The 143,375-nt window shown below is 42.3% G+C and overlaps 4 protein-coding genes, 4 long non-coding RNA genes and 1 pseudogene across 12 annotated transcripts in view; 6 read left to right on the forward strand and 3 right to left on the reverse strand.

Annotated features, from left to right (window-relative positions):
- Positions 1–3,067: 3,067 nt before the first annotated feature.
- UBE2E1 (ubiquitin conjugating enzyme E2 E1) lies at positions 3,068–85,436 on the forward strand. The gene is made up of 6 exons (XM_032267768.1): positions 3,068–3,258; positions 4,420–4,604; positions 8,558–8,608; positions 81,687–81,819; positions 83,263–83,410; positions 84,642–85,436. Exons 2-6 carry the CDS (start codon positions 4,453–4,455, stop codon positions 84,737–84,739), a joined length of 582 nt encoding a protein of 193 aa, XP_032123659.1. The 5' UTR covers positions 3,068–3,258; positions 4,420–4,452; the 3' UTR covers positions 84,740–85,436.
- LOC116542709 lies at positions 19,572–23,970 on the forward strand. Its single transcript, XR_004265332.1, has 2 exons — positions 19,572–22,806; positions 23,127–23,970. It is a non-coding gene; the product is annotated as an uncharacterized LOC116542709 (long non-coding RNA).
- Positions 26,111–26,752, forward strand: LOC116542702. The gene is made up of 2 exons (XR_004265330.1): positions 26,111–26,403; positions 26,451–26,752. It is a non-coding gene; the product is annotated as an uncharacterized LOC116542702 (long non-coding RNA).
- On the forward strand, positions 51,753–54,959 carry LOC116542713. The gene is made up of 2 exons (XR_004265333.1): positions 51,753–52,053; positions 53,979–54,959. It is a non-coding gene; the product is annotated as an uncharacterized LOC116542713 (long non-coding RNA).
- LOC116537619 lies at positions 73,433–77,423 on the reverse strand (annotated as a pseudogene).
- LOC116542696 lies at positions 81,623–83,263 on the reverse strand. The gene is made up of 2 exons (XR_004265329.1): positions 82,244–83,263; positions 81,623–81,910 (listed from the first exon to the last, which is right to left on the reverse strand). It is a non-coding gene; the product is annotated as an uncharacterized LOC116542696 (long non-coding RNA).
- Positions 85,437–85,544: 108 nt separating the features above from the next.
- Positions 85,545–112,026, reverse strand: NKIRAS1 (NFKB inhibitor interacting Ras like 1). 3 transcript variants are annotated; one of them, XM_032267741.1, is made up of 5 exons: positions 111,823–111,989; positions 103,965–104,075; positions 94,607–94,694; positions 92,562–92,803; positions 85,616–86,088 (listed from the first exon to the last, which is right to left on the reverse strand). In XM_032267741.1, the coding sequence occupies exons 2-5, from the start codon at positions 103,980–103,982 to the stop codon at positions 85,846–85,848; spliced, it is 591 nt and encodes a 196-aa protein (XP_032123632.1). In that variant the 5' UTR covers positions 103,983–104,075; positions 111,823–111,989; the 3' UTR covers positions 85,616–85,845. The 3 variants fall into 3 exon arrangements, with proteins under 3 accessions (XP_032123649.1, XP_032123639.1, XP_032123632.1); XM_032267758.1 differs by lacking the exon at positions 94,607–94,694 and having other exon boundaries at positions 85,545–86,088; positions 111,942–112,026; XM_032267748.1 differs by lacking the exon at positions 94,607–94,694 and having other exon boundaries at positions 85,545–86,088.
- A 100-nt stretch (positions 112,027–112,126) lies between these two features.
- On the forward strand, positions 112,127–114,817 carry RPL15 (ribosomal protein L15). 3 transcript variants are annotated; one of them, XM_032267710.1, is made up of 4 exons: positions 112,127–112,213; positions 112,886–113,067; positions 113,472–113,608; positions 114,214–114,806. In XM_032267710.1, the coding sequence occupies exons 2-4, from the start codon at positions 112,896–112,898 to the stop codon at positions 114,517–114,519; spliced, it is 615 nt and encodes a 204-aa protein (XP_032123601.1). In that variant the 5' UTR covers positions 112,127–112,213; positions 112,886–112,895; the 3' UTR covers positions 114,520–114,806. The 3 variants fall into 3 exon arrangements, with proteins under 3 accessions (XP_032123601.1, XP_032123610.1, XP_032123617.1); XM_032267719.1 differs by having other exon boundaries at positions 112,193–112,332; positions 114,214–114,817; XM_032267726.1 differs by lacking the exon at positions 112,127–112,213 and adding an exon at positions 112,393–112,480 and having other exon boundaries at positions 114,214–114,809.
- Positions 114,818–141,337: 26,520 nt separating this feature from the next.
- NR1D2 (nuclear receptor subfamily 1 group D member 2) overlaps positions 141,338–143,375 on the forward strand; it is a 35,133-nt gene continuing 33,095 nt past the window's right edge. The window contains exon 1 of the mRNA XM_032267805.1: positions 141,338–141,665. Within this exon, the coding sequence (XP_032123696.1) occupies positions 141,650–141,665 (16 nt within the window). The 5' untranslated portion in view covers positions 141,338–141,649. The remainder of the gene's footprint in view (positions 141,666–143,375) is intronic.

The raw sequence follows: 143,375 nt of genomic DNA on the forward strand, positions 1-143,375 counted from the left end.
AATTGAGGCTCTTCTCCCACTCCAATATTGCCAGAACTGACAAGCTCATCTGTGGACAGCATGGGTCATAACAACACAATTTTGCCACCAATTTACTGCATGAGCTTGGTTAAGACATATCGGCTGGCTTTCTTTTTTTCTTTTTTTTTTTTTTTGGAGACAGCGTCTCGCTCTGTCTCCAGGCTGGAGTGCAGTGGCGCGATCTCAGCTCACTGCAACCTCTGACTCCCTGGTTCAAGTGCTTCTTCTGCCTCAGCCTCCCACGTAGCTGGGATTACAGCCATGCGCCACCATGCTCAGCTAATTTTTGTATTTTTAGTAGAGACAGGGTTTCACCATGTTAACCAGGATGATGTCGATCTCCTGACCTTGTGATCTGCCCACCTCGACCTCCCAAAGTGCTGGGATTACAGGCACCAGGCACCGCGCCCGGCCGACTTACCGGCTTTCAATTGTCTTGATTTCTTTATCTGCAACATGAAAAGTGTGAACTAAAAGAGACCTTAAGTCCCTTCCAGGCATAGAATCCTATGATTCCTTGACTGTATGTTTCTCTTGGAAGGTTTCTTATATTTTCATGAATTCTAAATCATAAAAACCCCATGTCCTCTTTTCTGCCCTGGTGACAAAAAAACAAAAAGTAAAAGCATCAAAAAGTCCCCAAATCCATGTCCTAAGAAAATTCCTGAGAAATTAGAGTGGAATTATTAATAACTTACTTTGCATAACAGCTAATAAATCACCTTAATTACAGATACTCATTTGACCCTGCCAGTCAGTAGAGCACAGGTATTCCTGCTGTTTATAGATGAGGAAACTGAGGCTCAGGGAGGTTAATTTAGCTCTTTAGGCCTTATAGTTAATAAGAAGGAGAGCTAGAAAGTTGTATATGAATTTTTTTTGTATACAGGTTTTAAAAATAATTTGGCATAAAGATTAGTCTTTTGAGAGTACTGGATTCTTTTCTAAACATTTTGAAGTTTTTATTCCCTCTCATTAGGTCACTCCAAAACCATAATGCACTACCCCAAGCTAGTGGGTATTAGAGATTAGAGGGAAAGGTACACAAAAGAGGGCAAGAAGCCTTCCAGACAGGTGGTTGGGAAATCACTTTTCCTTATAGGAGGGCCTGTTAGATTTCATGATTTCTTTCATCAGTAACACAGCACAAAATATCAAGTTCTATTTTAAAGAATTATTATCGCTAGTATTCAATTTATGCAAACCAATATTAAAGAAAAAATTCATCTACTGTCCTGATCACTCCAGCAAATCAAACCTTTTATTTTCCTGTGATCGCTGCTAGTTCTCATCTTTATACACATATGACTTTTTTTTAACTGATTGTATTTATAATGTAGACATATGTTTTTAAGTATCAGAAATCCAGAATTTTCATAAGAGGACACTTCAATTTTAATAACTATTCTTAGACTATTTTCCTCATCCTGATTTTATTTCATCTGCTTATTGTTTTCTCCTGAATTCACATCTTTTCATTAGAACAAAAAGAATACAACCTGGTTTTCAGAAGTTTAAAAAATATTTTCAAATATACGGCAGAGAATGTCATCATTTTTATATACTCTACCAGGACCCCTGAAACCAAACACTTAAGAAAGGTTACGTCTGGAGAATTTTTCAAAATCTACATGCATTTCAATGGCGGAGAAGTAGTTCTGTCTGGAAGCAGGAGGCTGAAATTACGACTCAGAAGATTTCTTCCAACTTTTGAACTTCTTGATTCTATGACAACTTCTGATAGAGACAGGTTTCCTGGTAGGGATTGAGCAAGAAGCACGCACAATTACGTTATGAGTCTTGATAAAGCTGGAGTTTCAGGTTGATGGTTAGGAGTTCAGCTAGGTCGTGAGAATGCTTGTTTTCCTGGTTACTGGATATGCCATGGGCTTTATATCTTGGGTTGTCCTGTGGTAACTGAAGCCACTGTTGCCGTGGAAAATGATGGCAGTTTGAATTAGATAATTTAGAGTGACCCATGGAAATCTGAGGCTGTGTCCTTAACGTACAAGACCTTGTATATGTGGCACCGTTGTATGGCACAAATCTCTTTAGTTCCCTTCAACTGAAATGACAAATAGGTGAGAAACTAAATCGTAATTTGTGGCCTAATATTAAAAAAATTAATTTGACAAAAATGCTACATAAGGAACAATTCAGAAGAATTGCTGATTATTTCAAAACTATTACCTCAATAGCATTTATATGTAGCTAAAGAAAGCCCTGCGATCCCCAGAAGTTTCCATCCAATTTCCAAAAACCAAACCTTATACCTAATGTAAAATGACACCAAAAATTCTAAATCCAGTCTAATTCAGTAGTATATAGCTTATTCCCAGTGATTTCTCACATTTGCAAGCCCGTTACACGTTTGTTTCAAGTGTCACCAAAACCTTTGTATTACTTTTATAAAACCATATCACTTTGTATAAAAAGTGACTGGAAGAATTTAATATTGTAAAACTGCACGTGCCTCGCATGACCTGAGCAGAAAACTCCTGGTTTGGGATTTTCTCACAGGCGTGCCTAAACTGACCTCTGCTCCTAGCAGGTAAATTTCTAGAAGAAGCAAGTGTCAGCCCAAAGAAAACCCCCGTTGTGTGACTTTTTTTTCTCTTTAAACTGATCGCTTTTTAGGTGGAGTTCCCGCTGCATTCTCTAGACCAAAGTCCTTGCCACCAGATTACCATCTTTTTCACCAATTTGCCACCTCCCTACCCCTCTCCTTTCCAAAAGCCCTCACTGGAAAGAACTTTCTCTCTTGACCTCCCTATTCCATCTAGTTCCAAACGCTCCCAGATCCTCCCATCTCCGTCGGCTTCCCCTCTCCCGCCCAGAATCCAGGTTCCCAAACCACTTAAGAGGAAATTCACACCCCTCGCCCCCTTCCTGGGCGTCGGGAGGAGGCGCAGGGGTGGGGGCGTGGGGGGGCAGGGTTTTCTGGGGTCTCCTGGGTCTTCCTCGTGCACCCCCAGGAGGTGTTGCAGGGGGAGAGGAGCGCGGGTGGGTGGGACCGGCCGGGTGGGGGAGGGGTGAGGGCGAGGAGGAGGAGGCGGCGGCGGAGGAGTGGTGTGTGTGCGAGCGTGTGTGGCTGGGGGAAGCCATTGCCTGTTTAATAGTTGCTGTTGCTGCACTTCCGCTTCTCTCCCAGCGAGAGAGAGACACGAGTGGCCAGGCCCAGCCGCAGCCGCAGCAGCAGCCGCCGCGGCGGCACGGAGGAGCCAGACACAAAGAGAGGTACGGGGATCCCCCCAGCGGCCCGCCGCCCCCCGGCCGCGCCGCCGGGCCTCGGGGACACCCCTCGCCGCCGCCCCCGACCCGCACCGCTGAGGCCGCCGGGGCGCCGGGCACGGGGCCGGGGTGGGGGGGGGTGGTGGCGGAGAGGGGCTGGGGAGCCCCAGGGGTCCGGGGCCCGCCCGCGGGGGATGGGCAGGGACCGGGGGCCGCGTGGGTTGCGGGGGCCGCCCGCGTCGGGGCTGGGGGTCATTGTGGCTCGAACTGTCAGCGCTGCCCCAGGAGCCCCCCACTGGCCGCCGAGGGGGCCGGGAGCGGGGGTGGGGGGGAGTTGGGAGAGCCCTGTTTTCACCAGGGGCGGGGGCTCCTGGGGATTTACCCCTCCGGGGCGGAAGGGCTCATTGTTATTTCTTCGCTGCGGAGGCCGAGCCCCCCCAACCCCCGCCGCAGCCCCTATCCCCCTCAACGAGTGGCGATCGGGCGTGTGCTCCAGACCCCCTCCCGGCCGCGCAGCCCTGAGCCGGGCGGCCCAGAGACAGGCCGGCCGGGAGGGGCGTCGGGGCGCGGCGCGGAGCGGGGGGGCTTGGGCCTGGTCGCCCCTGCCCCCCGCCGGCCTCTCCCTTCCCCCACCCGGGCACCCGTTCCCCGCCTCCGTCCCCCTGTTTCGGCTTCCTCTCTTACTCCTTCCCGCCCCTCCTCTCTTCCCGACCTCGCCAAACTCCGTTCGTGGCCCCACAGTCTCACCCGGGCCACCGACCCCCCACGACCCCCGGAAAGCGAACAAAAACAGCCCCGAGGCCGGCCGGCCGCCGGGACCTTCCCTCCCTGCCCCGCCGTGGAGCCCCGCGCCCCCGCCCTGCCCTCCTTTGCCTCCCGGTTACTCCCTCCCTGCCCTGCGGAGAGCCCCGGGGGGTGAGGGAGGGGCCGCTCTCGGAGCTCCAGACCGTTTTCCCACCGCGTTCCCTACTTGGGGCCAAAAATAAACAAACAAGCCGCGTCCGATTTGCAAAAGCCTTAATGGGCCTGCAGACTTTGAAAAGCGAGTGGAGGGCGGTGGGCGGCCGCGTGCGCCCCTGGTCAATGCCCTCCTGACAGCACCCGAGTTCCTTATTTACACTGGCTGCATGGTTTGTGTGTTTCTGTTTTGTTTCCCTCCCCCCGCAGGGGCTGTTTGCGGGGTGGGGTGGGGGGTTCGATATGTCGGATGACGATTCGAGGGCCAGCACCAGCTCCTCCTCATCTTCGTCTTCCAACCAGCAAACCGAGAAAGAAACAAACACCCCCAAGAAGAAGGAGAGTAAAGTCAGCATGAGCAAAAACTCCAAACTCCTCTCCACCAGCGCCAAGAGGTACCGTACTCTTTTTTCCACAGGCTTCCTATTTTCCGAACTGCCTCTTGCTGCATTTGGTCTGCCTCCCAATGAGGATAGCTTAAACGCTCCTCACGGTTTATGTGTTCTTAAAAATGAAAGAAGGGCCTTGGAAGCCCTAATTATTTTCTCTATTGCCGCTTCTGTTTTTTTCAATCATTGCCCACATACAGCTGTTGCGGCTTGGCTCTCGCATTTCTTGCCGAAGTTTGTAACAATCCTCATCCACTTTTATTAGCGACCCTCAAATCTGATTTCAGATTATTTGTCCCACTAATGGTTAATCTTTGACCTTCCCCAAGGCCAGCATCCCGTTTCTTAATTACTAATAATCTGCTCAGACAAATGCATCGAAATGATTCTATGATCATTTTACCTTCTTTTCACCTGTTGCATGGATGATCTTTTTTGAATAGAGCTTTCTCCACAAATTGCAAAAGGAATAAGAAATTCATATGAGCAGGTACAAAATTTCATAGGTGAAGACAGATTTTCTCTGGTGGAATTTAAAGAGATTTTTCTGAGAGTTGAGACGAATGAATCAGTAAGTGATTGTAAAATGGTTATTGCAGGTTATTTTTGTGATTCTCTTTGAGAACTTCAGTTTACCAAGTTTCAGGGAGACTTGTCCTTTTTTCATGCTATTTGCTGTCCTCATGCTGTAAAAATGCTACTTTGCCTTATTTTTTCAATTGAAGCGGTGTCTCTTTTTCTTTATTCTTTTCCTCTTACAGCTCTTGGAGGTAGCTACTTTTTACACTTGCCATCCTTCAGTAATATTCTCTGATCCCCATGACACTTAAAATAATCTTTAGTAGATTCCCAGGAACCCCGAGACACCTTTTTAATAAATCCTTCTGCTCTCAGAATTAGACAGTTGTTAAAAAGGTGGCAAACCAGGAACATAGTAGGGAGTCTGAATGGTGGGTTAGGTAGGGAAACCCTTAAAATTCTTAAAAATAAAGTGGAACATGAGACTTTAGATCTCTCCACTGAGTAGTGAGCCAGGAAGTCAGGGTTTGAGGGTTTGTTCTGTCATTCTCCCTGACTTGTAATTTGAAAATTTGGCAGTGTTTTGGTGACCTAACCATGGGCTGATGGAGTGACTTAAAAAATAGTGTGGAGGTCTTAAGTGGCCAGGTGTCTCTGCAAGATTGCTCTCGTTTTTATAGGTTTGGCTTGATCGTAAGGCTTCCCAGGAGGCCTAACTGACCCTCACTGATTAGCCCTGTGCGGTTCTCCTGGAACCTGGCACCTACCCTGCCCACTTGGGATGGGCCTTTCGTTAACACTGCCCTCCACCTCAAGCCTCTAGGCTCCCTGGTCCTCATTCAGCTTTCGGCCTTCTGTGATCAATCCAGGATACTTGCTTTGGGCAATTTGCATCTTTATATTTTGTTAGATATTCCTGGTGTACATGAATATATATTTGGGGGTAAAGACACAGGTATTGAGTAGAAAATATTCTGCTTTTGTTGTGAGTTGATTTTTTTCACTAGACATACTTTGTCCATATATTTTAAACAAGTTAAAAATTTATGTGGAAGTGCTGGGAAAGAGGTGGTAGGTTTTAAAAAATGAAAGGTGAGAGGCTACAAATAGTAATTTTACTTGTAAATGAACATCCGGGCTTTTGTTTTGTTTTGTTTTTGCAGCGAATTTAGCTCCCTGATACCTTGCTGAAAGAGTAGTAGCCATTAGTGTTAAAGCAGACCTAAGGTTAATAGCAAAAGGTAAAAAAACCGAGAGGGACCGTGTATCCAGGAAAGAGAAAGGGGAAAATTGATGTTAGTGGGATCCTATACAAGCTGTTCTGTGAAATATATTGATTTGGAAGGTAGGTATTGCCCATAGAATTGGAAGGGGCACATTTACCAGGAGGAGGAGTGAAAAAGCAGCTTGAATTGACGAGACTCACAGCCTGCTAACTGCATGCTGGAAAGTGGTTTCTAAACCGTGGGTAGAGGAAAGCCACCATTGAAAGTGGCCTGAACAAGAATGACTGACTCTGTGGACATAGATAGGCATGAGCTACTCCTGCAAATCTCTTGCCAGTTTTTTGGAAATGCAGATGCTGACTGTCAAGATGAAATTGATAAAGCTTCTTGGTATGAACACTTCTTAGGTATTAAACAACTACCTCTTTAGTGAATATTTTATAGTGGGAGTTGGGTGGGCAAGGAGGACTGAAGTCAATGTGTATTTTTATATGCATTGTGCTCCGGTGAGGAAGTTTTTGCCTGTGTGTGTCGGTCTTAAAATACAGTTATTCGAAAAGACTCAGGTAAAGAATCCGGAAACCAATGTTCCAAACTTTTAGTGTAATGTAGTCATGAGTCAAACAGCAGGAGTATGAATGTCTCAGAAATGAAACGCTTTTTGGTAGCAGTAGACACAGATAAATACGTTGTCCATTGAGATTGTGAACAAACCCTTTCTAAAGTTGACAGATTTGTAGGGACAGGAAATGTCCTCCAGTAGGAAGGTTTGTAGAACCTCCCCCAGCCGTCGCCCTGAAAACCTATTCCTCATCGCATATAGTTAGCCTGTCCTACGCAGAAAACCTTTGGAAAGGGAAAGGCATCCTTTATTAGATTGCTGTGTGTGTGTGTGTTTAAAATTGTTTAACTACAGTGCTGCCTCGGTGAGATTTTTAGTTGTAACATAGCCCCATTGGGCTTTATATGATGGGAGGAGGAAAGGTTATAAAATTAGGCACCGTTTAGAAGGTGGAAGAAGCTTAGAGGCCCCAAACTTTGTCGTATTAATTGATGCTCTAAGTGCCTAGGTAAGCGAAAGACAAAGGCCAGGGCTTGGTGTGAACTGCCTGGTGGCTTCGGCCTAGGAGTGGGGGATGGGGCCCTTTGTGAAGTCCAGGGTTGGTGCGGAGGGAGAAAACTGCAGGTCTCGGGTCTGTGCCCCGTGTGTGCTGAAGAGCGGACCACGAAGGAAGGGGCAGACCCCGGGAAGTTAGAGGACGCCCTGGAAAAAGCAGGTCCGGGGAGGTGGGCCTAGAGTCCCGCAGAGCGTGCGGGGCGGAGGCAGGGTCCGGTGCACCTGTGCCGTCGCGGGCCGGCCACTGGGGGTCCGCGGTGCCCGAGGGGCGGGCGGGGGCGTTCGCGCTCTGCGTTCGCGCGCGGCCTCGGGCGGAGGTTCTGGGCGCCTGGAGTGGCGAGCTGGGGCGGCGCGGGGCAGCCCCCGTGCGGGCACCCTGTTCCCCTCCCCCCTCCCGCAAGTTCACCGGCGCGGCGTGAGCCGTCAGGGGCGCGCGCGGGGTGGGGGCGGGGTGGCCGGGCGGCGGCGGCCCACTTCGAGGGAGCGACCTGCGGCCTGGGCCGCCCGGGCACCCCGCGACGGCTGGCAGGTCACTCGGGCCCGAGGGGCCTCGTGGGGAGCGGCCATGTTGGCTTCGTCACTGAGGACTCCGGGCGGGTCGGGTGTCGGGCGAGACCTCGGACCTTCGGCCTCTGGGGGTCGCCCTGCCGGGGTGGGCATGGGGGCATCTGGGGGGTGAAAGGGCCCCGAGGGACAGGGGAGGCCGGAGACTGGCGTCCTTCCCACCCGCTGATGGCTGTGATCTCTCCGTCCCGAGAGGACGTGGAGGGGAGGGACTGAGGAAACCGGTCCGCAAGTGAGAAACTTTAAAATTAGGTCCTAAATGGAAAACACCGAGAAATAGAACTGCTCTGCTGTGCGAGGCAAGAGTGGAAGGCAAACTTTGTAGGTGAGAATAGGAGATCCCAGGCCGCCTCACTACCTTTGTGAAAAGTTTTTTCCTAAAGTAGGGGCCTGAAGCTCTTGATGTGTAATTTCCTCTTTGCCAGTAGAATCCCGTGATTGCGCTCAGGTTTGTCTGCAGACCTGCACGTTACAGGTGTGAGGCTTCCACGCCGTAATGTTTCTTGTGTTTGTCTCTATTTCCCCTACTCCAGAATTCAAAAGGAACTGGCGGACATCACTTTAGACCCTCCACCTAACTGCAGGTGAGTTGCCTTTCAGATTTTTTTCATTTTTAAAATTCTTCTAACCTTTGTCTTGGGTTTTTCTTTTTATTATATACTTTTTTACTTTATTCTTTGCTTTCTACGGCGCCAACATCACGTAAGAGCTGAAATTCATTAACCTGAGTGTAATGTTTTGATGAGCCTCTGACAAGCTCAGTACTGTGGAGGAGAAGTAATGGATTTATTTGGAGTGGATTTTTACGTGTATGAAACAAAACTAAAGTAAATTTAAAGGTGTATCCGTGCCTAATTATGGCACGGATGGTGGCACGGATAATATGCCATTAAGGATGATGTAAAACCTTTTATATGCGAAGGACATTTTGGTTTGGAAAACTGCTTTGCTGTAGTAATCTCTTATTCAGCCTCTGCTAAGCCAAGAGAGCGTAGTTAAACACTGGATCTTCAGCCTTGCTCCGTAACGTATGGATTTGTTATTGGACTTTTGGTAGAGCAATTCAGGAGACAATTTCTGGTTTTGATAAAGCGTTTCTTTAAAATTGTAGATTTAAACTCTTTCATAGGGGTGTTTTTTTCACTTGCTTTATTCAGACTGTTTACATATGTGTGTTTCAGTTTCAAAACAAATTGAAACCAGCTTTCTAAGGGTTTGTTGATTACAACTTTATTTAGAGAAGCCATTTTGCTACTGTTGAGTCAAGGTGGAAGACCTGATTGTTGATGACTTTGCTAGATCAACAGTGAAGTGAGGGATAACTTACAACTGTGTATTAGAATAGAGCCATTTATTTAAGGGAGGTCCTGTAACTCCTGCACTTTAAAATTTAAGTATAACATTTAACCTAGTTCTCAGGATCAGCATTGGAAAGGGATGTGAGATTTCAGAAATATTTTAAACTTATTGGTAGGAGTAGAAGTTATGTCAAGAAAGTATTCAGTGGCCATAACACAGAGTTTTTAAGATGAGTGTGTGGGAATATTCAGGTTGAAAAGCTAAGTGAAATATTTGGTTTATTAACAGTGGACTTTGTAAACTATGATTAGTGGACTAAATACACAACTATTACGTTTTGGTTGCATTCATTCTTAATGTTGATTAGGTGTGGGATGCACTTTGGTGAAATTTTGTTCTGTTTTGTAAGAAAAGTCATTTTGAGTTTGAAATGCTCTAAAACTGTAGTTTATAATTGAAGCACTTAATTATTCTAGAGGATTTCTTTTATGGTTAATAAGAATCTCTTCAGATGGTTGAGAAATGCAGAAATAATAAGACTTAAGCCTATGATGTTTAACTCATTATTTTGATGATGGTGGTTCAAATGGAATCCTATAGCTTGCTTTGGTTGGTTGTGTGGAATCCATGTCCATTCCCCAGGGTTGATCTGTGCTGTGTAGCTATTGCTCCTGTTTGGTATTATGTCTGTCCTACGTGTGTGTTATTAATAACATTGATTAAAACATATAATGGCTTTCTTATGAATAAGCACGATCAAATCTAAAATTGTAAGCCATTTGAAGATTTTCATGGGATTGATCATTTTAAAAAACAGCATAAGTACACTTCAGTTTCACATCATTTTAACTTTAGTTTCTGTGTGAGACATTTATGCTGCTGAGGCATGTGGAACTTTTTTGATTTTGGAAAACCCTCCTAATTACCCCTTTAAGGTGAAACCTTTGGCCATTATGACACTCCAAAGTGGGTGGCCATTGGGTGGTTGGTGTTGGGGAGACAAAGTTCAAAATACTAAATTTTGAGAAAAATTTCTGATTTTGGAGAAAATATGAGGCATCTTCATTTTGCAAGATAATGTATATTATGTTGTCTTTTAACAATAAGGATGACTTTATTTTCAGAAGATATTTTCCAGTGGGGCCATTTGAGTAATATGAATTAAAATTTTTACTTTTGATTGGCTTACTAGTGGTGCTGTCTTAATACTACATAGTAGTCCCAATATTCAGCTCTCTTAAATGAGTTTGGTTGTATGTTTTGTGCTGTTACGGGATTTAATTATTTAATATTTTAATGTACTTTATTGGAGATAAAGATGGATAATTTAGTTTGGGGATACTTTTTTTTTTTCTTTTTGAGTTGGAGTCTCGCTCTGTAACCCAGGCTGGAAAAGCAGTGGCGTGATCTTGGCTCACTGCAACCTCTGTCTCCAGGGTCCCAGTTCAAGCAGTTTTCCTGCCTCAGCCTCCCAAGTAGCTGGGATTATAGGCATAGCACCATGCCCAGCTAATTTTTGAATTTTTAGTAGAGAGGGAGTTTCACCATGTCGGCCAGGCTGGTCTTGAACCTTGAACCTGATCTCATCATCCACCTGCGTCGGCCTCCCAAAGTGCTGGGACTACAGGTGTGAGCCACTGAACCTGGCCTTGGGGATACTTTTTGAAGTCAGCATCCAGTGAAAATCTATGAATTAAATGATATATTAAGTGCATACATGTTTAAAATGCCCCCAGCATGAGAGCGTGAGATTTGAATGAGTTAAATAATTGGTTTTCAATTAGTGTATCTTGTATTTTTACCCTTTGCTGTACTTCCTTTCTTCAGTCCGTATTCAATGTGTAGTTTTAAACATGTTATTAAAATATGGCACTTTGCACATAGTAACTTCTCAGTAAACAGTTGATTATTGCAAATCCGTGAAATTGCTCCTCTTGTAGGAAGGTACACTGCTTGTGCTAATTCTAGCACTTGGCAAAAATATTTGAAGTTATTGTGCATCAAAACCTATGTGAAATGCAGTTGCTCGGTATGTTATGTATAAAAACAGAAAATGAAATTCTTAATGTTGTATATTGTGTTGGGTAGATATTTTTTGGAACACAGTGCAGATTATGTTCAATGACCTGGTCCAAAGTAATTTTAAGTATTTTCAAACTGCTTTATGTTCACATAGAAATCAAATTCTTAATTTTAGTATTTCTGAACTGTTTTTTTTGCGTGTTTGATTTTATGTGTGTGTGTGTGTGTGTAGGTACACCCGCAGAAGTTTCCCATCTCACTCTTCGTTTTGGTTAGGTTTCTATTCCCCTATCATCTGGCTCTGTTCTTTTAGGTGAAAAAAATACTTTAACTGTGTAATGATTCCTTAAAGTGTGCCAGATCTTGGATTGTAAAATTACGCCTTTTAGATAGCTGTTGAACTCTGGGCCACTAGAGTCAGTTTTGCAGCTGTTATTTATAGCCCAAGGCTCAAGCTTTGGTAAATTGACTAGTTATAACTAGCCTGTAGATAGGAATGTCTGTAGACAGTATGTCTGAACATACTAAATGGCATATTTTGCCTAAGTCCTTTAAAATTCAGATTTTATTTAATGGATACATTTGTATTATGAGTAAATGTCTCACGTAATGACTTGAAACCTAAAAATTCAGATGGGGATGCTATTTTAGACTAAAACGTCTGTAAAGTGATTAAACACTTCAAGCATGGGGGAGAAAAGTAATTCCTCCTTCCTTCCTTCCATCTGTCCGTCTTTCCATCCATCCTTCCTTCCGTCCATCCTTCCTTCTGACAGGGTCTCACTTTGTCACCCAGGCTGGAGTGCGGTGGTGCTCACTGCAGCCTTGACCTCCTGGACTCAAGCTGTTCTGCCTCAGGCCCCCAAGCAGGGACTACAGGCGCTCACCACTACACCTGGTTAATTTTTTGTAGAGACCAGATTTCTCCATGGTGGCCAGGCTGATCTTGAACTCCTGGTCTCAAGCAGTCCACTCACTTCGGCCTCCCAAAGCACTAGGATTACAGGTGTGAGCTAGGGTGCCTGGCCCTGATATTAGTTATTATTATTATTTTTTTGTATGTGACAGAATTTCCGTTTAGCCTTCTTTTGATAGCTTTTTTTTTTTTTATAACACTGCATATACTTTAAATAGTTTTAAGCCATTATGTCATTATACAAGAATGCATGTTTTTGAAAAATTCAAATACAGGTTTGTGGAGTAAAAAGCAAAAGATAGCCGTCATGACCTCTTTCTGGTCGTGCTGCTTGCACAGAGATGCCCCATGTTAGCACTTTGTACACTTCAAGGTAGTTTCTGTGAATTTACACGGTTGTATTTTTCTGGCATTACAATACCTTCTCGAATTGGTGGTAATGGTAATGAGATGTCAGTTAAGAAGTCCCAGGCTGCTCATCATGGTTCAGAATGAAAAGAGATCCTTTTCTTGCAGCAGTGGAATGCTCCCTACTTCGTCCAGGTTCAGCATGTTTTAAATGGTTGTTTGGGTGTAAGAAATAGGTTGGGCACAAGTCACCCTTTGCAAAACTGTATGTGTGTGCTGAAAAGATTTCTTCCTTTTAATATCTTTCATTCATCTGATGTTACTAAGCTAAATGCATTAAGGATAGAAGTGTGACTTAAACTTATCTGAATGACGTTTAGTTTTATCACCATTACAGTGTGTATACCTTTATGCATGTAAAGGTAGTGTTGAAAAATTGTGACGACCAAGAGAATGGGGTGTCAGCACAATCAAAATAGCACCCATACTAGGGTCAGGCTGTTGGGAATTAGATCATCATCTGGGGCCTTTCCTATTAGAGGAAAGAAACCTATCTGGAAATGAATTGCCTTTCAAATGAGTAGGAACTCTTGTGGTGGTTGTGTTTACCAAAAGACTGTGTTTGGATTGTAAAACTATACTATTATTATTCCTCCGGAAGCTAAACAGAATTACCATAGGACCCAATAATTTTACTCCTAGCTATGAACCCTGAGTAATTAAAAACAGAGGCTCAAACAGGTACTTGTGTGTCAGTATTCATAGCATTATTCTTAGTAGGCAAAAAGTGGAAAAAAACCCAAGTGTCTTTCAGCAAATGAGTGGATGGACAAAATTTGGTCAATACATAAAATGGAATATTCAGCTATAAAGGAATGAAGTTCTGATGCGTGGCTACAACATGGATGAACCTTAAAAATGTTATACTAAGTGAAATAAACTAGACCCCAAAAGACAAATAGTGTGTGATTCCACTTCTATGGAATACCTAGAATAGGCAGACTCATAAGGACTGACACAGACAATAGACCCAGCGCAATGGCTCATGCCTATAATCCCAGCACTTTGGGTGGCTGAGACAGGCAGATCACGAGGTTGAGAGCTTGAGACCATCTTGCCGATGTGGTGAAACTCTGTCTCTACTAAAAATACAAAAATTAGCTTGGCGCGGGGGCGCACATCTGTAGTCCCAGCTTGGGAGACTGAGGCAGGAGAATAGCTTGCACCTGGAAGGCGGAGGTTGCAGGGAGCCGCGTTCACACCACTATACTCCAGCCAGGCAACACAGCGAGATTGCATCTAAAAAAAGGACAGATTAGAGGTTTTCAGGGACTGAGGGGAGGGGAGAATGGGGAGTTACTTCTTAATGAATACAGAGTTTCTGTTTGAGGCGGTAAAAATTTTGGAAATAATGGTGATGGTTGCACAGTATTGTGAGTGTAATTACTGCCACTGAATTACACGGTTAAAATGGCAAATTTCACGTAGATGTTTTATCACAAAAACAGCTATACCACTGTTAAAATATTAATCAGCATTTTGAGAAAGATGCTTATAGCTTAGAAGGCAACACTCACAGTTTTTAGGGATTCTTAAGAACACTGATATTAAATTCCTGTCACAAACTTTGAGGGCCTGTTATAAATGAAAAGGCACTACCTTCATGGAGTTCATAATCTAGTAAGGCTGGTAAGACATGCACACAGATTTTGAGTGGTACTTAGAAATATAAATATTAGGTTTTCAGAAAAAAAGAAATATTTGGAAAATAATAAAATGCAGATCATGTTATAAAGCTTCAGAGGAGTGAGAGTGATTTGAGTTTGAAGGATTGTGGCTGGAGTACTTAGTAATCTGGGAGAGCTTCATGGGGGAGGTGAGAAGTGGGGTGGGGAAGAATAAGGGATATCCCTGATGTTGGAAACAGTGTAAACCAGGACAGCAGAGGGAAGACAGAAAAAGGGCACTATTGGGCAGAAGTGAGTAAAAGCCGTGACTGGAGAGTGAGAAACATTAGTGGGAGAATAAATAGTAAGAGATAAAGCTTGTGTTCTTCAGTGTCAGGCTAAGGCTTTAAATTTTATTTTCTATATGCTGGAGAATCATTGAAACCCTTTTGATTAGGGACTGGCAGTCAAATAGAGCTGGCTCTCTAGATAGAGACAGGAAGGACTGAGTAGAACTTGGTAGGAACAGGAGCCTTGGAGACTGCTGCAGTAGTCCAGGTGGAAAGGTACGAGGGCTGGGGTGTAAGCAGTGATCATCAAAGGGAAGAGGAAAGAGAGGACAGTGGAATCCATGGGACTATGGAGGGCTTGATAAGGAGTCAGGTTCTTCAGGGTGTTGGGAAAGTTGGTGGTGCATTAACAGAAGTAAATAAAGCAGGAAGATGAACCGACTTGAGGGAGGCAGAGATGGATAGATCCTGTCCCCAGGGCTAAAAAAAGGTTTTGTTATTTGCTTTGTTGATCACATACAATGCTTAGCATGTTGCTGCCACTTAGTAGGTCCTCAGTAAATATTTGCAGTTTGATTATATATTTGAGTTTATGATTAAATCAGTCGAGCTCCCAGATCTACATGGCCTACTTTTAGATTAGATTAGAGAAATTAAATAGATCGCCAGCTTCCTAAAAGGCAAGGGCAGTGATTTCTGTCTTTGATTCTGACCCTACATGTTTTTCCCAGCTGCTTTAGTTTGAAGATTTTCACAGCTACATCAGCTGTTAAAAGAATGATACAGCAAGCGCCCACCCTTCAGCAAAATTTCACGTGTTTGCTTTGTCTCTCTCTTATCTCTGTACGTTAATTTTGTGGAACCATTTGCAAGTGAGCTGTAGGCATGACGATGCTTCCGTGTGTTTAGCTTTGCACTAAACACACGGAATTGGATCTGAGGCTGCCTGGCAGTGGAGCTGAGGCTGGGACTGGTTTTGGTAGTCCACATTAGATTAAAAGTGTGGGTGACGTAGAGTGCAGTGCACAAGATTGCCAAGATTGGAAGAGGAAAGAATTGTGCTTTGATGGATATCTACAGATAGAGGATGGGAAATGAAGAGGCTTTGGAGAAAGAAGTAGAAGGAAATCCATAAGGTTGTAAAAGTTCCTAGAGGGACATCAAGGACATCTTCTCTTGGAGCACTAAAGTGTAAGAACGTAGATGTGTGTTTTGTAGGCTGAGAGGAAGAAGCAGGTGTAGAGAGGAAAAGAGTAAAATGCTGGAGAGGCAGATGTCACGTTTTATGACATAGTCAGAGAGAAAGTGTTGGCCCTATAGAACTAGGCCGTAAGTGGGAGAGTATATGTTTAGAAAGGCTGGTAGCCTGGAACTTTTACACAATTTTCTAGAGGATTAGAAGCCCTTTTGGTGCTTGGGTAGCACTCTAGGTACTTAGATAGACCGGAAAAGCAGCAGCGTCTCTCTGTTGTTACTTGGTTTCTATGCTTTCCCAGTAGACTTTAAGTTCCTTGAGAGCAGGGATTATTATGTTTTTGTATCCCTACAGTGTCCAAGAAAGGGTAGGTAAACAATGCATATTTGTTAAAACACAAAAACCTAATTTGGTCTGATGGTTTAATGGGACATCTTCATTATCCTCTTCAGAAAATAATGGAAATTGCTGGGGAAATTGCTGTCACATTTTACAGCTGTCCATTGCTGGCAATCTTTCTGAGTTGGCACCCAAGCAGTTTTGGCAATTTTGACCTTCCTGCAATCACAGAGAAGCTCTGGATGTCAGTGTGATAAAAAAGATGTGATCTCTGCTGCAGGCTCAATTGAGAAAAGGTGTATTAGAGAAAATATAACACCTTTGAATTGCTTGTTTTGATTTTATGTAAGGTTTCTCAAAGTCCCTGTAATGTGGCGTGGACTCAGTCTACAGAGGTACAAATGGTAACCTTACTATAGAGTTACCATTTGTCAAGTGAGCAAGGGTCTAGGGGTGCTAAATAAACTGGGTTCCTAGAGATGGTCCCCCAAATCCCAAAGCTATTCCAGATAGTTGGTTATGTTAGAGTTGCTGGCACCCGCCTGAGACATCTGACACATTCCCTGTCACCAGTGAAGTGAAACTGGGTTTCATAATAAGCCCATTCTTATTCAGCCTCTTTTATGCCGCCATGCTGTAAAGTAAAACAAAAGACCTGGTAACTGGTGTCAGAATATGCATCTAATCCTCTGGGAAACCTACTCCTTTATAGGCTAAAAGCTCATCAAAGCCCCTGCTTGAGAACTGTAATCCAGGAACTCTGCTGTATGCTAATGGCTCTTTTCTTGAAACATATACCCAGTGATTATGGATTGCTTTGTGGAGTCCGTGGCACGTTACATAGACGATCAACCTTTGGAAGGCCAAGTTGATGTCCCACCCCACTCAGGAAATCTGACAAAGCCAAAGGTTTTCATGCATACAACATATGCAAGTTGTCACTGGGTTTTGCTATAGTGACAGCAAACCATTGGGGCAGTGTATTGTTCACTAATACTTTAACAGAGTAGTTGAAAATGGAATTATTTCTGCTTTCCAAAGTACATGCTGACCCAAATATGACAAAGTAAATGCAAACCCCAAGTAAAGAAACTGTTATCTAGCTTTACATAGCATTCTAAAGCAGATTTGCAGCAGATGTCAGTCTGACTTGTGTGTAGTGACCTGAGTCATTACTAAATTTTAAATAGTAATACTCAATGGAGAAGTCTTAATGGGATCTACTAGCATTGAAATGATGATCATACGTACTGCCAGGACATTGGGCATTTGTGTTTATTTAAATTGATCGATGGAAAATTGATGTGGATAGACCTCTAGTAAATTCTACAGAAAAAGGCATTGAGGCACATTTTCAAACAGATGAGAGTAAATAGAGCAGCTTGGGATGATCTTACTTGGAGAAAAATTTTAAAAGTGGTGCAGCTCATAAGTCAGCATTATTATCATGAAGCAGTGTTGTACATGTGATAGTGACATGCGTAAATCAGATCATAATCAGAGTGTCTGCTGTGTGCTAGGTATTGTTCTGTAGGTGACTAAAGCAGACCGGGCCTTTGGCTTGTGAAACCTGAATTTTAGTAGACAGTACAAACAGCAACTAAGCAAAAGGATTAGTACAAGTGGTAATGACTAGTAGGAAAGAAATTGACAGAGTGCAGCGAAGGAGAATAATTGGGGGAGGGGTATGAGGGTGACCCAGAGAAGGCTTACAAAGACATGTAGTCAAAGACCTAAAAGATAGGAAATGAAATGGCCTTGTGAAAAGTACCAGAAGACATGTGGGATAGAGGGAAGGTAAAAACAAAAAACAGGCCCTGATGGGGGAGGAGTCAGGTGATGTTGATTATGTAAACCACGGTAAGCGGAGAGTGTGGATTTTTCTCAGTAATGCTTCAGAAGGCCTTTCCCACCCTCCCCGCTGCATGGAAAATAGCTAGGAGGAAGTCAGTAGTGGAAGGGAGACCAGGAAGGAGGGTATTGCTTGCTGTGTGTCAAGCTACCTGGTGCAGTTGGCTAGGATTAAGGTGGTGGTGGTGGAGATACAGTAGAACACAGGGACCTGTTGATGGATTGCATGTGAGAGATAAGGGACAGGAGCAAGAATGACTCCAGGTTTCTGCATTATTTTTTTGCAGTTGGCTAGATGGTGGTGATGTTTTCCTGATAGGTAGACTCCTAGGCCTGGAATAGGGCCGTAGGGTACATGTGTGGTGGATAGGGAGAGATGAAGGAAATGACTCCTTTTTTGGACTTGTTAGATTTGAAATCTATTCTCATGAGGCATCCAAATGAAGGTGTCAAAAATAAGTTAGACATAGGTAGTTGGAGCTCTGAGGAATATTGTGAGCTTGAGATACACGCACATTTGGGAGACCTTACCAAATAGAGGCTCTTGAGTGTCTTGGGAATGCCCTTATCTCCTGGAAAGGAAAGGCGTCGTGAGAAGAGTGGCCAGGATGGAGACCCAGGCATCTAGCATTTAGAAGCGTACACTAGGAAAAGCCAGCAAAGGAGGCAGAAGGAAAATCCAGAGAGTGTGGTATGAGAAAGTAGTGAGCGGAAGGTTTGAGGTGACGAAGTCTGAGTGATGCTGTGAGCTGGAAGGAGATGAAGGCCAGCAAGTAACCACTAGATTTTAGCTCAGGTTTGTTGGTGACCTTTACATGTCTAAGCTGAATTAGAGGAGAGACGATGGAAAAGGAGGAATGATTTTCAAGAAGGAAAATGTGTTTGTAGTAATCTTCCTGGTTAGAATATTTCATTGTATTTGTCTAGAAAAGTAATCTGGTATTATCTAATTTCTACATTTTAGGGCAGAATTTCTTAACGGCATATATAATTTTGGGGGGAGGATGGGGAAAGGGCCTACTATTCGTGGATTCTCAAAAGATTTTTTTTTTTTTTCTGATCTCCTCCTCTTTTTCCTCACCAAAACAAGTTAACTTCTACTTTATGAGATTCAAATCCTTTGTGATCTTTAGGTTAACATTGTTCCCTGGATGTTACAAGTAAATAGTGTCAGTTCATGTATTACATCTTGATGAATCTCTTTTACAAGACTTGATTTGAAACTACTGGATAAATTGGAAAGTCAGTAAATTGCTGCTGCCATCCTGAAAAATGTTTTTCATGCTTTGATTTGCATCGACCTTTTATAGTCTGTTCAAGCTGGAGAATGCACCCGAATGAGTTGGGTATATGTATTTACTTTTAACACAGCGTAAGTTATCATATTTAATGCTTTTCATTCCCCCTCCCCCAAAAGAGCCTTGCTCTGTTGCCCAGGCTGGAGTGCAGTGGTGGGATCTCTACTCACTGCAGCCTCAGCCTGCAGGGTTCAACTGATTCTCCTGTCACAGCCCCTTGAGTAGCTGGGGTTACAGGTGCATGCCACCACGGCCGGCTCATTTTTGTATTTTTAGTAGAGATGAGGTTTCACCACGTGGGCCAGGCTGGTCTCGAACTCCTGACCTTGTGATCTGCCTGTCTCAGCCTTCCAAAGTGCAGGATTACAGGTGTGAGCCTCGGTGCCTGGCCTGTTTTTCATCCTTTTAATATTGACTGTTACGTTTATGCTTTACATTGGATATACTTAGAACTCTTCAAGTACCATATAAGCACTATCTTTCTAATCGTCTACTGATCATGTCTTAATAATTGGTTTCAGATTATGCCAAATACTCTTGGTCTTGCTTAACTTGATAATTCAGGGTAGAATTTAAAAAGTTTCAGGATTAGGAGTCATCCTCCTAAATCAGAGAGTAATTAGTTGAAATCACAAAAGCATGAGGTACTGTACTGCTAGAGGAAAGCAAAAAATAACATGTGGAACCACAAATGTTTTGTCTACATAGGAATTTTGCTCCACCACCACCACTTAACAGCTTTCCCCCCTCAATGGGAGTACATCTCAGTTTTTAAGGTAATTTATTAGAATTGCTATTATAAAAATTTATTTCTTAGCAGACTTTGCTAGAACACATTTATCCTAAATAAAAGGAGATAGTTGACTTAGCAGAGAAAAAGACCCTAAAAGAAAACATTTGTTTTATTACAAGCACCCAGGAGGATTTTTTATAAACATGAACGATAACTTTCCTCTAACCTAAGTAAATATTTCAGGACAAATGTACGTTAAGTGATTATAGTAATGCGTGTGCAGAGACTGGCAGTACAGTTAGCAGCCTCATATACGACTTGCTAGTATGCCACACTGCTTTGGCCTTTTTCTGAGTAACCCTCTCTCTGGAAGTCCTTGAAATGCGTAACTTCGTCAGGGAGATTCTTAGCCCCCGAAAAGACGTGTATCTTTTTAGCTTAGTATTCTGAGATGTTCTCACATCCAAAGTAAACATTGTTAAGTGATACGGACCAGTCCTAAAGTAAATGATATATTAAGTGCACAATTCTTGTTCAAACTGAAATTTGAAGTTGTTGTCATTCTTTGCATCCACACTACTGGATTCTATGCAGATAGGGGGATTTCTGCTTCTACATTTTACTGTAATGATTTACATTTACCTGTGTTGAGAGGAAATTCTATATTGTAGCAAGTTAAAACACATGATTTTGGCAAAAAAGTAAAAACTGTTAAGATCTTGGAGCCCACATTTATTTGTTGTGGAAATTTGGAGCTAGGAAGGATGGGATGCTCCCTTCTCTGTCTCTGTGTTCTGTTTATTGTGAGGTGTATATTGATAATGCATTTGTGAAGAAAGGCATTCTTTAATGACTTAGCAGAGAAAAAAGTGATAGTAATTTTATCCATGTGTCTCCAGGTGACTGGTACTGTGTTTTGCTTTCTGCTCTTTTCATTTCTCCAGAGCCACTCGTAAAATCTTTCTGCAGTTAATGGTTCATTATAGTCCAATTTTCATTGCTTTCTAAGATTTGAACTTTGAATCTGAATGTCAGCCCCCGTCTAAAAGCAGTCATCTTTCAGTTCTGAAGCTCCTCTGATATCTTTCAGACCCTTCAAGGAGCACTAGGTTTGAGGATGATAACATTTGCTCGTTGTCATTGGACCTGAAGGTGCATAGAAAGAAATGCTATGTTGGATCTCAGTATACTAATAACAGTCCTGCAGGCTGCATTTGCAGTTTCCTTTCTGCATGAAATCTTGTTAGTGTCCTCCTGCATTTCTGGCTTTCTCCCATTCTGGTTGCTTCTTCCCCTTCCTGCTCCCTTAAGAAAAAAAAAAAAAATGGTTAGCCAGTTCGGTGAAGTTTTCTCAGAAATTTTTTGTGGACAGTGCTAACTTAAGCAAGAAAACAGTTTGTGACACTTGACTTTTCAAGGAGGAGATAAGGTTTTGTGTACCCAGACTGTATATATCAATTATTACGGGGCTAAACTTTGAAAGTATGATTAATTCCCCTGCAAGTATTTACCAAACCTTGTCAGATTTTAATCCTATTTCTTGAATTACTTTGAAAAAAGGTCACATACTACATACACATTATTTGCATTATGAGGATTGCCCATACTAATAAGAGATTTCTGTTCGTTCCAGTTAAATCTTACTCCTGGTTTTGCAAGTGTATTCAGGCCTGGCATGGTTGGCAGTGACTCAGCTGGGGTGGGCAGGGCAGTCTCCTGCCTGCCCCACCTGTGTTTCGCTGCCTGTTTCCCTGTGACCTAGGCTGAGCAATACAAATATCATTGACAACACTGACAGTGCTTTTTTTGATCTGCGCCTGCCCTGGCTGATTCCATTTTGTGGCCCTTTGATTTAAGATGCAGTTAGAACCAGTGGCTCCTCACTGTATTCAGTCATTCATTCTAATATTTATCAAGCATTTACTGTTGTGCCAGGTACTGAAGATAAAGCAGTAAAAAAGGCCCTGTCTCTGCACTCAGTGAGGTTTTATTCATATAGAAACAAATGTACAAAGTAATTTCAGAAAACGGTACCAAGAAATTAAAATAGAGTAAAATGGCTTAGTGAGTGACTGGGCAGGTTGGGACATTGGTTGGCACCACGTTGGGGAAATGACCCTGAATGGTGATGAGGACCTGACCATGAGAAGGGCATTTTGGGCTGAAGGACACCAAATGCTAAGGTGCTGAGTGGGGCAGGCCAGTGTGGCTGGACATAGTGGATGAGGATCAGAGTGGTAGAAAATGAGGTAGGTGGGGGTCAGATTTTATTCCAATTTCAGCAGAAAGCCGCCAGACAGCCTTAAATGGAGGAGTAATATACCACCACCGTTGGCCTGTATTTGGAGAATGTCTGACATAAAATTTCCTACCAGTGAAAAGAGAGAAGGCGGATGCAGTGGGGCATGTCTGTAGTCCCAGCTATTTAGGAGACTGAGGCTGGAGGATCACTCAAGGCTGGGAGTGTGAAGCTGTGGTGTGTACTGTGATTGCACCTGTGAGCAGCCGCTACACTCCACCCTGAGCAACATAGTGACATCCTCATTTTAAAAAATCAGGATTCAGTGTTTTGGAAAAATTATGTTAAAAAATGGAGGTTATTCAGATAAAATTACAGAGGTTATTCTGTAAAACTTTTTTGGCATTATAAGCAGTTTTACTGACTTTTATGTAATAGTTCTATTATATCTAGACATCTGTGTATCAAACACACCTGAAGATATGTTACCCCAAATTGGCATCTCAACCAGTGAAAGGAAGTATAGCCCACTCACCTGGTCTTGACGTAATGGTTGGATGACGTATGGGTGTTTGTAATGCATAGGTAGCATTTATGTATGTATGTATGTATTTATGAGACGGAGTTTCGCTCTTGTTACCCAGGCTGGAGTGCAATGGTGCGATCTCGGCTCACCGCAACCTCCGCCTCCCGGGTTCAGGCAATTCTCCTGCCTCAGCCTCCTGAGTAGCTGGGATTACAGGCACGCGCCACCATGCCCAGCTAATTTTTTGTATTTTTAGTAGAGACGGGGTTTCACCATGTTGACCACGATGGTCTCGATCTCTTGACCTCGTGATCCACCCGCCTCAGCCTCCCAAAGTGCTGGGATTACAGGCTTGAGCCACCGCACCCGGCCTGCATAGGTAGCATTTAAAGCTGACAGAAACAGCTTTTTCGTTGTCCTTGTAGTGTGCTTGCCTTGGTTCCGGGCTGTCCACCTGAAGTGAAGACAGCCTGAGTCTGGCCATGGGGAAGCATCAAGAGTTTGGCTTCTCCTTCTTCAGAGCAGCAACAGCAAATGACACAGCAGCGAAGCTAGGAGAGTTGGGCAGCTTGGAAACGGGGAACCTCAGCAGTCTGGGAGGCGGCGTGCCAGAACTCCTCCCAGCCCTCGCTTGCTTATCTGTCATATCTAAAAGACGTACCTCTACAGTGTGAAACCCCAAATCTGTGATATGACTGGAGGGAGAATGCTTTCCAGTTGACTTGATTAGGTAGACGCTCGCTTTTGTGGAGTTGTAATTTTTTCATAGTTTTTTGTTATGACAGCTGGAATATTTGTCGTAAAGGGGAGGTGTAAACATGTAATAAGGCTAATGAAGAGATTGGAGTAGCAATGTAATCATTCTTAGACGTATTTGAAACTTTAGGTACTAAATCTCTTTTTGATATATATGCTATAAAAATGACTTATAAAATGAAATGTAATTCTAGCGTATCTTAAACTGTTGCCAGGAGGTTTTTGGTGACACTGATAAGAAATTATATCGTTTCTTGCAGAAGGGTCATTTGTCTTGGTAAAGGACCAGTTTCTCATGACTCCCTGCCCCACTTCCCCCAGCTGATAAACAGCTAAGAAAAGCAGTCTTAGGACATTTCTTTTCACTTACCCATTATAAAAACTTACAATTTTTAAAGGGACAAAATTTCAATGCAGATGTAACGTGGCTATTTGCTCAAAGGGAAACACCACCAAATAATAATAATTATAATACAAAAAAAATCCTGTATTTTATATTTGGCTTTGGGGTGAGTTTTGGTCATTCTAAAATGCTGTGAATGAATGAATATATCCAGTATTCTGGGTGTTCATTCACTTTATACAGAATAATGAAGGAACAGTAGAAAGCCTGATTTGTGATATTCTGGACAGCTCTTTAGATTGACAATACAAATTTTAGCTTGGTTTCTTTTTGCTTCATACAATATGCTATGGTGATTTTAAAAATAGGATAAAGCTTTAATAATAACAGCTAACTTTATTAAGTATGTCAATATGATTGTTATTCTCATTTTACAAATGAGGAAAGAGAAGCTTAAAATGCCTAAGTAGCTTGCCCAAGGTCACTAGGCTCTTAAGCGGAGAAGCTGGTGTTTAGGCCCTAGCCTTCAAAGCCTAACCATTACGCTCTACTGCCTCTTGTAGTGGCTTTATGAAGTATAGACCTTCCTTTGGGTTGCTGCATGTTGAATTTTACTCATATGCTGAGCTGTATTCAAATTTAAAAAGAGGCTTATTTTATAACTTAGCCACTGACATTTTTCATTGGAACTGCCGTCTGCCTCTACTTGTTCTCCAGTGTAGATTTAATTATTATGTTCTTTTGTTTAAAAACCTAAGGTCCCAACTTCCCTTAGAATTACATGCCCAAAATCTTTATGTAATATTCAGATCCCTTATAGCCTGATTCCAGCTTGTATTCCCATCTTATTTCCTCTCTTTGTACCTCACTGTTTCAATATGCCCCCTAGAATGTTCTCTCTCCCAACTTCTTTCCTTTTTATTTTTCAAAGCTCAGATAAAAATGACTCACTCCACATCAGCTTTCATCTGCGCCCCAGGGTACTTTAAATACATACCTCTTTAAAACATTTATCACATCCAGTTAGGTCATTTGTGTTTGTCACTCTGTCAGACTGAGTTTTTTTTAAATATTATTTTTATTTCTTGTACCTAACATCAGAAGATGCCTAAAAAGTATGAACGATTACTGAAACAAATTAAAATACAGCATTTAGTAGTAGTTGTATAAACGTTACCAGTTACTTCATTTAGATGTTACCGTCAGTCATAGAAATATATAGGTTAAAGCAATGAAATCATGAATACAGTATGTTTTAATCTTTTATTGTGTAAAAAGAATTTCTATATTGTATGTAAATGTAATATTCATCCATAACATTTAAAATGTAGATTTAATTTTGGGGAAGATAACAGTATACTTAGTGGTTAAAAAGTTGGATATTTAAATCTATGAGAAAATGGGATCATTACTTGGATATTTACCAGTACGAGTTGAAGCAGTTGCTGGTAAAGGCATTGGTGTTGATGCATATAGATAGAAGTTACTTTGCAATAAAACTTTAGAGTCGCCATCAGAAAAGAAGACTTGAAAAATTTTGACTCAAATTACAAGCTGAGCATTTTTGTTTGTCCGTGTGAACACAGCACTGAATTAGATGATCGGGTGATAGAAAAGAATGATAGATGCTCTCCACATAAATAAACATTACATAGCTATTGGACAAGACATTATGTAAAGGTTCATTAATGACTGACCTAAGATGTAAATTTGTTTATAATTTTTATCGTAATTCCATTTCATCTAAACCTTAGGTGATGGCAGTGTTTTCCTTAAATTTGTCTCACACACTCATGTGGTGATTTCCAGGCCTGTCCCTATCCCAGCACACCTCAGGACGAGGAAGAATGCCCATCAATAAGTAACAGGGGTTTACTTTCAGTGGACAGGGTGGATGGAAGGAGGGAGAGATCAGCAAATTTGGGGTGGAAAATAAAAGCTCTCCAGTGGTGCTGACAAGCTGAAGCTCGATGGTGGCAGTTGCAGGAGGAGCAGTTTCTTCCTGTTTTTTATTTTTTTCTTTGATTCTTGAAAATAAGTTATTATTTTTGATAAGGAATTTTTTTTTCCTTAAAGAGACAGGGTCTCGCTTTGTTGCCTAGGCTGAAATGCAATGGCATGATCATAGCTCACTGCGCCCTTGAACTCCTGGGGTCAAGTGATCCTCCCACCTCAGCCTCCTGAGTAGCTGGGAGAACAGGTGTTCTCCACCATGTCCAGCTTTTTTTTTTTCTTTTAATAGAGATGGGGGTCTCACTGTGTTGCCCAGGCCGGTCTGGAGCTCCTAAGCTCAAATGATCCTCCCGCCTCAGCCACCCAAAGTGCTGTGAGTACAGGTGTGAATCACCACACCCAGTCCCAGCTGTTTTCTAAATTTTTTGAGAGGTAGAGTCTTGCCGTATTGCCTGGGCTGATCTCAAACTCCTGGTCTCAAGCATTCCTTCTGCCCGGGCCTCCCAAAGCACTAGGTTTACCAGTAGCCTGAGTCCCCCATACCTGCTCAGGACTTCTCCGGGAGCACTCTCCTGGAAAAGTGCTGAAGTGGGAGAGTTTACAGGTTTAGGGAGCCCAAGGAAAAGATTGAGGTCAAGCTAATGAGAGCAGGAGAAAGAGGAACTGAGAAAGGAAAGGGGTCTAGAAGAGAGGTTAGAAACGGGAACTTCAGTTTTCCCCTCAGGCTTTGTTTGCTGCTTCTATAAATAAGGGATTTCTGAAAGAGAAGCAGGTAAAAGAAAAGGAGAAAGCCTTCAGCGAATTTGTGAGCTGATAGACATGGATTGCTTGCCTCTGTTTTGCCTGGGTTCTCGAGGAGTTTGCTGCTGTTTGAGAATTCCCATAGAGAAGCCCTGGCGTTGTCAGGATATGGCTATGCAACGTTTCCCTTCCCCCTCTTCCCTCCACTCCTTATTACCTAGCCAGCTACACCTGGAATTTTGGCTCTAGAATAATTTAAAAGATACTTTTGCCGAGAAAATATCTTTGGAAAAATCATGCATATATTATTTTTCCTTTATTATTTTAACTAATTCCTGGTTCTTCAGGAGCCTCTAATTCTTACATGCATGTGCTTGATCTCTGGGCCATGCTTGCTTCTAGTTAAGCAGCCTTTCAGGATGGTGTTTAATTTATTCTGAGCCCTTTATATGAAGTCTTCTAATATTCCCTGACAACACCATTGGGTGGATAGAGGGAGTCTCAGTCAGTATGTATTATAAGTAGATTTAGGGTTCTCAAAGGTCAACAGCCTTCAGCTCTTGCCCTACCCCCATCACACACACAAATAAAAATCACAAATAATAAAGGATTTTAAGAGTTATATCAGTGGGAGTGATTTTTTTTTGGGCCGGAGTGGGGGGCAAGCTGAAGTCATCTGTTGGATCTAAAAATGTATAGAAATCCTGAGGCTTATAAAACCAACAGCATCAAAGGAAGAGCAATGAGACTCAGTTTTGGAGTAGGGGCGGGTTTGGGATTTTGGTTGTGTAGACGCTCCTTATGAGAGAAGAGTGTGATGCTGGGAGCTGTGAAGAATCCAGCACTGCTTTTTGTCTCTCTCTGTTACCTTATTACTCTTCTTGATTTACCCAGAAGTGGAATCTGTACCTGCTTAAGAGTGGCCTTGTCAGTGCTCTCTGTGTATCACATGTGCAGTAGGGAATGGGTCTCACTGAAATATCAACAAGTCAGTATATCATAGAATTTAGATCACCCTCGGAGGTGGTGGTGATAGCTAACTTCTGTTGTGCTTTTTTTTTTTTTTTAATTTTTTTTTTTTTTTTTTAAAGACGGGATTTCACCATGTTGGTCAGGCTGGTCTTGAACTCCCGACCTCAGGTGATCCACCCGCCTTGGCCTCCAGAGTGCTTGGATTACAGGCGTGAGCCACCATGCCTGGCCTGTTGCGCTCTTAACTCTGGGTCAAGCTTTGTTCTAAGGACTTTGAACGTTACAAACTTAAACCATTCCTACTGATGGTCACTTATTCCTATTTTACAGATTATGAAATCAAGGTATAAGGTTATACGCAGCTTAGTAAGGGGAGGAGCCAGAAGAACCCACGCAGTCTGGCTTTAGGGCCGGAACTCAACCACTGTACGTTGGGGAGAATGTCATTCTGATACCACTTTTGTTATTAGCTAAGACTCTTGATGTTGCAGGTAACAACAGTCTAATTAACTCATTTAAATAAAAAGATAGTATTATAGGGATATTTGAATATGCATCTGATAACTCAAGAACTGAAAGGTTCTGGGTATCAGAAACAGCAGAAGCCAGGAATTCTTTCCAGCTCTCATCTCTGCTTCTCTCTGCAAGTGTGCTTTATTTTTTCTCACATTGCAGATTGCTGCTAGCCGCCCACAGCCAGCCTGAAGGAACATGACCACAGGCACCCAGAGAGAAACTTACTTTTGGCCAGTTGTAAAAGTCTTGGGTGAGGGACCAGTTAGTCTGGCTTGATTAAGTTCTGGATCAGTCAGCTATTTCGGTGATTAAAGTGAAAGGGTCCAAATGACACTAATATTGGTAGGCAAAATGAATCCTTTTTTTCCCCCATTCTACAGAGTATGAAATCAAACTATAAGGTTATATGCAGCTGTACAGCTTAGTAAGTGTAGGAGCTAGTTTAACAAAATGAAGTCTTTTTTTTTTTTTTTTTTGAGACACTGTCTCACTCTGTCACCCAGGCTGGAGTGCAGTGGTGTGATCATGGCTCACTGCAGCCTTGACATCCCACATCAGCCTCCTGAGTAGCTAGGACTACAGGCACGTGCTGCCACACCTGGCTAAGTTTTGTATTTCTTCTTACTATTATTGAGATGGAGTCTCATTCTGTTGCCCAGGCTGGAATGCAGTGACGTGATCTCAGCTCACTGCAACTTCTGCCTTCTAGGTTCAAGCGATTTTCCAGCCTCAGCCTCCCAAATAGCTGGAATTACAGGTGCCTGCCACTATGCCTGGATAGTTTTTGTATTTTTTGTAGAGACAGGGTTTCACCATGTTGGCCAAACTGGTCTCGAACATCTGAGCTCAGGTGAGTCACCCGCCTTGGCCCAACAAAAGTGCTGAGATTACAGGCGTGAGCCACCATGCCCAGCCAAATACTTTTTTCTAAAGGAAGGAAACTTAGTCATTTATTTAGCTTTAATAATTGATTTTTTGAGTTTGTTCAGTACTCTAAGCTCTGTGCTCACAGTGATCAAGTCCGCCACCTAGCACAGGGCCTACAAAACAGTAAGTGATCAAATGTTTGTTGTGAATGAATGAAGGAGCAAATGAATAATTTTCCTGAATGAGAAATGAAAACAGAATTCAGTTTCTGATCATTGTCCGGAGAATGGCTTGGATACAAATAGTTGATCTATGAGACCTGTAAAGAAAAATACAGAGGTGTGTGGGACCAGGCATGGTGGCTCATGCCTGTAATCCCAGCACTTTGGGAGGCCGAGGCAGGCAGATCACCTGAGCTCAGGAGTTTGAGAGCAGCCTGGCCACCATGGCAAAACCCCATCTCTACTAAAAGTACAAAAATTGGCCAAGTGTGGTGGGCGCCTGTAATCCCAGCTTCTCAGGAGGCTGAGGCAGGAGAATCGTCTGAACCCAGGAGGTAGAGGCTGCAGTAAGTCGAGAGAGAATAGCTTGAGCCCTGGAGGCAGAGGTTGCGGTGAGCCAAGATCCTGCCACTGCGCTCGAGCCTGGACAACAGAGCCAGACTTTGTCTCAAAAAAGAAAAATATAGGGATGTGGTGGCTCACGCCTGCAATCTCAGCACTTGGTGAGGCTGAGGCGGGTGGATTGCCTGAGCTCAGGAGGTCAAGACCAGCCTGAGGAACATGGTGAAACCCCATCTCTACAAAACAAGTTTTAAAAAATGAGCCAGGTGTGGTGGTGTGCCTACAATCCCAGGTACTTGGGAGGCTGAGGCAGGAAGATTGCTTGAGCCCACAAGATTGAGGCTGCAGTGAGCTGTGTTTGTGCCATTGTATTCCAGCCTGGAGGATAAAGTGAAAATCTCTCTCAACAAGAGGCAGAAAAAGAAACATATAAAGTATTCAAGTTAATTTTAACTCTATGACACCACACCTTTTAGTCAGCTTTTCAGTTTTGTCCCTTTCCTCCCATTTTTCCTCAGTCTTCATCTATTTGTCTCTTAGCACTTCCTTTTATTTTCCATAACTATAGTATAAAATGGAGATTTTTAAAATTTTGTGTTTGTTTTTATTTCTGAGACTGTCACTCTGTCACCCAGGCTGGAGTGCAGTGGCAGGATCTTGGCTAACTGCAACATCTGCTTCCTTCAAGCGATCCTCCTGCCTCAGCCTCCTAAGTGGTAGCTGTGATTACAGGCGTGCACTACCACACCTGGCTAATTTTTGTATTTTTAGTAGAGACAGGGTTTTAACCATGTTGGCCAGGCTGGTCTCGAACTGGCTGGCCTTAAACTGCTGATCCACCCGCCTTGGCCTCCCAAAGTGCTGGGTTTACAGGCGTGAGCCATCACGCCCATCCTATTTTGTATTTTTAAAATACGAGTTTTGTGTTGCTTGTCCCTAACCTTAAAAAACTGAGTGGTATATAGTGTGTGCCTTTCTTGACAGTGAACTATTTGATAGTCACGTATTTAAAAGTAAGAATTTAATAGACTCTCCCACTAGGGAAGCGTTTGTTTCCTAGGCACCTTTGGAAGCCGCTACTTTAATGAATTTAATTTGTTTCATTATTTTAGATAAATTGTTTTTTCCCATTTTTAGAATATTAATACAGAGTCAGCTTAGAAGATATAAATAAACACTGTTTCAGAAAGCTACCTGAGGGTCTGAAAGCCGTGTCATAGCAGTAAACAGAATTCAATGCAGATGAACAGGATGTTGGAAAGCAATGGCAATGTTAGCAAAGCTAGAGAGAAGATAATTTCTTGTATTTTACAGTAAATTTTGTTATCTATGTAAAGCAAATTATAGGCATGACTATGAAGAAATGAGGTTTATTTGAGATGCCAAAAGTGGCTGGACGTGGTGGCTTATGCCTGTAATCCCAGAGCTTTGGGGGGCCAAGGCAGGAGGATTTCTTGAGGCTAGGAGTTCAAGACAAACCTGGGCAACACAGCAAAACCGTATCTCTACAGGAAATTTACGAAATTAGCTGGGCATGGTGGTGTGTGCCTGTAGTCCTAGCTACTTGAGAGGCTGAGATGGGAGGATCACTTGAGCCTGACAAGTTGAGGCTGCAGTGAGCCGTGTTTGTACCATTGCATTCCAGCCCCGTCTCAAAAAAAAAAAAAAAAATAGAAAAGATGACAAAAGTTTTGTGTTGGAAAATTTCAGCAATGCAAAAAAGCCTTATTGTAAAAGATAAAACTTCAACAGGTTAACTCCTGGTCCATTATTTAAAACATTTTTTGAAGTGTCTTTGGACAAGGCCTTTTACAGCTCATTTGTAATAGTCATACAGTTTTCTTTGCTTGGTTTTGAGTCTCAGATCTTAACTGTGCCTCTTCATGGCGTTATCATCCTGGGCAGATCATTTAACCTCTAGCAGCTTTATTTTCTCATCCATAAATCAGAGCTAATCACCCCATCAAATTCTCCCTCAGAGGACAAATATTTGTCACCATTTAGGAGGATTTTTCCAAAGCATGTCTAATTGTTCTGCTTGCCCACTTAAAATCCCCCCATCTTTCTCACATACCTCTGTAGCATGTCTCATTACTCTGTAGCTTTTCTGTGTTTGCCTCTAACCTGCCCTCCTCCTGTGCTTTTTCCAGGTTCTGTTCCCTGAACAGCACTGCTAACTGCTCCTGGCAGCTTTTTATTTAAAAAATGAAAAAAGGCCAGGTGCCATGGTTCAAGCCTGTAATCTTAGCACTTTGGGGAGCTGAGCTGGGAGGATTGCTTGACCCCAGGAGTTTGAGGCTGCATTGAACTATGATTGCATCACTGCACTTCATCCTGGATGACAGAGCAAGACCCTGTCTCTAAAAATACAAAAGGGAAAAAAAAAAAAAGAAGCTTCTGCTCTCTAATAGTAGGAAAGCTCTTTGAGATTAGGAATTGGCCAATTTTTTTTCTTACAGTTTTGTTTTATAAATGTTTTAACTTAAAATATTAGTGTAATGAGAGAAATCACTTTGGAGGAAATTTAAAACTCAAATGAATTCATACTGAATTTTGTCTTAAGACTTATGGTATTCCCTGCAATGCATAAAAAGCAATGTGAGGAATCGTTGCTCCAATTGATAATGTTTAAAATAGAGAATAAGAGTGTAGAAAAAAATACGGGACTAGTAGTATAATATTTTAACATTTTTAGGTTTTATATATTGAGTTAATCTGATCACTTACTTGAAGCAATCTAGCATTAACTGTTAAATGTTGAATGAGGTAGTTCTCAACCTTGGCTGCTATCTCAGTTACATGTCGTGTTTAAAAAAGATGTAGGCCTGGTTGAGTAACTCATGCTTGTAACCCCAGCACTTTGGGTGGTTGAGGCAGAGGATTGCTTGAGCCCAGAAGTTTGAGAGCAGCCTGGGCAATATAGCAAGATACTGTCTCTACAAAAAAATTTAAAATTAGCTGGATGTGCTGGTGTGCACCTGTGGTCCTAGTTACTCAGGAAGCTGAGGTGGGAAGATCACTTGAGCCCAGGAGTTCTAGGCTAAGTGAGCTAAAATTGCACCAGTACACTCCAGCCTGAGCCACAGAACAAGACCTACCTCAAAACAAAAATCAAACCAAAACAAAAAACAGTCACTCCAGGGCTCTATCCCATTGGAATCAACTCTAGGGGAAGTTCTAACATCTGCATTAAAACAAAACTCAAGCCAGGGGTAAGAACCAAGGAAGTAATGCATATTTTACATACAGTGTGAAATAATTTCTAGGTTTTTATGACATAGAATCATTATTCAAAATAAAAGTGAATCAATTTTAGAAACTCCCTCCTCCCCCTTTTTTTAGACATTAGAAGGTAAGCTTCAGGGTTTATCTGTATTAATTTGTAGATTATTGTTTGAAAAACTCTGGTGAATGAAGATTACATTAAATTTCTTTGGATAATCTACGTAAATAACGTCAAAATAAAAGGTTTATTTCAACATGTAATATAGCTTTATATTTAAAGGCATTAGGAAAGGGGGAGGCAGGGAGGGAAGGTTAGCATCTGTTTCCTGTGAATTTTAAGCTATTTCTAATAACGTCTTTTCAACTGCTGTTTTTATGATCTAGTTTATGGCACAGATATATATTTCAGAAAATGTTTTTTGAGCTTTTGCTGTTGATGTAAAGATTACTATTTTTCTGTTAAATAGGACATTTGGAACAAGAACTGTTTAGGATATAGATGAAATACATTGAAACAGCAAGAAGTTAAAGCATTTTAAAAAGCCTTGTGAATAAATCTTTAGAACAGAGTTTTTATAACTGAAGTAAATAGGAATATCTAAAATGAACATCCAGCTAGTAAAATTAGCCATCCATTCATGAATTTGGGAAATAACTGATTTAGAGTGCTATATAAAATAAGAGTTTCTCTTTTCACTTAGTACTCACAAGTTTTCACCTATAATGCATTTATTCATTACACATCAGATGTCTTCCACATGCCATGTGCTGTACTGGGGAAGACATATAAACAGGAGAGACTACGTCCAGGCTCTGTTGGAGCTTTTAGTCTAGGGGAGTAAAGGAATTCAAGTAAGCAATAGAAGAACTGTGCATGTTCCTCTGAAAACTGCAAGGTATTTCAGTGAGCAGCTCTCTTGTTCTTTTTCCAAAAGAGTGACATTGGCTTTTCTTGGAAATTGTAGCGCTGAAAGGGAACTTAGATCTAGTTCAGTTCCTCATTTTACAAATGAACACAGTCAGATCTAGGGAAGTGAGGTGACTTTCCTAAAATGGCTCAGCTGAGGACTGACTGGTATGGTTGGGATAGAACGTCTGTCTGATTCTTAGCCATGTACACTCTCTACCCTGTCCCTAGGGGCACGTGGAAGTAAATGACATATGACAGAATCATGCCCAGGAATCTATTCATTCAGCAGACTTTGATCTGTTTTATGCCCTGTGTGCTAGATGGTGGGATCACTCATGAAGAAGAAGATAAAGCTCTTGTTAAATAGTTTATGGTCTATCATGAAAAGATGAGCAATTTGGGAAATCTATGGAATTGTTACTAGTTACTTGTTTGGCATATTGATAAAGATGGCAGGTTTTGGAACCAGACTGAGTTAAAATCCTTAGGTCTCACCTAATAGCTATGTAATTTGAGAGGAACATAAATCTCTACTGTTTCTTTATCTGTAAGGTGGGAATACTAATGCCTGCCTCATAGAGTTTTTAGGATTTAAAAATGTATGTAAAGCACTTGGAACAGTGCCCGGCTCACGGTAAGCACTGATACTAACAAAAAAGTTATAGGATTATTTTCCCCTCAGTTACACAGATGAGGAAGTTGAAACATAAAGAAGCTAAGTAACTTGCCTGTGATCATACAGCTAGAAAGTTTGGGAGCCAAAATTAAAACACAGGAGTCTGAGTGCTCTGTGTAGATTTAGGAGCTGAGCCAGGGAGTGTGTTCCAAACCCACCACTAATACTTGAGAAGCTCTCAAAATTGTAAGCATCCCCAGGATACTGGTGTCTCAAAAAGATAGTAACGTGTTAACTGTGAGCTATTTAGTGATACATTTGCTTTCTTCTGCAGGGAGGAGGGACGGAATTTTGGGACTGTTGCCTGCACCATCCCAGTCCAACTTGCTGTGTGTTTTTATTTTTAGCCATTGGCTGATTCCAATTTGAAGTTCAGAGGATTTGTGATATATTATGTGATATGTTTTAAAAATTACTAGCTTCTGGTTGCATTTCAGAAAGCATTGGAGATAGTTTTTCTTTGCTTGCTTGCTTGCTTTTGGTGTTTTGTTTTTTAGAGGACTGGCCTATATCTGGTTTGAATAAGAAAGATTTGTTTGAGAAGCAGCAATTTTACCACCTTCAATCTTTTGAGTAACTTTTGGCATGTGGGAAATTAAATACTACAAACTTTGAATAGAAGGTAGACAGGTAATATGGAGAATTGAGAATTAGAAATCTTTATCATGCTGTTGGGAATTTCCCTTTCTACTTGTCCACTAATCTGTGTTGCTTATTAAAACAAGTTGATGCTTTTAAGGCTCTGCAAAGCAGTTCTTTTCATTGGTTAGTATCTAATATGTGAAAGCTGGTATCGTACTTAAAAATATGTATAATAGGGTTTCTTTATTTTTATTATTTATTTTATTTTATTTTTTGAGTCAATGTCTTGCTCTGTTGCCCAGGCTGGAGTGCAGTGGCACAATTACAGCTCAACCTCCTGGACACAAGTAATCTTCCTACCTCAGTCTCCTAAGCGGCTGGGCCTGTAGATGTGAGCCACCACACCTGGTTAAATTTTGAACTTTTTGTAGAAGGTGTTTCACTGTGTGGCCTAGGCTAGTCTTGAACTCCTGGGCTCAAGTGGTCCTCCCTCCTTAGCCTTCCAAAGTGCTGGGATTACAGGCATGAAGCACCACGCCTGGGGACTAGCAGTTTCTTTTAAGCAGCATATAATTGGGACTTGCTTGTTTTTCGGTGTGACAGTCTTTGCTTTTGAATTGGAATGGTTAGACCATTTATGTTTAATGTTGTTGATATGATGGATTTATTTATTTTTGTTTTTGAGATGGAGTCTCACCCTGTTACCCAGGCCGGAGTGCAGTGGCGCTATCTGAAATCACTGCAGCCTCTGTCCCCTGGGTTCAGGCAATTCTCCTGCCTCAGCCTCTAAGTAGCTGGGATTACAGGCACACTCCAGCACTCACAGCTAAATTTTGTATTTTCAGTAGAGACGGAGTTTCGCTATGTTGGCTAGGCTGGTCTCAAACTCCTGAACCCAAGCAGTCTGCCCCCCTCAGCCTCCTGAAGTGCTGGGATTACAGGTGTGAGCTGCTGTACCTGGGCTGATATGATTGGATTTAAATTAATTTTCAATTTGTTCTGTCTGTTCTTTGTGTCATTTCCTTTTTTCATTGCTTGCTTTTGGGTTAAGGTTTTTTTCAAATGATCCTGTGTTAATTTCTCTATTGGATTACTAGCTATAACTTTTTTTTTTTAGTGGTTGCTTTAGATTGCATCTGTATGGAATACGTCTTTAGCTTATCACAGACTACCTTGAAGTGATAATTTCACCCCTTCACCTGTAGTGATAACTCAACAGTCCCTTTCATTTCCTCTTCCCAGCGTTAGTACTGTTATCATACATTTTATTCTCCATTTTATAAACCCCAAAATATATTGTTACTATTTTGCTTTAAACATTGCCTTTTAAAGAGAATTGGAGGTTTTTTTTTTTTTTTTTTGGAGACGGAGTTTCACTCATGTTACCCAGGCTAGAGTGCAATGGCGCGATCTCGGCTCACCGCAACCTCCGCCTCCTGGGTTCAGGCAATTCTCCTGCCTCAGCCTCCTGAGTAGCTGGGATTACAGGCACGCGCCACCATGCCCAGCTAATTTTTTGTATTTTTAGTAGAGACGGGGTTTCACCATGTTGACCAGGATGGTCTCTATCTCTTGACCTCGTGATCCACCCGCCTCGGCCTCCCAAAGTGCTGGGATTACAGTCTTGAGCCACCGCGCCCGGCCCTTTTAAAGAGATTTTAAAAATAATTTAAAATCTTATATTTCCCACAAATTTATTACCATTTCTCGTGTTTTTCTTTTTTCTTTGTATAGTTTCAGATATTCACTCATTGTCATCTCTTTCTGCCTGAGAGAATTCCTTAAACATTTCTTGTAGTCCAGTCTGCTGGTGACAAATTCTTTGTTTCGTATGTCTGAAAAAAAATCTTTGTCTTTTTTTTTTTTTTTTTTTCTGGAAATGTTCTTGTTGGATATAGGATTTTAGGCTGACAGTTTTGTTTGTTTTTTACTTAAAGATGCTATGGAACTGTCTTCTGACTGCATTGCTTCCAGTGAAACTGTAATCATCTTTACTTTGCTCCTCCATATAATGTGTCATCTTTTTGTCTGGCTACTTTTAAGAATTACTCTTTATCACTGGTTTTACACAGTTGGATTATGATATACCTTTTGATGTAGTTTTTTATTTTTCCCATTTCTTGTGCTTGATGTTCACCTTCTTGGATCTATGAGTTTATAGTTTCATCCTATTTGGAAAGAAAGTTTCTTTTCTCTGTTTCATTTTGAGTAATTTCTATTACTGATTTCAAGTTTATTATTTTTCCTTTGTATGGTCTAATATGCTATTAATTTCAGTGTATGCTTAATCTCAGATGTTGTATTTTTTCATATCTAGAAGTTTGATGTGGATCTGTTTATAATTTCCACAAGCTCACTTACCATGGTCAGGTATTTATCATTTTTTTTTTTTTTTTTTGAGACCGAGTTTCACTCATGTTACCCAGGCTGGAGTGCAATGGCGCGATCTCGGCTCACCGCAACCTCCGCCTCCTGGGTTCAGGCAATTCTCCTGCCTCAGCCTCCTGAGTAGCTGGGATTACAGGCACGCGCCACCATGCCCAGCTAATGTTTTTGTATTTTTAGTAGAGATGGGGTTTCACCATGTTGACCAGGATGGTCTCGATCTCTTGACCTCATGATCCACCCGCCTCGGCCTCCCAAAATGCTGGGATTACAGGCTTGAGCCACCGCGCCCGGCCTATTTATCATTTTTAATTTGTGGATATGATTACAAGAACTGTTTACTGTCATTTTGTCCACTAATTTCATTATCTGAGTCATTTCTGGATCAGTTTCTACTGATTGGTTTTTCACCTTATATTTTCAAGCTCCTATACATGCCTGATAATTTTTTGTTGGATATCAGACATTGTCAATTTTGCCTTTTTGGGTGCTAGATATTTTTGTATTCTTTAAAATATTCTTGAGCTTCATCCTAAGGTACAGTTAAGTTGGAACTTAGTCTTGGTAGTAGTCTGATCCTTTTGAGACCTACTTTTAAGGCCTCCTTTTGAAGCCTGCTTTTGAGAGTGACCAGAACAACTATTAAGGCTAACTTTTACCATCCACTGAGGCATTACCATTCAGAGTATTCTACTGAATGCCCCATAAGTTACCAGGGTTTTTTTTCTTTCTGACTAGTGGCAGTGCAACCCATTTTCAGCCCTATGTGAGCTCTGGGGAATGTTCTCTCTGTTCCTCTGGGTGATTCTTTCCCTGGCATTGCGTAGTATCCTCTCAGGCATGCGCTAATTTGTACTTAGGTAAATAGTTGATGGGGACCCTCTGCAGGTGTCCGTGCAGTTCCCTCTCTGTGCAGCTCTGGCACTTGTGAACTCTAACCACTTAGGTTATCCCTTCCTGCACCACAGACAGTTGTAGGTCTCACTGTGTTTACTTTTCCTTTCTCAGAGATCACTGCGTTGCACTACCTGATGTCCAGTGTATGGAAACTGTTGTTTTATATATTTTGTCAGTTTTTTTGTTAAGTGGTAGGGCAAATTTAATGCCTGTTATTCTGTCTTTATGGCCCATGATATTTTTTTATAAATAAAGATTAGTCTTTAGAAAACAGTACTTTCACGCTGTTTCAGTTTTTATATATTTATAATGATACTGTTTAGTTTTAGAGATGTGGGTGAACTATTTGAAAAGATATAAAGAGTTATTGGCTTCTTTCCATAATGAGTGAGGAAAAAAATTAAACTCGTCTTAAATGGCTTACATTTCAATTTTATCTGCTATAAATGGGTAAGAGTTAGATTTTATTTAAAATTCATCTTGGCATTTAGAGACTGATACTGATTCTGGCCATATCAGCTGAACTGTGTTATTAGAATTTTTAATTGTTTTAGATTTTTTTTTTTTTTTTAAAGAATAGATGATTGATTTTTTTTTCTCATTCACTTAGGATTAGATATGCTTTGAGCGCATATTAATTCTAATATGATTACAGGTCAAGCCACACCACAAGAATATTTATACGTGTTGATTAGAGTCGGATTTATAATGGCCACATTGTTAGAGATTGCATTTCTACTTTCCATGAATTCTGTTGGATTTGCAGATAAAATGTTTTCAGTCTAGAGAAAATATAAATGTCAGACATTCATCTCTCATACTTTTTCATGTATCAGTGCCATTCACAGTTCTAGGATTCTGGAGCCACGTTTGTAGCCATCATTAACCAAAACAAAAACAATCCCACGTGACTACTACCTTTCAATTCAGCATTGTATTGTATTGTTCTGACACAGAGCTTTGAAATCCTGTAGGTTGGTAACTGAAAGAGTCACATGCAGCTGAGAGTCACAGTTTTTGTATGACTGTCCTCGATCTTTTTGTTTTGTGGACGTATGTTTGAGATGGTTTACAGTTCTATTAGGAGAGAGATGGAGGTACTCTAGGTGGGTGTTGAGTGGCTAACTGCTGTTAGAGGGCAAAATAGGATAACCTTTTACAAAAAACCTGAGGTACATGATTTAGTACTTTGATTATTCTAGTGATTGTTACAGTGGATCAGAAAATGCATTTACCTTAAAACATTTATTGTAACTAGGTGAAAGTAAATGAGGTGTAACTTTTGGTTTGACTCCAATAGGTAGTGGAATTGCAGTTGTTAGGATCAGGTAAGAAGGAAGATTGAACTATTTCATGGTCCACTAAGTGAGGGGCTTTTTTGGGGGTGTTTTTTTTTCTTCTTTTTTCCTTTTCTCGGAAGACAGGGTCTCAATTTGTCGCATAGGCTGGGATGCAGTGGTGCAGTCACAACTCACTGCAGCCTCAACCTCATAGGCTCCGTCAGTCTCCCACCCCTCCTCCTGAGTAGCTGGGACAACAGACATATGTCACCATGCCCAGCTAATTTTTGTATTTTTTGTGGAGATGGAGTCACGCCATGTGGCCCAGCCTGTTGTTATTCTTGTTTCTTTTTGTATTTTGAGACGAAGTCTCGCTTTGTCACCCAGGCTGGAGTACCGTGGCACGATCTTGGCTCACTGCAACCCCCACCTCCCCAGTTCAAGCAATTGTCCTGCCTCAGTCTCCAGAGTAGCTGGGATTACAGGCGCGTGCCACCACGCCCAGCTAATTTTTTGTATTTTTAGTAGAGACAGGGTTTCACCATGTTGGTCAGGCTGGTCTCGAAATCCTGACTTCATGATCCACCTGCCTCGACCTCCCAAAGTTCTGGAATTACAAGTGTGAGCCACTGCACCCGGCCTGTTCTTTCTTCTTTGAAGAATATACCTTTTTATTTTATTATCATTTGCTATAAATATCACTAAACGTTGTCATCCTAAGTGAGATACTAAGGCAAGGTATTTTAAGGCCTCCTTTTGTTATGTAAGCTGAATTCATAGCTTGAGGAAATAAGTTGGAGTTTCATATACTTCTGTGTCAACACCGAACAGCATTTTTTCGTGGCATAAAATTGCATTATCACAAATTACAGGTACGCTATTGGGTTTTTAAAAATTTTAATTTTGGTTCTTGAAGTCATACATAAGATTTTATACTTTTTGAGAGAATACTTATTGTACAACACTAAATGGAATAAGCAGTTATAACTTTGAATCTTCTGGAATAGATGTTCAGATGATCAAATATTCCATATCTTTGTATCTAACTGTAACCTTTGAGGGCAAGGGCTTGTTTTACTTGAATAAAGAGCCCTATAGTAGCATGATTATGGCAGTTATGGTATAACTTTATACCGTAAAGTAGTCCATGTACTATTACACTGTGACATAGCATATATACTCTCTGTGTTATAATTACATATGAAAATATTAAAAAATATGTATTCTAGTAGTATATAGTAAGATTGTTTGGCTTAAAGCTGCCTTTTTTTGGCAGGAGCATAGTTAGTGGACAACTTTTTCAGATTAAAATTGACTTTCTTTGGGAAGCCATCTGTCCTCCTAGACTAAGTTTTCTTGAAAGTAGTGAGGGGGATGGAGGGAAGGCCTTTAGGTTACCGTAATACCTGGACTTCGTTTGTATAATTGTAAGGTTAATGCCAGTCTTGATGACTGCACGACATATAATTCCTAACATACTGCTTAGCATATAATACGTGTTAAATATTTATTGACATTCTGAACTGCGCACAGAGTTTTGCTATTAATAAAAATGAGTCAGAACCGTTGCATTGCACAGCTCTGTGGCACACTATTCACATAATAATAATAAAGATATTCTCGGTTCTGAGTTTGCTGCATAAATGTCTTCAGTCTTTGGTACTTAGTGCTGTTAGAATATACAGGTATTGATCGACTTACGACCTATGCAACTTATGACCATTCGACTTTATGACCACAATTGCTAGCCACAACTGCTCCGCGTCTGGCAGCGCAAACGTTGCCCAGCTGGGCGTACGACAGTGCGGACCAGCTTCCGGCAGCACTACCATCTCCGTGTGCATATAGCCTACTCAACTTACGACCAAATCGTGTTACGACCGGTCTGTTGGAACCAATCTTGGTCGTAAGTCGAGCACTAGCTGTAATGGTATTTGAACACAAAATTATGTATTTAGCTTATATTACACATAATCAACTTTAAATAAATGAGATCTATAATGATTCACCTGCTCCACTCTCACCTTCCACGTCATTTCTCCCCCACTTCCTATTGGTTATTTTGTTTCGAGTCAGCACCTTTCTAACCCCCTCCAGCGCATCCCACATCGTTAGCTCCACAAGCATCTTCTCTACCAGGCTCACCTTTAATAACTACGTGGCAGACAATTGACAATGCAGATGACCCTCAGATATATTCCAGCCATTCTTGACTGCCTTCTGAAGTCAGTAGTTTCAGCCAAACAGTGGAACTTAACAAACTGTGTCTAAAACTTAAAACTTAATTCTTCTTTCATCCAAATGCTTTCCCTGTGTTTTTATATTTTTGTCTCTTTAATATATGTTTTCTGGTTGCCTGAATTACAGATAGTGCGTCTTTTTCCTGCAGTTGTATGGACTTAAGGTATCTTCTTGATAATTCTTTCACTGTGTGTAAATTTTTATGCTCTTAGGGTTCCTTTAATGATGGCGACTTATATGTAAAATTGGAGCATGTAAAAATAATTCGTGGCAGAGCCTTGCCGGGTGGGGTTTGTGGGTAGTCTCTAAGGCGCACACTACAGCTGGCTAGCCTGGTGTTTGTGAGCTCTCCCTTTCCCCCAACAGAGGTTGATTCCTTTTTCTCCTCTTTCCTACTTGCTTGTTTATTTTATTCCGTTTTATCCTCATTTTCCACTTCTGTTAACCCCCAAAGCACCCATTCTAATGCCTTTCACTCTGTTATTTGTGTTCTTATAAAATGTATTTAGTGTGTTTGTATTTTTAACTTACATAAATAATACCTAATTCTCTTTCTTACATTTTTCTAAGCAGAATGTTTTAAGCGCTCTCCCTGTTGCTACGCAAGCATGTAATTCATTGCTTTGAACAGCCACAAAGTATTCCAAAGGGTATACTCATTTTATCTTGCAGAAGCCCAGGTTGTTTCCAGCTCTCCCTCCCCACTGACAGTGCTACAGTGAACATTCTGGTACATAATCTTTTTTGGACCTCTGTAAGAATGAAGCAGAACTGCAAGGGGATCACAGGTCTTACCTAAATTTGATTTGACTTAACGTTGTGCCAGATTATTCCCGAGAATGGCTGTACTCATCTCCATGCGCACCAGTAGGAAGGCATGAGAGTTCCTGTGTCCTCTTAGTGTGTCCTGATTTTCTAATTTTTTGCCAATCATACCGTACACTTACATATGGAGAATAGATTCATGGACATATATAGGTCAGTCTTAGGTGTGATGTGTGGGAGATGGGCTGTTGGTCTACCAGATACGAAGACATGCCCCAGTAATACTACACTGTATTTATTACCATAGCCTTGTGGTAGGATAAACAGACCAATGAAGCTGACTTGGAGCACCGGAGATGGACACATGTATATGTAGGATTTTGCTATATAATGTGTAATTATGGTGACACCAAACACTGAGGGAAAGATGGGACTGTTAATAGATGGTATAGGGATACTGACTCATCATCAGGAGGCAAATAAAACTGGATTCCTACTTAGCACTGTGTGTGAAGATAGACTAGGTGGATTAAAGGCTTACCTGTGAAATTTTAAAACTGTACAATGAAAAAAATGTGACCCACAGGCCAGAGGGATTTCCTGAGTGTAACTAAAGCAAATTTTATATGAAATTAAAATTTTGTTCTTAATGGACAGGATATTTACTTCTTTTTTACCTCAAGATCTGAGCGTCTGGCAGAATGCATCGCCCACTCTTCAGGAGTGGGGAGGCTGAATTGGCTGTGCACGTATGTACTGTCTTGATAGAAGGAAGAAAGCCTCTGTTTACCAAGTTGCCTCCATTTTATTTAGCAATGAAACTGTAAGCCACATGACAATTCCCTTTTTGTAAGCATATAGAGGAGAATATAGTAGATCAGCGTTTTCCGAATATATTGTCTATATCAGAATTACATGAGGCAGTTGTTAAAAATGGAAATTTCACTTTTCTCCATCTCTCCCACTGTTTTGGTTCTCTCTCTGTCTCTCTGTCTGTCTGTGTCACCATATACATATATATAGTGAAGTGTGTGTGTGTAATTTTTTTAAAAAGCAAAACCTCTCTAGAGTGGAGGTTGGCAGAGTTATTTAGCAGAAGTCCAAGTAGTAAATATTCTAGGCGTCATAGGCCATTTGGTCTCTGTTAGAACTGTTCAGCTCTACCCAAAGTACAAAGCAGCCATATACAATTCATAAATGAAAAAATGTGGTTGTGTTCCAATACAACTTTATTATGGATGCTGGTTTCAATTTAATAATTCAATACAAATTTTATTCTTAATAGTTTTCATGTGTCACAAAATGTTAGTTTTCTTTAGATTTTTTAAATCACTTAAAAATGTAAAAACCATTCTCAGCTGATAGACCAAACAGAAACAAGCAGAGGGGCTGATTTGGCCCAAGTGAGTCATAGTTTGCCAACTCTTGCTCCTTAAGCAGCTAAGGTTTTCAGACCAGTGCACTAGCTTATGCGATAGTTAACTGTCATTCTCTGTATTATTTGGGGAAAATTCTTGTGTCGGAAACAAGAATTTTCAGTACCTGTGAGAGAAGGTAGTTCTTAATGGTCAGGAAAGCACAATTAGATAAATGTCTTCCATATATCTAGTTTAATGTAAATCTAATGTTGAAACATTTGTTTTTTTAAATTCCTTTTAAGCCTTTTCAAGAGTGGGCAATGGAGCTGCGTGCAGTGGTGCATTCCTGTAGTCCTAGCTGCTTGGGAGGCTGAGGTGGGAAGATCGCTTGAGGCCAGGAGCTGGAGTTCAGCCCGGGCAACATAGCAAGACCACAGTCTCTTAAGAAAAGGGTTAGGCATGGTAGCTCACACCTATAATCCCAGCACTTTGGGAGGCCAAGGTAGGCTTATCACTTGAGGTTAGGAGTTTGAAACCAGACTGGCCAATATGGTGAAATCCTGCCTCTACTAAAAATATAAAATTTAGCCAGGCGTGGTGGCGCATGCCCATAGTCCCAGCTACTTGGGAGGCTGAGGCATGACAATCGCTTGAACCCAGGGAGCAGAGGCATAGTGAGCTGAGATCACGCCATTGCACTCCAGCCTGGGTGATGGAGCGAGACTCCATCTCAAAAAAGAAAAAAAAAATGGGTAATAGAGGTGGAAACTGGAATGTTTAAGCTGTACTTAATAAGTCTTGGAGTATATCATTTGAGATGGAATTAGATGAGAAATAGAGAAACAGTCTTTTTTACTGTCTAAAGTAATAATAGCTGGGTGTTTAGCCACTTTTTTTTCCCTTTTAAATTGATTTATCAAGATGAATAAATAGCTGCTATCTTGAAATATTCTAAGGGCAAGGGCCAGATAGACTGTGCCAGGTCAGTATGTTAATCATGTTATTACATGTTTTAAGAAGATAAGCAAATTCTTGAAATTCACAGAAGAGGAATTTATTGTACAAAAGAATATAGTTTCTTAAATTTCATGGAATGATCTTTCTGATTGTTGTCATAAGAGGAATACACTTCTGTTCCCTTTGGTTCATCAGTAGAGGGTGATCATATAATTATTAATAATTGCATCAGGGCAGTAGGCATGAACCAAGATTGTCTTGGGCAGAGCAGGACATGTAGTGATCTTACACACCAGTCACATATAGTGCTTTTTACATAAAGGGTGGATCAGTGTTTTAACTTTCTAGATGAAAAAAAGACATCCATTAATGTCATGACATGAAGTAGAACATAATGAAATGAGCATTTTCAAAGAAAAAAGGGTGATAAACCTTAGTATGATAAATATGACTGAAATGAAGTTTATTTTTACACCCCTCAGGGTAGAAATGCCCTGTGGTATCAATATTTTTGAAAATATATTTCATATCTGTGTGTGTACATGTACTTTTAAAAATTCATTATTTGGAAATAGTGAATGCACATGATAGACAAATCAAACAGTAGAAAAGGGTATGTAGAAAAAATACATTTTCCCACTTCCAGCCCCAGAGGCAATAGCTGTTACCAGTTTCTTGTGCATCCTGTGTGAGTTACTTTAGGTATACTTATGTAATAATACATACCTACACCCATGCACATGTGTGCACACACACACACACCCCTTTCCCCTACCTCCTTTTTAAAGTGACCACAAGTGGTAACTTGCTGTAAACACTCCTGTACCTTGGTTTTTTTTTAACTTTAGATATCTTGGATTTTCCCCACTGTTTTTACAATAAACCTGTTCAGTAATTTCTTTATTTACAAATGAAGAAAGTCAGGCTCAGAGTTTAAAGTCACTTGCTTTAAGATAACATATATTAAATATTTAGGCCGGGAGTGATGGCTCACACCTGTAATCCTAGCACTTTGTTAGGCTGAGTTGGATGGATCCCTTGAGGTCAGGAGTTTGAGATCAGCCTGGCCAACATGATGAAACCTTGTGGCTACTAAAAATGCAAAGATTAGCCGAGCGTGGTGGCCATGTGCCTCTAATCCCACCTACTTGGGAGGCTGAGGCAGGAGAATCGCTTAAACTCGGAAGATGCAGGTTGCATTGAGCTGAGATGGTGCCACTGCACTCCATCCTGGGTGGCAGAGCAAGACTCTGTCTCAAATTAGCTAAGCAGGTACTTAGTAAATGTTAGTTTCCATCATGTTCTCTTGCCCAAATATGTCCTTAATGCTTAATAAGTTTGGAGGAAGAAAATAGGACAGTATACTTAAATGCCCACATAATATGATACAGTCAGTGACTACCTTGACAGTTCAGTTATGGGAGAAATCAAGTGGTTTGGTTGGGGAAAACTTCATGGAAGAATGTAGAGAGATTAGGTAAGAATTTAAACAGGCCGGGCGCGGTGGCTCACGCCTGTAATCCCAGCACTTTGGGGGGCCAAGGCGGGTGGATCACGAGGTCAAGAGATTGAGACCATCCTGGTCAACATGGTGAAACCCCGTCTCTACTAAAAATACAAAAAATCAGCTGAGCATAGTGGCACGTGCCTGTAATCCCAGCTACTCAGGAGGCTGAGGCAGGAGAATTGCCTGAACCCAGGAGGCGGAGGTTGCAGTGAGCCGAGATCGCACCATTGCACTCCAGCCTGGGTAACAAGAGCAAAACTCCGTCTCAAAAAAAAAAAAAAAAAAAAGAATTTAAACAGAAGGCCAAAAAGGAGGACATCTAAGAAGGGAAGAGGGGATAGCATTAGCAAGAAAGTCCTAACTGAAACCAAAGAGGGAGAGACGTTGGTAAGCCAAGGGAGCCTAATAAGCAATGGAGAGCATGAGTTCATGTGGTCTTTAATGAGTGGCTTCTTTCACTTACTTAGCACAGTGTACTCAAGGGTCGTCTGTGTTGTGTCATGCATCAGTACTTAATTCCTTTTTGTGGCGGAATAGTAAATGTTTCATTGTGGAGATACGCCACATTTTATTTATCCAAATGGTGGACATTTGGTTGTCTTCGCCTTTGGCTGTTAAAAATAGTGTTGCTGTGAACATTCATGCGCAAGTTTTTGCATGAGTTTATTTTATTTTATTTTATTTTATTTTATAGTGAACCTGGGAGTGGTTTTGCTAGGTCAAATGATAATGAATGTGTTTAACATTTTGAGGGGCTGCAAAACTGTTTTCCTAAGTGACTGCATTATTTTGTATTCCTGTTTAGCCAGTTCCCATCTTGCTGTTATCCATGCGTTTTTATCGTAGTTAGCCTAGTGAGTGTGAAGTGTTGTTTGGTTGTGTCTTTGCTTTTCTTTTTTTAAATTTTTTAATGTTTTTAAAATTTTAACCTTTAAGTTCTGGGATACATGTGCAGAATGTGTAGGTTTGTTACATAGGTATACATGTGCTGTGGTGGTTTGCTGCACCTGTCAACCCATCATCTAGGTTTTGAGCCCTGCATGCATTAGGTATTGGTCCTAATACCCTCCCTTCCCTTGCGCCTCACCTCCCGACAGGCATGTGACGTTCCCCTCCCTGTGTCCATGTGTTCTCATTGTTCATCTCCCACTTATGAGTGAGAACATGTAGTGTTTGGTTTTCTGTTTCTGTGTTGGTTTGTAGAGGAAGATGGTTTCCAGCTCCATCCATGTCCCTGCAAAGGACATGAACTTATTTTTTACGGCTGCATAGTATTCCATAGTAGATATGTGCCACATATTCTTTATTCAGTCTATCATTGATGGGCATTTGGGTTGATTCCAAGTCTTTGCTTGTAAATAGTGCTGCAATAACATAGATGTGCATGTGTCTTTATAGGAGAATGATTTATAATCCTTTAGGTATATACCCAGTAATGGGATTGCTGGGTCAAACGGTATTTCTGGTTCTAGATCCTTGAGGAATCACCACACTGTCTTCTACAATGGTGTGTCTTCAATTTTCATTTCTTAAAAATGACATTCAGAATTGTATTTTGCTAATAGCAAATGATGTCAAATGTCTTTTTCTTGTGATTATTGGGTATCTTCATTGAATCAAAATTGGCATATTTTCATTGGAAAAATGTCTGTTTTAGATACTTTGCCTGTTTTATTAGTAAAATTTGGACTATCGTTGGCAGAATTTTGAAAGTTCTTATTTATCTATCTAATCTAGATGAGGTTTCACTATATTGCCCAGGCCGGCAATTGAACTCCTTTGGCCTCAAGTGATTCTCCTGCCTCAGCCTCCCAAAATGCTGGGATTACATGTGTGAGCCACTGTGCCTGGCCGGTAACAATTTTTTTTTTTTTTTTTTTGAGACGGAGTTTCACTCATGTTACCCAGGGTGGAGGGCAATGGTGCGATCTCGGCTCACCGCAACCTCTGCCTCCTGGGTTCAGGCAGTTCCGCTGCCTCAGCCTCCTGAGTAGCTGGGATTATAGGCACGCACCACCATGCCCAGCTAATTTTTTGTATTTTTAGTAGAGACGGGGTTTCACCATGTTGACCAGGATGGTCTCGATCTCCTGGCCTCGTGATCCACCCGCCTCGGCCTCCCACAGTGCTGGGATTACAGGCTTGAGCCACCGCCCCCGGTCAACAATTATTTTTATTCCAGAGAAACGTTCTTTATCAGATATATGATTGATTTACAAGTACTTTCTACCCAGTCTGTGGGTTGTCTTTTTTATTTTCTTGATAGTATTGCTTGCAGCACAAAAGTTTGTGGTTTTGCTAGGCACGATGGCTCACACCTGTAATCCCAGCTCTTTGGGAGGCTGAGGTAGGTAGATCACAAGGTCCAGAGATTGAGACCATCCTAACTAAGTCGGTGAAACCGTGTATTTTTAGTCTTTACTAAAAATACAAAGAATTAGCAGGGCGTGGTGGCACATGCCTGTAGTCTCAGCTACTCGAGAGGCTGAGGCTGGAGAATCACTTGAACCTGAAAGATGGAGGTTGCAGTGAGCCGAGATCGTGCTTCTACACTCCAGCCTTGGTGACAGAGCGAGACTTCGTCTCAGAAAAAAAAAATAAGTTTGTGGTTTAAATGAAGTCCAGCTTACCTGTTTTTTCTTTTGTTGCATGTGCTTTTGGAATTGTATTTAAGAAACCATTATCTAACCAAAGGTCTACTTTTTTTTTTTTTTTTTTTTTTTTTTTTTTTTGACAGGGTCTTGCTCAGTCACCAGAGCAGTGGTGCAATCCTAGCTCACTGCAGCCTGGAACTCCTAGGCTCAGGTGACTCTCTTGCCTCAGCCAAGTAGCTGGGACTACTGGCATGCACCAACACATCTGGCACACCTGGTTGTTGTTTTGTTTTTCTTGTTTTTTTTTTGGAGGCAGGGTCTCCTCTTTCTGTCACCCAGATTGGAGCTGTGGCATGATCATGGCTCACTGCAGCCTCAGGCTCAAGCAATCCTCCCACCTTAGCTTCTCCAGTAGCAGGGACTACAGACGTGCGCCAGCACATCCAGCTAATTGGTTTTTTTGTTTGTTTGTTTGTTTTTTGGAGGGACAGGGTTTTGCCATGTTGCCCAGGTTGGTCTTGAATTCCTGGGCCCAAGCAGTCTGCCTGCCCCGGTCTCCCAAAGTGCTGGGATTACAGGCGTGAGCCACCACCATGCCCAGCCTATTCCTATGTTTTCTTCTAAGAGTTTTATACTTTTAGTTTTTCTATTTGGATCAGTAATCATTTTGAGTTAATTTTTGTGTGTGGTATGAGAAAGGGGTTCAATTTCTTTTTTTGTTTTGTTTTGCTTGTGGCTATCCTTTTGTTTCCAACACTATTTGGTAAAAAGACTATTCTGACTCCATTGAGCTGATTTGGCATTCTTGTCGGAAATCAATTGACCCATAAATGTAAGAGTTTATTTCTGGGCTCTTAATTCAGTTCCGTTGGTCTTTGTTATCTGTTCTTTTGCTGGTACTACAATGTCTTAATTTTTGTGGCTTCATAGTAAGTTTTGAAATTGAGAAGGAAGTACTCTGGCTTTGTTTTTGTTTTTTTTAAAGATTGTTTGCCTATTCTGTGTTTCGTGTATTTCCATGTGAATTTTAGGATCAGCTTGTCAATTTGTTTCTTTTTTCTTTTTTTTTTTTAACAGTCCATCTGGGGTTTTTACAGGGATTGTGTTGAATCTATAGACCAGTTTGAGAAATATGAAATATCCCCATGTTAATTTTAGGCTGGGTACAGTGGCCCATGCCTAATATATTCTCAGCACTTTGAGAGGCCAAGGTGGAAAGATCACTTGAGGCCAGGAGTTTGAGACCGGCCTGATTAGCAAAGTGAGATCCTCTTCTCTATAAAAAGTAAAATAAGCCAGCCATGGTGGTGCACGTCTGTAGTCCCAGCCAGTCAAGAGGCTGAGGTGGATCAGTTGAGCCCAGGAGTTCGAGGCTGCAGTGATTGCACCACTGCACTTCAGCCAGGGTGACAGAGACCCTGTCTCTGAAAACTAAAAAAAATTTAAAATTTCAGATCTGTTCAGCTTGGATATTTTGTCCCTTCCAAATCCTGTGTTGAAATGTGATCCCCAGTGTTGGAGGTGAGGCCTGGTGGAGGGTGTTTGGGTCACAGGGAGGAATCCTTCAGGTATGCCTTGGTGCTGCTCTCACAGTAATGAGTTCTCACTCACTTTGTTCATGCAGGTCTCATTATTTAAACAATGTCTGGGACCTCCCCGTGCTCTCATACTCCCTCTGTCATGTCACATGCCTCTCTCCCTTCATCTTCTGCCATGAGTAGAAGCTTCCTGAGACCTCACCAGAAGCAGATACTGGCCCTATGCTTCTTCTACAGCCTGCAGAACCATGAGCTATTAACCTCTTTTCTTTATAAATGACCTGGCCTCAGACATTCCTTTACAGCAACACAAAATGGTCTAATACATGATTCATGAACATTAAATGTCTTTTCAGTTATTTATATTTCCCTTAATTTATTTCAATGATAAGTTTTTAGTGTGTACATACATTACTTTTGCTAAATTTATTTCTATGTATTTTATTTGGATACTGTTATAAATTAAATTTTTTTAAATTTCATTTGCTGATGACTCCCTGGTAGTATATAGATATGGTTGGTTTTTGTATATTGATTTTGTATCTGACAGGCTTGTTCAGCTTGTTTATTGGTTCTAAGAGCTTTTTAGTAGATTTGAGTTTTCTCTGTATAAGATCATGTCATCTGCAAATACAGGTCATGTTACTTCTTCTCCAGTCTGAATACTTTTTATTTCTCTTTTACCTTTTTTTGAGACGGGATCTCCCTTTGTCATCCAGGCTGGAGTGTAGTAGTGTGATCTCGGCTCACTGTAGCCTTGACCTTCTGAGCTCAAGAGATCCTCCCACCTCAGCCTCCCTAGTAGCTGGGACTTACAGGCGTGTGCCACCACACCCAGCAAATTTTTTGTTTTTTTGTAGAATAGGGGTCATGTTGTACAGACTAGTCTCGAACTCCTAGGGTCAAGCCATCCTCCCACCTTGGCCTCCCAGAGTGCTAGGATTATAGGCATGAGCCACCATGCCCAGCCTTATTTCTTTTTCTTGTTGTAATTGACCTGGCTAGAACTTTCAGTAAAATATGGAATAGAAGTAGTTAGGGTATCAAGCTCTTTTGCTGTGAAAAACAATTAAAATAGTAGTGAGGGTGGACATACCTGTCTTGTTCCTTATCTTAGGAGGAAAGCATTTAGTCGTCACCATTAAGTGATGATGTTGGCTGTGGGTTTATCAATAGTGTCTTTTTTTTTTTTTTTTATTTCTGAGACGAAGTCTCACTCTGTCTCCCAGGCTGGAGTGCAGTGGCATGATCTCAGCTCGCTGCAACCTCTGCTTCCCAGATTCAAGCAATTCTGCCTCAGCCTCCCAAGTAGCTGGGACTACAGGTGCGCTCCACCATACCTGGCTAATTTTTATATTTTAAGTAGAGATGGGGTTTCACCATATTGGCCAGGCTGGTCTTGAACTCCTGACCTTGTGATCCACCCGCCTTGGCCTCCCAAAGTGCTGGGATTGCAGGCATGAGCCACTGCACCTGGCCCGTAGTGTCTTTTTAAGAGCCAAGCACTTTAATTTTGATGAAGCCCAGTTTATCAATTTTTTTCTTGTGTGATTTAATTTTTTAAATTTCATTAGTGCATCTTGATATGTTAATTTTCATATTGTTTCATTTCATTATAATACCTTCGTTAGTTATATGGGATTTTACTGTGTTAATTTTAACCTTTAAAGTGAAAAGACTGTTGATTATTGGAAAGCAATTTTTATGTTCTGAGAAAACTTTGCCTACCCAAAGATTACAAAGATTTTTCGTGTGTGTGTGTGTGTGTGTGCACGTGCGTGTGTGTGTGTGTTTAGAAGTTTTATAGTTTTAGCTTTTAAATTTAGGTCTCTTCATTTCTGTTGACAAATCAGTCTTTAAATGCATATGGGAGAGTTGGAGGGCAGAGGTATTTATCCCTCTCGTTTCTTGGTAATGAGTAAATTGGTGAAAATAACTACATGTACCCCTGTAGTCTTGCTTTGTACTGGTTTTGCATTTGATAGTCTGCCAGTGCTCTCAGAAAATCCAGGTGGTGGCTTTTCAGGGATACCACCCAGTGACCATCTATGGTGGTCATATGTTATTTGTTCACCTAAAATCCCCCTGGAGTACCAGTGCTCCTCATTTTATAATAATTCGTTTCATCCATGTGGTTCAAGTGGGTCTTCTTTTACTCTCCAGTGGTGATACATGACCCAACCCAGCCCATCAGAATGCTTTATCATGGTTGAGCGCGATGGATCACCTGAGGTCAGGAGTTTGAGACCAGTCTGGCCAAAATGGTAAAAACCCCATCTCTACTAAAAATGGAAAAATGAGTTGGGTATAAGTCACACATGCCCGTAGTCCCAGTTACTCAGGAGGCTGAGGCAGGAGAATTGCTTGAACCTAGGAGGCAGTTCAGTGAGCCAGAATCATGCTACTGCACTCCAGCCCGGGCAGCAGAGAGAGACTCAGTCCTAAAAAAAAAAAAAAAAGATTTATTCTTCTACCCACAGTGATTGGTTCAGAGAGGGCATTTGACATAATCTGAACTGATGAGACATATAGCAAAAATATTCAGAAGGGATGTTTTTAAAGGTTACCTCTTTTCCCGAGGTATCTTATCTTTTCCAAGCTATCCTGTGTGGAGAGCTGGTCTCAAATTGAAGTCAACCCAAAATTGAGGGGTTAGTGAGAAAAGTCTTAATGACACTGTCTGTCCCTTCAGGTCCATCCTTGGCCTGAAGCCCTCTCGTGGCCTTTTGATTATGTGGGCCAATCAGATTATCTTTTGGCCCAGGCTCTTTTTAGTTAGGTATCTGCATTGTAACAGAAAAAGTCCTAACTAGTAAGCTATTAGTCTTCCTGAATAAATTTTTAATATGTTGGAGTTACAAATATGTTAGGCTCTGTTTTATTAATAGACCGTAAAAGGACAATAACTTTTGTATGTGCTATTGGAAGCAGCAGCTCCTTGTGGCTTTCACAAAAGCTACAAAATTCCGTTAAATACCTAGGATCATTATACTACTTTTGTGGAAAATTGAATTTAAGTCCTAACGTTACATGAGAATTCACTGAGAAGCATGTCTTTAAATGTCTCCTTTTAATGAAAATATAGATTAATTATTTATTTGACCAACTTGTTGGTATTTTATGGGAGAATTCAGTGCGTTCAGAAGGCAGATTATGAAGGCAGATCGTCCACTGACAGGTTAGGATTCTCAAGTGTAATTTTTATTACTTCAGAGTTGTAATTATTTTTGTGAGACAGTATCTTTTAATTAAAATGAGAAATATTTTTCAACTTAAAGATTCAGCTCATTCCAGGGATGTGTTCAATACAGAAATATAAAGTTCATTATGTAGTGGTGAAATTAAAACATATTGAAAGCAATCTTTGGGTTTAAATAGGTAGATCTCAAAAGTGTCTTTTTCCTTCTTACTTGGTTAACTAAGGGATACAAATATGTAACCTTCTCTAGGAAACACTTCCACCATTCTTACTAGTTTTTAATTTTTTAATTTTATTAAATTAGTGCATCTTGATATGTTAATTTTCATATTGTTTCATTTCATTATAATACCTTCATTAGTTGTTATATGGGATTTACTATGTTGATTTTAACCTTTAAAGTGAGAAGACTGTTGATTCTTGGAAAGCAAAAATGTAGCTTTAGATTTTTGTGACAGCTGTTATTAATACACAGTTAAGCAGTCATTATTTCTTGGGAAGAGTTAGCACTTGTTCCTTAAAAATAATTATATGCATAGAAATAGTGCTTTAGGGCTTAAACACACTTACATAGTTTATTTCCTCCAAGGTTGAGTGCGGTAAGGTATGGGATGTAGGATAACATTAGCTGTGTTTTCCAGATGAGGAAACCGAGGACTGAACTGGAATTTGCTTGCTGTTCAGATTTTTCGAGTTCCTTGTGTGGTTTCTTATATCATACTGTTAAGTGTACTTTGAAAGCTTTGAAAAGCAGTGTTGACCCTTTCTTAAAACAGATTTCAGGGGAGACAGACATTTAAAACAGTAGTCTTCTCTCCCTGTCTGGAGTATGGTTTGGAAGTCATTGCTTTGTAGTAAGGCATTGTTCTCCTAGTACGTTGCCAAGGACCAACAGTTGTTAAATCACCAAGCTAAGATTTTCTTCTAAATTTGTATCGCATTCTGACTTTGCTTTCTCCCTTCTGTCTCCCATTAATGCCCAGTAAAACCACCCTGGACCTCATGTACCTAAAGCCTTTCCTGAAATGTGTCTCTCTTTTCATACCAGCTCCAATGGGAGCTCCTATTGGATTTGTTTCTGGGCCCTGACAGATTAGCAGGGAAAGAAAGTGCTGTCGAAAAGTGAGAGGGGAGTTCAGAGGTTAGAGGGGAATCAGAAAATTAATGTTGTGATTGTCAAGAATGTTTCCAGAAGGCAGGGTTCATCAGTCCTTGACAAAAAGGCTGATGAAGAAAATGGGGTTGAGTGCAGTGGCTCACCCCTGTAATCCTAGCATTTTGGGAAACTCAGGTTGGAGGATCACTTAACTGCGGGATTTTGAGGTTGCAGTGAGTTTTGATCATGACACTGCACTCCGGCGTGGGTGACAGAGCTAGACTCTAGCTTTAAAGAAAAAGAAAAGAGAATAAGAAATGCTGCCGGCATGGTGGTACATGCCTGTAATCCCAGCACTTTGGGAGGCTGAGGCAGGTGGATCACGAGATCAGGAGTTCAAGACCAGCCTGGCCAACATGGTGAAACCCCCTCTCTATTTTAAAAAAAAAAAAAAAAAAAAGAAATGCCATTTAATTTTGAGCCTGGTAGGTCTTTGGTGACCTTTGAGACCAGTTTACGGTGGAATGTTGAGGTAGAGTAGGACTGAATCCCATGTAGAGGGGTTTGTGTGTATGTAGGAGAAGCAGCAGGAAGTTGGCACTGAAGGCAGGAGGAAGCTGGCCAGCAGCCGGGAGGGGTGGAGGTGTTCAGGAGTACGTTTTAGAGTCTGGTTGGGTTGTTGTTTTGTTTTTTTTTTCTCTTTCTGCATGGGAAAGTTTGAACTTTTTGTAATCAGGTGTTCTATTCATTGATAAAGTAAGAGAGGAATTAGATAAAGACCACATGCTTATCTTGAAAAGAAGCGCACATTTTTGTGAAATGAAGAGGAAGAGAGAAGTGAAAATAGAAATTGTCATGTAGGGAGAATTGAAGTTGAGGGAGCAAATGATACTAAGACAACTGAGAATGCTTGTAAAGATCACATTCAGTACTTTAAGATGTCATTTTCTAAAACATACACTCTTGGGTTGCCTGTCAGACTGGAGCTGTATGCCTGTCAAGTCACATTACACTGAATTTATTTAGGAAATGGTTTGACACATAGGAGTTTGACTTCTCCTGGCGCTTGTGAAGGACTCGTCTCTTGGTGTGGTGTGAGCCCAGTGACAGGCTTGTGGTTTTGAAGCTGTCTGTGGACAACTCCAAGACCTGTTGTGCTCTGCTGCTTTATGAACCTTCTGTGCTTATGGAAACGGTTCCCAGTGTATACTCCTCAGGAATGAGTCTTGAGTGACAGAAGTGCCACTAGGCTATAAGATGGTGGCAGTGACTTAGCTAGTCGTTTTGAGTCGGAGTCTCACTCTGTCGCCCAGCCTGGAGTACAGTGGCGCCATCTCGGCTCACTGCAACCTCTGCCTCCCAGGTTCAAGCAATTCTCCTGCCTCCACCCTCCCAAGTAGCTGGGACTACAGGCGTGCGCCACCACACCCGGGTAATTTTTGTATTTTTATTAGAGATGGGGTTTCACCATATTGGCTGGCTGACCTTAGTAGTCTTTCTTAAGAGGCTGGGAGCTTGAGGACAGTTGAGAGGTACTGGGCAAGCTAAACCTCGGACCCTTTCCCTGCAAAGCTCTGTGGCAAATACCACTCGGGGCTGTAGAAGCTGTTACCTACGGTGTAAATTCTGGATTTCAATGCAGAGAGCTTACATAGGGCTAGTAATTTATTTTGTCTTGCAAGGACATTGGAAAAAAGTCATCATTTACTGTTTTCAGCATTTCATAAAAGGGAGGATACTTTTTAATCACAAAATGTGAAGAACTTTATTATTATTAGTATTATTATTTGAGATGGAGTCTGGCTGTGTTGTCCAGGCAGGAGTGCAATGGCATGATCTCGGCTCACTGAAACCTCTGCCTCCTGGGTTCAAGCGTTTCTCCTGCCTCAGCTTCCCGAGTAGCTAGGATTACAGGCATGCAGTACCACGCCCAGCTAACTTTTGTGTTTTTCGTAGAGACAGGGTTTCGCCACGTTGACCAGGCCGGTCTCCAACTCCTGACCTCAGACGATCCACCCCCACCCCCCTCCCTGCCCCTTGGCCTCTCCAAGTGTTGGGATTACAGGTGTGAGCCACAGAGCCTGGCCAGGAACTTCATGAGAATGAAAGACAAACCTTTCTATTGAATAAATTAAAATGTATGGAAAAAATGTAATGCTTTCCCCTTATTCTTACCGCTCGTGTGAGAACCACTGACCTGCAGCACTGAAGCTCTTCATTTTGGGAAATTTGTCCTAAATACTTGTCCTCCCTCCTCCCCACTTTCTCACAAGTAGAAGAAAGGGAGCTTGAAAGCTGGCATACTCTGCTTACATGTGAGAGGGAGGAGGATTGCTATAGGAGATTTTTACACTGGGCCCATTTTTAAGCCACCCTCACTTGAGCTTGTATTCGCTCCGCTGTACCCATCCTCTGGCAGTTTACCTCATGTTAAATATCTCAGATTTTAATCATTTGTTGTTGGATACCCCCCACCCCCCAATTTATAAATGCTGATAGTTGTATGAGAGAAGGCGTTATTTTTACCATTTTTGTGTATCTTACTAGAATTTTACCATAGGCATTAAATGGAACTGATTCCTAGTCTAAACTTAGTACCAGTCACCTCACTAAACACTCTTGGCCAGACAGTATCTAGTGCCGTCTCTAGCTCAGCCTGCCTTTGCCTGAGACCAGACCCTTCTACTCTGCTACGGAAGCTGGTGGAGAGGAAGTGATGTTTAATCCTTCACCTACTTTTCATCTTCCCAGGGAGTAATGTGCCTGCAGCTGTCCTTTCACTCTGGTTAAACTCTTGCTTTCTTCTCCTCCTTAAGGGCGGTATGAGGCGTGGAAATTTTCCTCCGTCTCCAGTGCCTCTCCTCCTCACTCTCCACCTGAGCACAGGCCTCGTCTCCACATTACCTGCTCCCACCCTTGTGACTTTGATATCCACATAGATGACCCGTGTCTACCTGCTTACCCGGTTCTTCATCCAGAAACATTAGCCCAAATGAAGCTTGACTCACTTGAGCAACAGTTGGCCATGCCATAGCAGAGGATTGGCCTTTGTAATACAGAGATTAGAGTCCAGCCTTTGCAGTTAGTAGCTGAATGACCATAGGTTAAGGTTAATTACTTAAAGTCTCTGGGCCTCAGTTTCCTCTAATGCAAAATAGGGATGTCTCCAATATGGTAATCTGACGAATCTGCTGTGGCTTTGCTGTGCCCAGTTCATTGAGGGTGAACTGTCCTCCCTGATTTTTAAGGACCTTAATGATTTGGCCTCAACCTGTCTGTCTGTCCAGCAGGCAGAATTCTTTGGTACCAAGCAAAACTTGAACAAATAATAAGTCTGAGTAGGTATTTCTCTTGGTTTATTGCATTATTATAAAGCACATTAGGATTTATTTTATTTTGTGCTCTCGCTGTTTCATGCCTAACAGTCCCAACTGCGGGAACCACTGAAATGTTGATTGACTTTGTTTTGAAGAAGCAGTTCAGAAACGTGTCCTGTGTGCAGGTTTTGCACACAGCAGATGCATAAGGATGTCTCAAAGTGAGGGGTGGCTCTTCTGACATTGCTAAAGAAAGTCATTTTGCTGTACCAGACTGAAATTCAGAGCTCAGCCCTCCGCTGCTAGCTTGCTCTCACAGCTGTCTGCCCCTTGGTTTCTGGATGCTTTCACCTTGGCTGGATGAAGATGAACATTCTCACCCGATCGGGTTTCTGTGGGGTGGAGACTCTGCTGCTGCTACTGTTCCTTTAATACTGGTGACTGGACCTCACTAAGTGAGCTGGTTTCGCTAGACAAATCGTTAGCGCTCTGGTTGTATCTTTTTAGCAATGTTTTGGCTGGTGTGCTTCCTTGTGGCTTTGTGTGCCGCTCAGCATTAATGTAGGCACACGTTAACAAAACACTAAAATGACCAAACATCAGCAATGACTTCAGTTAACAAAATTCTGGAAGAGGCACACTTAGTAGTCAGAAATGGACTGTATTAAAGCGGCTGTCCTGTGAGTTCATCTTGATACTCACCTTACCTCGTGCTGATGTGGTGTTGAATGTGCCTTGCGTCTAAAGCTGTGGGCCCTGCCTCTGAGAAGCACAACCCAACCAAGCTATCATGTGAACTGACTAAAAGTATTCATTTTGCTTAAATGTGTTTCTTTCCCATATACTTACCCCTTTATTTGCTATAAGCCATAAACATTGAAATGGTGTTAAAGTCACATTTTATTTATTTGTAAATGACGACTTCACCAAATGCTACATGGCCACGTGTAGAATGATGCTTGGGATGTCTGTTTAACAATACCGCCGAGAGACATGGCACCGCCGGGAGACATGGCACCGCCGGGAGACATGGCACCGCCTGGAGACAGGGCAGACCAGAAAGAGACAGTTTGCTTTCCCTTCTGCTCCTTAAGGATAGAATGTAGACATCTTATTTGTGTGTGAGTTGATGCCTTCAGAGGATCTGTGGTTTATTGATAACTCTTTAGGATGGTTGCTATGAAGTAGTTATGATCTTCCCAGAGACAATTTTGTTTCCATTGCCAGCGCTCTTGCCCAGGTTTTTAGGCCTCCTTAGCCCCTTTTTATTAGGCTCTCTGCTTCAGTTATTGTAAGTAGCTTCTTGTTTCTGAATTGTTTGATGTGTTCGGTGTTTGGGGTTACTTATTTCTGAAGACAATGACTGTTTTTTTGTTACCTCACTCCTGATAGGGAAGGGGGAGGGGCAGTGCTGGGAGGAGAAGGGCGGGCCTGTGGCAAGGGCTCTACTCCCAGGCCTGTGCCCATGGACCTAGGTGAAGACAGGCACTCCTGCCTTCGCGCCCAAATGTTGCATTTCCCAAGACCACCCTGACCCACCATGCCCCCATTCTGTGCCTAGAAAAACCCCAAGACCCTAGCAGGCTGGACATGAGGGGAACACACCGGTGTAGGTGGAGTGACAGAGTTTGGCTGGGACAGTCAGAGAAGAGTTGGGCCACTAAGCGGCCAGACTCCAGGGGAAAACCTATTTCCCTTCTGGCTGCCCCATCTGCTGAGAGTTACTTCCACTCCTTAAACCTTGCACTCATTCTCCAGGTCCACGAGTAATCCGATTCTTCAGATACACCAAGGCAAGAACCCCAGATACAGAAAGCCCCCTGTCCTTGCAATAAGGCAGGGCTCTAATTGTGCTGGTTAACACAAGTGGCCTACGGACGGCTAAACTGTACGAGCACCCTGTAACACATACACTGGAGCTTCAGCTGGAAATATTCACCCCTAGACACTGCCATGGGGTGGGAGCCTCACCCTGCCTGTCTGTATGTTCCCCTAGAGGTTTGAGCAGCCAGGCACTGAATCAGTGAGACACACCCTCCTTGCGTGCCCTGCAAGGTGGACAAGGGAACCTTTCCCATTTGACTCCTAGAGACAGTGCAAAGCTATTAAAATCTGAATCGCTTAGTAGGCATTTAAGGTCCTCTCTGATCTGGTCTCATTTGGTCTTAAGGATAGAATGTGAAGGTGAGCTCCATCTTCACCTTCATTTCTGCAGGAGAAACACATTGCTGTACTAGAAGTTCTCCATTTTGGTCACCCCTTCCCCTGAAAAAAATCTGGTAAGCTCTGTAAGCATAACGTAGCTATCATTTCATATCATATTTCTCAGTTTTATATAGAATACATTTCTGTGTTCCATTTCTTTAAAAATTTTTTTTTAGTTTGTATTGTACTATATATGGTACAACATGCAATGAGCTGACATATAGCTGTTCCTGAACTATATGTGGTGAATCTGTAATATTCAGCTAATATGTTAGGCTTGATTTCTGGGAACCAAGTAGATGATCATTTGGAAAAATATACCACCATTGTGCATGGCAGAGGAACTTGAATTGGTAAAGAGTTGTGTCATATGGTTATGGGTTATAAGGTACTATCGTTTTCCTTTCCATCTTATCTTTCTTATCTACTTATCAATTATTTATTTTTTTGAGACAGAGTCTTGTACTGTTACCCAGGCTGGCATGTAGTAACACCATCACGGCTTACTGCAGCCTCAAACTCCTGGGCTCAGGCGACTCTCCCACCTCTGCCTTCCAAGTAGCCGGGGCTACAGGCACATACCACCACACTCAGCTAATTTTTAAATTTTATGTAGAGACACAGTCTCCCTATGTTGCCCAGGCTGGCCTTGAACTTGTGACCTCAAGCAATCCTCCCACCTTGGCCTCCCAAGAGTTTTAATTTTTATGGAAATTTACACTAATATAGTTTAAAGACTTTAATATTTCTTTTTTTGTTTAAAAACAAAAACAAAACTGTCCCTAGCATTTTGCTCTCTAGTGGCAACTACTTGTACCTTCTTGAGCCACTCACTTTGTTGTTTCTCTCCTGTTTTTAGGTATGTACTCATATTACTTTATGTTTCAATTTTTGCCAGTAACTCTTGATTCATGACAATGGATGATGACAATTTAGTTCTTTCCTCTCCAGTCGCACTCTTCCTTTATCCTGTTTTGCTTAGATCAGTGTTGATAAAATATTCACTGTTTATATTACATGAGCATTATTCACATGTAGCAAACTGTAGTTACTTTTCCTTCCCTGCTTGACTGCCCCCCTCCCCGAGTTAATTCTCCTCTCTCACCTTTTCTCCTCTTAATTCTCCCTTCTTCCGTGTTCCCTACCTACTTCATCTATATACTTGTCACAAATTCACCCCCAAATGCCCTCACAAAAACATCCTCAGAAGACATTCAGATGCATTGGGTTTTATATGAATTTTATCTTTTTTGAAGAATCTCTCCCCGAGCTATCTGACCTGTTCTGGTTTGAACAGACCACCTCCTAATTCTGTCATAGCTGTCATACTGATTCTCTTGTCGTTGTCTTTTGGGGGAATTTTCTTTACTATTCTACATTGATGGAGTTTTGTTTCCTGTCTTTTTCTTGTTTATACCCTTGTTTTGCAGAGTACATCCCTCAGTCACTTCCTGAAAAAGGATTCTTGGGAGATAATTTTTTAGAGACCTCAAGTGTCTGAAAAAATCCCTATTCTTCCTTAGCACTTGACTGATAGTTTTTCTGGTGTGGAATTTGTATTGGAAATCATTTTGAAGATACTGCTTCAATTCCAGCTTACTCCCACTGTTGCTGTTGAAATCGAAAGCCGGCTGATTTGGGTTTCTTACACATTACTTCTTCCTCTTTCTCCCTGGAAACTTGACATGCCACCTTGTGTAGGTCAGTTTTCCTCCAGTGTACTGCGTCTTTTCAATGTGGAAACTCATTGTGGTAAGTTTGAAGCTTTTTTTGACCTCCTCTCTGTTTACCCTTTCTGGATCACTCTTAAGGTTCAAATCTTGGACCCTCCTATGGTCCTTTAATTGGTGTTTCTTTTCTCTCCTATTTTCAGCCTGTCTTTCTTTGACTTTCTTGGGAGATTTCAACTTTATTGAGTTTTTGAAATCTTTTGTTTACTTGCTTTTGTTTTTAATTTCTAAAAGCTACTTTTTCTCCTCTGAATGTTATTTTGTTTTGGCTTTATTCTTCTTTCACAAGTGCCATTCTGTCTCTCTGGATATTAATAATAAGTTTATTTTGAAATTCTCCCCATAATTTCTGTTTTCTGTAGTTGGCTATATTCTAGTTTGTTTTTTGATTTTTATGTTAGAAAAGAACCATGTTCCTCGGTTACCTGTTTTTTAGTTAGGAAGGTCTTTCCTCTGAGTTGTTCGTATTCCCCAGAAGGGACAGCCTGGGGGGCAAAGACCGGCCTGTGTTCTGGGAGCTGAGTGGGGAAAGAAAAGTGGGGGTCTCACCGACCTGAATGCATAAGCTCATTTTCAGTACCACACCTCTGCCCTCATCCATATTAATGACCCCTGGTGCAGAGACCCTCTGTTTTAACTTTTCTTCTGAAAATAAACTTCAGACTGTCGGGATTTCTCTATGTTACAAATTACTGCAACTTCAGCAACCCAAAACAATACACACATTTAAATAGTATCTGACAGTTAATGTGGGTCAGGAATCCAGGCACAGCTTAGTTGAGCCCTCTGCTCAGGGTCTCCCTTGGCTGTAGTCAAGGAGTTAGCTGGCCTGTATCCTCATCTGTAGCTCTTCCAAGGTCACATAGTTGTTGGCAGAATTCAGTTCCTTGCAGCTGTAGGACTGAGGCCCAGGCAACTCCCGGAGGCCACTCCTAGTTCTCTAGCGCTCTCCTCGGGTACTTTATGTCATAGCAGCTTGCTTCTTCAAGTCAGTTAAGATTTGGCCCTTTTTTTTTGAGATGAGGTCTCGCTCTGTCACCCAGGCTGGAGTGCAGTAGTGCTGTCTCGGCTCACTGCACCCTCAACTTCCCTGGGCTCAGGTAGTCCTCCCGCCTTAGCCGCCCGAGTAACTGGGACCACAGGCATGTGCCACCATGCCTGACAGGTTTGTTTTTGTGGTTTTTTTTTTTTTTTCGAGATGGAGTTTTGCTCATGTTGTCCAGGCTGGAGTGCAATGGTGTGATCTTGGCTCACTGCAGCCTCTGCCTTCTGGGTTCAAGTGATTCTCCTGCCTCCTGAGTAGCTGGGACTACAGGCCTGTGCCACCACACCCGGCTAATTTTGTATTTTTAATAGAGGCAGGGTTTTTCCCTGTTGGTCAGGCTGGTCTTAAACTCCTGACCTCAGATGATCCGCCTGCCTCGGCCTCCCAAAGTGCTGGGATTACAGGCGTGAGCCACTGTGCCTAGCTAGCCACCGTACCCAACCTGTTTTTTGTATTTTTTTGTAGAGATGAGATTTCATCATGTTGCCCTTGCTAATCTCTAACTCCTGGGCTCAAGCAGTCTGCCTGCCTCGGATTTCCAAAGTGCTGGGATTACAGGTGTGAGCCACTGCGCTTGGCTGGAATATGACATGTTTGTTAGCACCCTTCTCTGTTTAAGGATAATGCTTTGGACTCCTTGGTATTAAATGACTATTTGAGTCATTTTAGAAAGCAACTGATACCAACATGAGGTAGCATGTGCATTGTGGTCTGTTAACTTAAAAGCCAGTTTCGGGCCTGACCAGTGGCCACCAGTATTTGCTTACCAGTCATAGTAGTAGGTTTGTTACGTTTGGGTAGCTGTGAAATGTCCCAAATCAGCCCTCCATCTGTGGGTGTCTTTAGCCGCTGCTGCAACGTCTCGCTTTTTGAAAGCTGTTGTCTACTGCTCAGCTAGAAGGGTGTGTGTAGACAGCAGGACCAAGGATTCGCTTGGGTGAAAGGGTTGGCGATGAGAAAGCTGCCAGACCCTCCCCTCCAAGCCCAGCCCTGTATTTGACACGCAGGGCGTAACCTCACTCATTGAGTCTCTCAGCCCTATGCAAATATAAACAGCCCTCCTCTTGTCTCTCCAGGCCAGCTGGGGCCAAGAAAGAAGCCAGTGATTCCCCAAGTGCAGTAAATAGCTCTCCTCACCTCCTGACCCTGTTATTTCCTGGTAGTTCAGAGTTGTGGATCCTGCAGTGGAGGGGGAGGGAACAAAGAAGTTGCAGAGGCCTCAGCATCACAGAGCACTGAGCAGTGGGTGATATTGTATCCTCAGGCAGGGGTTGACCTCACATTTCAGTGCAGGTCATTCTAATGACTGCTGGACCTCCCAGTGCCACTGTGAACTAGAATGGAATAGAGTGAAGTGGATCTGAATTCCTGGACTGTGTCTGGGACCAGCCTAACATCTGAGCTGGAGAAAGTAGGTCTCCTGTTCTATACCTGCTTTTTTTTTTTAGCTCTGGGGGAGAAAAAGAACTCTGCATCTTTCTTGTTCTCGTTGCAGCTTAGGGGCATCACATTTGGACTGTAATTGAACAGATGCTTATTTACCCCAAAATGTTTTTGGTTTTTATTAAAGTGGGGGATTCTCCACATTTTTGGAGTTATCAAATTATCATCAAAGTCCATTTCCTCCACACTAAGTACTCCGTATGGTGTGCGTTTATTTTCACCTAATTCACGTCTGCAAATAAAGTGATTTAATTTTTGGTATTAAGAAATTTTAATAACACCTTTTGGCATATCACAAGGTTTTCTTGTTTTTGTTTAATCCCAGCTTCCATCCAAATGTGAAAAAGAAATGAAATAAGATAGGGAAAGCGATCAGTAAATGTGATTAAAAAAAGGGTGGGAAGCTGGGGAGAGATAGCAAGGGGAGAAATGCCAGATGTAGGTGATGGGGAGGAAGGCAGCAAATCACACTGCCATGTGTGTTCCTATGCAACAATTTTGCATGTTCTTCACATGTACCCCAAAACCTAAAATGCAATAAAATAAATAAATGGGAAAAAAAAAAAAAACTTCCGTGTTGAGTCTAAAGACAGGTAACTTTATTTTAAGCTTCTTGGGTGTAGTGAAGGAAAACCTTAAGAAAACCTGGATTGCCATTAGCCGCAATTGACTTCCAGGCTTTCTGACTTTGTACAAACAAATCACTTACTCCTGACTCCCTCTCCCCCCACCTCTTTTTAGACAATACATTTCTTTATTTTGCATTTTCTTACTGCCTTTTTTATTTATTTTCCTCATCTTTAAAATGGGTAAACGTTGCCTTTCCTGTTTCAAAGATTATGGGCAAAGATCAAAAGAAGCCAACGTTTATGAAGGAACTTTGAAAATTACATATTTCTCTGCCAAATTTAGGGTACTTTTCTGTCTTTAATTTATGTTGGTTCTTGAAATGATATTTTAGTTGTACAAATAGTAGTTCAGAACAAACCTGTAGGTAATAAATTCTGGAAAACTGAATTCACACTGTATTTTGCTTATATTTGGATAAATTACCATCAACTTTTGTTGAAGTGTAATTTACACACAATTAAATTCACACATTTTAAGTCTTCTGTGTTTTGACTTGAGATAAATCGACAGTTATCTTAGCTAACAGTTGGTATTTCCACATTAAAGAAGGGAGAAAGAGCACCCTCTTTTGGTAGAAGTGCACCCTGTGTGGGCTGTCTGGTCCCCCTGTCATTTCAAAAGCAGATTTGCATCCTGGATCTCAGTCCCACCTCTGAGCATAGGAGAAGGAAGAGGGTGGGAAAGAGCGCCTGAATTGAATGGAGGAGGGAGCAGAAGCAAGACAGCGAGACAGTGTCCGTTTGGTCTGAGTAGTTCCAGATTTTCCAGTAAAATGTCAGTGGAGGCTCTTATCATAGGGCCACAATCTTCAGTGTGACCACACAGCTGAAGGAGACCCGAACCCCTCTGTAGTTACTGATGATTTTCATTGGTTTATAGTTGGGAATGGCAGCAGTCATAAATATTTCTTATGAATGAGTGTTCTAGGTATTTTTTACCCAAAGATGTAATATATCAATGAGTCACTATTGAAAACATGTTTGGAAGGAAGCAGGAATGAATGTCACAAGATTTCTCCTCAGTTCCTAAGCAATTTTGTTGTAAAAATAACTGTGAAAACTGGGCTTAAATGAAACACAGGTTCAAATGGCTGGAGTGAGAATATGGTTAATCCAGTCTCAGTATCACCACGTCCCCAAGTCCTTAAAGCGTTGGCTTTCTAGCCAGAAACCCTGCTTACCTCAGGGCAGCCTTACTTTACTTTCTATATTACTAGGTAGATTAGATTCCCTTTCTTCTACCTTTATTTTGTCCTTCAGAATAGAATTTGGGAAGTAAACACGGTTTTTCTTTTTTTTTTTTTTTTTTTTTAATCTCAGTAATTGGAATCTGTTCAAAGGAGAAAATCCCCTGCATCTCATCCTGTAGGGAAAACCACTGTTAAGTTCGGATGTATTTGTATCCTACAAAGCTGCTTTGCGTACTGTAGTGCACCCCGTTTCTTTCCATCTTTCTGGATGTCTTTGCTTTCTCAGTGTGTATACCTCATCTTACTTAAGAGCTGCAGTGTCCCATCACACGGTTGTACTCCAGTGAACCTGTCTCTTGTCAGTAAGTTAGCTCATTCCAAATTTTTTTCATCATTTATAAGTAAGAGTCTCAAAAATATCCTTATGCTATAGTCAAATGCACATGTCTAGAAGTTCCAAGAAGCAGAATTTCTATATCAAAGTGTTTACTGGAAACTTTTGCCATTCTGATAGGTAAAGTAACAGAGTGTTTAATTTGTATTTCGTTGAGTGTAAGAAAGATTGTGAATCCGTTTGCCATATGGGTTTCCACTTTTGAGAACTGCCATGTACTTCATCCATTGTTATTATTTAAATTGTAGTCACGATATCAACCCTCACGATTAACCCTTAATCGTGAAGTGAAAATGCCCCTCCCCCACTTTTCTATAAACTTTACGGTAGCCTTTTTTTTTTTTTTTTAAAGAATTTTCAATTTTTATGGAGTCAGATCTGTTTATCTTTTTCTTTGTGTGTGCTTTAACTTCAGTAGTGTCTCAGTTTTGGTCATTCCCCGCACTCCCACCTGCCCCCACCCCCACCGCAAGGTGACTCTTGAGAGTTCAAATACAAGTAGTTTATTTCCAGGTGCAAAGAATAAAGGTAAAATTGGGAAGCTAAGGAAGAGAAGATAGTCAATAAAAGATGTCTTGGCTGAGCTCAGTGGCTCATACCTATAATCCTAGCACTTTGGGAGACTGAGGCAGGCAGGGATCGCTTAAGCCCAGGAGTTCGAGACCAGCCCGGGCAACACAGCGAGACCCTGTCTGGAAAAAAAAAAGATGTTGTCTTATAAGCCAGCTTCCTCAGGGAACATTGCCTATGTAGAAACTGGGAAGTTGGGCAGAACACTTGCCTCATAATGATCCCACCCAAATTATCAGTTACTGGTTTGAGGGCTGCTCTTGGGGGAGTGTTCCAGTTATCTGTGGCCATATAACAAACTACTTTCAACAACAGCCACCACTTTTTATTATTATAATCTTTCATAGATCTAGAGTTTGACTGGGGCTGGGCTGAGCCGCTTGGTTTCCACTGAAACTTTCTAATGCAGTTACAGGGGGTAGAACTGAAGGCTACCTCACATGTCTGGTGTTCCACCTGGGCCGGGAAGACTCACGTAGCTGAGGGCTGGAACACCTAGGGCGTCTTGTGTAATTCTCATTCTTGATGTGGTCTCTCCACATGGTCTCTGCAATACTAGTCTTATGTGATGTTTAGGGTTTCCAAGGCACATAGAAAGGGAGAGACAGACAGCTGCAGGACGTGTTGGGGCGTGGGGGGGAGGGGAACCATAGCTCCTTTTTTTAAAATAAAAGGAACCAGCTGTGAAGTGACACTTACATCACTTTAGACTTAAATATCACCAGCCCGTATTCAGAGGGAGGAGAACTAGACTCTACCTCTTTGAACAGTTTCAAACAATCTGTGAACAGTGTTGTAAAACTGCCACAGGGAGTTAATTTACCTGTACTTCTGCCTATTGCTACGGGCAGAGCAGCTTTAGGCACAGAGCACAGATAGGGGTAGCCAGAACTTGGCCACAGCATACCAGAATTCTGAGGGATGTGTTGGTGAGGCACTGGCAGCTTCTGCTAGAGTTTGTCAGTAAGTTCAGGAGTCCGAGTGGCTTCCCTCATTTCCAAAACTATGAAACTGTTCACTTATGTTTTCTTCTAATTCCTATTTAAAATTCTTAGTTTTGTTTTTCAATGTCTGGGAGTAAGAGTCAAGCACTTACTTTAATGGTTAGTCAGTTACACCAAAATAACGTAAAAATAATCTGCCCAGTGGTCGAACTGTTTGGTTTCAGGACCCCGTTACACTCTTAAAATTTATTTCAGACCCCAGCAGCTTTTGATTAGATGGTTAACAGTTACGGATTTTTACCGTATTCAAAATTAAAACAAATATTTAAAACCTCTTTGATTGATTTTTTTTTTAAATAACAAAAAATGTATTAATATAAATGACATGTTAAATGAAAATAACTGCTTTCAAAAATGAAACCACCTAGAAGAGTGGAAATATTTCACATATTTGCAAATGACTTTAATGTGATTTGCTGGCAGACAGCTAGATTTTCACACCTGCTTCTGCATTCCGTCTGGGGTCCTGTCACACCTGTTGTAGATTCAGGAAAACCTCACAGTACACATGCAAGAAGATGGGAGTAAAAATGGTTAAGTCATGTTTTAGATTTATGAAAATAGTTTTGACTTTTGTGGGGCTCCCTTGAAAGGGTCTTGGGATAACTGCCCAGTTTTTCCCTGATGATGAAAATGCTACCTTCAGCTGAAGGCATCTCTATCCTCCAAATTCACAAGAACTCTGTACAGAGGGAAAATACAGGGAGCTGGACCTAGGATGAGAGGCCCCATAGTCCTGGGAGGGTGCACGTGGAGGTTGACGTGGCAGCAAAATTGTCAGAATTAAGAGACAGACAGGAAAGTTTCAGGCTGATTGACCAGTGCAGGAAAGTGTTCTGATTCCTTCATAAATAGGATGTAACCACACAACATGCAAGTTATAGAACACTTTTGAACGCAAAAGTGGGCAGTCAAAAACTGAACATTTTTATTACCAAATAAAGGCTTTAACCAAACAATAGTCATAGATTCACATCACACAAAAATCACACAGTGACCAAAAAAATCACTGTGCAAGATTGTTCGCACATCTCTGCTTTGTAGCAAGATACTGAAGTCTGTTTGCTGCACATTTATACTTGTGTCACTTCCCACTGACCTAGCAGCCCCCTGACCGCCCCGCCCGGAGTTTGAGATTGGCAGCAGCTGCAGTGTGGAAGCTGTGTAGGAGCTCAGTGTGAGTACAGTGGGAAACCTTTAGCTAAAATTAATTTCATAATCAAAGATGTGTGCCAGGATCTTTTCCTAGAATTGAGTAAAACCTACTAAGTTCCTTTAGGAGCCTTTTGGTGTCCTTTTACAACTTTCTTTGTGACACAGCTGTTTTTGGGGATCAGCACTAAATGATTGGAAGATAGAGGTGTCAACAACAATGCTTTCTCCCCTCACAATGTCTGAACAAGATGCCCTGCTTTTCCCCCAGCTGACTCTTAGTTATCCACAATGCAGTTAATCATCCCAACAGAAGAGGTGGTTGTGCCCTGCGAACCGAAGAACCAGAGACTGATAACCCATTGGGATTTACCCTTTTAAACAGTAGTTTTATATGTGGTAGCATAAGCATTGCAACTAAAAAATCTGGACTCGACCTTAAGGCCGATACCAGATACCCTGGCTCTGGATTCTTGAGTGGAAGTGGAGGAGTACTCACCACACACGCAGCATTGAATTCTGTCCTGACTTGTTTTTTCTACCTTCTTGAGGGAAAGGGCAGATTAGAATTGTTCCAAGTCAGCTTGTATAGCTCCTGCCGTTTACCTACACGTTTAATTTTACGTAGGAAAATGGCTTTCAAGACACAGGGACACTGATCTTACTTTAATTCTAATCATTGCTGTACCCCCCTTTTCGGCCCTTGGCATTGAACTGGTTTTGCTGTTTACTTGCTTGCTACCTACCCCCACTGCTCCACTGACAGGCCAGAAAGGAAAGTACGTTTCTGTAGCTCACTGTACTGATAACTTCTCATTCAGCCATCCCGAGTTAAGAGTGATCCCCTAATGTCCACTTCTGTGTAGGTCTGCTCTTCTTTTGTCATCCCTACTGGAGTTATCTTAACCCTTTACTTACAAGTTACTTGGACGTAGTTTTCTTTTAAAAAATAACGTCCTTACTCTATGTGCATGTAAATTTTTTTCAATATTGGAATGTAAATTTCCAGATGTGCTGGCCTGTCACTGGAGCAGCAGCATACATAGATAGTAAAACCTACCACTGAGTGACTAACTCAGCAAGATTGCGCTTTTATGATGTTTTAATTACTTTACCTAATTTGGAACTACTGTTGTATCATCCCAAACAGTGGTATGTATTTGATCATCTAATTAATTATTGGCAACTGTATGCCAAGTCCTGTAGTATGTGTGGGAAATTACTACTCTCTAGAGACTTAAACTCTGATGTACAAAAGATTGTATCCAAATGACTATAGCATTCTGTGTAAATACCCAGACAAGTCTGTTTTCTTCCTGGTCTGGAACAAATTTTTTAAATGAACTCTGTCACTTCCACAGGCCACAGATCATCCTTGTGTGTCACAAAAAGTTATGTCAAAAATTCCTTTGGAAGTTTATCCATTTTATGCTGGAGGAAGACAGTAGGCACTATTTCCTCAGTGTAGGTATCGTTTAAGACTTGTGGAAGGCTTTGTAGGAAGGCCATTCAGTGGCCACGCTGTTTCAGATTTTAAGTGCTTGGGATAGCCTCCTTCCCATGTTTAGGAAGATACACCTGCGATTTAGCCCCACTGTGTTCCTGCATAACTTCCTAGATGCAGTGGATACCACCAATGTGAATTCTTTGTTCTTTTTTTGAGACAACGTCTCGCTCTGTCGCCAGGCTGGCAGATGTGTTGCGATCTCTGCTCACTGCAGCCTCCACCTCCCAGGTTCAAGCTATTCTCCTGCTTCAGCCTCCCGAGTAGCTAGGACTACAGGTGCCCACAATGCCCAGCTAGTTTTTGTGTTTTTAGTAGAGATGGGGTTTTACCATGTTGGCCAGGATGGTCTTGATCTCTTGATCTTGTGATTCCCCCCACTTCTGCCTCCCAAAGTACTGGGATTATAGGCGTGAGCAACTGTGCCCGGCCAGCTAATGTGAATTCTTATGTGTGGGTAACAGCTTTTCTGGGGAGCCCTTTAGGTTGGCTCTAGGTCTGCAAGTTCCTTCCAAGGAATAGTTGCCTGAATGGTATACTCCTCACAGTACCAGCGCCTCTTCCTTTCCTCTTCCCCTCACCTTGTGTGAGCAGGCCTTCTTACTTCGTTATTAGGACTATGGCAGTGGTGGCCTTGCTTTAATAGCACTTAAAAAAATCATGTCACCAGGCCGGGCGCGGTGGCTCAAGCCTGTAATCCCAGCACTTTGGGAGGCCGAGGCGGGTGGATCACGAGGTCAAGAGATCGAGACCATCCTGGTCAACATGGTGAAACCCTATCTCTACTAAAAATACAAAAAATTAGCTGGGCATGGTGGCACGTGCCTGTAATCCCAGCTACTCAGGAGGCTGAGGCAGGAGAATTGCCTGAACCCAGGAGGCGGAGGTTGCGGTGAGCCGAGATCGAGCCATTGCACTCCAGCCTGGGTAACAAGAGCGAAACTCCGTCCCCAAAAAAAAAAAAAAAAAAAAAATCATGTCACCACCCTATTGTTTCTTTAGTGAGGTTTTCTCATTTTTCAAGTTCCTTCTGCCACTCGCCTCTAGGTTACCAATGGTTGCTGTTTTATGAAAGGATGCTGAGGGTAACAATGGACGAAGTAGATCCCATGGAGAAGGCAGCTTCCGCCCGGTGTCTCTGGTAGATTGCTACCTTCATGGCTTATCTTCCACTCTGTGAGTTTCTTAGCAATAGAAGAGTAAATCAGGAGTGGATTTTTAGTGTGTGTTTGTCATAGAGAATATAGATGTAATTGGATTTTTTTCATAGAATCATTTTGTAAATTGAGTTTGGGTTTTTTGTCTTACTAGAGCTAGGCATTACCAGGGTTGATGCATGTTTGTTACTACTGCAAAGAATGGTAGACAAGGGAGGAGGAAGTGAAATAATACAGCTGGTAATTTAAATCTAGAAAATCAGAACTGTGGCTCACTGCTATAATGCCAGTGCTTTTGGAGACCAAGCAGAAGTATCGCTTGAGCCCAGGAGTTCAAGACCAGCCTGGATAACCTGGCAAGACCCTGTCTATACAAAAATTTACAAATTAGCCAGGTGTGGTGATGCACAGCTGCAATCCCAGCAACGGAGGAGGCTCGGGTGGATCGTTGAGCCTGGGAGTTTAAGACTGTGGTGAGCTGTGATTGAGCCTCTACACTCAGACACTGTCTCCAAAAAAGAAGCAGTTGGTAGTCACTGCTCCTTAATGTCCTCTATAGCTGGCTTCTCAAACTTTAATGTGCATAAGAATCATTTGTTACCATGCAGATTGGTTGAGTGTGAGGTAGAGTCTGATGCCTGCATTTCTGACAGACTCCCAGGAGATACTGATGTTGCTCCTCCAGAGGCAGCACTTGGAATATCAGTCTATAGAACACTCAGGGTATATGCAAATCTAACTTTGAATAATAATTAACAACCATATATATTGATGTTTTGGTGTACTAGACACAGAAAAAATAAGACTAGGCACTGGAGTCTAACAACCGGGATTCAGATTGCAGCTCTTCCCTTTACTAGCTGAACCTTGAACACATTTTCTCTAAGGCAGGGTTTCTCAACCTCGGCACTGTTGACATTTTAGGCTGAGATCATTCTTTGTGGGGGCCATTTGCTGCACTGTAGGATGTTTAGCATCGTCCCTGGCCTCTACCCACCAGATGCCTTTAGCACTCTCCCTCCCATTTGTGACATTCAGAATGACTGCAGTCATCGCCAAATGCCAGGCGGTGAGGTAGGAGGCAAAGTTACTTCCAGTTGAGAACCGCTGCTCTAAGGCTACTGTTGAAATATGGGTGTTTGTGGGGTTTTGTGGTATGAATGATGTACTTTATGTAAGTGACATAGAAGCTTATCGTGAAGCTTCCACAGACAAAAGGAGAATAGCCGTGCAGTAGCTAATGAGCAGTCTGTGCCACAGCTGGCTTTGTGAGGATGATGATAAAGCTTACTCCAAGTGCCAGTTCTTTATTTTTATGAAACATTAGTCATTGTACTGTGAGATAATATCAAGGATTACTTGAGATTTGCAAATAGGTGGAAGTGAGCTTCCAATTCAGCTGATCCCAAGCCTCTGCCCTTTTCTGAAATACGCTGGCTCGGGTGCTACCCCGCCCCTGCCCCTTTCTTCATTCTTACTTCCTGCTGCTGTCCACGTGTCTCTTTTTCCCCCACTCTTTAAAGTTTTATTTCACTAACTTCAGGTCACATGTCACAGCTGTGTTCTGGTCAATTTACTATCCTTGCTTGGCTTCCTAAAATGGTAGGACCAAAAGATTTGTGGGGTAGGGAGAAGAGATCCCTTGAAGAAGCACTGCACTGACTCATCTTCCACGAAGCAGCAGAGTTGGGCATCTGATTATTCAACCAAACAAAGCTTTAATAGCACCCAGGAGAGCAGACAAGCAAACCAGGCTGTACACAGCCTTCATTTGTCAGATCAGACCAGAGAAAACCTGCTCCCCACAGATTAAAAGGTAGCGATATTGATCATTTCTTTTTCTGTTGCCACAACATTTCTCTTCTAATTATTATCATATAGTTGTCCCAAGTCCTTCCTTTAGCCCAGGGTTCCCCAACACCTGGGCCACAGACCGCGTACTGGTCCCTGGCCCCATAGGAACCATGCGCATAGCAGGAGATAGCAGCCAGCGACCTACAGCCACTCCCCATTGCTGGCATTACTGCCTGAGCTCCGCCTCCTGTCCGATCAGCCACGGCCTTAGGTTCTCCCAGGAGCGCAAACCCTATCATGAACTGTTCAAGCGTGAGATCTAGGTTGCACGCTCCTTATGAGAATCTAATGCCTGATGATCTGTTACTGTTGCCCGTCACCCCCACATGGGACCATCTAGTTGCAGGAAAACAAGTTCAGGGGCTCCCACTGATTCTGCATTATGGGGAGCTGTATAATTATTTCATTCTGTGTCGCAATGTAATACTAACTGAAATAGAGTGCACAATAAATGCAGTGCACTTGAATCATCCCCAAACTATCCCACCGCCCCCTGCCACCTGTGGAAAAACTGTCTTCCACAGAAGCAGTCCCTGGTGCCAGAAAGGTGGGGGACTGCTGCTTTAGCCCATCTCCTCTGATTGCACAGGTAGGCTGCAAATGCCAAGGAGCTGAGAGCTCAGTTCTGCCACAACCAACCGTTTATCCATTTCTGAGGGAATGAGTTCCTGAAGTCTTGTTTGTTAGCAGCTGTGAGTATAGGGACTGCTTGATTTTCTATATCCCGGTTATTTCATGAAGTTCTTCCATCCTTTCATTGTCTATAGAGTTCACAACAAATACAGTGCCATCTGTGCATCTGGCGTATGACTTCCACAGTGGCCTTAATTTCTCCTGAACACCTACATCCCAGAAGTGAAAAGTAACTGTCTTAGAATTTCACAAGGTTACCTTAATTTTCTCAGTGTTCAATCTTTGGGGTAGGTACGGTATTTACAGATTCAAGCACTGCCGCCTGTGTAAGACAGTTCTCTTCCTAGCATGGTACAAACCCGGAATAACAGTATGGAAGGACTGCAATGAAGGCAGGCTGGACAGGACAGAAGTCTGGGCTGACAGTCCGTTTCCCAATTTCCCGCTGCAAATACATGTCCCACATTGAAATGCTTTCTTCTTGCTTTACTGTTCACTCAGGGTCTCTCCCAGCAGCTGGGAGGTGCTCTGATACCTGTCCCTGGACACCAGGGAGGCCTGGGCAGTGGTGGAGGACAGGGCACCAGGTGGGCGCTGTGTGGCTGGCTGCTCTCCGGTGCTTGCCCAGCTGCCTGCCTGTTCCCAACATGCTTATCTTCTATCTTCCCAGCCTCTCATCCTCTCATCTTTTTTTCTAGCATTTGAGAGGATATAACTAAGCCTTCTAAAATTATGCCTAGAATAATACCTGAATTATGGTTTATGTGTTTGTAGGCAAGGGTCCTCTCTCCCAACAAAAATGTAAAAATTCATTTGATAGAAAGATACCTTTAAAAAATGGATTCTGGCCAGGCACAGTGGCTCACGCCTGTGAATCTCAGCACTTGGGGAAGCCCAGGTGGGAGGATCACTTGAGCCCAGGAAATTTAGACCAGCCTATGCAAGCTGGTGAGAGCCTGTCTCTACAAAAAATTTAAAAATTAGGCAGGGCACGGTGGCTCTTAGCACTTTGGGAGGTTGAGCCAGGCGGATCACCTGAGGTCAGGAGTTCAAGACCAGCCTGGCCAACATGGTGAAACCCCGTTCTCTACTGAAAATACAAAAATTAGCTGGGCTTGATAAATGCCTATAATCCCAGCTACTGAGGAGGCTGAGGCAGGAGAATCGTTTGAACCTGAGAGGCCGAGGTTGCAGCGAGCCAGGATGGCACACCACACTCCAGCCTGGGTGACTTGAGTGAAACTCCGTCTTAAAAATAATAAATAAAAAAATTTTTTTAATTAGCTGGGTATAGTGGCACATTCCTTTAGTCCCAGCATCCCAGCTGCTAGGGAGACTGAGGTTGGGAGGATCATCTGAACCCAGGAAGTCACACTACTGTGCTCCAGCCTGGGTGACACAGCAGACTGACTCAAAAAACATACATATTTTCTAAGTTTCACTTTGCTTCAGGATGTTCTTTAAAAGAAATCAATCATGCCATTTGGAAACTGAAATACAGATTTGGTTTCTGACCATTGAGATGGAAGAACAGTAGAGTACTCTGTAATAAGCTTGTACTGAGAATGGGGATGGAGAAAGACTCACAACATGATTTTAAAACAAAAAGAAAACCTAAATGTTACTTTGTGGAGTAATCCTGGAAGATTTTAAGTTAATCCAGGGAACACATCAGATTCTAGTAAGACTGCGCCGACGTCTTTGACAGGTGGTTTGTTAAAACCTCAAATGACCTGAAGTACATTTTATACCATGCAAATGCTGTTTAAGACGTATATGTGTTAAGCAGAAGGTACTACCAGTTGATTGTTTTTTACTGTGTATACTCATCAATCTAATATTGACGCTGTAAGATGTGTAGCCACCCTGTCCAGCGGTCATTAGAGAGAGAATGTCTCCAGGATCGTAGGAAAAGCTGTCAGAAGTGAGTCCTTGTTGATTGCGTTTGCTCAGTGGAGAGTTTCCTATCTGATAACAGATACAGCTTCCTGTACTGACAGAAGTGCTGTGGCTCATGGCCATCCCTGCCCTAATGTTTATGTAACTGTATGAAGTCGAAGCCTTTCTAGAAAGAGGAAAATATTGTGTTAAAGGAGAAAGACTATCATTTTTCTTAAAATCTATACCAAAGTATATTTATTTCGATCAGAAGAAAAAAACTGTTATCTTTTTTCTTTTTGCCTTATATGTGTTCTACTTATATTTTGAAAAGTGTTTGTTACAAATAAACCTTAAATCTCTGTGTACGAAAATGTGCAAAGCACAGGCACAGTCCCCCCCTTTCTCAGTGACGTTTTCTCATGCAAAGGTTCTAATCGCAGTTAAATGTCAACGTCTTCAAACAGGGATAAGTGGGTTTTTTAAGGAAGCACAGTCTTATTTCTGTAATAACCCCAATGATACTTTGGCTTTTTTAAAAAAATTGTATTACATAAAAACGAGATGACCCAGTTGAGAGAATCCCAATTAAAATGAGTGCCCAGGTGAAGACAGGGTAGACTTAAATGCAAAATTATGAATTATGAATGTATTTTTTGGTTCCCATCTTTAATATCTGTATTTCAACTCCCCTTTTCCCAATTCAGGATTTTCCATACTCATCATTTGAATTAATAATTTAAATGACATACCATTCTACGGTATAATTCAACCAGTGTTTAAAGTTTTATTTCTTGTCGTGGAACCAAAAGTGTCTCTGGAGGAGCTAGGAGGTTAGTAAAGGGTGTACTTAGGTGACCTGAGGGCAAACCTGATCATTTTATCGAGAAATAGGTGGGATGCTTGAACAGACCTTTCCCGTGAACAGCCTGAAGTGAAGATGCTCTCATTCCCTGTTCTGACACTGGCCTTCTGAGAGTTGTTAACGTTGCCCTCCACCCCTGGGGATGGGGCTGCCTGCCCACTTTGTAGACCACCAGATCCTAACATTTCCAGTGAGAACTTAGGAAAAAAAGGAAATTGTAGGCCCCTGTATCAGAATTTTTCTCTTTTATTCTCTGATTAGGAAAGTACACATTGAGCAATTCATCCAATAGCAGCTCAGGCAACAATGCTGGGTCTTTTCCAGTGGATTCTCAGACCATTCACAGTAATTCCTGAGGGCCCACAGGTTAGGTAGGGATCCCTCACTATTGAATTTTCCTCAGGGTCAACTACATTTGATATTACTTCAGTTAGCACGTAATTATTTTCCATATTATATTGCACCTTTATTCTCCAGTTTGGAAGTTTAACACAACTGTAATACATTTGTCGTTATGTAGTTGTTGTGTACTTGATTCCTTAAATTTTCCCTAGTTTTTTCTGAAGTTTCAAAAAAATCAACACCCAAACTGCAAGCATATTACAGAGAGATGGTGATCTTAATTGGATTTCTGGTTCTATCACAGGTGATAAGCTATCACGGGTGACAAGCTGTAAATGTTAAAGCTTATGCTCCTAACTGGTGGTCCCACTAGTAACCTGTAGCAGTGGTTCCCAAATGCAAACTACCTGCTTAAAGGTTATGGTTGCAGGGTGGGGCACTAAAATACAGATTCTTGGGTCCCCCTCTAGATATTCTAAACTCATTGGGCCTGGGGTGGGGTCCATCGATGATTTTGAGGCACAGTGAAATCTGGGAACCACCAATTTTCTGTTCAATCCATAAAACTGCATGTAGTGACATATTGGTAAAGCTGTATCTTTTTTGTATACTAAGGGACTAGCAGAATTGGGCCCAGCAAACATGTCACCTTTAGGGTTAGACTGCCCTCACTTGTTTTTTCTAGGTTGGTTTCTTAGCATTACCAAGTTGACTGTGAACAGTTTGACTCCTGAGCACTGGTGTTTTTTTAGGGGGCAGCTTGGAATAGTGTCAGTACTAGATTTTTGAGAGCCTAGCTTCTCTGAATGAACTCTTGGCCCTAGTTCCTCATCAAGAAAAAGATTTTAGAATAGGCTTTTGCCTTTAAGTGTTTACCATAAACTAGATAAAAGAGCATTTCTCTTTATCTGCAACCTCTGTATTATTTACATACATAGTGCACTTTGCAGCTGGCCGTGCTCTACTGAACAGTGAACTCCAGGTGTCATAGCTGTATCAGCTGGCATTTGTAGACTTTCTTACTTCAGTCTGCTATAACAAAGTACCATAAATTGGATGGCTCATAAACAACAGTTTATTTCTCACAATTCTGGAGGCTAGGAGATGAAGGTGCTGGCAGCTTCGGGTCTGGTGAGGATGCATTTGGTTTCCAGACAGCTGTCTTCTTGCTGGATCCTCGTGGCAGAGAAGTTAGAGAGCTTCGAGGTTCTCTTTAAAAACACTAACCCTTTTCATGAGGATTTCTACCCTCCTAACCTACCTCCTAATACCATCACATTGAGGGTTAGGATTTCAACATAAAAGTTTTGAGGGGATGCAAACATGTAGGCAGGTAGGCAACCTTACGATGACTAAGAACCGGTTCTGACCTCAGGAAAGGAAGCAGTAAGGGTAGTATTTCACTGGAGAAGTTACTGCCTGTTTCTAGAGGGCTAATTAAGAGCTCTTCCTACAGTCCACCTTGTGAAAATTGCCCTCACATACCATGTAAAAGTATGAAGTCATCTTTTTTAAACACAAAAGTATGAGTTCATGGTGTAGACAGTGTTAAAAAAAAAAAAATCACTCGCTATATCTAATCTAAAACAAATTTTTCAGTGGCTCACACAATCCCAGCACTCTGGAGGGCCAAGGTTAGGAGGATTGCTTGAGGCCAGGAGTTCAAGACCAGCCTGGGCAACATAGTGAGACCCCAATCTATATAAAGGAAACAGAAAACATTAGCCAGGTGTGGTGGCGCACACCTGTAGTCCCAGCTACTCAGGTGGCCAAGGTGGGAGGATCCCTGGAGCCCAAAAGTCAAGGCTGCAGTGACCCGAGGTCACGCCACTCACTGCATTCCAGCCTGGGTAGCAGAGCAAAAGTAAAAAGTAAAACACGTTTTTAATAGTTTTTGGGAACACCCATCACAAAGAGATATTAAAGGATTAGTAATAATGGTGATCACTGCCATTTAATGAGAGAATACTGTGGGCCTGTGGCTCTACACAGGTGCCTTCTATTGTTTTTTATTCTGAAAACATTCCTGTGAGGTAGACAGTTGGTGTCTGAGCTCTTCTGCCTCTTACAGCCAGTTTGGGCCCCATTCTTCCCATTACCTGCTATTCTGTTGCCCATATTTTCCCCCATGTCATGTATGTTTTCTTCCCCAACTTATATTCCCCTCTGCTTCTCTTTTGTAGTCAGCTCATTCCCCTAACCTGTTTCTGTTGGAGCTCTCACACCAAATTTCGGACTGAAAGAAAAAACTTGTGATGGGTCTGGGGAAAGTATAGGGCCATGGGTAGGCTTTTTATTCCCTCCCTCTTCATCTCTTCTTTCTCTTAAATGAAGGCATCAGACTCTTTTTTTTTTCCAGACAGAGTTTCACTCTTGTTACCCAGGCTGGAGTGCAGTGGCGCGATCTCGGCTCACTGCAACCTCCGTCTCCTGGGTTCAAACAATTCTCCTGCCTCAGCCTCCTGAGTAGCTGGGACTACAGGCGTGCACCACCATGCCCAGCTAATTTTTGTATTTTTAGTAGAGACGGGGTTTCACCATGTTGACCAGGATGGTCTCGGCCTCCCAAAGTGCTGGGATTACAGGCGTGAGCCACCGCGCCCGGCCAGGCATCAGGCTTTTTAACCAGTCAGCAGAGGGCATCTTGAAGGAGTCTGTCTTGTTCAGTATCAAAACCACTGATGTTTAGCCCTCTGCCTAGTACATGCGCATTCAGTGAGTGAGCGAATAAATCCAGTTCACATCGTATATTTATTTAAAACAGTAGTTTTGCTTGCTCTGTGGAACCAATTTTAAGTATTGACTGGATCATGCAAGTCTCTTGAGCACGGAACTTAGTTGTTTGGCTGAAACACGATTGTACCTGAAGCAGCTGCTCATAGTGAAGGTGTGAGGACCCGCAGAGATACAATCTTCTAAATTAACCACTCTGTATATGGTATAGCCATGCTGCATATTTTAAAATTAATAACCAAGACCATTTCCCAAGTGTTTGTCTCTTCTCAGGATGAGTATTCCACTAAATGGTTTGGGCAGGTATATTAAGTTCTTCACAGGTTTTTAAGTTTTTAAAATTTTTATTAACGTACTTGAATATACTATGTTGGCACTCTAGAAGCCAACACAATGCTTTGGAATGGTATGGTGGCCAAATTATGGTGGACCCAAGTGTATGTAACAGTGATTTATAACAACAGCTAACAGGGTTGGATGAATGTCCCAATGATTAATATTTAGAGAACCCAATTACAGAATGCATGTTGAAATGAAAACTGAATAACCTGTAACTGGATACTTACCATTCCCCTCCTCCCAGCTAACATGGTTTATAATGTGAACAGCATGGCCATCTATTCGAGTCCTTTGAAGGTGAGATTACGAAGACAGAAGAGCAAGGAAGAGCCAGTTAGTGGATCAGAAAATGAAACTTCCATGCTTAAAATGGTCATAAATGATGTAGCTCTAAGCAAAATCTTCTGTCATTTGTCACTAATTTAGCTTCTAGGTGCTAAGATGTGTTTCTCATTTTAAGTATTGTTTACACTTTCCTACGTGTCAAGGACAGGTTGAGAATTGAGGGAAGTAGGCTTAGAATGGTTTTAACATCCTTTTATCATCCAGTTTACTTGATAGTGGCTATGGGTTTGTTGCAGTTCTGCATCCGTTTTGGTACTTGTTTTATAAAGAGAATTTACACAGTAAACAAAAAGGGGGAGGAGAGAGATAATCTTTTTTAATACACTGTAAAAATTGGGATAGTTGGCCGGGTGTGGTGGCTAATGCCTGTGGGCACTTTGAGAGGCCAAGTTGGGTGGATCACCTGAGGTCAGGAGTTTGAGACCAGCCTGGCCAACATGGTGAAACCCCGTCTCTACTAAAAATAAAAAATTAGCCAGGCGTTGTGGCAGGCGCCTATAATCCCAGTTACTCAGGAGGCTGAGGCAGGAGAATCACTTGAACGTGGGAGGTGGAGGTTGCGGTGAGCTGAAATCACACCATTGCACTCCAGCCTGGGGGATGAGTGAGATTTCATCTCAAAAAAAAAAAAAAAAAAAAAAAAAAGCATAGTGCCACCATCTGCTTATCTGTTGATGTACTGTTCACAGTGCTGGTCCCAAAGGCGATAACATCTATGAATGGAGATCAACCATTCTAGGGCCTCCAGGATCCGTGTACGAGGGTGGTGTATTCTTTCTCGATATCACTTTTACACCAGAATATCCGTTCAAGCCTCCAAAGGTAAGACATTTCCTTGATTTATGCTCAAATTTACTAATTCCCATGAGAGAGACTGTTGAGATTTTCTAAATTTAATGTTTAATCACAAAAACTAGATTATGTCTTAAATGGATCTGAGTATTTCAACATACACAAAATACTTTAGGTTGATTTTGCCTTTTCTGGCAGAGACCATTCTAGAAGTGCTTTGTTTTGATTATGCTTAAAATTGTGCTACTGAAAGTAATGTCAGCAACCTATAATTAATCTCCTGTTTTCCAGCCCATAGAGAAAGGTTTCTGAACAGTTAAAAATGGTATCAAGCCAGGTGCAGTGGTGCACATCTGTAGTCCTGCTGCTTGGGAGGATTGTTTGAGCCTAGTCTGGGCAACAAAGTGAAACCCAAAAAAAAGGCAGGTCAGGTCAGGTCAGACAACCAGAGAACCATCAACAACTAGAGAATGAGAAATCTCTGGATTCCGTTCTCCTCCCTGTCATGTTTTGGTCTTGTTCAGTTCCTTACCTCTAGGCCTGAATTTTTTTTCTAGGACAGGTGGGGATTGCCCAAGTCACCCATCTCTCCTAACACTCAGTCATCTATGATTCTCATTCAGTCAGAAAGAAAACCCCTTCTTAGGGATTAGGTAGACTGCCAGGTAAAAGTACAATTGCAGCAACAAGAAGTAATTGAAAATCACTTTTTTAAAAAAATTAGTAAAATTACAGATAATTTTTACTTTGTGTTTCGGTGTATTTTACAAATAAAAATTAAGAGACCAAACAAAATAACACATGCTCCTGTGGCTTGTGTTCTGCTGTGGCCCCTGCCCATTACTGGCTCTGCATCCATGGAGACTTGATTTTATAATAGTAAATTCTGTGATTTAGGTAGACAGGATGTCTGCTGGACCTGATGTAAAGGTCAGAAAAAAGCAGAAATAGATATCTCTTCAAATTTGGTAAGCTTTCTGGGTGTGTGGTCATTGTTTGCTAAGTATGTTGTTTAATTATCTTTGTGTACCCATTATGTTGCACTCCAGTTTTCAAAAGGTATTTATGATTCTCAGTATTTCTCAAAGCTTACTTTGAGGCAGTGTAGTACTGCCAGCTAACACAAGAGGTCAGCCAACAATTAGCTATTCAAACTTGGAAACGTTAATATTTAAAACATTTTAAATTGCCAAAGATGAAATTAGGAAGTACACCTTTCAGTGGACATAACATTTTAAATGAACTTGACACGTTTCCTGTGAATGGTATCAATGAAGACTTTCTAATCACCTTTATTAAACAAGTCTATTTTCCTGACAGCTTTAATTAAAACTTTTTATTCACCTTTTTTTTTAAAACCTACATATCTGGGAGTTTTTTTGGTTTCTAATTAGGGTCATTCAGTAGAATACTTAGTAAAAAGTTTAATTGTTCGCTGTTTAAATACTGTTTGACACTTCCTTGATTTTTTAGGTTACATTTCGGACAAGAATCTATCATTGTAATATTAACAGTCAAGGTGTTATTTGCTTGGACATATTGAAAGATAATTGGAGTCCAGCACTAACCATTTCTAAAGTCCTTCTTTCTATCTGCTCACTTCTCACAGACTGTAATCCTGGTAAGCTTAATAATTCTTTACCTTGTTTTACTCTTCGTCCCCTGAAACATACTTGTTTTCAAAAGCTTTCAAAGAACAAAACTAATTTTTCTGTACAACTTTGTGAATATAAAAATTTGCTTTTCAAAGAAAGTTTTAATCAAGAGAAGTTCAGTCTACTAGTTGAGAAACACAACTTCATTAATTGGTATATTCTAGCAACAAGGTATTTTAAACTGAAGACTTACGTAAGTTTGCCTTAGGTTCTTCCTTCTCTATTTTTTCTGTTGGTTAACTTCCCATACAGTTCTTATAAAACAGATCATATACTTCTAAGTGTCGAGCCATCTGCCTCACAAGCCTCATCTGTGCCTATGGAATTCCCCACTGAGATGGCACTCAGTTTTGAAAATGGTATTTGTTAAATACTGAGTGATTATTATGACTTTTTTGGGACTTCATTTCATTTAAAAGAGTTTTCTGTAGTCTCAGGTACTAGGGAGACTGAGGTGGGAGGATCGTTTGAACTCAGAAGGTTCAAGGCTACAGTGAGCCGTAAGCATGCCACTGCACTCCAGCCTGGGTGCCCAAAGCAAGACCCTATCTTAAAAAAAAAAAAAAGAGAGAGAGAAAGAAAGAAAAACCACTACACATTCACGATACAAATACACATGCGTACACACACACACATATATGTATATATATGATTTTCTAGGTAAACCAAATATAAATTTAGTTATTAAAGATCCTAAGATTCAGAGAAACACTATACTTAATTGGAGGTCCAGGTTTTGACCTGGCAGCCTGGCTCTTTAACCAGGGTAAAGGTAGTGCTGCAACAGCCCTGAAGACTTAACGGTATTCACAATGCTATAATTGGTGACATTGAACTAAAGGTGACGTGAACACAGCTGGATATTCATTGTAGCCTGGGGCCCTGACCGTTCCAGTCTGTATTGAACTCAGCCTAACACATAAGAGTACAGACACTCCAATTGGGTGTTGTTTGTTGGGAGAAAAATGGAATGAACTAAGATAAAGACTGACTAGTACACTGAAGCCTGAGCATTCCCTCTTCCCCCACGTTTTAAAATTTTTAATAGAAAAATATCCAGCATGGTGGTGTTTCAAAGATGGGTTTGATCACACATACTTTGTTGTACATGTCTGCCCAAGCTGTCACTAATTTATTTGCTAAAGTTTAAAATGTTCTTTTCCTTTCTCCAAAGTAATCTACATTCTTTTCTTCCAGCCGACCCCTTGGTGGGAAGTATTGCCACTCAGTATATGACCAACAGAGCAGAACATGACAGAACGGCCAGACAGTGGACCAAGAGATACGCTACATAAATTGGCTTTTCACAATTCTTACATTATTTGTCTGTCACAGAAAAGAGCTGCTTATGATTTTGAAGGGGTAAGGGAGGGTGGGAAGTTGGTAAAGAGTAGGGTATTTCTATAACAGATATTATTCAGTCTTATTTCCTAAGATTTTGTTGTAACTTAAGGTATCTTGCTACAGTAGACAGAATTGGTAATAGCAACTTTTAAAATTGTCATTAGTTCTGCAATATTAGCTAAAATGTAGTACAGAAAAGAATGTACATTTAGACATTCGGGTTCAGTTGCTTTTAGTCTGTAAATTTAAAACAGCTTACTTTTGTACAGGTCACACACATGGCCATTTATGTAAAGTCCCTGTAAGACTACATAATTTTTGTTTAAAACAATTGGAATTCGTTTTCCCTTCTTGGAAGGGAACATTGATATTTAAACAGAGTTTTTAGAGACTGTCATCTCATATATATAAAGTGGACACGTGGCTGTAAAACACCATATAAGAAGTACTGTGTTTTATTTTATATGCCAATCTGCTTTGTTTAAAAAGGTTTGAATCAGGACTTGTGAAACCCTGTAGTGAAATACCTTAAGCTGTTAACTGTAAGGCGTGAATAGGAGTTGCTCAGTGGATTGGTTATATGTTGTGGACTACTAAAGTCTGCATTTGTTACTGTGCTAATAAACAATATTAAAAACCACCACCTAATACTGCTATGTTCATTTACTTTAACATTTTGCATAATGTTACACAGAATGAGTATATCTTCTCAAACACCTTGGGGTTGGGGGGAAGTTACACATATGGGCATTTGCATAACTACCCAAACTTTTTAGTGTTTTCACAAGTACAACATAAATAACAAAGGTGCTCATTTCAAAGACAGACAGGTTTCAAACAATGAGAGTAAGAATATATTCTTTCATATCAGGCAATAATAAACTTAGCCCAAGTAATTAATTATAACATCTAAAGTGCATTAAATGACTTCCTTAGGAATCTTCCTAAGGACCAAAGGTAGATACAAATGGCCTGTTTTAAATGGTAATATTACTCCACGTTCACAGACACTTAAAGGCAATCACTATTCAACACACAATTGTAGAATTACTGATTTTTAGTTCTCAGAGCTAGAGTTCCCTTTGTTTTTCCTCCCAGGCAAAGGAAAACTTGATTTGCTCTGGGGTTGGGAAAGTTTACTTGCTAATAAAGTGAATGGTTCAATCAGAGTTTTCCGATCGGTAACAGTCACCTCCCACAGTCTCACTTTCTCACTTTTTGCCCACTGCTGTGCCACTTCAGCGTCCACTTGTCTCTGCTCAGACAGGTCGATTTTGTTTCCTAATACAACAATTGCTACCTGAAAGAAGACGGATTGAAAAGATCATATTAGTACTTTGCCAACATCAGTTCCTAGACAAAATGGAGACATGAGGAAAACTGTCTCACTTAACAAACTGCTCATTAAACTGATTCTCCAGTGTGAGTGGATATTAGGATATCACCTTACTCCTTAATGCATTTTTGTTAAAAATGGAGCTGCTCAGCTGGGCGCAGTGGCTCACGCCTACAATCCCACACTTTGGGAGGTCCAGGCGGGCAGATCTCTTGAGGTCAGGACCACCCTGCAAACATGGTGAAACCCCATCTCTACTGAAAATAAATTATCTGGGCTTGGTGGTGTGTGCCTCTAGTTTCCTCTACTTGGGAGGCTGAGGCAGGAGAATCGCTTGAACCCAGGAGGCAGAGGTTGCAGTGAGCTGAGATGGTGCCACTGCACTCCAGCCTGGGTGACTGCACAAGACTCTGTCTCAAAAAAAGAAAAAATGCAGATGCTCTGTAGTTACTTTTTTAAAATACAGTTAGCAAACAAGTTACTCAGCTCAGGTATGAATGGAACATAGACTTGGGAAATTGGCATCTAGGATAAAGACGGTGGTTTCAATGTGTCTATTTCAGTTTGGCTATAACTTGATGTATGAGAGACTTGCAATATAGTACTTCAAAGTAAGAACTGGAGCTGTAGGAATTCTGTATCCATGAGAACAGGAATTTTTGTTGTGTTCACAGTATTCTCAGTACTAAAAAGGTGCCTGCTAAGTATCTGTTAAATGTATGGGGGGAAAAAAAGCATGGGCCAATAGGAACATTTTACACAAATGCTTCCCTATACATCAGGCACTACAGCTGACCAGAATATAGCAGTAAAGCTCAGGAAGGAGAAGAGAGACCCCAACCAGCTTTTCAGATAGTGACCACAAAGATTACACAGGATGCTGTGACAGTAGAGGGAGGGCAGCAAGAACTGTCAAAGCCCCTGTGAGGAGCAGCAGTTAACTCACCGGACCTTGGACCCACTGTCCTCTTCCTTCCTGTAAGTTGAGCTTGAGCTCCCTGTGCTCCAGGTAAGGCCATGCCTTGCTGGCAGGATGAAAGTGAGCCCAGAGCTCCAGTTTTCTTGGTAAACCTCATACTTCATCTCACCCTTCAAACCCTGTCATTCTTCCTCACTCAGATTTTCATCTTCATGTACATCCCCTGCTGTGACCTCCATCTCCCTCTCCTCCCAACTGCAGAGACTCATTCACTTTACCCCTCAGAATTCAGCAAGACCCACCCCCACTGCATCCTCCACCTCTGCTTTCAATGTTCCCTTCACCACCCTTCCCAGTTGCCTTGCAGTCCCGTTTCCCCTATCGCTCCCCTCCTACCACCATCACAAGGTCAGGGTAAGAGGTCCTCCTTGTCCCTCACTGCTGCCTCCAATGGTGTCCTTCCCTAAAACCCCTGCAGAAGGCTGATGCTCAGTCTGTTGTACCTAGTAAAGCCAAGCCTGTCCCGCTAGCTCCTCATCACAGACCTGGCTCATGGTCAACCCGCCCTCGAGGTTACTCGTCCTAATTCTTAGTGACTTCACTAGCCACGCAGATGCTGCTTCCAGTAACCTGGTCTCTCACTGACTTCTCCAATGGTCTCATCATCCTTACCTTAGACATTCACCACTCCCATGGTCACATCCTAGACCTGTTTTGTTTTTGTTTTTCTTTTTAAAGAGACAGGCTCTCTCTGTCACCCAGGGTGGAGTGCAATGGCTTGATCATAGCTGGTTGCAACCTTGAGCTTCTGGGCTCAAGCAATCCTGATCCTCCTCCTCAGCCTACAAAGCGTCTGGGACCACAGGTGTGCGCCATCATGCCCAGCTATTTTTTTAATTTTGAGATGGCGTCTTACTTTGTTGCTCAAGCTGATCTCAACCTCCTTGCCTCAAGCAGCTGTCCTGCCTCAGACCCTCTAAGTGCTGGGATTACAGGTGTGTGTGAACCACCACACCCAGCCTAGACCTTGACATTGTAACTGCTCTCCATTTCAATTCCAGGCATCCCACTCTGACTCCTGCCTTCCCAGTCATGCCTAATGCCCCCAGTGCAAGAATTCTAAACACCACAAGGACATAAAACCCACTGGCTCTACTACCTTCATCACTGTCCTTCCCCCCTACTCATGTCCTTCATTCCTCCTCACCCAGCTTAGACCAGTTTTATTCACTCCCTTGCCCCCACTATCCTACCATATTCACCTGGCAAAACCCCTCCTTTGTTAACTGTTAACCAGACTCGGTGCCTACACCATTTAGCTGAATAGCTGGAGAAAAGCATACAACCCTGCTGGCCCAGATCATGCCACTGATCTCAAATGGACGGGTGTTCTCCGGCAAATGTATTACATTTTATCCATTTACTCTGTAATGAGACCTCTCATACAATTTCCAGTATCTACTCTTTCTTCCCCACTTTCCTTTCAGCTGATATTGTTTCAGTAAGATATGCAATTAGAAGAGAATTTCCACATGCTTCCACCACCACATCTAACAACCTGCCATCTTCCAACGCCATTCACTCTGCCTTGAAACCCATCCTCTACCTGGACAAGGATGTCACTCCAACACTTAGTCCCCTCATCATCAGTTTTCTTCCACTAGCATAGAAACACAGTGTTACCTAAATAAACGGTCAGGCATGGTGGCTCACGCCTATAACCCTAGCACTTTGGGAGGCCGAGATGGGTGGATCACCTGAGGTCAGAAGTTCGAGACCAGCCTGGCCAACATGGTGAAACCCCATATCTACTAAAAATACAAAAATTAGACAGGCATTGTGGTGAGCACCTGTACTCCCAGTGACTCGGGAGGCTGAGGCAGGAGAATCGCTTGAACCCAGGAGGTGGAGGTTACTGTGACCGGAGAGCATGCCACTGCACTACAGCCTGGGCAACAGCTGAAAGACTCCATCTCAAAAAAAAAAAAAAAGGATGATACATCTATAGCCACACAATGAGCACTATACATCAGTTACCAAGGAAAAAAATGGGGAGTAGGTGTGATGGCTCACACCTGTAATCCCAACAGTGTGGGAGGCTGAGGAAGGAGGAGGGTTTGAGACCAGCAGTTCTAGACCAGCCTGAACATAGCAAGACCCTGTCTCTACAATTAAAAAAAAAAAGAAAAAAATCTGGGTACTGATATGGAAACAACTCCAAGATATGTTACATGAAAAATAGAAGGTACAGGATAGTATGCTACCTGGTGTTAGAAAGGGGAAAAAGGCTAGGCACGGTGGCTCATGCTCGTAATCCCAGCGCTTTGGGAGGCCAAGGCAGGAGGATCACTTGAATTCAGGAGTTGGAGATCAGCCCAGGCAACATAACAGGACCTTGTCTCTACCAAAAAAAAAAAAAAAAAAAAAATTAGGCAAGCATGGTGATGCACGCCTGTGGTCCCAGCTACTCAGGAGACCGAGGCAGGAGGTTACCAGAGCCCAGGAGTTCTAGGCTGCAAAGAGCTATGATCACGCCATAGCTCCCCAGTCTGGACAACAGAGTGAGACTCTTGTCTGAAATTAAGGGGAGAAGAAAAAAAAAAAGGAAAATATTTTTTAATGTATACTCCTATTTGCTTGTATTTATATAAGAAACTTTGGACAACTGCCCCAAAACTAGTAAAGGGGTAAAATATTTTAAAAAGCACACTTGATGTGCAGGATCTTGGTGGCCGAGGACAGCAGTGGGAACCAGACTGAACAGTCCTTTTCAGATAGGATTTTCATTTTTGAACCATGTGCAAACATTACCTATTCAATTTTTTAAAACCAAACATGAAAATATATAAATGAAGTCATATGTCATTTCTTTGACCCAAACCAGTGCCTTCTGATCTCACTAAAAGTGAAAGGCAAAGTGCCCTTATCACCCACAACACCTCCGAGCCCACTCTGGCTTCTCTGCCATTTCCTGAACATGGCAAGCAAATTCCAACCTCAGATCCTTGGCACTAGCTCTTCCCTCTACCTGGGGCACTCTTCCCTCTAGACAGCAGCTTTTCTCCCTCCTCCTTTACTTCCTTCAAATATCTGCTGAGTCACCCTACAGAAAATAGCACCCTCATTCCCCATTCTGCTTTTCCTCATAGCACTCTCTTTGTAATGTATTAAATATATTTATTTACCATCTCTCCCACTCCCAAAATGGAAGCTTTATGGGGATATGGACTGTTTTGTTCTCTACCGTATTCCCTGAACCTAGAACAACGCCTGCCACATAGTAGTTGCGCAGTAAGCATTCACTCAATTAATATAACTATGGGGGGATTGAAGCATATGAGGAAGGTACTATTACTCTCATTTTACAGATGAGGAAATTGAAGCAGAGAAGCCAAGATTTAAATATCTAGTACATGAGTGTTCATTGACCTTTCAACTTTTGTGGGGCAAAGAAGGGTCTCTGGAGGATACCCAAGTAAATAATTATAGCATTTGCCTTGCCTGTTTAGGTCAGACAGATGGGAAATAGTGGGTAGAGGAGCCTTCATGCCTTCTTACATCTTTTCTGTGGCCTACACAGGTCCATAGAAGAAAATAAATAAATAAATAAATAAAGACTGAGCTTTGTGAATACTGTATCTAGTTACAAAGTAGATTAATATTCTAAATATCAATAACCCAGATGTCCTACCACAAGTAAATGGTTAAAAAGAGTTTGGTACATACCATGGAACACTACTAAGCAAGAAAAAGAAATCAACTACCGATACATGCAGTGATTTGGATCAATCTCCAGAGGATTATGTGAGTGAAAAAAGCCAATCCCAAAAGATTACATATTGTATGCTTTTAAATCAGGGGTCCCCAGCCCCTAGGTCATCGCTGGTACCAGTCCAGGACCTGATAGAACCTAGGCTGCACAGCAGGAGGTGAGCAGCGAGCGAGTATTACCACCTGAGCTCCGCCTCCTGTCAGGTCAGCGGCAGCGTGACATTCTCACAGGAGCTTGTGAACTGCGCATGTGAGGGATCCAGGGTGCATGCTCCTTTTGAGAATCTAATGCCTGATGATCTGAGGAGGAACAGTTTCATCCCCAAACCACCCCCACTCCATCTGGGGAAGAACTGTCATCCACAAAACCGGTCCCTGGTGCCAAAAAAGTTGGGGACCACTGATTTCTATAACACTCTTGAAATGACACAATTATAGAAATGGAGACCAGATTAGTGGTTACCAAAGGTGAAGATGGGAGGGAAGTGGGGCAGCTAGAAAAGGGTAACATGAGGGATCTTTGTGGTGATGGAAATGTTCCATATCTTGACTGAATCAACACAAATATGCGGGTTATAATGTACCAGAGCTTTGAAGATGGTAGGTCTGGGGCAAACTGGGTAAGGGATCTCTCTGTGCTACTTCTTAAAATTGCATGTGACTCTATAATTGTCTCAAAATAAAAAGCTTAACAAAAATATATAAAAATCTAGGTTAAGAACATCTAGCCAGTACTTTTTGTTGTTGTTTGGTTTTTTCCTTCCATCTAGCCAGTATTGTTAACCCATATATTATCTGGTTCCCTAGACAATGAAGAGTCTGCCGTGTGAGGATCTGGAGAGAGAGTTGAGTTCCAGGCATGGAAACAAGCAACTGAGAAAGCTTAATAGGAGAACAAAACTACTATGTTGAAAAAAACAGAAAGTAGACCAGTGTCAGTGTCACTGGAGTATAGTGAGAGACGGATAGATGACAAAGACAAAATGAAAAGGATAGGCATGGGCCAGGTAATCTAAATCTTTACAGACCATTGTAAGGCGTAAGAACCTTATGTTTAAGTGGTATATGGGTAGAATCCAATAATTATTAGGTGTTTTTTTTTTTTGTAAGGCTGAAGACAAGAATCCTATGTATCCAAGGAGACAATAAAAAGCGCAAGGAAATCGCAATACCAAACAGCATGAAATGAATTATGTAGTACTTGAGATAAGAAGTCGTTAAAATGCAACTTGTACATGGTAACAAGCAAAAGGCAGAAAGTCAAATTCTGGTCCTGACTAAATTCAGTCAGTCCTGCATTTCTTGGGTTAAGAAAAAAATTGTAGACTGGGCACAGTGGCTCATGCCTATAATCCCAGCACTTTGGAAGGCTGAAGCCAGCAGAGCACTTGAGGTCAGGAGTTTGAGACCAGCCTGGCCAACATGGTGATACCCTGTCCTCACTAAAAATACCAAAATTATCTGGGCATGGTTGCACATGCCTGTAATCCCAGGTACCTGGGAGGCTGAGGAAGGAGAATCGCTTGAACCTGGGAGGCAAAGGCTGCAGTGAGCCAAGATCACACCATTGCACTTTGCACTCCTGCCTGAGCGACAGAGCGAGACTTCATCTCAAAAAAAAGAAAAAAAATTGTAAAGGTTTTACAGATATTAAGAATCTAATGATCTGAAAATAAACTACCCAAAAGTCTGTGCTATAATTTACATGGTATAATTCACATTTGGCATTTTTAACACATCCACTTGCCTCTTTTTTGTCTTTGAACTTATCGATTTCTTTCTTCAGAAGCTCCACCCTTTGAAAGGATTCAAGGTTATTCACACTGTACACAAGAACAAAGCCATCAGCAAATGAAAAATAATGTTTTGGCAGCTCCACGCCTTCCTGTAGACCTCTGGTGTCATAAAGATGTAACTGTTCTTTTACTCCTCGATCTGTTTCTACTGAAGCCATGTACACATCTTCCATTGTTTCACAATCTTCCATTCCTGGGATTAAGAAATGAAATTACTCTTTTTGGCCAAGCCGTGTCAATTGCTCAGTATTTTCTTGTCCTTTAGAAACCGGCTTTCTACGTTTCCTATTTACCACATGTAATAATCACATCTTACTTTTTTTTTTTTCTTTTAAACAGGGTCCTGCTCTGTTGCCCAGGCTGAAGTACAGTGGCTCGATCTTAGCTCACTGCAACCTCCACCTCCTGGACTCAAGGGATCCTCCCACCTCAGCCTCCCAAGTAGTCCCTCCTGGCTGGGACTACAGGTGCCACCATGCCCAGCTAACTTTTTGTAGAGACAGGGTTTCACCATGTTGCCCAGGCTAGTTTCAAACTCCTCGGCTCAAGCAATCCACCCACTTTGGCCTCCAAAAGTGCTGGGATCACAGGTATGAGGCACTGCACCTGGCCTAAACAAAATTATTTTTAAATATATTTCTTCTGTATAAAAACAAAAATTCCCTTCTTATGATCTTTTAAAAATGCATTTTACCACTTTGTTACATTTGTGCAAGTTTGTCTCTTCAACTAGTCTCTAAGTTTACTGAGTGAAAGGAACCATTCTGTGTACACAGCAAATACTCAATAAGCCCTTTTTGATAAAGGAATTAAAGGGAAAAGATTAACTTTCTGAATTTTAATACGTAGCAGAGAGACATCCGATAAGACAGGTAAGGTATAGTCCCAGTAACCACCTTCATATTTAAATATGAAGCCAGGCTTAGTGGCTCACACCTGTAATACCAGCACATTGGAAGGCCTAGGTGGGCAAATCACCTGAGGTCAGGAGTTTGAGATCAGCCTGGCCAACACGGCAAAACCTCGTTTCTGCTAAAAATATAAAAGTTCGCCAGACATGGTGGTAGGCACCTGTAATCCCAGCTACTCAGGAGGTTGAGGCAGGGAGAATTGCTTGAATCTGGAAGGTGGAGGTTGCAGTGAGCCAAGATCATGCCACTGTTCTCCAGCTTGGGCTGGAGTACACAGAAAGATTCATCTCAAAAAAAAATTATAATTAAAATTAATAAATATGAGATACATCCAGAGGTAAAATCACATGGATAACATCCTATACCCCCAATCATACATTATAGTTTTTAGAAAACCCTAGTTACAGTTTTCCTAAACAACCTAAACAGTGTAGAATGATTTGTTCCAGGTGCCCTACATGAAATGTCCATGAGCATTAGATTAAATAAAATCTCCATAAGTATTAGATTACAAGGAATAATCACATGATGATACACAGATGAGATCATGAGAAACCAAAAATTTACTTTCATCAATATAACTCATAAGGAATGTATTCAGTTTAGAAAGGTAAAATTGTTCATAAATTTGATTATGTATATATGTGTCTGTGTCATCCTGTCATAAATTAAGCCTTAAAGTAATTAAAGGTTATCTGTTAAGACACAAACCTATTGGGTTTTGATTACAAATTAATTTAAAAGCAAAAACTACCAAGCGTTTTGTCATGTGATGTTTTATCCACCAAAAAACCAGTCCAGTTATCCCTCCCCGACCTGCCTCTCCAAAAGGGGGTCTAAAGCTCAGACCTTTTGATATTTTGGTCCTCTAAAGATCAAATGAAGTCATGAGTCTTCCACCAGTTCTCTAGTTCTCCTCCCACTCCATGTTGCTGGGCAACTACCCATCTCGCACACCAAGGGAAGGCTTAAGGGTGCAATCTCTGGAGACGGTTAAATAGAGGTTATATGGACTGTGGGATAAGGGGTATGAGTTCCACAGTGAAAACGGGGCAATTAAGTGACATGCCTGCACACACACATACTGAATGCTGAAGTCCTCCGGCTCTCCCTTTCTGCTCCCAAAACACTGGCAGCCAGGTCTTTATTCCTATCCAGAGGAATCTGGAGAATCTGGCCAATGGAAAAGGAAACAATCCTAAATATACTGACATCTAGGGTTCCCCAGCAAATGCCCCTGCCAGATCACCTTAGCGGAGCTCCAAGTCATGAACCCTAGATGCTTAGACCTTCCAATCGGCTTTTTTTTTTTTCCCCTCGAGATGGAGTCTTGCTCTGTCGCCAGGCTGGAGTGCAGTAGCGCAATCTTGGCTCACTGCAACCTCCGCCTCCTGGGTTCAAGCTATTCTTTCACCTCAGCGTCCCGAATAGCTAAGACCACAGGCGTGTGACACCACGCCTGGCTAATTTTTGTATTTTTAGTAGAGATGGAGTTTCACCATGTTGGCCAGGATGGTCTCAATCTCTTGACCTCGTGATCCGCCCACCTCGGCCTCCAAAGTGCTGGGATTACAGGCGTGAGCCACCGCACCCGGCCTCCAATTGGCTTTTTAAGTCTTCATTATTTATTTTTGAGACAGGGTCTCATTTGTCATCTAGGTTGCAGTTCAGTGGGACAATCTCAGCTCACTGCAGCCTCCTTCCTGGAGTCAAGTGATGCTCCCACCTCAGTCCCCCAAGTAGGTGGGACTACAGGTGCACACCACCAAGCCCTACTAATTCTTGTATTTTTTTGTACAGAGGGGTTTCACCATCCCAGGCTGGTCTCAAACTTGTGAGCTCAAGGTATCTGCCTGCCTCGGCCTCCCAAAGTGCTAGGATTACAGGTGTGAGCCAACGCACTGGGCCTAGGTGTTCATTTTTAACTACGAACAGAAAATTCAAGGACTAGTCCAGAAGGTCCAGCATCCAAAAAGAGAGTTCCAGACAAAAAGAGCAGAGAACACAGAGGAAAGAAAACAACAACATAATAATTCAAAACTGAAGAACACGCATTTCCATGTAGAAGGGGCCCTTTAAGTGTCCACTACAGTAAGTGAAAACAGATTGGCCAGGCGTGGTGGCTCACGCCTGTAATACCAGCACTTTAGGGGGCCAAGGCAGGCAGATCACCCGAGGTCAGGAGTTTGAGACCATCCTGGGCAACAGAGTGAAACCACATCTCTACTAAAAACGCAAAAATTAGCTGGGCATGTTGACACACACCTGTAATCGTAGCTACTCAGGAGGCTGAGGTGGGAGAATTGCCTGGACCCAGGAGGCAGATGTTGCAGTGAGCTGAGATTGTGCCACCGTACTCCAACCTGGGCAGTAGAGTAAGACTCCATCATTTAAAAATAAAAATTAAAAAAAAGATCGATTATATGACACCATCATTGAAATTTCAGAACACTGGTGTCTTAGTTTATTTGTGCTTCTATAACAAAATACCACAGATTGGGTAACTTATAAACGGAAAATTTCTCTCTCACAGTTCTGGAGGCTGGAAGTCCAAGATCAAGGTACCGGTAGGTCTGGTGTCTTGTTACAGCCCAGTCTCCACTGCAAGATGGAGACTTGTTGCTGCATCCTTGGGAGGGGTCAAATGCTGTGTGGCAGGAGAGACAGAGGGCAAGAGAGCACTCCCTTCAACCTCAAGCCCTGGTATAAGGATGCTAATCTTTCAGGAGGGATTAGTCCTCAGAAGGTGAAGAGTGGAGCCCTCATGACTTAATCACCTCTTATAGGCCACACCGCTTAATGCTGTTGCAATGAGGATTAAGTTTCAATGTGAAGTTTGGAAGGGACACTATCCTTCAAACCATAGCAACTGGGAGCAAAGAACAGAGCCCAGAAAAGCTTCCACAAACAAAGCATTGAGAATCATAATGGCTCCCAGATTCCCAAAAGTAGCACTAGAAGAAGACAATGGAAGCTGGTAAAGTTAGAGACACACCTTCTGTGACTCAGCAATTTCCTTCCTAGATATGCATCCCAGAATTTATCATGTAATAGCCAGGATACATGTACAACAGTGTTCCAGAGTAGCATTATTTCCAATAGCTCCAAACTGGAAATAACCCAAATGTTCATCATCATGAACTATCTCTTCATCAAGACAGAAGAGACAGTGGTAGCTTTATACAACAGAATGGTACAGCAATGAAAAGTAAACAACCACAGCTACAGCAAAATGGAGGAATCTGAATTTTTTTTTTTTTTTTTTTTGCCTAACTAGAGATGGGGTCTCCTGATGCTTCCTAGGCTGGTCTCAAACTTTTGGGCTCAAGTGATCTTCCCACTTCAGCCTCCCAAAGTGTTAGGATTCCAGTGGTCAGCCACCATGCCTGGCCTGATGTAGCTTACAAATATAATGTTGAGTGAAAGAAGCCAGACGTGGATGAGTTTAATTCATATAAAATCCATAAGGCAAAAATAAACTATACCATTTAGTGATACATACATATGTGGCAATTAAAGATAAAGAGAATGATGAACCAAGTCAAGGGAAGGACTGAGCTGCCACTGAAGAGAGGAACGCAGGGAGCCACTGGCGTGTCCTCAACGCTGTACTTCTTGATCCATGTGGAGATTTTGTCAAGGTTTGTCTTATAATTATTGATTAAACCATACATGCAATGCTTTCAAAATTCTGAAAGGCTATTATTTTTGACCTGGAGCTCTAAACCCATCACAATTACAATTCAAACGTTAGTGTAAAATAAAGACAGTTTCAAACATGCAAAGCCTCAAAACATGTATCATGTATATTTTTTCAGAAAAGTATTTGAGGAGACCCTCCATAAAAATTAACATGTAATCAGGCTGGGTACGGTGGCTCACACCTGTAATCCCAGCACTTTGGGAGGCCAAAGTCAGCGGATTACCTGAGGTCAGGAGTTCGAGACCAGTCTGGCCAACGCGGTGAAACCCCATCTCTACTACAAATGCAAAAAATTAGCTGGGCGTAGTGGCGGGCGTCTGTAGTCCCAGCTACTCGGGAGGCTGAGGCAGGGAAATCGCTTGAATCTGGGAGGCAGAGGTTGCAGTGAGCCAAGATCACGCCACTGCACTCTGGACCAAGCGACAGAGTGAGACTCTGTCTCAAAAAAAAAAAAAAAAAAAAAAAAATTAACATGTAACCATAGAAAGAGGAAGAAACAGAACCTAACACAGATATGAAGTAAAGGAAATCCCAAGCACAATGAGTAAATATCTCGATTCAGAAACCCCAGGGTCACAACTATGTGCCAGGCAGTGGGCATTTTGAAGGCCATCATCAATGGATGTTCTGCTCCACTCTACAACCTATTCAACTCCAGAAAAGTACTAGAAAATGTGCTCCAACAAGAAAAAAAACAAGGTATAAACCATAAGAAGGTGACAAGAGATGGAGGAAACAGGAAATCAAAACCAGGGAGAGTCTAGGAGCAGTGGCTCACACCTGTAATCTCAGCACTTTGGGAGGCCGAGGTGGGCAGATTGCCTGAGGCCAGGAGGTCGAGACCAGCCTGGACAACATGGTGAAACCCATTTCTAGTAAAAATACAAAAATTAGCTGGGAGTGGTGGCGCATGCCTGTAATCCCAGCTACTCGGGAGGCTGAGGCAGGAGAATCGCTTGAACCTGGGAGGCAGAGGTTGCAGTGAGCTGAGATCACACCACTGCACTCCAGCCTGGGTGACAGAGCGAGACTCCATGTCAACAACAACAACAAAAACAGGGAGGAAACAAGGGGAGGTTCTATGATGATGGTGCCACGGTAGGTAAGAGAACACAGAGCTCCTTGAAGAACCTAGCCAAGAAAAAAATAGAATTAGCAAAACGTATAAACAAAACTAAAGAAATGACAAAGTAAATATGAGCCTCCATGAAAACAAAACAAAACAAAAAGAGTCGTAGTATACTATACTGCTCAGCTGAGAACACAGCTGACCCTTAACAGAGGTTTGAACTTCACATCATATGGGGATGTTCTTCCTCCTCTGCCACCCCTGAAGCAGCAAGACCAATCCTTCTCCTCCTCCTCCTTAGTCTACTCAACATAAAAACCATGAGGATGAAGACCTTTACGATGCACCACTTCCAGTTACTGAATAGTACATAGATTTTCTCTCATGTGTTTTTTGTTTGTTTGTTTTTGAGAGCGAGTCTTGCTTTGTCACCCAGGCTAGACTGCAGTGGTACAATCTCAGCTCACTACAACCTCCACCTCCTGGGTTCAAGCGATTCTCCTGTCTCAGCCTCACAAGGAGCTGGGATTACAGGCACGTGCCACGATACCCAGCTAATTTTTTTATTTTTAGTGGAGACAGGGTTTCACCATGTTGGCCTGGCTGGTCTTGAACTCCTGACTTCAAGTGTTACACCCACTTCAGCCTCCCATAGTGCAGGGATTATAGGCATGAGCCACCTCACCCGGCTTCTTATGATTTTAATAACATTTTATCTCTTACTTTAAGAGTACAGTATATAATACCCACAGCATACAAAAACATGGTAATCAACTGTTTCTGTTATCAGCTTTAAGGCTTTTGGTCAACAGTAAACTGTTAGTAAATTTCTAGGGAGTCAAAAATTGTATGCAGATTTTCAACTGACTGGGGGAGGTGTTAGTACCTCTTACCCCTGCACTGTTTAAGGGTCAACTGTACTGTATTTACATATGCCAGCAGCTCTCCAACTTGGTCTGAGATCTTGTGAGGTCTCTTTTCAGGGATCCACATGGGCAAAACTATATTGATAATAATATTAAGGCATCTGTCTTTTCCACTGTGTTGACATTTGTACTGATGGTGCAAAAGCAATGGCGGGTAAAACTGCCCATACCTTAGGGCAAATCAAGTCAATGGTACTAAGGATATAGTTGCCATTAGATTCTTTACCATCTTGTGCTCGTGGTTAAAAAAGAAATAGCCAGTTTTACTTAAGAATGTCCTTAATGAAGCAACAAAAATGACTAATTTTATTAAATCTCAAGCCCTGAGTATGTATCTTTTCAATATTCTATGGGATTAAATGGGAACTATGCATAAAGCATTTCTTTTTTTTTTTTTCCATGTATTTATCAACAAAAAATATTTAATGTAAATAGGATTGTAAGCAGCCTTACACAGATGAACACAGATCTGGCACAATGACCTAGAAAGCTATATTTTTAGTTTGGGGCAATAGCTAAAATTCAGAGTTCTTATATTTCATAATATTTTTCTTCCATAATCTACCAGCAAGAGGATGCTTGATGTTTTGTGGCAGCAGCAATTTTAAAATTAATTGATATATTTTCTAAGTGCCCTAATTTCTTTTATACAATTATATATTAAAAGCTGCAAGTTTATAAAAATCTTAGCTTGACAAATATGAGTTCTTTCTTTAAATGCTGAGGGCTGAAAAATGAAATTTAGTACATATGAACTCCTAGAAGCTATTTACCACTTTATTTTTTTATTTTTATTTTTCCCATTTATTTATTTTATTGCATTTTAGGTTTTGGGCATAAAGCATTTCTGTATACAATTATGGTAACTGTCTCGAGGAAAATCTCTTGTGTGTTTTGAATTGCAAGCTGAACTAGCTGTCATTTTTAAAAAGAAGGAATGACAGAAAAACTATGTATTTATGATATTTGACAAACATTTTCTCAAAAATAAAGGAAGTCTGTATCATTTCAAGGAAAATAACTATGGTAACAGTATTTGTTGTCAATAAAATTTGAGCTTTCAAGCAAAAATGAGAATTGTATCCATCATCATGAACTTGATAGCTTCCCAATACTGATGAAATTGGTAGTGATATTAACAAAAGTGATATGGGAGACCAAAATTTTCCAAATGACCAAGTCATGAAGCTAAAAAACTACGCTTGGGTAAAAGACCCATTTAAAGTGCAGGATCAATCAATGAGATTTTAATGTAGCAGAGTACCAAACGTTCACGAATATGATTACAGATTCTACACTGAAATAACTTTTAAATAACCATCACTTGTTGAATTTTAGTGAAATACCAAAGAAAAATATTCATAATTAACTGAAAAGGCTATTAAAGTATTCCTCCTACCTTTTCCAACTACACATCTGTGTGAGGCTAGATTTTCTTCATGTATTTCTTTTTTTTTTGAGACAGAGTTTTGCTCTTGTTGCCCAGGCTGGAATCATATGGCTCGATTTCAGCTCACTGCAGACTCTGCCTCCCAGGTTCAAGTGATTCTCCTGTCTCAGCCTCCTGAATAGGTGAGATTACAGGCACGCACCACCACACCCAGCTAATTTTTTTGTATTTTCAGTAGAGACAGAGTTTCTCCCTGTTGGTCAGGCTGGTCTCGAACTCCCAACCTCAGGTGATCTGCCCGCCTCAGCCTCCTAAAGTGCTGAGATTACAGATGTGAGCCACCACTCCTGGCCTTCTTCATATATTTCAACTGAAACACCACATCACAAAAGATTACAAAGGCAAGTATTAATAGACATGATAATTGCCTTCTATTAAGTTGGACATCAGAAGGATTTTCTAAAAAGTAAAGCAATGGCTAGGCGCAGTGGCTCACACCTGTAATTCCAGCACTTTGGGAGGCCGAAGTGGGCAGATTGTCTGAGCTCAGGAGTTCGAGACCAGCCTAGACAATACGGTGAAACACCACCTCTAGTGAAATACAAAAAAAAATTAGCGGGGCATAGTGGCATGCACCTGTAGTCCCAGCTACTCAGCAGGCTGAGGCAGGACAACTGCTTGAACCCAGAGGCAGAGGTTGCAGTGAGCTGAGATGACACCACTGCACTCCAGCCTGGGCAACAGAGTGAGACTGTGTCTCAAAAAAAAAAAAAAAAAAATCAATGCCAGCCTTCTCACTATTTTGAAAATATAATTTTTTTCATAAAGTTATTTTAGAATATGAGTTTATTAGCATCATTTAGGAAAAAAATAAGTAGTTTACAAATGTCTCCATTTTCCTTTTTTTGTCTTTTTTGAGACAAGGAGTCTAAGCTGGAGTGCGGTGGTACGATCATGGCTCACTGCAGCCTCAACCTCCCATGTGATTCTCCACCCCAGCATTTCAAGTAACTGGGACCACAGGCACATGCCACCATGCCCACCTGGCTAATTTCTGTCTTTTGGTTTGTTTTGTTTTTGTTTTTCGTGGAAATGAGGTCTCAGACTAGTCTCAAACTCCTGAGCCCAAGTGATCTTCCAACCTCAGTCTCCCAAACTGCTGAGATTACCAAAGTGTGAGCTAATGGCCAGGCGTAGTGGCTCATGCCTGTAATCCTAGCACCGTGGGAGGCTGAGGCAGGCGGATTACAAGGTCAGGAGTTCATGACCTGACTGGCCAACATGGTGAAACCCCTCCTCTACTAAAAAATACAAAAATTAGCTGGGCATGGTGGCTCATGCCTGTAATCCCAGCTGCTTGGGAGGCTGAGGTAGGAGAACTGTTTAAACCGGGACCTGGGAGGCAGAGGTGGCAGTGAGCTGAGATCGCACCACTGCACTCCAGTGTGGGCTACAGAGCGAAACTCCATCTCAAAAAAAAAAAGGGTGAACTACCACACCTGGCCACAGTTTTAATTTCTAATATGGTAAATGTTGAAAGATACGGCCCACATAAACAAAAACTGTTTGGGGTCCTCAGTAAGTTTTCACAGAGCAAAAGGATTCTGAAACCAAAAAATTTGTGAACTACTGACATAGGTATTATAATAAACACTAAATATAAATTTAACCACAATCATTAAATATTACTTTAAAAAGCTAAAAGAGAAGCAGAGCTGATCAAAATGGTTAACGAAAAACAAATGTGGGCCAGGGGTGGTGGGTTATGCCTCTAATTCCAGCACTTTGGGAGGCTGAGGCAGGCGGATCACTTGAGGGCAGGAGTTCAAGACCAGCCTGGCCAACATGGTGAAACTCCCTCTCTACTAAAAAAATAAAAGTTCAAAAAGTAATTGGCCAGGCACAGTGGCACACATCTGTAGTCCCAGCTACTCAGGAGGCTGAGGCAGGAGAATCAGTTGAATATGGGAGGCAGAGGTTGCAGTGAACCGAGACTGCACCACTGCACTCAAGCCTGAGACAGAGTAAGACTCTATCTCAGAAAAACAGAAATGTGCTTTAAGTTACTTGCCAGAAATAAATGCTTTGACAATCTCTATTTACTTATCTAACACAAATGTCATTTCCTTCTAACCAGAAATATCTATCTTCCTTACTGAACCATGACCTCCAGAGATGCTGTCTCACCTCTGTAACCCAAGGCCTGATCACAAGTATCATATAGCAAATATTAACTAACAATTATTTGACTCAGTGAATGAATAAATGAATGAGCTAGCCCAATTCACAAAATTAAGTCATACTCACCAAATGACTGTTTCTTCTATTTTTAAAAACCTACATACAGCAGCACTGGAAAGTCATGTTCATTTTTTTTTTTTTTGAGATGGAGTCTCACTCTGTCGCCCAGGCTGGAGTACAATGGTGTGATCTTGGCTCACTGCAACCTCCACCTCCCAGGTTCAAGTGATTCTCCTGCCTCAGCCTCCCAAGTAGCTGGGACTACAAGCACGCACCACCAAGCCTGGCTAATTTTTCGTATTTTTAGCAGAGACAGGGTTTCACCATGTCGGCCAGGATGGTCTCGATCTCTTGACCTCGTGATCCACCAGTCTCCACCTCCCAAAGTGTTAGGATTACAGGCGTGAGCCACCGTGCCCAGGCTACAATTTTCTTTTTTTAAATTGGAGACGGAGTCTCGCTCTGTAGCCCAGGCTGGAGTGCAGTGACACCATCTTGGCTCTCTGCAACCTCAGCCTCCCGGGTTCAAGCAATTCTCTTGCCTCAGCCTCCCAAGTAGCAGAATTATAAGCACCTGCTACCATGCCTGGCTAATGTTCATATTTTTAGTAGAGATGGGGTTTCACCATGTTGGCCAGGCTGGTCTTGAACTCCTGACCTCAGGTGATCCGCCTGCCAAGGCCTCCCAAAGTGCTGGGATTACAGGCCTGAGCTACCATGCCCAGTGGAAAGTCATGTTTTCTTAAATCAGTGATTCTATGACTCATACACCACCATTCATTATGTAAATACACAGAAAACCACATACATACAAAGGAATATATACCCATACTGGCCATTTCTTTTCTTTTTTTATTTACACGTTCTTCTGCCTTTTACCCCAGCCACTGACCATTTCTTTTCTTACCTGTCATAACTTACAGCAGGCACTCTTGAATTTCAATAATATCAAGACTTCTTCCCTCCTTTTTTCTTCCCTCTTAATATCTTCTGGTCCTTCTGGATTATACCTCCCCTTTTTTGTGCCATCGACCATTTTTAGTATACCATGACCAACAAAAGACCTCTGACAGCTCCCAGGACTTAGAGACAAACTAGAGGAACACAATCTTACCGATAGTATGGTTTCCATAAAGGAGCTGCTCCAAAATTGCAGTTTTCCCCACAGATAACAATCCACAAACCACAACCTTGCAGCCCTTTCCCATCTTCTCTCAGGATATCACTGTGGAGAGAACAGAAATTGCACACTGTTGAAATCAACCTGTTCCTTTTCTTTCAATATTTCAATTTAATATGTAACACATGCACAGGGGAAATTTTCAAATATAGAAAAGGAGATATAGAATAACGTACAGCCTTCCAAATCCCATTCCCCAGTCTCCCATTTGCTCCCTCAGAGCAATAAGCATTATCAGTTTCTTATGTATCTCACAGAGACAATGTAGATAAACGTAAGAATACAGGCCGGGTAAACTCACACCTGCAATCCCAGAATTTTGGGAGGCCAGGCAGGTCAAGAGTTCGGGACCAGCCTGGCCAACATGGTGAAACCCCATCTCTACTAAAAATATAAAAATTAGCTGGGCGTGGTGGCATGAGCCTATAATCCCAGCTCCTCAGTAAGCTGAGGCAGAAGAATTGCTTGAACCCAGGAGGTGGAGGTTGCAGTGAGCTGAGATTGCACTTCACTCCAGCCTGGATGAAAGAGCAAAACGCTGTCAAAAAAAAAAAAAAAAAAAAAAAAAGATTACATGGATATGAATACATCTTTGTTCAAAAAGAATAAATACATCTTATATTAAGAATATTTCAATACTGATTAAGCCTATAGGAATCCAACAGACTTTTAAATCCTTGAAAGAGACTGCCTACTCAATGTTTACCTGGAAAAATAAACATTTAAGTAAAAATTTAAGGAGGGTTGAAGATAAAATTTTTAGAGAATGGGCATGATGTTTTAAACAAACATTAATTAGTTTATGTCAGTCTTTTCTCAGGAGAGGAAGAAACTGGATTTTGGTAGTCACATGGGCTTTTTTTTTTTTTTTGAGACAGAGTCTAGCTCTGTCACTCAGGCTGAAGTGCAGTTGTAAGATCTCAGCTCACTGCAACCTCCACTTCCCGAATGCAAGCAATTCTCCTGCCTCAGTCTCCCAGGTAGCTGGGATTACAGGTACCCGCCACTATGCCCGGCTAAATTTTTATATTTTTAGCAGCGATGGTGTTTCACTTTGTTGGCCAGGATGGTCTCACCCCTGACCTCAAGTGATCCACCTGCCTTGGCCTCCCAACGTGCTGTGATCACAGACATGATCTACTGCACCTGGCTGTCACGTGGGCTTTCTTAGTCACACTTCTTTTTGAGGAAGAACAGACAACACTAGAAAAATTGCCCATGCACTTGAAACTGGAAAGAAAAGGAAAATTAATCTCTCCTAGCCTCTCAACTTATAACTAAGAAAGAACAAGGTTAGGCAACATTTCCTTCAATTTTCCTCAAGGCTGCTTTCCAGAACGCAAGGTACCAGAAGTCAAGGCAGAAAGTAAAAAGGATCATTAAATACAACAGAATAATTTGACAAAGAATTCAAATTTCTACATTCCTGTTTGCCATCTCCCACTACCTCCTTATTTCCCCCAATTTTCTACTTACTTAGAAATGAACATGTTATAAACCAGGCTAAAAGGGACACCACAACTCCTTGCAGTCAAAAACAACTCTAATGCTAGGCATGGTGGCTCACGCATGTAATCTCAGCACTTTGTGGAGTGATCCACTGGGTAGATCACTGTGGCCAGAAGTTTGAGACCAGCCTGGCCAGTGTGATGAAACCCCATCTCTACTAAAAATACAAAAAATAGCCAGGTGTAGTGGCAGGCGCCTCTAATCTCAGCTACTCGGAGGCTGAGGCAAGAGAATCGCTTGAACTGGGAGGTGGAGGTTGCAGTGAGCTGAGATCATGCCACTGCACTCCAACTTGAGGAATGAAAATGAAACTCCACCTCAAAATAAAAAATAAATGTAATTAAAAAAACAACTCTAACAATAAAGTTCATGGCCCAGTGCGGTGGCTCACGGCTGTAATCCCAGCACTTTGGGAGGCTGAGGTGGGCAGATAATTTGAGGTCAGGAGTTTAAGACCAGCCTGGCCAACATGGTGAAACCCTGTCTCTACTAAAAGTACAAGACATTAGCTAGTGTGGTGTTTGGCGCCTGTAATAATCCTAACTATTCGGGAGGCTGAGGCAGGAGGATCACTTGAACCTGGGAGGCGGAGGTTGCAGTGAGCTGAGATGGTACCACTGCACTCCAGCCTGGGCAACAATGAAACTCCATCTCAAGAAAAAAAAAAAAGTTTTAAATAAGCATTCTGACAAAAGGAATGCTGGGTATCTTTCTGCACTCATGTGCGCACTGGACTGTGAGAACAAAAACCCAACACAGCACACACATTTTTTTTTAAGAGATGGGGTCTGGCTATGTTGCCCAGGCTGGAGGCTATTCACAGGTATAATTACAATACACTACCACCTACAACTCTTGGGTTCAAGAGATCCTCCTCTGCTCACCACATCAGCTATACAAAAAAATATATATATATAAATATATATATTGTATATATATATTTTATATATATAATATATATAGTATATATTGTATATGTATATTGTGTATATATATTGTATATATAAATATATATTTATATATATATATAAATATATATATTGTATGTATATGTGTGTGTGTGTGTGTGTGTATATATATACATATATATATATATATATATATATATTTGGTTGTCTAGGCTGGAGTGCAGTGGTGCAGTCTTGGCTTACTACAACCTCCAACTCCCGAGTTCGAGCGATTCTCCTGTTTCAGCCTCCCAAGTAGCTGGGATTACAGATGCATACCACCATACCTGGCTAAGACTTGTATTTTTAGTAGAGACGGGGTTTCACCACATTGGCCAGGCTGGTCTCAAACTCCTAACCTCAAGTGATCCGCCTGCCTCAGCCTCTCAAAGTGCAGAATACATCTTAATGGTGATAGTCTAATAGTTACATTTGCATGCATCTGTGTTACACAGTAATACTGGCTGGTTTTGTGTTTTTTTTTTTTTTTTTTTTTTTTTTTTTTTACCAACACTGGAAACATTACGCCACAAATAAATTTCCTCAAGTCTTCTCTACTGTATTTTCTGTCTGTAATTTTTTAATGACCCAAAACACCTACCACACTAATCTCATATTAAAAATTTCACACTGCCATTTTTGAAGCACAGTAAAACACAGTATTTATTTTCAAAGTAGTACACTGCACTTTACCAACAGACAACTAGCCTTCACTTACGTGATACAACCATTTTTTCCTGGGTGGCATACTTCAGATTCTAAATCTTCCAAGAATATTTTTACCACTGGCTTCCATGAGAATCACTTCTCTTAGGGAACTTTCTTTTCTTTCTATATTTTCAACCTAACTGCAATAGAAAAATTCTCAGCCTTTATTTGTAAGTGCAGAGCATTATGTGACATTGCTCATCTATGGTATATTTCCTACGTCTGCAACAGCAGCCTATTTTAAATGGTTTTCTACAGATACCTGTGAATTTATGATTAATTTAATGTCACTTCATTTATCAAAGGACTCTCTTCTCTGCCTACTGTGATTTCTTTGTAAGTTATGATACCACTGAATCTTTCCTTAAAACGATTTTTTTTTTAAATAATAGTTAAAAGTTAAAGGAAACTGCCATGTAGGCACATGAGAAGAGTCTGAAGAAGAAATAAATCTAGAGTGTGGGAAAAATGACAGCACAGCACGATTCTGTCAGAAAAGGCTGCTGTGGAATCTAAATCCTAATTTTTCTATTGTTATTTCTATTTCTCTGAAAATATCTTACCCTCAGTGGAATTTCTAAATATCAATTTTTACTACTCTCCCTTTCCTGCTCAACTGAAAAATATGCACCTTAATCCACACATTATGCCAATCTTCAAAACACTCAAAAGAGGCTGAGTGCAGTGGCTCACGTCTGTAATCTCTACACTTTGGAAGGCCAAGGTGGGTTGGACTGCTGGAGCCAGGAGTTCGAGACTGGCCTGGGCACCACATCAGGACTCTGTCTCTTTGAATTTATATATATATATATAAACTCAAAAGGTCAGCAACAGACTGTAGCTGAGTGAAATAGGCAGCTATAAGGAAAAAAACACCCAGTGATTCACAGCAACAGACCCTCTGTAAAAAAGGGGCAAATATGAGTGCCGGGGCCTATAGCAAACTGGAAAAATCTGACACCAATAGAAACCTGAGAAATTCAGAAATTAAGTTTTCCAAAGTACCTTTGAAAGTAATTTTACTATATCTGCTATAAAAGTAGTACACTACAATTGCACTTTGTTCACTGGTTGATAATAGGATTAACAGACAAGGTTTGCTAAAAATTAAATATTGTTTTGTATTGTGTGTGTATATTAATAAATTGGGGAGTTCATTTTGATATTACCAAAGAAGTCTTCATCATGAGCAAATAGTAAAAGTAACTGAATAAAGGCAGCTCAAAACACTAGCTAAGGATTTTAATAATTTTTTGGAAAGAAAGGGAAGAGACAGGCTTCATTAAATATTTTACACTATCAAAAAGAAAACAAAGATGAAAAGATAAGTGTGATTAATCAAAGCATGGCTGAAATATTCTAGGTTCCTGGTTGCCTTCCAAATAGGAAACAATACTACATAAAGCAGATTAGTGACTTGCTACCATCAAAGTAAGAATTCTTTAAAAAATAATAAACATTTTGAATGACACATAGATAAAAATGCTTTATTTTCTGTATATGTAACTATGGTAGGAGCTCACATTACAAATAAGCGGTTCTCATGCTTATTTTCACATTTTCAAATAAAAACTACTAAAAGTGTGGCTCTTTAAGCACTTACAATTATTTCCTAATTCCCAAACACAATAAATGTACACCACTTCCTGAGAAATATAAAAAGGTGGTCATCTGCAGTGCCCTGAATGGGTACTGAATCGCATGAACCGATCCTGGGGTAACCAAGCCTCTTAATTAAATCTAGGTTTCAAGAATTTGAAAGGCTCTGCAGTACATGGATGACCTTTCGACTTCTTTCAACACTGTGATACTATGATATTAGAAATTGCTTGTCCATAGAATACAACCACAGTGAGGTGAACACAAAAAGCAGTAGTTACAGCTACTTGCCACATCCCTACCCTAAGAAACTAGGCAAAAAATTCCACCTGTGACCTATTAAACCTCATCTGATGTAAATTACTAAGAGAATATGCTTAATAGGCAAGAACCAGTGTAGTCTTAAATACATATTGCTTTACTTTCCAGGTCAATCAACAACGTTGCTAGACAATAAATACAATTTCCTCTCTCCAACTTGAGGCAAAAAAAAAAAAAAAAAAAAAAAACCACCAGAGAATATGTGGCCTCAACCATTCCTGTGAAATGCTTTGTCAACATCCTCTTTGAAGAGCCATCAGAAACAGCTCCCCAAAACTGTTAGTGCTTCTGTTCCTCTGTGTAAGTACGTCATTCTATTTTTATAAGTAAAACACAACTTTCTGATGCAACCAGAAAAACATAATACCAAAACACTGTTAACATCATAGGAGAGATGTTACAAATCTCTAAAAACACTGTCACATGGGGAAGCCACCTACACTGTGTACTTATGTCAACTTTATATATGGAGTGGAATACTTTTACTTATCCATATATTCAACAGGTTTTACACACAATATTGCACAAAATAACATGTAATATGCAGATTCTAGCTTACCATTCTTTCACTTACCAAACATTTACTGAGGGCCTACCATCATGCCAGGCATCGGGGCAAACTAGGGGGCAAACACGGAAATCATCCCTTGTCCTCTGGAATCTCAAAATCCATTGGAAACCCAAATCCAAATCTTGTAAAACTGCTAACTGAGCAACTACAAATTGAGAAACAAAACTGCAAGCCTGATTGATAAATCAGCAATGATTATTCACACTGCTAGAATCGTTTTTCCAAATGATCCATCCAACTTTATTTTTCATTATATTTTATTTTGCAGGACTACCCTCATAGGCAGTGTGCCTAGAGTAGCTCATTCAACTTTTTAGTCTGTCATTCTCACCTCTGAAATACATACAGGGCTGCACTGCTTACCATTTTTATCACTACTGAAGTGGGCCCAGTGAGGCACCACGTTCTCTCACCTGGTCTCTCAAAGACATCATAATCTCCCAAACCTGTGAATACGTTACTTTACATACTCGTGCAAGAATTTCACAGGTGTGATTAAGAACTTCCAAATGAAGACATTACTCTGAATTATCCAGGTGCGCCCACTGTAATCACAAGTGTCTTTACAAGAGAGACACAGGAGTGCTGGAGAGGGCAGAGGGTGTGATTTGAAGATGCTCTTCTGCTGGCTGTGAAGATGAAGGAAGCGGTCAGGAGTCAAGGAATTCAGGCAGGCTTCATAAGGTGGGAAAGCCAAGGAAATAAATGTATTCTCCCCTAGTACTTCCAGAAGGAACAGAGCCCTACTGATACCTTGATTTTCGCCTAGTAAGATTTACAGACCTAGTCTGATCTACAGACTTACAGACGGTAAATCTGTGTTATGAACCAAAAAAGTTTCTGCAATTTGTTACAGCAGCAATGGAAGACTAACAATCTCCTAAGCAGTTTCTCTGCTTCCATTGTTTTCTCTTTCCTTTCAGCATCAAAAGGAGCAATCCAAGTTACCTTTTAAAAATGTAAGCCATATGAGGTCATCCTTCTGCTCAAAATCTTCCAATGAAATCCAAAGTCCATGCAAAAAACTTCACCGCTCTGACGTCATTTCCCACTTTCCCCTACTGTGTTTTCCCGCGACACAGCTTCCCTGCTGTTCCTCTATTAATCTGCATGCTCCAGTCTTGGCACTTTTCCCTCTGCCTGAATCAGTCCCCGACTCTTACTGCCAGACTCTTATCCTTGAGGTCCTATCTTAAATGTTGCCTTCTCTAAAAGACTTCACTTGGACATTCCATCCCAAATGGCAACTCCCCCACCCCGTAACACTCCCTCATCACTTCCCTCTCTTTAGCGTTTTTCCGTAGCATTTCACCAAACCCAATACACAGCTAGCTTCTGCCTGTTGCCCGTTTCCAAGAAGGCCAAAATTTCTGCGTTTGCTGCGGCATCCCCAGCAGCTACGCCTGGCACGTATTAGACACTTAATAGATATTTGTTGAATCAATCAATGAACCAGATGGGGACTCTTAAAAAGGTAAGGCTGTGATTTAAAAATACAGAAAACTATGATGTAGGAAAAAAAAGATAATCAAAACTGCTACGACTAAGAGGTACGATCCTCTTAAACCTTCGCCACATTTGAACGCATAATCTGGAAGGAAATTAAAACCACATGACTATCAAAAATGAAAATATTCTGGAGACGCAAAATAAGCCAGTAACCCATTTCTCAATTAAAAAACGCAACGCAAAATGCCAGCATTTTCTCGGCGTTTCTTCCCTAAAACATTTACACCTGCCAAGGCCTATTTAGGTCTTGGCAAATACTTTGCTTTTCTGAAAAACTGTGGTTCTGATATTAGCAAATTTGGGACGAAATCCGTATGCAGAAAAAGCGCCCAGCCGCCCGCAATCCACCCACTCCGTGACCCTTTTTAGGACAAAATCCCTGGGAGCTGGGGCCTGCGGGAGCTTCACGCAGACTGGAGCCAAAGGGACGCAGTGAGCGCCCCCACCCGCGTTGCCCCCGGCCCCGTGAAGGCCTCCCTGGGGGGCTGGGGAAGCGTTGAGGGGTCTCAGCGCAGCACTGGGGCCCAGATTTCTCCGCCTGTCGTGCGGGGACAGGAGAGGGACAGAGCAGCTTGGAGAAACCCGCAGAGACTCCGCAGGGGGAGAGCCCGCGGTGCGTCAAACAAACCTGTTCTCTCCTGTGACCTCGAAGACAGCGGCTCCACCGCGACCCGCGGCCACCGGCTTTGGAGCCTGGAGCCCAACTTGCCTCCTCTCGCTGCGGGATCGTAGCCGACGCTCGCTTGCCGGCCGAAGGCTCGCAGCCAACTCTCTGACCCTTCGAGACGCCCAGGCAGCTCGGGTTCGAATCCTGCGGAGTAGGGGGCGGGACAATAGGGGCGGCTGCGCGCCACTCGGCAGAACTCCGCCCACCAGGCGTGACGCCAGAACTACATGTCCCATGAGGCCCTGGGAGGCCGCAGCTTTCCACCGGAAAGAGATTGGCTGAAGTGGGGGAGGAGCCCAAAAAGGATTGTGGGAGTATAGCTCTTTCCTTTCCGTCTGGCGGCAGCCATCAGGTAGGCTTCATTAGGGATCTGCTCTTCCATCCGCTTTTGATCGTGTTCCTCTTCAGCCATCCAGGCTTGGGGACCCTGCGTCCTTGGAAATAGGTCTCCCTCCTGTCCGGCAAGAGTTGGTCAGGATGCGGGACAGCGAGGGGGTGGAGAGGCGCCCACCGGGGCGGGTTGGGCGAAGATATGATGGCGGCGCGAATTCAAGCTGGGCCGGGAGTCTGGAGGAGGCGTGGGGCTGACAGATGGGGCGCCTGGAACAAGGCAGCCTAAGTGAGGCTGCCGGCTGGGTGGGGTAGATGCATTTTCCTCGAGAGTTAATCCTCCGTGGCGGCAGCAGTTCCTTGCCCTGTGGTGTCAGCGACATCTTGCAGGTCCCCCTTGGGGACGCCGCCTGCCGCAGCCACCCGCCCCCTCGGTCCTCAGCTCTGGTTCTGTTCATTCCCCCCACCAAAACGTGCCGAGCGCTGCTCCGCGCCGCGGTTGCGGAGGTGACTGAACGCGGCTCCGTGGGCGTTGCGGTGGGGGTTGGGCTAGCTGTCCCCGGCGGTTGGTGCCGAGCCATTTTCATTCCCGGCGGTGTCCTTGTGCTTGTTGGGGAACTAAGATGGAAGGGTAGGGTCGTCGTCTTACTGTACTTCAAGCGGATGATATCTAATGCCCAGTCTGATTTCGCAGGTAAGCCAAGATGGGTGCATACAAGTACATCCAGGAGCTATGGAGAAAGAAGCAGTCTGATGTCATGCGCTTCCTTCTGAGGGTCCGCTGCTGGCAATACCGCCAGCTCTCTGCTCTCCACAGGGCTCCCCGCCCCACCCGGCCTGATAAAGCGCGCCGACTGGGCTACAAGGCCAAGCAAGGTACGTGATTGACTGCGTGGGTGCTTGGATGAAATTATATTCGAGAAAAGTTGGAAACCAGCTGTTAGGAAGACACTGTCGCCCCAGTGTCTGTCTTCGCATAGGGCTTCGGCGGAATGGAGGTAGCAATACTGGTCAGTTACGGAATGCACCGTTGTCTAAAGTGGCAAGTGTGTCAAAGGTTACAAATTTCAATGAGTTTAGACTAAAGCAGAATCAACAGTGTGCCTCCTGTGTGATTAATTGAAAAAGACTGGAATGTGTTTTATTTTTTTTTTTTCCGTTAGATAATGGAAAGTTATCTAACCAAGTATTTTTGGTGCAGTGTTAGTGACAAGCCATTGAGTCTTAAGCCTTACATGGTTTCCTATAAAGTCACTAATTTTGTGTGTGTTTGTGTGTAGGTTACGTTATATATAGGATTCGTGTTCGCCGTGGTGGCCGAAAACGCCCAGTTCCTAAGGGTGCAACTTACGGCAAGCCTGTCCATCATGGTGTTAACCAGCTGAAGTTTGCTCGAAGCCTTCAGTCTGTTGCAGAGGTAAATGATTTTGAGTAGCAGTTACATTGAATACTGCATGGAGATGGTGGGAGAGGCAGATGTAAGCAGCTTTTCTGATTGTACTTAGGTGAGCTGTCTTGAATAAAACAGGGTTTGTGATTTTTACTAATCTTGGTAAAGAGTGATTGCTTGAAAGACTTGTAAACCTGTTACAAATGTGTGTGTTTTGTTTTCTTAAAGAGTCAGGAATATCCAGAAGAGACCAAATGTGGCCTGCACAGCCTAACATACGTACTAAATATTGTTAAAGCTGAACATTTCTCAGCTCTCAGTTGTATTGGAAAAAGATAAGGTCCCCAAACCCTAAATTTTGTTAGCCAGATGTTAACATTCATGCCCTAGTCCAGAATGGAGTGATAAGGGAATTAATGTGTTTCAGTGTATGTTTACGTGTGGCGTTTTAGCACAAGTCTACTTTATCTCATTATGCTTACTGGAGACAGTCTGGGGAGAGAGGCTTAGTAAATACTTGAATAGTAAAAGACTAGTCTGGTGGTGAGCTAGAGTTGAGAATTAAAGTTCTTTCTGACTTGCTGCTATAGACAATGTGGGAGACTGATGGTGGGCCTCTTTTCCTATTCTAGGAGCGAGCTGGACGCCACTGTGGGGCTCTAAGAGTCCTGAATTCTTACTGGGTTGGCGAAGATTCCACATACAAATTTTTTGAGGTTATTCTCATTGATCCATTCCATAAAGCTATCAGAAGAAATCCTGACACCCAGTGGATCACCAAACCAGTCCACAAACACAGGGAGATGCGTGGGCTGACATCTGCAGGCCGAAAGAGCCGTGGCCTTGGAAAGGGCCATAAGTTCCACCACACTATTGGTGGTTCTCGCCGGGCAGCCTGGAGAAGGCGCAATACTCTCCAGCTCCACCGTTACCGCTAATATAAGTAAAGTTTGTAAAATTCATACCTAATAAACAATTTAGGACAGTCATGTCTGCTTACAGGTGTTCTTTGTCTGTTAAAATTAGTCTGCTGATTGTTTCATGAATGCTTTGTCAAATTAAAGTTAAAGTGCAATAATGTTTGAAGACAATACGTGATATGGTGTATGTTGTTTCTAATAAGATAAACATTTTTGTCTTTGCTTTATCTTATTAGGGAGTTACATGTCAGTGTATAAAACATACTGTGTGGTATAATAGGTTTAAAATAAACTCTTTAAAAGAAGAGTACTGAAACTAGCCCTGTAGATTTGTCTGGTGCATGTGATGAAACCTGCAGCTTTATTGGGGTGATGGCAATCCTCTGCTGGTTTAAGGTGGCTGGGATTGTTTTTTAGTTTGGCAGGTACAGGCTTTTTAACTTGAGCTTTGCTTTAGAAATTGTAGGGTGAGAGGAGGACATCTTAACTATGTCATGATTATATTTAGAAAATTAGGGGCGCAAATCTGGGTTAGCCTGAAGAAAATTGCCTCAGTCTCCACAGTACCTTTTTAAGTTCACATAAAAGGTGAAAGCTCCTGATTCAGTGCCGATGGCTTCATGGCATTCATTGGTTACTGGTAATGGTATTAACACTGACGTGTTTTGAAGTTGAATGTTAGATGAAATTACTAGCCTCAAAGTTGGTAAGCTAGTAATCAGTGCTAGGGTGGGAAGCTGGCCAGCCAGTGACCATTAGATAAGTATCTTTCAAGTGTGAGCTTAGACATCAACCGTAAAATACTTAACCATAACACTAATTTGTGATCATGAATCCCTTCAGTCACATTGGTGGGGAAAATAATTGGCTATAAGTTCCTCATTCTTCCTCCAGTCAGTCTTAAAAATAACGGGTTACCCCCCCCCCGCCGTCCACTCCCATAGGCTTAAGGAAAAGTCATACAAGTACATGGTTTCCAGCCGTATGTGTTTTTTGCAGTTATTTCTCTTGTTCCTGGCCAAACTACCCTAAAAATCTTTAGCATTCCACAAACTTGGGCCATCGCCTGTGCGCCTGCTTTGGCTGTAAGCAGTACCACCCCAGTGCATTTTTGTTTGCATCATGTCTCTCTGGAGGCTAGGCTACTGTTTTCCAGGGTGAATTTGAGTGTCAAAAAAAAGGTAGACAAGGAATTGCCCAATTCTAAATTCTGACTGCTGACTTAATTTAAATGCTTATTTTTCTGAACCCGGTTTTCTCCTATCTTCTCTAGGGGTTTCAAAAGGCTCAGTTAATTGATTTCCAGGAGGTACTCAGCAAGTTCATAAAAGTTCTTGAGACCTAAATTTCTTCTCAAGAAAAGATCTTAAGTAATACATTTTGATTGTGTAGAGGTTCAACTAAAGGAATAAATGTCTATTAAACTAAAACCAATGGACCTTCTGTTATTTGTCATCTTCTAGTGCTAATGTATTTTGAAGCAAACCTAGCCAGCGAAAAGGGATCAAAATGTGATTGTAGAAATAACATAATTTGAGGTAGCTGAAATGTACTTATTTTCTCAGTTCTTCCATCATTGCATGAATTTAAGTTTTTTATTTTTGAGACAGTCTTGCTCTAAAGGCTGAAGTGCAGTGACATAATCTTGGCTCACTGTAACCTTGCCTCCTGGGTTCAAGTGATTCTCCTGCCTCAGCCTCCCAAGTAGCTGGGACTACAGGCACGCGCCACCATGCGCAGCTAGTTTTTGTATTTTTAGTAGAGATGGGGTTTCACTGTCCTGGCCAGGCTGGTTTCAAACTCCTGACCTGATGGTCTGCCTGCCTTGGCCTCCCAAAGTGCTGGGATTATAGGCCTGAGCTACCAAGTCCAGCCTAAGTTTTTATCTAAAACTGTTCAGCTGGGTGTGGTGACTCAGGCCTGTAATCCCAGCACTTTGGGAGATAAACTGGAGGATCTCTTTGAGGCCAGCCTGGGCAACATAGTGAGACCTTGTCTCTATTTAAAAAAAAAAAAAAAAAAAAAAATTTCACATAACTAAACTGAGAAGGAGAGAAAGGGCTACAGCCAAAGGTCAGCATTGTCTTATCAGAAAAGCTTGTTCCTGTCCTTGCTACCCTACGGTTTTATCTCTACACAGTACACCAAGGGATCCTGTTAAATTAATCATAGCACTCCTGTGGGGAAAAAAAAAGTTCTTACGATAGATTTCGTGATCTTCCCACTTTGTACGTGTTACCTCATGTCCTACTGTGGTCCTCACCCCAGGCTCCTTGCTGTTCTTCAGATACACCAAACACTTCCTAATGCCTTTATGATGGGAAAACTTTCTTCCAGTATTAATGCTCACTTTACTAGCTATGCCCTCACCACTTCTCAAGCTGTTCCCATTTGCTTTAATCTTTTTTCTTTTTTTGAGACAGTGTTGCTCTTGTCACCCACGCTGGAGTGCAATGGTGTGTTATCGGCTCACTGCAACCTCTGCCTCCCAGGTTTAAGCGATTCTCCTGCCCCAGCCTCCCAAGTAGCTGGGATTACAGGCACCCGCCACCACACCTGGCTAATTTTTTGTATTTTTAGTAGAGATGGGGTTTCACCATGTTGGTCAGGCTGGTCTCGAACTCCTGACCTCAGGTGATCCACCTGCCTCAGCCTCCCAAAGTGCTGGGATTCAGGCGTGAACCACCACACCTGGCCTGCTTTAATATTTCTATATCGGCATGTAATTCACACAGCAACATTGATTATTCAGTTTTTGTTTTTTGAGATTTTTTTTTTGAGACAGAGTCTCGCTCTGTTGCCAGGCTGGAGTGCAGTGGGGTGATCTCAGCTCACTGCAACCTCTGCCTCCTGGGTTCAAGCAATTCTGCCTCAACCTCCCAAGCAGCCAGGACTACAGGCGTGTACAACCATGCCCAGCTAATTTTTGTATTTTTAGTAGAGACAGGATTTCACCATGTTGGCCAGGCTGGTCTCAAACTCTGACCTCAGGTGATCCACCCACCTTGGCCTCCCAAAGTGCTGGGATTACAGGTGTGAGCCACCACGCCCAGCCCACTTTTTATTTTTGTACAGACAGGATTCCACTGTGTTGTCCAGGTTGGTCTCAAACTGTAGAGCCTATACTTATCTTTTGAATGTTTATCGTTAATGTATTTATTATCTAATGAAAACTTTTAAGTTTATAGGATTTGAATTCAGACTGTCTCTGTATAGCCTTGACCTCCTAGGCTCAAGCGATCCTCCCACCTCAGCCTCTCAAGTAGCTGGACCACAGGTGCACACCACCATGCCCAGCTAATTTTTGATTTTTTTGTAGAGACAGGGTTTCACCGTGTTGCTCAGGTTGGTCTCAAAGTCCTGGGCTCAAGCAGTCCTCCCACCTCTGCCTCCCAAAGTGCTGGGATTACAGGTGTGAGCCACTGCGCCTGGCCTACGTATGTATTATTTCCCAAATGGTAGGATACGATACACATTGTTGATTTTTTTTTTTTTTGTTTAGTTATGTATCTCAGTGCTTTATCAGCTCAAGAAGAACTTCTTTTTTTTTTTTTTTTTGAGACATAGTTTCGCTCTTATAGCCTAGGTTGGAATGCAATGTGTGATCTCGGCTCACTGCAACCTCTGCCTCCTGGGTTCAAGCCATTCTCCTGCCTCAGCCTCCTGAGTAGCTGAGATTACAGATGCCTGCCACCACACCCAGCTAATTTTTGTATTTTCAGTAGAGACAGGGTTTCACCATCTTGGCCAGGCTGGTCTCGAACTCCTGACCTCAGGTGACCAGCCCATTTCGGCCTCCTAAAGTGCTGGAATTACAGGCTGGGATTACAGGAAGTTCCTCCCACCGTGCCCCGCTGGAACTTCATTATTTTTGTTTTACTGCATGGTATCCCATCAGGTGGATATACCATGATTTGTTGGCTATGGCCCCCATTGATGGACATTTAAATTTCTTTCAATCTGTTGCTATTACAAATAGAAAAAAGTGTACATATGTCTTTATTCATCTGCAGGATAAATTCTTAGAAGTAGAATGGCAGAGTTAAAAATCATATGTATGTAATTTTTTATAGATATTGCTAAATTGTCTTCCATAAAGGTTGAACCAATTTACACTACCACCAGCAAAGTAGGAGAGAACTTGTTTATCCACACCCTCTCGAATGCATGTAATCATATTTTGGAATATTTGCTAGTCGGTTGAAGGAACTGATATTGTTCTCTACTATTATTTTGCATTCTGAGTGTGGCAGAGGCAAAGCTACATGCATACCATAGCTTATTTTCCCCCTGAAAACATAACTAAACTACGTTTCCTGGCCTCCTCATACATTTACGTTGGGGTCTTATTACTTCCCTCCAAGACAAACAGTAGTTGGTATGCCTCCTCCACACTTCCCACAACTGTGAAAGCCCGTGATCCAGAGAGCAGAGCTTTAATACAAGATGGAAGAAAGCTGCTCAACCCCATCAGACTGCGTGAGTGATAAGATTTTATTGTGTCAAACAACTGTATTAGTTGTTTTGTTACTATGGCAGCATAGTCTTGCTTGGCCCTCACTAATTCAATAAATAAAGTTGAGCATCATGTTTACATTGAAGAGCATTTTTTATGTTTGCTTTACAGTGACTTTTCACTTTTCTATCAGGGAATCCCTCTCCCTTAGGTACCATGCTATATTAATAAATTGGAAGGTAGCTGCTAGCTCATTTCTGCTATGCTTCACTATTTTTCTGCTCATTAGATTTTTTTTTTTTTTTTGAGACTGAGTCTCGCTCTGTTGCCAGGCTGGAGTGCAGTGGCATGATCTTCGCTCACTGCAACCTCCGCCTCCTGGGTTCAAGTGATTTTCATGCCTCAGCCTCCCAAGTAGCTGGGATTACAGGCATGCATCACCACACCTGGCTAATTTTTGTAATCCTAGCACTGTAATCCTAGCACTTTGGAAGGCCAAGGCAGGCGGATCGCTTGAGCTCAGAAGTTTGAGACTAGCTTGGGCAAGAAGACAAAACCCTATCTCTCCTAAAAAAAAACAAAAAATTAGCTGGGCATAGTGGCACACGCCTGTGGTTCCAGCTACTCAGGAGGCTAAGATGGGAGGATCACCTCAGCGTGGGAAGTTGAGGCTGGAGTGGGCCAAGACCATGCCACTGCACTCCAGCCTGAGTGACAGAGTGAGACCCTGTCTCAAATATATATATATATATATATATATATATATATAAAATAAATACATATAAATAAATATACTTTATTATATGATAGCTTGTTTGCTGTATACCCACAAATATTCACTGAAAACTACTTGCTGTGTGCTGTTCAATGTGATAGACATTAGTCATCTGTGACTTTTAAAATTTAAATAAGATTTAAAAGTTCTTGGCTGGGCATGGTGGCTCACACCTGTAATCCCAGCGCTTTGGGAGAACAAGGTGGGTGGATCACGAGGTCAGGAGATCGAGACCATCCTGGTTAACATGGTGAAACCCCATCTCTATTAAAAATACAAAAATTAGCCGGGTGTGGTGGCACACACCTGTAGTCCCAGCTACTGGGGAGGCTGAAGCAGGAGAATCACTTGAACCCAGGAGGCGGAGGTTGCAGTAAGCCGAGATTGTGCCACTGCACTCCAGCCTGGGTGACAGAGTGAGACTGCATCTCAAAAAACAAAAAGTTAATTCTCCAGTCATATTAGCTACATTTTAAATGCTCAATGGACACATTGGCTACCATATTTTACAGCACAGAAAACATTTTGACCATCACAGAAATTTCTGTTGTATAGTGCCAATTTATTTATCTATTTATTTATTTAGAGACTGTTCTTGCTCTGTTACCAGGCTGGAGTGCAGTGGCGCAATCTTGGCTCACTGAAACCTCTGCCCCCCCCCAGTTCAAGCAATTGTCCCTGTCTCAACCCCTGGAGTAGCTGGGATTACAGACACCTACCACCATGCCTGGATAATTTTTGGATTTTTAGTAGAGGCAGGGTTTCACCATGTTGGCCGGGCTGATCTCGAACTCCTGACCTTAGGTGATCCACCTGCCTCAGACTCCCAAAGTGCTGAGATTACAGGTATGAGCCACCGCACCCGGCCATAGTGCTAATTTAGACCCTCGAAATTCTTCTTTCGTCCTTTTTCTTTCTTCTTCCTCCTCCTCTTGCACCTCCTCCTCCTCCTCCACTTCTTTCTCTTCTTTTTTCTCTTCTTCTTCCTCTTCCTCTCCTTCTCTTTTCCTCGTCTTCCTCTTCTTTTTTTCAGCAGATGAAGATAAGGCATATGAAGTCTAGTTTTACCATAAAAGTTGGATGTATAAAAGGCCGGGCGCGGTGGCTCAAGCCTGTAATCCCAGCACTTTGGGAGGCCGAGGCGGGTGGATCACGAGGTCAAGAGATTGAGACCATCCTGGTCAACATGGTGAAACCCCGTCTCTACTAAAAATACAAAAAATTAGCTGGGCATGGTGGCTCGTGCCTGTAATCCCAGCGACTCAGGAGGCTGAGGCAGGAGAATTGCCTGAACCCAGGAGGCAGAGGTTGCGGTGAGCCGAGATCGCGCCATTGCACTCCAGCCTGGGTAACAAGAGCGAAACTCCGACTCAAAAAAAAAAAAAAAGTTGGATGTATAGATTTCATGTCAGAATAGTATTTGTTGCTATAGATATTTTAATTGTATAATTACCACTTCTTTGTCAGGGTGATATTAGGTTTTTAGAAGTTTTTGATAAGAGTTTTATCCCAATGGTACAAACTGTAAAAGAATGAACTGCTACAACACCATTTCTAAGAAAAAAGATTTTGGTCTAAAAAGACTTTTAGTTTTCCATTGGCTGCAATTTGGCTGCATCTTTTATCAAACTGTTGGATCTTTGAAATCAGTTTTATAAATATCCATCATTCAGAGAAGACGCAATTCTTTCGATTTGTCCTAGAAGGATCAAGCTGGCCTGAAATACCAATAGGGGGTAGCATGCCCTAACAAGCTACGCTTTGACCATCAGCTGCCCCAAACAAGATGAAATCCATGTGGCAGGTTTTAACCAGCAACACTCTCCACAGTCCCAATATCATTCCAGTTCAGCCTTGGGAAGGTTGGCTAGACATTTAGCTTGTCCATTGATTTCAGTTCTTATTAATGATGCAGTAAACATCATCACTATACAGTTTCCAACCTATTTTTATATAAGAAAAATAAACTGAAAATAAAGCCTTTTAATAGAAAATGCTGCTCAAGTTTTCTTTAGAAAAATTAAATCTGCTGCAAGGCTGGGTGCAGTGGCTCACGCCTGTAATCCTAGCACTTTGGACGGCCAAGGTGGGAGGATTACTTGAGGCCAGGAGTTTGAGACCAGTCCAGTCAGCATAGAGAGGCCCCATCTCTATATTTTTTAATTGAGGAAAGAAAAAAATCTACTGCAAAGGTGCTATAGTTGGCTTGTGCCATTAAACCTCATAATCAAAGCATTCAAACGTAACAAAATGCTTAGCTGGAACACACACTTCAGCTCACTCTGAAATCCTGGCAAAGGGCAACTCACTCCTCCAAAACTGATGAAATCACTTGATTTAATTGGCAGGCTGTGAACATCTAAACTCATTTGCTGGCAATTCTCATTGTCATTTAGAGAGAAGTTCATTATTTGGCAGTCCTAGTTAGTTACAGACTATAACTGATGGATGATGTAATTACCAGTCATCTAATCACAAAACTTCTTTCTATGAGAGTGTAAACATACTATTTAACTTCCAGAGGTTGATAATTAACTAAGCTAGGAAGTTTTTCTTATCAAGAAGAAAGATTCAAAAAATGATCATCCAAGGCCGGGCACAGTAGCTCACACCTGTGATCCTAACAACTTGGGAGGCTGAAACAGGACGACTGCTTGAGCCCAGAAATTCCGGACCAGCCTGGGCAACATGGTGAGATCCTGTCTCTACAAAAGATAAAAAAATTAGCCTGGTGTGGTGGTGCATGCAAGTAAGGAGGTCATAGTGCCACTGCACTCCAGCCTAGGCAACAAAGACTTTCTCTCCTCTCTCTACACACACACACACACACACACACACACACACACACACACACACACATCATCCGAGCCAGTTGCAGCTACTCAAGAGGCTGAGGCAGCAGAATCACTTGAACCCGGAAGGTGGAGGTTGCAGTAAGGAAGATCGCACCACTACACTCCAGCCTGGGCAACAGAGCGAGACCCTGTCCAAAAAAAAAACAAGTCTCTTTTCAATACCATCAGTGCTCACTAACCCTCCAATCCCCCATAACTCCTTGATGAACTGACAATAAGTTTCTAAATATATAAAATGTAATTTACATTCTTAATTCTGATGTGGGTCATATTTGACTTGTAGAGAAAAAAAGATCCTGTTGCATCTTGAACACGATTTAGAAAAAAATGTTTATACTATTTTTTTTCCTGGAAACACTGTAATTTGAGATAATGCCATCTGTGGAAGCTGACTCCAAGTCAAGGATGGGTGTGCTAGTTGTTTATTGCTGAAGTGCTTTTAGGGGAAACTGACAAGGATATGAAGAAGTCAGACAAAAAAAAGAGACGCCTCAAAGTATGATTTAGGCTAAAAAAAAAAAAAGAGAGAAAAGAAAGAAAGAGAGAAGCCAAGTCAGATTGTGATTTCAGCCAAAGTCCTACACGGACTTGTTTCTTCCTGGCCCCACAGGAGAACTGTGGAGTGAAGTTATGCCTCAGAGTTTGTACCAACTCGTGGCAAGAATGCTGTTTTTTGCAGAACATCTGAGGTCAGGAGTTAGAGACCAGCCTGGCCAACATGGTGAAACCCCATCTCTACTAAAAATCCAAAAATTAGCCAGGCATGGTGGCAGACACCTGTAATCCTAGCTACTCAGGAGGCTGAGGCAGGAGAATGGCTTGAACCCGGGAGGCAGAGGTTGCAGTGAGCTGAGATCGGGCCACTGAGCTCCAGCCTGGGTGACAGAGCAAGACACACACACACACACACACACACACACACACACACACACACCCCAAACAGACAAAAAGAATACCGTTTTTTATATTCTTGCACCCATCAGTCATGGGCTAGGAGCTACGGAGGAGAATGTAAACTCCCAGACACTTTGCTCCAGTAGCAGCCAAGTGGCTTCAATAGCTCAAGGGCATTCCTCCCAGGGGAGTCACAGGTAAAGCCAGTAGAAACAGAAGCACACAGAAGCTGCGGAGGGCAACATAGAAACAGCAGAAAGATCCAAAGGGATCTGGCTGAGCGTTAACACTGTCTGTCTCACGAAATCACAGTGATCTCATTATTCTCACTCTAGTTGGGATTTTTTTCCTGAAAGCATTTTTATTGTCAATAAACTACCATTTCAAGTGTGACAAAACCAACGAACAATTCTGCTTCATTTATCTCACTGGATGTTTCAGAACTGTCATTAAAAGTTAACTAGGTTTAGGTAAATATTTAAATTTGGTGTTCAAAATACATTTGTGCCTGTACCGGAGGCATAATTATTTAATTACATATAGTCTCTCTTACAGACAAGGATTTTCTAATAAGCAACTAAATATTGTGACTTTTAGGCCAAGGGTGTTCCAAAAAAAATCTTCTCACATATCTTAAAATACATGAGAGTGTTTTTAACAAAGCTTGCCCTAAATCAGTTTTAATTTTGAATAAGTAGCAAACATAGGTTTGACTTACTTGCTAATGAAGTATGGAGAGTATTCCAAGGAATAGTAAGTTCCTCTAAATTTTTTACAACCTTATTATTATTATTGAGACAGAGTGTCACCCTGTCACCCAGGCTGGGTTCAAGCAATTCTCCTGCCTCAGCCTTCCAAGTAGCTGGGATTCCAGGTGTGCACCACCATGCCCGGCTAATTATTTGTATTTTTAGTAGAGATGGAGTTTTGCCGTATTGCCCAGGCTGGTCTCAAACTGCTCACTAGGTGATCCATCTGCCTAGGCCTCCCAAAATGCTGGAATTACAGGCATGAGCCACCTCGCCTGGCCCACAACATTATTTAAGAGAATACTTAGGCTGGGTGTGGTGGCTCATTCCTGTAATTCCAATACTTTGGGAAGCTGAGAGAGGAGCATCACTTGAGCCCAGCAGTTCAAGACCAGCCTCGGCAACATGGCAAGACCCTGTTTCTTGAAAAAAACTAAAAAAAAAAAAAAAAAAAAAAAATGAGCTGGGCTTGGTAGTATATGCCTGTAGTCTCAGCAACTCGGGAGGCTAAGATGCGAGGTTTGCTTGAGCCCGGGGGGTTGAGGATGCGAGGATTCAAAGATGCAATGAGCTGCCATGATGCCACTGCATTTCAGCCTGGGCAAAGTGCACCCTGTCTCAAAAAAACAAAACAAAAAAAAAAGAACTCGGGGCACGGTTGCTCACATCTGTAATCTTATCACTTCGGGAGGCCAAGGCAGGTGGACTGCCTGAGCTCAGGAATTCGAGACTAGCCTGGACAACTTGGTGAAACCCCATCTCTACTAAAATATTAAAAAAAAATTAGCCAGGTACTTCTGCAGTCCCAGCCACTCAGGAAGCTGAGGCAGGAGAATTGCTAGAACCAGGAGGCAGAGGTTGAGTGAGCTGAGATCGCACCACTGAACACCAGCTTGGATGACAGAGACTCCATCTCTAAAAAAGAAAAAAAAGAAAACAAATTTGAAACAAAAATTAAAATTAACTCTAAAAACCATGTTTTGTGCCAGGTGTGGTGGCTCACACCTATAATCCCAGGCACTTTGGGAGACCGAGGCAGGCGGACCACCTGAGGTTAGAAGTTCGAGACCAGCCCAGCCAACATGGTGAAACTTTGTATCTACTAAAAATGCAAAAAAATTAGCAGGGCATGGTGGTGGGCACCTGTAATCCCACCTGCTCGGGAGGCTGAGACAGGAAAATGGCTTGAACCTTGAAGGCGGAGGTTGTAGTGAGCCAAGATCACATCATTGCACTCTAGCTTGGGCCACAGAGGAAGATTCCATCTCAAAAAAATAAAGAAAACAAAAATTTTAAAAAAGCTGTATTTTGGACTACCTGAAAAAATTTGTTTGTTTATTTATTTTTGAGACAGGGTCTCACTCTGTCACCCAGGCTGGAGAGCAGTGGCATGATCATAGCTCACTGCAACCTCTTCCTCTCGGACTCAAGCCATCTTCCCACCTCAGCCTCCTAAGTAGCAGGGACTAGAGATGCATGCCACCACACCAGGCTAATTTTTTTTTTTTTTCGTAGAGACAGGATCCCCCCATGTTGCCCAGGTTGCTATCAAACTCCCAGGCTCAAGTGATCCTCCTGCCTCAGCCCCGCAAAGTGCTGGGATTACAGTCATGAGCCCCTGAACCCGGCCTCTATGCTTCAGTGTACTTAAAATCTGTGGGATGCTCAGACTTCTTAAACATAATGCCAGCACATAAGAGATCAGGAAATTTGGAAAATGTAGACAATAAAAAATTACCCGAATCCCATTTTTTAAGAGAGAACCATGCTATCATTTTGGTTTATTTTCTTCCAGTCTTTCTTTTTAATTGGAAAAAAAATGATAGGATTTCTAGTTTTCATAATGATGGAATAAGTAATTGGTGGAATGGATAATCTGGGCAATCACTCCAAGGACAACTAGAAAGGCAGGTCAAATTATAAGTACATATAATACGTCATATATATTGAGTCTACTTAAAGGCGTTGGAGAGCTAACAAGCAACGAAAAATTACAGAACCCAGATCTGGAAGCACATGGGGAATCCAGAGACGGTTTCACATTCAGAGTTGCTTCATCCTTGGGGACATTTGCTGATTCTGAAGGGGGCGCTGAGTGTGTGAGAGGCTGATCAATACCCAGACAGCCTTGGTGGGCTAAAGGGATAAAAATGTAGTGGAACAAGCTGTGCAGGGGGAAGATCCTGCTAAACCCTCTACACTTTGGGTTGGATTCCCTGCAATTTGTTCTCCAAAATGCAGCAAGAGTGATGTTTCTGAAGCTAGTCAGATCATGGCAATCTTTTGCTTGAAATCCTTCATTGATTTTGAATCTCAGAATAAAAGACGTAAGACCCAAAAAAGGACAAAATGTCTACACTATACAAAGAGTTTTCTTTCTTTCTTTCTTTCTTTCTTTTTTTTTTTTTTTGACAGTTTCGCTCTTGTTGCTCAGGCTAGAGTGCAATGGCAGGATCTTGGCTCACTACAACCTCCGCCTCCCAGATTCTCCTGCCTCAGCCTCCCAAGTATCTGGGATTACAGGCATGTGCCACCATGCCTGGATAATTTTTTGTATTTTTACTAGAGGTGGGGTTTCACCATGTTGGTCAGGCTGGTCTTGAACTCCTGACCTCGTGATCTACCCACCTCCGCCTTCCAAAGTGCTGGGATTACAGGCGTGAGCCACTGCACCCAGGCTACAAACAGTTTTCAACCTTATTTTGGGGTTGAAAGGACTCAACATTCCCTTTAAATAATAGGAATTTATAGTGCGCTCTTTACTATTATGAAATTAAATTTATAGACAATAACTAATCTACAAATATAAATTCATAATTATAATGATAATAAAACTCAATATGATGCCCAAATCGTAATATGAAGAAAAAAAATAAAAGTACTCTTTTTAATTTTTTCATTATTTGAGACAGGGTCTTACTCTGTCACCCAGGCACAATTGTGCAGTGGCACAATCATGGTTTACTACAGCCTTGACCTCCTGGGCTTAGGTGATCCTCCCGCCCCTGCCACCTCTGCCTCAAAATTCTGTCTCTACAAATAAAAAAATAAATAGCTGGACTGTAGGCACATGCCACTATGTCCAGCTATTTTTTTCTTTTTTTTTTATTTGTAGAGACAGAATTTTGCCGTGTTGCCCAACTGGTCTTAAACTCTTGAACTCAAGTGATCCTCCTGCCTTGGCCTTCCAAACTGCTGGGATTATAGGCGTGAGCCACAACACCCGGCCAAAATAAAGGTAATCTATAATAAAACAATAAAACAATGTATTTCAATATGTAAACATCTGGATACAATTAGATGGGAGGATATATGAAGTTGTAAGATGGTGTTTATTCCTGTATTCAGAATCTTTGTGCATGCAGCCTGATGCAGTTGTGTATGCTATCAGTGGCTCTAATACCATAAACATGTTTCCATCATCGGCCTGGTTTCCGAAGTGATTTGAAACTCTCGGTAAAGTTTCAAACAAAACAACTGATCTTCCCTTCAATCACAGGATTACGTCTCTGATTTCATTCCCTACTACATTTCTCTTTGCTTTTGCCTCTGCAGCCATCCTGGCCTCTCTCTCTCAAATTTCTTTAAGTAAGTTCAGCTTTGGGCTCTTTGCAATACCTGTTCCACCTGGAACGTTCTTCCCCCAAATATAGTCGTGGCTTACTCCCTCGCCTACTTTGGGTCTTTCCTCAAACACCCATATCTCAGTAAAACCTTCCCAGATTCTTTACTTAAATTCTAAAATTCCTCGTCCTCACCCTTGATACTTCCTTGTCCTCCTCCCCTGCTTTATTTTTCTCCTTACTGTCACCATCTGACATGCCCTTGTGTTTAACTTATTTATTTATTGTTTATCTAGCCACCTTCCCAAACAAGAAATGCATCCATTGTCTTGTTTGTTTTGTCCACCAATAGGCTCAATAAATATGAGTGGAAGGGAGGAAAAAGAAATGGAAAGGAAAGAGACAGACAGAGAGAGAGAAAAGAAAGGTGGAGATGAAGGGCAGGTTTCAGGAAGTAGCAGAGGGTCATGAGACCCAGATTTGGTTTCTTACCTTCATCCACCCAGTTAAGTTCAGAAACTTGGCAATGGCTGTCTGTTCCTTGTCCCAAAGGCTGTCGCCTTCCTGTGGGCACTGGGCAGAGACAGGGTGTTCTATTGTCTGGAGTAGTGATGCTTATTATTAGTAGGGCTTGCTGCTGGTTTTTAAAGTTGTTGTGAATGGAGAGGTTAATTTTGAGGGGAGAGACAGGGAAGAACTTCTCTAAGCCAACCGACTACAGGTGATTAGAAAGGAGCGTGGCTTGAAGGTTTTGATTCTCTTTTCAGTGAGATGTATATAATTATGAAACTGAAAACTCACAACTAAATGGAAGTCAGAAGTGATTATAGATATGACAGAGTTTGCCAGGGGTGTTTAGAGTCAGTCCCAGGAGGCAAATTTAAACATCTGTTATTGTGCGAGTGCCTGGAAAACACGGCTCGATTAAAGGGGACTCAACAGAGAAAGAAATTACATAATGAAATTCCAGTCATTTGCATAAATTACTATACACTGAATGATATGAAGTTGTCCCTTGCTTAACCTGTGATTTCACGACCTCAAGTGTACCTTTCTAACAATTTAATCTCACATAAGGACTGTTTATGATTATTTGCTACAAAATAACTTCTATAGTTTCAGAAAGAAAACTGGCAGAGAAGATTGCTGGTGCCTCTCACAGGAAAGAGCAGGAACTAGCAGTGTGTTCCACTTTTACTTCCTCTTCCTCCAAAGTCGGGGCGGTTTCTCTACACTGGGAGTCAGTGATGTTAACATTAATAGAATCACTCCATACGTATTTGTAGGGGGCAGAATAATGGCCCCTCCAATGATATGCACTCTTAATACTGGACATCTGCCAATATGTTACATTATAAAACAAAGAGGAATTAAGATTGCAAATCAGCTGACTTTGAGATGGGGTGAGATATGGAAGAAGGAGGCAGAAGAACATGAGAGACAGAGAGAGATGGAAGGTGAGATGGTCTCAACCTGACATTACTGACATTACTTTCAAGATGAGAGGCAGACAGAAGCCAAGAAATGTGGGCAGCCTCTAGAAGCTGCAAAGAATATGAAAACAGCTTCTCCCCTAGAGCCTCAAGAAAGAAATGTAGCTCTGCTCAGACCTTGATTTTAGTTTATTAGACTCTGACCTATAGAACTGTTAAGATTGTACTTCTGTATCGTGTTAAGCCGCTAAGTTTGTGGTAATTTGTTAGAGCAGTAGTAGAAAACACATACAATATTGTTCTGCTGTCTGCTTTTGTCATTTGCTCTCACACACAGAAGTTATTTTCTCTCCTGCCTCACGCCTCCAGAATTCTTCCTTACTGTTGCTGGTTTCTTGTAAATTACTCTACACCAGTCGTTCTCAATGAGGCAGGGGAACAATTTTGTCCCCCAGGGGACATTTGACAATGTCCAAAGACATTTTTGGTTGTCACAACTGGGAAGTAGGTGGTATTACTACTGGCATCCAGTAGGTAGAGGCCAGGGATGCTGCTAAACATTCTGCAATGCACAGGACAGCAAGGAATTGTCCAGCCCAAAATGTCAATAGCACCACTGTTGAGAAAACCCTGTTGTACACATATATCAGCTTATATAACATATGGGGTTTGGGATAAGTGTCTACATGTAAATAATTCCTGTGCCTCTCTCCCCCACTCCCACTCTCCACCTGGTTTTTTTTGTTTGTTTGTTTGTTTTTTTTTTTTTTAAGAGAGACGGGGTTTCACCATGTTGGCCAGGCTGGTCTTGGACTCCTGACCTCACGTGATCCACCCGCCTTAGCCTCCCAAAGTGCTGGGATTACAGGCATGAGCCACCGCACCTGGCCAGGTCCTGCTTTTTTATACTTGCATTCTCATGGGTAGTATCACCCCTAAGGGGATAAAAATTGGTTTTTGAGGGATGTCTTAATCACTTAGCGCTTGGATAACAAATGATTGTGGACTGGGTGGCTTAAAGAACATTAATTTGTTATGCTTTTGGAGGCTAGAAAGTCCAACATCAAGGTACCCACAAGTTGGGTGGCTGGTGAGAGGGCCCAGTCTCTGCTTCCAACATGGTGCCTTGACCACTGCATTCTCACGTGGCAGAATGTTGGAAACAGATGCTTGGTGCCACAAAGAAAAATTAGCACTGAGACAAAGGATCCAACATAGAAGAACAAAATGGGCCAGGACGCTTCAACATCCTTTACAACTTGGCTAATATCATTCATGAGCGTACTGCCCTCATAACTTAATTAACTCCTAATGGCCCACCTTTTAATACTATCGCAGGATGATTTTCAACATATTAATTTGGGGGAACACATTCAGACCATAGCAAGAGGTTTCTAAATTTAGCTCAAAGAATGGTAAAGTAATGAACTGAACTTTATATTAGTTCAAAAGAAATGGGGAAGGTTTGTCTGTACGTGTTTACCAACCCTTCCTTCCTTCCTTTGTTCCATCACATATAGGCGGAAACTTTTTTTCCCATAAAGGAAAACTAAACGTCATCTCACCTTTCCTCACCCCCAAACAAACCATTCCAATAAATGAAAACCAAAGCCAAAAGTAATTGTATCCTTATGCCTTGCCATGGGTATAAAGTAAGAAAGCATACACTTTAGGCAGCTGTGGGCCATGCTGTCATAATGATATATCTCTTGTGATATTGGGAATTTGAATGATTAAACTGATTATTCCGTTATTTGAATGATGTCATTCTGTTGCAGTTCCTCTGGCTGTTTTACCTTCGTTCTGCAAATGTGTTAAAAATTTAAGTCCCAGCTTGAACTTTTCTTTATGCTGAGATCAGCCCTGTGGATTGTCTCATTATACAGTGCCTGCAGGGGTGGCACTTCTGGGCATGCTGGCAGCACTCTCGGGTCAGCAGGAGCTATTTTAACTCAATTTATAAAGCAAAAGAAAGGGATCTGGATAACCTACAAGGACACACTCTGCAAGAATTAGCGCTAACCACAAAGGTGATTATTCACAACTTGCCCATCTTCTGAGAAAATAAAGCCTTTTTCAGGGGTTATTTCCCTTCCTTTAAATGAAAGCATCCATCCTTGCTCTCTTGTAAAAAAAAAAAAACTTTCAGAGAATATCAGACGACTGATTAGCTCTGAGATTTTTTTTAATCTATAGAAGATTGCTTAAGAGATCCATGCAATCAATGATTTCTAAATCCTGAAAGAACAGCAAAGTAAGGCTGTGAGGACTGCTCAGCAGGACCGCTCCAATCCAATCCACCCTCTATTTCCCTTTGTACCTTGAAGGTGATCTTAAAGCTTTCTCAGTTCTTTTTATTTTTGAAATAGGGCCTTACTCTGCTGCCTAGGCTTGTCTCAAACTTCTGGGCTCAATGGATCCTCCCACCTCATGAATTAGATTAAAAATAGCAGCAGAAACCGTCAGGCTTTAAAAGAATATCAATTTCATAATAAATATTATTGTTACAAAACCCTGACAATGGCTAAAACTAAACATGATAAAATTTATTGCCAACTCAAAAATAATAAAATTAAATCTTAGCAAAGGGAAAATCTGCAAAATTTGATAAGGCAGAAGGAAGAAATTAGTTCATGAAAGAAAGGTGTTAATGGTTGAGGCTCTGATTAGCCAAAAAAAAAAAAAATTGATCAATTAACTTTGTCTTCTTTTTGTTTTTGTTGTCGAGACGGGGTCTCCTTCTGTCTCCTACGCCAGAGTCCAGCGGTGTGATCAGGGCTCACTGGAGCCTCTACCACTACCACCTAGGCTCAAGCAATCCTCCTCCAGCTCCAGCCTCCCAAGTAACTGGGACCACAGGCATGTGTCATTATCCCCAGCTAGTTTTTTAAAAATTATTTGCAGAGACGAGGCCTGGAACTCCTCAAACCCAGACTGGTCTGGAACTCCTCGGCTCAAGTGATCCTTTCTCACCTTGGCTTCCCAAAGTGCTGGGATTACAGGTGTGAGCCATCACACCTACCAAGAAATACATTTGTTTTCTGGAATGTAGATAAATATATCGATAGCTAGATAATTCGTAAGGGCTCATGGTAAGGCACAGTGGCTCACGCCTGGAATCTCAGCACTGTGGGAGGCCAAGGTGGGAGGATTGCTTGAGCTCAGGAGTTCAAGACCAGCCCAGGCAACATAGCAAGACCTCGTCTCTACAAATAATTTAAAAAAAAAAAAAAAAAGGCCTGGTGTGCTGGTGCACACCTGCAGTTCCAGCTTCTTGAGAGGTTCAAGTGGGAGAATTGCTTGAGTCCAGGAATTCGAGGCTGCAGTGAGCTATAATCACACCACCCTAGTCTGGGCAAAAGAGAGAGACCCTGTCTAAAAAAAAAAAAAAAAAAGCGGAGTTGGGGGCTTAATGAATAAGCATAATAGGAGAGTTTATTATGAGAATAGCAGGTTTGTCCTAGAGTCTAGAGTCTATAGGCAAAAATCCATTCAGGCCTGGAGGAAGGTCTGGGATCATAAACCCAAGCAATGTGCTGTCTCTTTGCATTTAAAATTCTATCCTATCGGCCGGGCGCGGTGGCTCAAGCCTGTAATCCCAGTACTTTGGGAGGCCGAGGCGGGTGGATCACGAGGTCAAGAGATCGAGACCATCCTGGTCAACATGCTGAAACCCCGTCTCTACTAAAAATACAAAAAATTAGCTGGGCATGGTGGTGCGTGCCTGTAATCCCAGCGACTCAGGAGGCTGAGGCAGGAGAATTGCCTGAACCCAGGAGGCGGAGGTTGCGGTGAGCCGAGATCGCGCCATTGCACTCCAGCCTGGGTAACAAGAGCGAAACTCCGTCTCAAAATAAATAAATAAATAAATAAAATTCTATCCTATCATATTACAGTGCAGAAATCTTGGTCACTTGGAGGTGTGGTGCAGAAATTCTGAGGGAGGCAGCCACTAACCTTACGTACTTAGTCACATTGGCCCGTGAGCCCTGGAATACAGGGCTGATCAATTTTCTGGCTTCTGGCTTTCTAAACTGGGGTTCTCAAACTTGACAGTGCCTCAGAATCACCTGGAGGGCTTGTTAAAATACCAATTGCTGGCCCCGCCCCTAGAGTTTCTGAATCATTACATCTGAGGTAGAGCCTGAAATATTGCATTTCTTTTTTTTTTTTTTTTAATTTTAAATTTCTGGCCGGGCACGGTGGCTCATGCCTGTAATCCAAGCACTTTGGAGGCCAAGGTGGGCAGATCACCTGAGGTTGGGAGTTCAAGGCCAGCCTGACCAACACAGAGAAACCCCGTCTTAAAAAAAAAAATTAAATATATTTTAATTAGTTACTCTGGATATGGAGAAAAACTGCATTTCTAACAAGTTTTCAGGTGATGCTGATGCTGCGGATCCAGTGACCACTCTGAGAATTATTGGTCTAGGTGACTTTCCCAGTGAGAGAAGAATGCAATGCTCTGAAGAATTCACCAGTGGAGGACAGCTGCTGATGAACTGAAGCTGAGCAAAGAGTTGATTGCTGAAAAGGGAACCACCTGGGTCGCTTAAGTCTCCTCTGAGTATTGGCGACAATGTGCCGTAGAAAATTTACGAGAGGGCTGGGGCGGTGTCATCCAAGCACTTTGGGAGGCTGAGGTGGGCAGACCACTTGAGGTCAGAGTTCGAGACCAGCCTGCCCAACATGGCGAAAACCCATCTCTACAAAAAATACAAAAATTTGCCAGGCGTGCACCTATAGTCCCAGCTACTTGGGAGGCTGAGGCATGAGAACTGCTTGAACCCAGGAGGAGGCGGTTATAGCGAGTGGAGAGCCAGAGACTCTATCTGGAAAAAAAAAAAAGAAAACTTAGGAGAATGGTGAGTTAATGAACTCATACTAGAACAGTTTGCACTGCTGGGAAGAATTCTCATTGAAATGGGTTTTCCAAAGAATAAACAGGAAGATTGAATGGGAAAGTTTGCGAGTCAGCAATATACATTGTTCCTTTAGATAGCATGCCCGGTTGTTAGAGCAAGTTTTGTGTTTAATGTTTTTTTGTTTTTCCCCTCACCCCAGGGAAAAAGTAGGATTTCTTTTTAACTGTAACCGAGAGTATTGAAAATAATCAGTCATTTCATATAGCATTTTTTCTTTATTGAACTGTCATGCAACTTTTATGTTCTATTTAAAAAAAATGTATCTGTTTAGTATGTTATTAAATCAACAGAGCGCTTACAAAAATTCAACTAGGGTTTCCAGATGGCATTAGATATTTTTTCCACTCTATTCAATGAAGCATCTTGGCCACATAGTTTCTGATGTTGCTTGCCTTGGATGTTTACATATACCTTGTTGTGTAGATTGCACTGATTACGATGTAGACGTAACATTTTTCCTACCAGGTTTCTTTCTGAATGAATGAAAAGATATTAGATATTATTGAGACTGGACAATAAGAGACTCAGAATAGGCAAGAGATTGGGTATCCGAAATATCATTTTTCTGACCTTGAGCTCCTCGGAGAATAGGCTCCTCAAAAATAGAGTGGAACTATTATGTGGAGTGGGGCTCTTCTGTATCCACTTCTTATCTAACTTTCATTCCTTTCTCTGGAGCATCCATTCTCCTTATCCTAACAAACACTTAGGAAAATACTTCCAGGTGGAGGGGATAAAACGCTCTCATTGAGAAGTAGAGTATCTTAATTTTATTTTTTTTAAGAGACAGGGTTTCATTTGTTGCCCAGGCTGGAGTGCCATAGTGCAATCACCACTCACCGCAGCCTCTACCTCCCAGGCTCAAATGATCCTCCCATCTCAGCCTCCTGAGTAGTTGGGACCTGGAGCAGGAACCACCACACCCAACTAATTTTTAAAGTTTTTATAGAGACAGGGGTCTCCCTATGTTCCCCAGGATGGTCTCGAACTCCTGGGCTTAAGCCATACTTCCACCTCGGCCTCCCAAAGTGCTGTGATTACAGGTGTGAGCCACCATGCCCAGCCACCTTAAAACTGTAACAAAATAATGTGGTCCTCAAGTCAGGGTGCGCTACGTATGTGTGTGATTCTTTAAAATTGTTTCCTGTTCAACAATGATAGTTGCAAGAAAAATTCCATCTCTTATGCTATTCAAGATATGACCTTGATGCTACCATTATAAAGAGATGAAGTCTATGTCTCCTATATTTGGATCTGGGTGTGCTTATGACTCCCTTTTAACCAATAATGCAGCAAAATTCAGGCCACATGACATCTGAGGTATGATCAGAAAAGGTGATGTAACTTCGGCCTTATCCCACGGAACACTTGGATTGGAGCCCCGAGCTGTTCTGTAAGCAGTCTGACTGCCCTGAGGCTGCCATGTTGTGAGGAAGTCCAAAGTAGCCCACGTGTAGAGGTCCTGTGGAGAAGCTCTGAAACTACCCAAAGAGGGAAATGCTCAGCTAACCCCTAGCAGCTCCATCCCCGTGCTGTTCCAGCTCCACACACTGTGTGATTGCCAAAAGACCTTGAGCCAGCAATGCCTGGCCAAGAGCTTCCCAGTTTCCTGACCAACAGATGTCATCAGAGATAAGAAAATAATGCTGCTATTTTAAACCACTAAGTTATGGGTTGATTTATTATACTGCAGTAGTTGACTGGAATGTTCCCTAAAACAGGTGAGAGTGATTCAAAATAATTCTATCAGTGAGGTTTCCTTAGTTACAAACAAGATAAAGTGACTCTGGCTAATTGAACAAATATATATGATAAATGTCCAAATCAAGAAATGAGAAAAATAAGATGAAAATAAAATGAAGGACAGAGATCAAGATAAAGAGTAGAAATCAATGAAACTAAAAACAAATTTAGTGAATCAATAAAGCAAAAAATTAGGCCACTGAAAAAGTTGACAAAGTAGATAAAAGTTTAGTAGCACTGATCAAGAAAGAAAAAGCACAAATAAACAGAATTAAGAATGATAAACTGGAGTTGATATTGATCAAAGAGGTAAGAGGATACGAACAACTTTATCCCATCAAATGTGAAAGTTTGTACAACATGGACAAACTCCTAGAATAATAATTTATCAAACTGACTCAGGAAGATGAAGAAAGCCTCTAAATCTGTAATGATGAACCTGGTTGCCACTAGTCACATGTGGCTATTGACACTTGGAATGTGGGTGCAACTAAGTAATTAAATTTTGAATTTTATTTCATTTTTACTAATTTAAATTTAAAACTGACTGGGTGGGTAGTCTCACATCTGTAATCCCAGCCCTCTGAGAGGCTGAGGTGGGAGGACTGCTTGAGGCCATGAATTCAAGACTAGCCTGTGCAACACAGTGAGACTCCCACCTCTACAAAATATTTTAAAAAATTATTAGGGTGTGGTGGCACCCACCTGTGGTGCTACCTAATTGGGAAACTGAGGTGGAAGCATCTCTTGAGGCCATGAGTTTGAAGCTGCAGGGAGTTATGATTGCACCACTGTTCTGAAGATTGGGTGATGATGCCAAACCTGTTTCTAAAAAAATAATACGGCCGGGCGCGGTGGCTCAAGCCTGTAATCCCAGCACTTTGGGAGGCCGAGGCGGGTGGATCACGAGGTCAAGAGATCGAGACCATCCTGGTCAACATGGTGAAACCCCGTCTCTATTAAAAATACAAAACATTAGCTGGGCATGGTGGCGCGTGCCTGTAATCCCAGCTACTCAGGAGGCTGAGGCAGGAGAATTGCCTGAACCCAGGAGGCGGAGGTTGCGGTGAGCCGAGATCGCGCCATTGCACTCCAGCCTGGGCAACAAGAGCGAAACTCCGTCTCAAAAAAAAAAAAAAAATAATAATAATACAAAAAAAAACTCTGCAACAGTGTGAAGCATTTTTTTTTTTTTTCTTTAAACACAACTTGACTGTTTTGGTCGGACTGTGTTTAACTTTAACCACAGCATCTCATAAGCCATTATCATTGCATTGCAGTGTGTGTGCTAGAGTGGTGCACTGTTTCCAGTATTGCCCATAAACATTGACCTTGTTGGTGTCAATGGATTCAGTTTAAATGAGTTTTTTCTATGCACAGATGTAATAGTGGAATGTGTTTATTTGAATATTTTATGAAGACATCAAATGAGAAGACATAATTTACATAGTGATACATAAATCATAAGTAGAATTTTTTATTTCGTTATAACAAAATCATTTTCCTAGTTAAAAATTAAGTATAGACAAAGTTTTAAATTAAAAATAAAGACATATTATTGATGCAGAATTGCAGAGCAATATTAGAAGCTAACACCATGAATGGAACAGTAAAGAGAAAAATAGCCTGGAAGAAGGTAAGTCACAAATGTCGTGATTAATGGCCATTTGCAATTTGCTGTGGCAGAGCAAACTGCCTGAGCTATCTGTTGCTATGTGATGATGTCACTGCTCTGAGACAAATATGTTTGAATTTTTTTGTGTTTTAAATGTCTCTGTTTTCATTTCTAATAAGTAGATCTCGATATAAACCACACACACACAAAAAGCACTTTGTGGTCTTCGATAATTTTAAGACTGTAGAGGAGTTCTGAGATCGAAAGTTTGAGAACCGCTGATCTAGGGCATAGAAAAGGCAGTTTAAGTGGCATGTTGTTTTGGTATTAGGAGCCAGCAGGATTCATTGGAATATTTTAAAATGCGGAATGACCTTAAATGTTTTTAATTGGCCTTATCTTTAACAGGCTCCATCTTTCTTTCTTCTTTTTTTTTTTCCTAACATCCCTCCTTCATCTAGGTCCTCATACTGCAGTGTACCACTTGGCCTATCTTACTTGAGTTTGGAATAAGAGGACTCTAATATTGAGGCCCTTTTTTCCTTTATTCACATCTAGATGACCCTATCTTGTGTTGTTTTGCAGGCTCTGTCAATTGTATGCAAGGGCTAATGAGGCAGCTTTCCCAGGAAGTAATTTGCATTTTTAACAGATAACTTTTGAAGACACAGCACTTCATTCAACAGAGTTATTTTGTTCGGAATGAAGAAGGTTGAGTAGGCAGAAATCCACTATGAATATTCTGAGAATCCCAACAGACTGAGCCATAGATACCACAGGATTAATAAATGAGGCTCCCTGGAATGACAGCAGCAAAAGGCAATTTCCACTGCAGCACGCTGGGTACTGCCCAACCCAGATCCTGCTGAGCATCTTCCGGCATCCAGGAGCTCAGCAAATTTCCAGTGGCCAGTGGTGTGGCTGGTGATTGACTTGGGTGATAGCTCTACAGCCTCTGATAGTTATTTCCAAAGTCTCATAGGAAGAAGGCACTCTGTAAAAAATCCTGAGGCTCACACACACCGATTTTATTTTCTAGGCATTATCATTGAAGAGAGGGTCTTATATCCTTTGCAATGGCTATTTTTTGCTTACATTCTTCTTTTCAAATTTAAATAGTGGTAACCTCTTACACATTTTTAAACAGCCTTTATTGTTTATTTATTTATTTATTTTGAGACAGAGTTTTGCTCTGTTGCCCCGGCCAGAGTGCAGTGGTGTGATCTCGGCTCATGATAAACTCCGCCTCCCGGGTTCAAGGGATTCTCGTGACTCAGCCTCCCTAGTGGCTGGGATTACAGGTCTGTGTTACCATGTCTGGTTAATTTTTGTATTTTTAGTAGAGACAGGTTTCACCATGTTGGCCAGGTTGGTCTTGAACTCCTGGCCTCGAGTGATCTGCCTGCCTTGGTCTCTCAAAGTGCTGGGATTACAGGGGTGAGCCACCACACCTGGCCTAGAGCAGTTTGAAGATCACAGCAAAGCTGTGAACTCCAGAGTTTCCAAGCACCTGCTGCCTCCACAAATGCACAGCTTCTCCCACTATCAAACATCCTGCACCACAGTGGTACATTTGTCACCACTGATGAACCTACACTGATCTATCATTCAAAGTCATAGTTTACTTTTTTTTTTTTTTTTTGAGATGGGATCTCCTTGCTCTGTCACCCAGGCTGGCGTGCATTGGGAGATCATGACTCACTGCAGCTTCTACCTCCCAGCTCAAGAGATCTTCCTGCATCATCAGCCTCTTGAGTAGCTGGGAATACAGGTGCACACCACCAAACCCGGCTAATTTTTGTATTTTTTGTAGAGACGAAGTTTTGCCACGTTGCCTAGGCTAGTCTCCAACACCTGGGCTCAATGATCCTCCCACCTCAGCCTCCCAAAGTGCTGGGATTACAGGTGTGAGCCACTGCGCCCAGCCAGGACTCACCCTTAACGTTGTAGGTTCTATGGGTATTGACAAACACATAAAAACATGTATTCACCATTATAGTATCACACAGAATAGTTTCCCTGCCCTAAAAATCCTTTGTGCTCTATTCATCCCTCCCTCCTCTCTAACGTCTAGTAACCACTGCTGTTTTTACTGTCTCCACAGTTTTGCCTTTTTTAGAATGTCGTATACTTGGAATCGTACAGTACATAGCCTTTTTAGAGTGGTATTCTCTTTCATGATTTCATTTCCGCCTTCTAGACCGTTCATATTAACCTCATTTCACCTGTGTAGAAGTAGATGGTAGTTGATATATATTAAAATGCAAGCAAGCTACAAAGTGTGACCTGGGAACTCTTGCATCAGCATCACAGGGGGGCGATAAAGCCCTGAGGTAGTGGAGAAAAGAGGGCTACTGTGGTTAGGGAACTGTGTTTGGACCGGTTTGGACATCAAGAGAGCGTTGGAAAGAGAGGCAGGACCCACATCCTTGCACAGTGACGCAGGTCAAGGTAAGTCGTTGAATTTTCTCAAAGTGTAACATGAAGCCATTGGAAGTGAGCAAAGTAATCAGATCTTATTTACATTTTAAAAATAACACGATGACTGTTGGGGAGAAGTGACTGCAGGAGGACCCAAAGAGCAGTCTTCTAGTTAGGGAACCACAGCAGTAACTGAGACAAGAGAGAATGCTTTGCTTTAGCAATGTCAATGGTGAGAAACAGGTGCTGGACATATTTTGAAGGTAGAATAGCTCAGATTTGCTAATGGATTGAATGGATAATGAAAGGCAGTAAAAGTGAGTGTTAGGAGAGAAACATAATTTTGCTGGCTTCAGGAACTTGGAGATTTACCAAAATAGTAAAGATTGATACAGTGAAGAAAGCTGGGGGTGGGGAAACAGGATGTTGCACATGTAAATATGTTTTGCACGTGACATTTCCCCCCACACTCTATACTGAAAAATTTCAAAGAGCAAACTGCGAAGATTTTTTCAAGGAATGTCATATCCCCATCGCCTAAGTGTAACATCCCACATATTCATCTGTTCATGCCTCTATCAGCCCATCTTACTTTAGTAATGCCTTTAAATTGCAGGCATCAATGCACTTTCCTTCAGAATTCACCTCAGCACGCATACAGTTTGTTTACAGCTTTTTCTTTTGATCTAAAATTTACACTCAAGGTGAAATGCCCAGATCTTGAGTGCACGTTAGCTGAGTTCGGACACACGCGTACACTCGCCTAAAATCCGAGATGCAAAAAAAGAGCATCATCAAACGGGCTGCTGGAAGTAGGGATCTGGAGATCAGGAAAGGGGTCTCGGCTTGAAATTTAAATTTGCGAATCACCAGAACACAGGTCTACTGAAGCTATGAGATTGGATAAATCACCTAGAGGGAGCGGAGGAAAACGGAAGGGTCTGTGCCCTCAGAGAGCAGCATTTGGAGGTCGGTCGGGTGGCAGCAGAGGGGAGGCCAGGGGTTGAGCAAGCCCAAGCCAGCCGGGGTCCTGGAAAGCGCCCCTGCTCGGCGCCTAGCCACCGCCTGGACCCGAGAGCCACCAGGTGCGGGGGGGAGGGCTGGGGAGCAGGGCGTGGAGGGGGCTCCCGGCCAGCGGCGGGAAGGGCAGCTGGGAGGAGGAGGGGAGGAGTATGCGGCGGAGAAGAGGATTACAGCGCGGAGGGGAAAACGGAGGGAGAGGAGGGGCTCGGCAAGGAGGAGGAAGGGGAAAAGTGGGAAGCACAGGACGAAAGGGGTGCCGCGGAGCGGGGAAGCGGGAGAGAGGGAGGGACGGTGAGAGGGAGGAAGGGAGGGGAGCGGCGGGGCGGAGTCGCCGCTGCGGCCGGCCGAGGGCGGGAGGAGGGAGGGGGTGTGTGCGCGGGTCACATGGTCGCGGCTGCCCTCCCCGTCAGCCGCCCTCGCCGCCGCGGTGCGCTGGCTGCAGGAAGCCGCCGCGCCGCCGCTTTTGTTGTCAGGGACCCCGCGAGGAGCGCCGCTCGCCGGCCGCCGCCACCCTCTCGCTGCAGCCCGCTCTGCGCTGCGAGGCCCGGGGCCCGGGCGCCCCGCCCGCTCGGCCCATGAGGGGGCCCCGCGACCACCGCTGCTTCCAGCCTGGGGCGGCGCGGCGCTGAGGCGACGGTGGCGGCGCTGCCCCCTCTGCGGGAAGCGGGCGGCCTCGGCCCCCTCCGCGAGGGCACCATGGAGGTGAATGCGGGTAAGAGCCGGACTGCGGCGGGTGGGGGATGGCGGGAGGGAGCGCTCGGAGCCCGCGGGGCACTTCGGGAGGCGGCGGCAGGGGGTGTCCCCAAGGCCGGTGGGGCGGGGTGGGCTGCTGCGCGCCGCGTGTCCGCCTCGGGCTCGGTTTCCGTCGCCCCCCCGGCCGCCCCGCGTTTGCCTTGCCGATTCCCTGCAAAGCCGCAGCGCGGCCCGGCGGCGCCCGGCCCGGCCCCCCCTCACATGGCCCGGCCGCGCGAGCCACGTGCGCGCTGTGTTTACGTTCGGCGGCGCGCGGGCGCCGGTTGGCTGGCCGGGCGCGTGACGCGGCATTACATAATGGGCGCTGAGGCGGCGGCGGCGGGCGGGGACACGTGAGGCCGCTCGGCTCCCTGACCCACATTCCCCGGGGCCGCAGGGACACGTGGGGGCGGGCGCGCGCGCGCGCGCGCGCCGGCTGGGAGAGCCGCAGCCTCCCGGGAGGCCCCGCCCCTTTGGAAGCCTCGGGGCAATGACGTTGCCGCGATTCCCTCCTCCCCCGCGGGGTTGCACACTGCGGAGGAGGCCGCGCGTGCGCGCCCGCTGAGCCCCCCGGTGGGGCGGCCCCGATGCGGGCGCTGACGCCGCAGTGCACCGGAGGCCGCTCGCCCTTAAGCGAGGTGACCCCAAGGCGCGGGCTCTGCGCAAGCCACACGACCCCGGCACCTGAGGAGGCTGGCTCCTGCACACCTTGCAGATCCGGAGGAGGAAGTGCAGGGCGAGGGCGTGCTGCTGGCGGAAGGAGGCGCTCGGGGTGGGTTTGGGGCTTTCCCGAAGGGATACGCTCGCAGGAGCTCCGAGGTGCAGTGATTCCAAGCGACTCCCGGCTGACTGGGTAGCACCGCACCTGTTAGGAAGCCACCCGTTTACAACAACAACCAGAACAACAACAACAAAACCACACCTTTTCCTCTAGGACTCCCTGTAGTCTCATGGGCCCGCAGGCTTAAACACTGCTTCCAGATCCCCTCGGGCTGGGGTTTTCCTGTAAACCGGTCACACCCAGAGCTGAGCGTGCAGTTCACTTACGGTCAGGATGACTCAGGTGATCATAGGTGACACTCCATATATGACTGGTCATTCTCATTTGAATTAAAATTAACGTGTGGGTCGCTGACCTTTCCTGAATCTGATCAAGAGAATTTGGCTTTATAAATATTTTCTTGTCACATTTTGTTAAATTGCCACAGAACCATAGGGTGCCCCAGACAAATGATGGGGCAGACCTGAAGTAAGTGAGGTTATGGAAACAGCCAGCTTTTATTTTTTGAGTTAATAAGCGTCTCTAAGAATCGTGCCTCCTTAATAAGTGTATTGTGAACTTTTCACCACCAGTAAAAATAGTCATTTTCTAATGGTGTTTTATGTACTTATTTTTAAAATTTACTTATTTTTTAACCTACCTCGCAAAAATCTGTATCTAATTGTGTTTTAATTACCTAATGTGCCTATTTAGTCTTTGAGGGTATTTTAAAAGTTTGATAAGTATCTGTCATAGAATTAAACTTTTACATGTTAGAATTTAGAGGTGATCAGGGTCAGGCTCTTTAAACCAGCCTTTAGCATGAATTCTGATAGCTTTGCAGCCTCAGAAGGGCTGGCGCAATTAGGAAGTTTTTCTCTGGTTTGAGCCCTCTTCCAATACTTCGCTGATCAAAATCTTGCCTTATGG

The sequence above is a fragment of the Sapajus apella genome, unplaced genomic scaffold (genome assembly GCF_009761245.1).
Source record: "Sapajus apella isolate SASKATOON/1434 unplaced genomic scaffold, GSC_monkey_1.0 scaffold4, whole genome shotgun sequence".
In the NCBI taxonomy this organism is placed as follows: domain Eukaryota; kingdom Metazoa; phylum Chordata; class Mammalia; order Primates; family Cebidae; genus Sapajus; species Sapajus apella.

Coding starts and splice junctions, on each gene's coding strand:
- UBE2E1 (XM_032267768.1), top strand. CDS start 4,453: ATGTCGGATGACGATTCGAGGGCCAGCACCAGCTCCTCCTCATCTTCG. Junction 8,609..81,686: donor GACCCTCCACCTAACTGCAG/GTGAGTTGCCTT, acceptor TACTGTTCACAG/TGCTGGTCCCAAAGGCGATA. Junction 81,820..83,262: donor ATCCGTTCAAGCCTCCAAAG/GTAAGACATTTC, acceptor TTGATTTTTTAG/GTTACATTTCGGACAAGAAT.
- NKIRAS1 (XM_032267741.1), bottom strand. Junction 92,804..94,606: donor CCGGAGGACTTCAGCATTCA/GTATGTGTGTGT, acceptor TCTTAATCCCAG/GAATGGAAGATTGTGAAACA. Junction 86,089..92,561: donor AGTTCAAAGACAAAAAAGAG/GCAAGTGGATGT, acceptor GTCTTCTTTCAG/GTAGCAATTGTTGTATTAGG.
- RPL15 (XM_032267710.1), top strand. CDS start 112,896: ATGGGTGCATACAAGTACATCCAGGAGCTATGGAGAAAGAAGCAGTCT. Junction 113,068..113,471: donor GGGCTACAAGGCCAAGCAAG/GTACGTGATTGA, acceptor GTTTGTGTGTAG/GTTACGTTATATATAGGATT. Junction 113,609..114,213: donor GCCTTCAGTCTGTTGCAGAG/GTAAATGATTTT, acceptor TTCCTATTCTAG/GAGCGAGCTGGACGCCACTG.